We start from the raw sequence: 144,179 nt of genomic DNA, 5'->3' as shown, positions 1-144,179 counted from the left end.
ATAATAGCATCACACTGAAGGAGACTGGGCAAGTTGTTCAGGTGCAGTATGATGGTTCATGCTGCTTATTAGGGATGCTGCAGATTTCACATGTTTGCCAGTCAGACTCATGCTCCAGGTTTGACTGGTGTGGCTAAACATGAGCCAGCCAGCAAGTCCGTTCAGTCTGACACTTTCTCGGAACTGGTTGGGGGTTGGGGGTCTCTAGTTCTTATCTACTTAAAGGAAGCCTGAGTTAGGTTCTGATCTGGTCCAATCTGGCACATGTTAGAGTATCTCCAATTTACCATTTTTCATCAGGCTGATTAAATGTGTGGAGATGCCAAAACAATCCATATGAATCTGAATTCCATCCTGCTTTAAATAGTAAAGAGTCCAGTAGCATCTTTAAGACTAACCAACTTTACTGTAGCATAAGCTTTCGAGAATCACAGTTCTCTTCGTCAGATGCATGGAGGGTAAGAAGAAACTGGCCATATATATATATAGGCGGTGAGGGGAGGGGGGAATGGATGCAAATCAGTTTGCTTTTGATGAGATCAGTTTGCTTCTGTTAATGAAATCAGTTACTTCTGATAATGAGAAAACCGTTCATAGTCTCTATTCAATCCAAGTCTGTCTGAGTCAAATTTACATATGAATTCCAATTCAGCAGCTTCCCGTTGTTCTGTTCTGTTCAACAGAAACTTTTCAAAAACAAAATCCAAATTGAGCTTGGTTCTCAAAAGTTTCTGCTACAGTAAAGTTGGTTAGTCTTAAAGGTGCTACTGGACTCTTTACTATTTTGCTACTACAGACTAACACGGCTGACTCCTCTGCATCCTGCTGTTGGGACTGAACCTGCCTTAGACTGAAACAACTTGTAGTCCAAGGACACAGCCAAAGGATCCGTGATGCAGCCGCCATGCTGAAGGCAAGCAGTTCTGGTTGGCATCAATGCCTAGACAGACAACTTGCCCAGGAAACTTCTGTATGCCAATTCCTTGGAAGATAGGAGGTATGCAAATGAGTAAATACAAGTAAATCAGCTGGAACATGACCTTGTGGTGGATCCTACCTTGATCCTATCATGCTAGTGGGCAAAGTTGATTCGTTTGTTCATGAATATTTATACCCCGCATTCAATATTCATGAATATTTATACTCCACTCTTCCCTTTGGCTCCAGTTCGAATCCTTCCTCCAATCTAAGGAGTTTTCCTTCATCTTAAGCGGCTTTTCTGCTTAGAAGACGGTTGACGCCAACCTCTTGTCTAGGAGAGAGTCTATGTAGTATAGAGGTTAGAGCACTGGACTCGACAGATTCAAGTTGTAATTCATGCTCAGCCATGGAATATTCTCGCAGCGCAATCTTAAACAGAGTTATACCCTTCTAGGCCCATTGATTGCAATGGATTGGGAAGGGTCTAATTCTTCTTAGGACTGCATTGCGGGTGACTTTGGGTCACCTCTATCCTTCTCCGCAGGGCTGTTCTGATGATACCAGGTATACCACCTTGCACTGCTTGGCGGGACGGTAGGATAAAAGATGAGAAATTGCTAGGAAGACCAAAAGCTTGGTGCACAAACTTCAGCCTCTGGCTAGTGGTGCTGGCCTGGACCCCTTTTGGTCCAGAGCACCAACAGGGTCCCTGGCATCTGCGGAATTTGATACACGACAGTGAAGGCTGAAGGTTCGACGTTCTGCAAGCATCTGATGGGAGGTCTGCAGGACCTTTGTCATGAACCGCCTCTCTTTGCTGCCGGTCTGGGGACTCTTCCTTCCTGGGCATGTGTTTCTTAACCCAGTGCATAGGAATGGCTTGCGAGGGCCTGCCCAAACATGCTGGCTAAAATCAATCCGCTCGGCAATGAGATTTTCTCCTTTTCTGATTGCACTTCAACTTTTTTTGTCAGGCTAAGAAATTTCAAAAGCCAAGTGATAAGAGACCCCCCCCCTCCAATAACAGCATCTATGTTCAGTCTGATGCGAGGGCTCAGTTGCACATCATCCCATTTTTCATAAGAGGATTCTGCTTAGGAACCTCATTAGAAACCAAATTACTACCTGCATCAAGTTTGCACTAATGTATTGACATCTACAGCGGTTGTTAAATGAACTGTAAATCCAATACACTGAAGTCATTTTCAAGTGAATCAAATCAGGTTTCAGTCAAAAGAATCGCGAAGCGTGAGAGACTTAATGCCTGGCACTTTCTTGGCGTTCCCTGGCTAGATGGCTTTCGACATGGAGAGAAAACTGTAAGCCCATGAAAGAGAGCGAGTGAGATTGGACACACGGGGAGCATTTTAAGCAGAAGGCTCAGGGTTTAAGGACAATAATAGACCCTAATTGAGTAGTTGGTAAACCTGCTCAGCACTCGTGCCTCTTTGTTTACTGATCTGTTTTTGCTACTTCGTTTCCTTCCCTGCCGTTAATTTAAGCCACCTTATTAGAAGCGACAGGGCCAGTGTTTCCGAGGGTCCATGCTTTTAGACCTGCCCCCTCCCACCCTCCGCCCCAGCATCTCTGAGGAGAATGAGTAAAAGGACAGATGCATTGCGCACATATTAAAATGGGAAGAAGGAGACAGTCAGTTCCTTCTTTGCCTTTGCAGAGCAGCAAATGGCAATTATGCTTTCCACACCCCAGGAAACTAATTGTGCTTAAAAGTGATTCATACTCAAGTTGATTTTTCTCTTCTCAGCCTTTAAAGCGAATACACTGCAGACAGATTGGTGGTAAGACGGTACTTTGTTTGCACCTAATTTCCCTTCCTCTCTCCAGAAATCCAGAAGCAAAACAGGTTGTTTATTTTCAAAGAGATGTACAAAGGCAGGCCATGAGTGAGGGGTGACTAGCTCCCTCAAAGCTACTTCAAGCCCCTCGCTGTTTGCTTTTGTTTAAAAGCGAGTTACCATATGTCATTTCATTTTATACAAAAGTATTCTAGAGAATTGTTTAATAACTAGAAATTTAAAATACTTTCAGCGATGTAAGTGGTACAGCTATTTTTTCATTAACAAGAAATTTTGATCCTGTCCTCTACTGATCTGGCCAGTGACGGAAAAGATACCGGATAACTGAAAAGCATTCGAGGCACAAATTTATATTATGAATGTGCTCACATTTCTGTGAGTTGCAAGATGTTCTTGGGTCAGTACTTCTGGGTGGGGTTGCTGCGAATTTCATCATGAGCATGTTTAACAATCCACCTGGCCGTCTTTGATTGTATCAGTCAAGTGTGAGCCAATCGCCAGGTCTGTTTGGTTTGAGACCAAACAGCTTAAATGCCTACGGAACAAGTTTGCATCATGATAACAATAATAATAATAATTGATTTATATACCACCCTTCAGGAGAACTTAACATCCACTCAGAGCAGTTTACAAAGTGTGTTATTATTATCCTCATGACAATCACCCTGTGAGGTGGGTGGGGCTGAGAAAACTCTGAGAGAGCTGTGACGGACCCAAGGTCCCCCAGCTGGCTTCAAGTGGAGGAGTGGGGAATCAAACCCAGCTCTCCAGATTAAAGTCCTGCTGCTCTTAACCACTACAACAAACTGGCATGCTTTTGCAACTGGTACATGTGCAGAAGCACTGCCAATCCAAACAGATTGGCAGCCATTAATATCATTAATGATTTCAACAAACACTAGGGTTTCTTCAGCTTCTCTGTCTGTCCCAAAATCAACATCAAAATCCAAGTTCTGATGAGTACATGAATAAATAGTAGAAGCTTAATTGTATATGGCCAAAGGCCATCACAATACAGAGTTAAGAACAGTAAAAGTAGAAAATTATCATACAGACATAAAATACAGTTATTAAAATAGCAAAATAAAATACAATTAAAATACTTCCTAACCATTAGGGACTCACTGAGAACACCAACATTCTTGCCAATAAGGAGGGTGTAAATTGGGATTAAGGCTGGACAACAACACGCAAAAGTGTTTCAGATTGCTTAACTCAGACTACAGCCTGGGTTCAAAACCTGCCTCAGCTAAGAAGCTTGCTGAATGTCCTTGGACTGGTCTCTCTCTCTCTGTCTCTGTCTCAGTGTAATCTATGTCACAGGCTTGTTGCAAGGGCAAGATTGAGAAGGAGAGAACCATATATATGTTGCCTTTGTGTTGTACTGTTCCTTGGATAAAGGGCAGAATAAAAATGTACTAGGTAGACAAGCCATGAGAAGGGAACCACTTTGGAGATCAGTATTAGCAGGGCTGCATCGTTTGCAGGGAAACATTCAGGTATAGGAACTTGCATGGCTCAGTGTGCCTATATGAGAGAAAACAACAAATTTATACTCAGAGCCTTAGTTAAGGTTTAGAAAAGAAATGAGAGTACTTTATTGTAGGAACTCCATATTTGATAGGAAAGAGGAGAGGTAGATCTCTATCTCGTTCTGATATCCACTAACATCAAAGGTTGTTAGTGGATGCCACTGATATCCACTAACATCAAAGGATGTTAGTGGATGCCAGAACAAGTCCTGCATCTATGGTGCAAAATGGCAAGGAATAATAATGATGATGATGATTATGATGACGACGACGATGACAATGATATTCGATTTATATACTGCCCTTCAGGACAACTTAATGCCCACTCAGAGTGGTTTACAAAGTGTGTTATTATTGTCCTCACAACAATCACCCTGCGAGGTGGATGGGGCTGAGAGAGCTCTGAGAAGCTGTGACTGACCCAAGGTCACCCAGCTGGCTTCAAGCGGAGAAGTGGGGAGTTAAATCTGGCTCTCCATATTAGAGTCCTGCCGCTCTTAACCACAACACCAAACTAGAGAGGGGGAGATTGTGACAAAGAGAGGAAGATGAGGTATCATAAGGAGGAAATCCTGAGAGTAGCAATCTACACATCAAAGGATAATTCCTGGGTAGTAGAGAGTAAGCAGATCCCTGACCTCTCAGTCATTGTAACTTTCTGGTTTGTCCCCCTCTGAAACCTGAGAAAAGGATGGCATTAGTCTTCCTCTTTCAACAATCAGGAACAGAGAAATACCATGCATCAGTCACTGGGTTCAAAAGTGCCTTCATTTAGACCAGAGTCAAAGGCATCCAGGGTGCAAGAGTGGAGCAAGAGGGTCCCACGCCAGCTCTTCCCACAGAGAAATCCTACCCATGAATGGAAAACTGGCCTGGGGTGCTTGCAAGTTACAAGAATCAAAGCCCGCTTGCAGTAAACCCTTCCCCAGTCTTTTATAAAAACTGCGACACAGACACCAAACAGATGGGGAAAGGCTGCTGTTCCAGGCAACAGACCCTTAACGATTTACGAGTCTGGATTTGGGTGGGGGGAGAGAGGCCATTAACCTGTGCACACGAAATATGTCTGTTGTTATTATTCTCCGTAAACTTGTCATATGGTGGGGAAAATATGCACAGTAAAAAATCTGTGACTGATATAGTGTGGTAGTAAACAGCCTGTTAAATAGAAACAGTAAACTCAACAAAATGTACTTGATCTTGGTCAGCTGTAAAATGCCGTGTGGGCGCTCTGGTTCGGAGATGTACCACAAAGTCCCCTTCCTGCAGCCCAGCTTCATTCTGGAGCACAAACAACAGATCGGAAGGCAAATGTAACTTGGGAGGAGTTCTGTTTTCAAATCTATTGTTCAGTCCGAACAACTTCAGGGTTTCAGCCAGTTTATTTCTCCATTCCTTCAGTATTATCAGTTGCTGATATAGCTGATGGGCCCAAAGGCTCTCACAGAATCGTGTTTGGATCACAGTCACATTTAGGGTACCAGCCTCCAGGTGGGGCTGGGCTAGGGTTGCCAGCTCGAAGTTGGGAAATAATCCAATCCATGCTTTGGAATTTGCTTTCCATGAATTTACTGCAACAGGATTTTCGCAAAAGACAATAACTGAGTGCTGGCCATTAATGCAACAGAGAGGCCTTCAGAGCACAAGTACTAACACATACTGATAACACAGCACAGAGAGAAAAACAACAAGAGGTAGGTTGAACTGCAAGAGAAAACATTCAATAAACCCTAAACACTGGAGAATGCTTCACAGCTCCCCCTAGAGTACAAGTAGACTAAAATACTTTTTCAGAGGTATTTACCGTAACTAAACTCTTAGCAGGCTGTTGTTTCTCCAGCAGGGGATGCATTTCCCCGAAATTTATAACTTTGTGAGAAAGTTCTTGGGCTCCATAAATTGAAAAGAAGCCTGAGGACATGATGACTAGAACTCGACTTTAATCAATGGAGTAACTCAGCGGTTTGTGCAACTATTGCCAAGGCGCTCTTTAAGCTCCCACAGTCCCATCTGAGATTAGAGGATTTCACAGTTTACTAGCTCCCTAATACTTCACAAGGCCAGAGGAAAACATACAATAGATCTGCTACTGGACTTGGATCTGGATCCAGAAGGCAGCCCCCTTTCACCCAATTATTCCCAGAGGGAGGAGAAGCAACAGCCAGCCAATCCTCCACTATGTCTGGATCTGGACATTACTAACAAGCGCTCCCTTGAGCGCCTTTTATGATATTTTATTAATATCTGTACTTTACATTGCTATAAACTGCTTTGGGACCGACCTCAAGCTGAAAAGCCGGATAAAGAATAATAAATCAGTTAAAATTGTGTTAACTGGTGCCCTATACGAGGGGGTGTCCCTAAGTTATGAATTCTGTCTCTACAACATTTATCTCTAAAAGGCCCAGCTAAGCTTAGCTTTGGAAATTGTCCATGTGTGGTGGTAGCGTCTTCTTCAGGCGAGGACAACAGGCGTGTCCTTCTTTACCGTCACAGTCATGAGGCCTGATCCGCTACCCTGATTGTGTTATCCTCAGTGGAACAAAGTAACTTTTAATAATGTGTGCCTGTACTGGAGAAAAATTGATCTGATCACAGAGCTGGTATAATAGGATTTAATTCTGCTTCAGATGTGCTAGTTTTAATAAAAAGGGATTGAAGGGAGTGAAAATAAATTACACGGAAAGGTCAGGCTTATTGCTTGTACAGTTATGTTAACTCTACCACAGACATTTTTAGAGACTGTATTTATGAGACCTTTTGATTTGGGGAACAAGGATATAAACCACATTCACAGTTTCCCCCATTATTTGCAACCGTGCTTCATTTGCAAGTGATGGCTCTCAGCACTCAAATGCGACATCTTTAAGGGAAGTTCATCTCTACTGATGACTTGTTTATAGATCAGGTTCCCCCAATATATTAACAAAACAATTTTTCTTTCCACTAGAAAATTAGAAGATGTTAACTACTTTGTTGTGTATGAAATATAGGCTCATTTTAGGTGGCCGTCTCCTTTGGTAACAGGATGTTAGGTTCTAATTCTGCAATAACTTGAGCAACGCGGTAAATATTTAATAGAGTGGATCATGATTTAGGCTCAAATGGAAACCCATTGTACTTCAGACCAGTTGATGTATCTCATTCCACTGAATCTTGCATGATGAGATGATGGCCATTTCCACACTATTCACCTTCAATCGGAACACCGCGGAATGCTGCAAACAAAACCTGGAAGATAGCATTTTCTTGCACGAGTTTTGCACAATGTCGCACAAGAAAATGCTGTCTTCCGTGTTTTTTTCGCAACGTTCCGCAGCGTTCCGATTGAAGGTGAGTAGTGTGGAAACGGCCAATGACAATGAGAAAGATTGTATAGGATCAGGAGAGATGAAATGGCTAAATTCCACTATTGAGTATGGACATGTGATTTACATGTAGACATGTTCAGATAGACATAATTGCAGGGCTTTTTTCTGGGGAAAGAGGTGGTGGAACTCAGTGGGTTGCCCTCGGAGAAAATGGTCACATGGCTGGTGGCCCTGCCCCCTGATCTCCAGACAGAGGGGAGTTGAGATTGCCCTCCGCGCTGCTTGGCGGCGCGGAGGGCAATCTCAACTCCCCTCTGTCTGGGGATCAGGGGGCAGGGCCACCAGCCATGTGACCATTTTCAAGAGGTTCCAGAACTCCGTTCCCCCACGTTCCCCCTGAAAAAAAGCCTACATAATTGTCATGTTTGCACGCCAGTATGAGGGTAGGAAGGTAGGTAAATTTATTGTATATGGCCATTGGCCTTTACAAAACAAAATGTATATAGCAAATTTACAACAATAATTTTTTTAAAAAATTCTAAAATAACGGACAACATTAAAATTATTCAAATCACAAGCAAGAGCCAGATTTACTGCTCAGAATTATGAGATGCTTTCTTAGATACTGGATTTGCTCTTATTTTCCTAGCGGCCAAGGCAAAAACTGCCACTTTATGGGATACAGATGCATCTACATCAGATAATGTGAACTACTTTATTGGAGTCAGAGAAGGAGTGTATATTATTAACAGTCAGGAATTTCTTTCTGGGTTCTGCATATAAAGGACAAGCCAGAACATAATGAAAAAGGTCCTCTACCGATCTACCACGTAAGCAAATGCATTGCTCCTTTGGTTTTTTGGCGTACCGACCTAAAAGTAACTCAGTTGGCATTGTTTGGAAACGCAATGACATAAATGCTATTCTAAGATTGTGCGCACTAATATCGACCAGATAAGAGGCTCTAAGATGGTCTTTTTTTATAAATTTGTCCCATGGTGCGACCTTTGTCTGGGTAATTGACACATTGTCAATTAAATTTTCTCCTTTAAAAATCCACTCTCGCAGGTCAAAATTGTTCCCTGAGGGCTGATACTGAAGTTCTGAGCATTTCTCCTTTGTGCAAATCGAACCTGAACTTCTTTATTTTCTTACTGTTTTCTCTTACTTCAGATGAGATTTCCCCCAGTAAAATTATGCTTTTTCCCAGCATTGCTTGTGTATCAATAAATCAACATAATCCATATATTAGACATATAAATTACATATACTGGGTTGGATCCAGGCTAAAATTCCCAGTAGTAGACTGGAACTTTCCTGCCTCCCTTTCCCACCGCCGCCCACTGATCTCCAAAAAATGCAGCTCCTGGAGGACAAGGGATCCCATGGATCAACTTGAGGGTGGGAGACCTTCTGGGAACTGGATGGACACGAGATTGAGTGGAGGGAAGGCGGCCGATCAATGTAATAAACAAATGACTTCCCACCAAAATGAAAGGGAACAGAAGTTTGCCGTCTCTAAAACTTCTGTAGCAATTGTCTTGTCAGAGTTCCAACTCGAATTGATTGAACTGAACTTTCCCTCACCAGCACGGCTCCACCACTAACACAACAAAGCTCGCCTCACCTTGTGAAACCACCCTAAAACTGGGCTCACATACCATGCTTTGAACCTCGCTGTTTCAAAAGGAAGATCAATACAGAAGCTGTTCCCAGCCTGTGGGGAAAATGAAACCTGGCAAACTAATAGGAGTGCATGAGAGGCTGAAGACGCATCGCTGCCACTGCTGGTGGGGTGGATAAAACCCAGCGATCTTCTGCATTCGCAGATGTGCCCAAGCCTGGGGGAGTCTTTCCCTTCTGAAGATTAGTGCCTATTCACTATGGAAACTGAGAGAGAGACAGACTCAAGACAGCAAGCTTTTATGAAGCTGGTTCCTCTGGCCGGTATCCAGTATCAGAAGCCTTGAGGATTCCAGGTAAGCTCTTTTCCTCCCTCCTCCCTTCTTCCGTGCCTCAGTGGGAAAATAAAACACAAACTAGCACATGCACAACATACTGTGAAAGTCATGGAAGCCACATTAGCGCATATGCTCAGCCACCTGTCTCTCCTAATGCTGATGATTCATCTCATCCCACTGGGCTCAGCAGTATTGATCAAATAAGAGACACTTTTGCCAAGCTAAACAAGGAATAGTTTGCTGTGCAAAGGCCTGGTGCAATTTTGAATGAAGACTGCAGATCCACTGGGCCAGAGTCCCTGGTCACCTCTTTGGCATTCCTTTTCTTTCCTGAAATTCTTAATTGCATGCAAGCAGCCCTAAGTGCAAGGTGCCGGACAAAGCAGCAGGGGGTTTGCTCTTCATAAATGGCTGATGTGCTCCAAGCTGCCTCCCCTTATAACAGACCATAACAGTGTCTGCCACTGTTTTGTAACAAACAGGCTAGCTTCTCAAAGGAGGATTTGGGAGACCCAGCTTCGAATCCCCCACTCTGCCATGGAAGCTTGCTGGGTGGTCTTGGACCAATCACACACTCACAACCTAACCTACCTTGCAGGGTTGTTGTGAGGATCAAAGAAGAGGAGAATGACGTGAGCCTCTTCGGGGAGAAAGGTGTGGTATAAACTAAGTAAATAAATAAACAAATAAGATTTTAAATGCTAAATTGTTCTTGTTCTTGTAGCTACAAAGCCAAAAACACTATGGCATGTTAAATGCTAAAGGACGGTTAATATCCTATAGTCAACAAGCAGAGGGTGCTGGAAACGACCTCCTTGTGGTACCTACAATATATAAAATGGCAGTCTTCCACCTTTCCAGAATGGGACCTGCCTTTAACCTCTAGGGTGACATCATGGAACCTGGCAGTGGTAGAAAGTGCCATCAAGTTATAGCTGACTTATGGCAACCCATGCTGGGGGTTTCATGGCAAGAGACTAACAGAGGTGGTTTGCCATGGTCTGCCTCTGCAATCCTGGTCTTCGATGGAGGTCTCCCATCCAATTACTAACCAAGGCTGACCCTGCTTAGCTTTAAAGTTCTGATGAGATCAAGCTTGCTTGGGGTATCCAGGTCAGTAGCATGGAATCTACTAAGCTACAAAGGAAAGTGGGGGGGGGCAGAGTTATGACATTACTGGGATGCAAATCAAGACAATGGTCAGCAGATCAAGAAAGCTGGGGACAGAAAAAACAAGCTGAGCACCAGGACATGCACGCAGCGAGGAACAAGCCAAGCTTTTTTCACAAGCAGCAAGGCCTCATGAAAAGGCAGAGGGGAAACCTTTTAGGGGCTTGCAAACCAGTAGATGGGGATCTGCAATCCACCTGAAAATCTTAACACAGAGAGAGAGAAGGCCACTAATTTAGAAGATCTTGCCACAAAGACCTTCTAGATTGCTTGGAAAGTTACAGTTGACACATCAGACACACAACCAAGGGAGGGGGGGGGACATATGTCGTGGAAAGAAAAAAGACATGAAGAAAAGTCTTAAGGATATGTGGAATGCAGAAATATCTTCATTGCTGGAAGACATGGTGTATCACACTGTGTATATATTTCAAAGGCTAGAAGCTACTTATTAAGTGCAGGGTTAGGGTAGAAGCTTTTTTAAAAAAAAATGAAATGTCAGATAGTTAGGAAATATAAAATTAAAGCTCTTTTGCCAAGAACTCCTCCTCTGTGGGTTCATAATAGTTGAGTAATCAGTTAGAATAATTGCTTTTAAACCTTTTGATAAAATAAAAAGCACTGCCAATTAAATTAGGTAATATTCTTTTAAAAAAAATCATTATTTGTACTAGAAAACCTTATAAAAATTATGAGTGATGGTCCCCATCTTAGAAGAAGTGTTGCAGTTCATTTTAATACTGGAGGGATGCACCATCTTATAATATTGTACATGATGGAACACACACAAGGAAGAATGCTTTTTTTCTCCAGCTGTGCAAAGTTATGCAGATTTATGGTGCAAACCTAAGGCTGAACATATTGGCAAACTGCTTATGTTACACAATACAAAGGTAAGATACCAAAAGTGGGGTAACACAATTAACAGATACTAAAGTCAAATCAAAATATAGTCACCGTACAAAGTGAAATTAATCATCCAAATAAGCAATTGAGTCAAATTAATACAGTCAACGTGCCATTATATAAAGTTTTTCAAACAGAAAATGTATTGGAACAGGAATACAACCAACAGGTAAGTATACTGTAAAGTTGGTACAATGAAGTTCCAGTACAGGAAGACATCCAGATAAGTCTCCGTAATGTCATGTAAACATGTAAGAACTGTATAAATTCAGTTCTAATGATTCTATTTCCTTTGTTGTAGGTGGAGATGAAATTAGCAGGAAGAAGCAAAGACTCCTGCGGCGCCCGACATGCAGCGCCAGCTTGAAATCCGATGTTTCGTATAGCAACCTCTTCAGGGGCGTCAACTTATTCCACCACACTACATAAATGTTTCAACAGTTTATACAATATAATAAATACTTAAAAGTTTAAAATATATACAGTTCAAACAGTAAAATGAATTAATCTTACCAGTTAATAACGATTAAACAGTCATAGCAGCTTCAATTTAAACAGTCAATAGTGGCGTCCCCACACAAGGACTGTGTGTAACAGACAGAAATTTAAAGGTCCCTAGTGTATCAAGCATGAGATTTTAAAGGTAACTCACACTCAAATGTAAAAAGATTCAAATGTAAAAACCGAATAAAGCGTCACATGCATTTCATAAAAAACAAGACAGATCTAACTCGTTATTCAGACCGTTGGGTTTCAGAGAATTAAGTTTATGTATCCAATGTGTCTCTTTCTTTAGCAACAGCTTGTGCAAAACATGAGGAGGAGAATTCTGACCAGAAAACAAAACTGTATATTGGAACGTGTCCTCCCGATGCTTGTATAGATTGAAATGTTCTACTAAAGGTGCTTCAGTAATATTAGACCTAATACGGGACATATGTTCTTGTAAACGGGTCTTAAGCTGCCTTGTGGTGCTGCCCACATATAATTTATTACATTTACACATGTTGAGGTAAACTACACCCACAGATTGACAGATGGTAAAGTCGGTCAAATGAATACTCAAGTTAATTGATGGAATGGTGATCTGTATTGTGTTCAGTAAGTGGGTACCTCTCCTTTTTGTTGGAACAGACTGCTTATGTTGGCACCAGTGTAGTTAGGTTATATCCTCCGTTCTAGCTCAGCAGAGAAAAGGCCTAACTCAAAGGAACTGAGAGCATAGCAATAAACAGCACTGGAATCCACAGCCATGAATAGCCATGGCAGGACAGCAACAGCGTACCCATATTAGCCATACAGTGAAGGATTTGACCAGCTAACGAGTGAGAAACATAAATTGTTGCAGCCACCAAAGGGAGATGGCATCATTTACACTCCTGCAACTGGTGTAGGAGCTGACGCTTCGACGGCTGGTGAAGATGTGGTATAGCACCAAGGAGGAGGCCAAATCTCCCCGTCACACAAAGAAAGAGAGCAGGTGACAGTCATCTAGGTGATGGGTTCTTGGGCCTCAGCAGTTGCCCCTCAAGGCCAACTCCTGATGCCAGCTGTGCCTCTCACATAATGATAGGATTCAGGGGGGCCTCCAGTGAAGGCGGTGAGCAATGGATTCAGGACAGGCTGAGACAAAGGAATGGGATTCTTCACTCAATGAGGAATTAAATTGTGGGATTCACTGCCAGTGGACATCAAGGGAATTAGACAAATTCTTGGAGAATAGGCCCATCAATGGCTACTAGCTACTAGCCAAGGTGACCAAAGGGAACCTCCATGTCCAGAGGCAATAAACCTCTGAATAACAGGAGGAAGAGGCAATGTTGGGGGAGGCCTTGGCCTCTACGCTCTGTTGGCCCTCCGAGGCAACTGGGTAGGCACTGAGTGAAACAGGATGTTGTACTAGATGAACCAAATGTCCAGTCTGGCAGGGGGCCTCTTATGTTCATCAGCTGCTTACAAAACCATAGGTGAGGAGACAAACATAAGAGAGAAGGCGTATATTGAGATATCCAGGGTCTAGAGGGCCAGATTGGTGTAATGGTTAAGAGTAGAAGGACTCTAATCTGGAGAAGATCGCATTTTCTCTCGCGAGTTTTGCGCAATGTTGTGCAACATCGCACAAAACTCGCGAGAGAAAACGTGATTTTCCGTGTTTTTTTCGGCATGCTGCACAGCATTCCGGGTTCAGGTAAGCCGTGTGGGAACTGCCCAGGAGATCTCCAGCCACCACCTGGACCCTGGAAACCCTATATATAACTCTTCCGTAGTCTATCCCCATAACATACCTGTAAGGTACGTCAGGGAGTGTATGACTGGTCCAAGGTCAACCACTGAATGTCATGGTTGGATAATACGTGGCCTCCAGCTCTTGATTCAGCACTCTAACCCCAACACTGCACTAATTCCACACCACACTACCCACATAATTATTTCAAGACAGGAATTGTGCGTTCATCAGGGCTTTTTTTCTGAGAAAAGATGTAGTGGAACTCAATGGCACCATATGTGCATGTGCAAAGTGTGTGCATGCGCTCCCAGGACCATGCGATGATGTCACTTCTGGGAAGTGACATCATTATGCAGGGCATGGCCACCCCCAGGAGCTCTCCTGCAATTCAAGTCCACTTGCCTCCCCGCCCAAAGGCAATTTGGGCCCAATCCTGGCCGTTTTGGGCCCATTTTGGCCATTTTGGGACCATTTCAGCCCAATTTGAACCCAAATCAGCCAGCTGCTGCTGGGCAAGGGTTCCCCTGCCTGGCAGCGACCCAATCCTGGCTGTTTTGGCCATTTGGGTCCCATTTTGGGCCGAAACAGCCAGGAGCGGGGGGACAGTTTTGAGAACTGCCGGAACACCGTTTCGGAGCGTTCCAGCAGAAAAAAAGCCCCAGCATGCATGATGAAATGTGCCTGCCTTACATCCAGTGGGCATCTACAGACCAACTACAATTTCCAAACTATTTTGGACTGAAACCCTTTGTTGACTGGAAATCAAGAGACACCAAAATTCACACAACTTGTTCACCACGTGGTAATATTAAGCTGGGTTGATTTCATGACATCATAAATTAGCTGAAAAACATGGCGGCACTGAAGCTTCCTGCTTCAGTTTTCCATGCAAACAATTGTCCTGTATGTATGTCTCGGTATGCTAACATATTCTAAACTATTATCATTCTGTAACCCTTTCTGTCCCATACAATCTTTTACCAGTAAAAATGTTTCTAGGTCTAACTCTCTAGACTTCATTGCTCTGTTGTGTTGCTCCATAGTCAGTAAAGACTCTGTGTGTTTCATTTCCCCAATTGATATTGCTCTCCTGTCATTATTTAGCTGTCATTAATACCTTCTGCCTCCCAAAACTGTAAAAAGGGTCTCTCTTATTAATTGCAGGGTTACCCACTTAATTCTATACTGGTTCTTTTTTAACCAAAAAATCCTGTACTACAACTTCAATTAATATAAATTAGTATTCATTCTAACATACACATTAAAAAGTTGGGGCTTGTTTTTAAAACCTCTAAAATATATCTAAGCAAAGTGTTTTTGTTGCAGTACCACACAAGATAGAAAAGCTCCCTTCCTCCTTGACTGTGATCTTGTGTTTTTGGCACCATTGATACAATATTTTTGCACACTACTTAAAAAAAAATCCAAGCCAAGAAAGATTTATTCCTTCGCTTCTTGCCTCATGTGACTGGAATCAATAACTACACATATTGATTGAGGACATAAATTCAAAACATTAATTTACATTGAGTACCTTAACCTAATAAAAAGGCAACAACTGAATTTGCCCCAATTGATTTCCCTTTTGTTTTCGAGAGAAAATCTCCAGGTCTGTGTGGGAAACAATGCATCGATAAGCTGTAGTGTACAAAAGCACTTCATTATCAGTAAATATCACAAAGTCAAGAACTCAGCATCTCAGGGAAGAAAACACATTATTGTGCTGGGGAAATTCACAGATTATGTGTGGGAGTGAGGAAGAAAAGGGATAATTTTCTCGATGCTTTTCTCAGGCCTCCAAGTGCATTTGTGAAATGCAATTCAGTCGAAGAAGAACTTAGCAGCCCAATGAGACCCCTTGGTCAGAATAACACAGGGTTACTCTAAACATTACTTCCTTCACAAGTTCACCACGGAACAGTCCCAGGCTCGTGCAGACACACAGCAGCTCTGAGGAATGATTTGCATTTGAAAAGGAGAGCTGAAATGGGTTTGGAAAGCTGCTGCCAAGGGAGGGAAAACTTTTGCCTTTCTCTCAAGCATTTTTCCCCATGCAAAAAATAAAAATGTGTGTGTGTGTGGAGGGGTCCCATTTCTGCTGCCACATGTGCACATATAACCCTCATGACCTAATTGGTTTAGCCCAGTAAGGCGGAGTCAGTAGCCAGAGCCAAGCAGCTGAGGAAGAGGCCAGTTGCTGGGGAGCTTGGTAACAATTAATGTGCTCTTATCACTGTGAATAAGGTAATCAGAAATGTTGTATGTGGACAATAGTGACTAAAAGTGGTGTGCGTGTGTTCTGTTTGTTTAGTGTTATTATTGGGATTGTTTTGTTCCTGCAGGGCTGTAATTCCCAAAGAAGAGGACAGAAGCCTGGGTTCCAGTTGTTTCATAATGGGAAGGGTTGTGGCAAAGGACGCTATCACTTGGTAGGATCTGACAAATTGAACTTGCTTACCTTGAGTGGTTTCAAAGACATTGTTGCCTGAACGTTTCTGGTTTTGCAGCACTTATGAGTTTGGTTAAAGAAAAGAAAAAAGTTGTATTGTTCTAACTGTTAAAAGGTTTGGTGAAAAAAAATGTTTTTCTTAACTTACAATTGTGTAAGAGTTTCCTTCCCAAATTAGCCCCATAGAACCCATGCAATAGAGGTTACACGCACAATACCTCCATGTGCAGCAGCAGAAATGGGAAAACTCCCACCTCCGCACACACACACACACAAAGTGCCAGGTTTTGGACGGAGCTGTTGGTTTGGGAGGAGGCATAACTCAGCTATTACCTTATTAGGAAAGAAGTGTCATTTGACCACGTGTTTGATGAATAGGCTAGCTAGTTTCTTGGCTGTAGGGATTGTAGTACATGGAATAAAATGAGCTTGTTTTGAAAACAAATCTACTACTACTAAAATGATTGTATATCCTTTCAAAGGGGGAAGATCTATGATAAAGTCCGTTGAAATCACAGTCCACGGTCTAGGAGGGGTTTCTAAGGGTTGCAATAGTCCGGGGGGGGGGGGGCGGGTGTTCCCCTCCTAGATTTATCCATTATACACACTGGGTATGAGGATACATATTGAGAAACATATTTTCTCATTGCTGGCCACCAAAACTGTCTTTGTACTAAGTGTAGGGTTTTAAGATACCCAAAATGTCCAGCAGTTTTGGTGTCATGACATTGTTGTAAAATTTCTTTTCTTAAACTGGCTGGGATGTACAGTTTGCCCATTCTGTACCAGTGGCCATCTCCCTACTGTTTCAGTTTGGCTTTGGGTACATTCCCCCTCCCCCCTTTCTGTTTTGGCTCTTATTCTCTCTTCCCATTCTGAGAGATCAGGTTTCGTGCTGCTTTGTGTTTTTACATTTTGGCTGCGTGTCATCACCGCTTCTCCCAGTTGAGCTGGTGAGAAAACTGTATTAATTATCTCCTCCTTCTAGCTGACATGTTGGGGCATGTATGAAAATGCATCCGCTAGGAAATTTGATCAGCCAGGGAGGTACTTAAACGTAAAGTTGAATTTGGAAAAGAATTCCGCCCACTGTTTGGCATTCAGTCTACAGGGGGTACATAACGCTTCTAAGTTTTTGTGATCAGTCCATATTTCAAAAGGTACTTTGGCCCCTTCTAACCAATGTCGCCAGGTGGTAAGGGCAAATTTCACTGCAAAAGCTTCTTTCTCCCATACGCTCCAATTACGTTCAGTTTCAGAGAATTTTTTGGAAATATATGCGCAGGGATACAATTTCCCCTCTTTATTCAGTTGTAGGACCACCCCCTCTACAGTGGTGTCACTAGCATCAACCTGGACCACAAATTTTTGGTTCTCATCTGGATGCTGTAGAACTGGTTCTGAAATAAACAGTTTTTTCAGCTTTTCAAAAGGTTCCTGGCGCTCCTCAGTCCAATTCAGTCTAGCACTACGGTTTTTTCCTTGTGTTCTCCACCCCTTGGTTTTTAGCACGTCTGTTAGCAATTTGAGCAAAGTTCTTTATGAAAGGTCAGTAAAAGTTAGCAAACCCTAGAAACGATTGCAATTGCCTTCTCGTTTGGGGGGGGGCTTCCCACCCCACCAGGGCTTGGACTTTTGCCAATTCCATTTTAAGTCCTTGATGGGAGACCCGATACCCCCAAAAATCCAGTTCCTCCTTGTGGAACTCGTATTTAGACAGTTTCACAGGTAGTTTGTACTTTTTTACAGCGGTCAACATCTTTCTGACCAATTTCACATGGGAGTCTTTATCAGGAGAATAAATCAACATGTCAGCTAGGTCAACAACCACACCTTTGTACAGGTACTCATGCAGCACTTCATTGATTAAATTCATAAACACACCTGGCGCCCCCTGCAGACCGAAAGGCATCACAAGATATTCAAATTGCCCCAGGGGGGTATTGAAGGCAGTTTTCCATTCATCCCCCTCCTGTATTCCGATCCGGAAGTAAGCATCTTTTAAATCCAGCTTCAAAAAAATTTTTCCTTGCACCACCACACTGAGCAAGTCTCTGATCAAGGGGAGGGGATAAGCATTTGACATGGACACAGCGTTTATTCCATGATAATCTGTGCACAGTCTCAGCCCCCCATCTTTCTTTTTGTGGAATAATACAGGTGCAGCATGGGAGGAGCTGGCAGGGGGGATGAATCCCTGCTCCAGGTTTTTATCAATGAACTCTCTCAGTTCCTTTCTCTCTGCTGGGCTCATAGAGTACAATTTTCCTTTAGGCAATTTTCCCCCTGGAATTAATTCAATAGCACAGTCCGTGCGGTGGGGAAGCTCATCAACTCCTTTTTCATCAAACATTTGTTTTAAATCATGATATTCAGGGGGAATGACTTTTTCCTCCTCCGTGGTAAATAACAGTTTCTAACAGGAAGGGTGCCTCCTGTCCCCACACTTTAGTCCATTCATGTTTTGCACAATGATCTCCTTTGAAAATCACCATTCCAGTGGACCATTTGATGTATGGGTCATGGTCCCACAGCCAACAACTTCCCAGTAACAAGGGGTATTTGGCTACATTGCTAACTACATGTTCTATTCTCCCAATGATTCCCCATGCCCGTTGGGGTAGGCTCAGTTCTATAGGGTGCAGGAGTCATACTAGACTCGCCCATTTGCTCAAATACTATAGGGTATTTGAGTTTTATTACTTCTAGTCCTAGTCCTGTGACCAGGGCTGGCGATATTAAGTCCCGGGAACATCTGGAATCTATTAATGCTTGCACCTGCACATGGGTTCCCTTTTTTGGACTCAGTAACATCACGGGCATAAACAGTATGGCCCCTCTTTCTCTCACCTCTGGGGGTTGGGGCTCTTTAGGGACCTGCCATTGGGACCTTTTCTAGGCAGGTCTGTCTCGTTTCCCGACGGCAGGATAAAATTATCCTCTGTTTCGTTTTGTATGGGTTCCTCAGTGTTTCTGGGACTCTCATCAGCATCCAAGCCAGTCTATGGCCTCCTACATTTCGGAGGCAATCTCTGACCTGGCGGTTTACTGGGGGCGTGGGTTTCGGTGTGCCTTGGCCTCTTCCCCCCTGCGCTGGTCTTATGGGGCATTGTGCTGGAAAATGTCCAACACCCCCATATTTTAAACATAGTCCTTGTCTCCATCGTAATTCTCTCCCAGTTCCTGGGATGGGAGGGGGGGTCTTAGCCCTAACGGGGTACGTCCCCTGTCTGCGGTGGTGGGCCTCCTTGCCCCTGCATGTTGTTGCATTCATACGAGTTTCACCACTTGGCTTCTGTTTTCAACCTTGCGTGCTAATTGGATCCACCCTAACAGAGTCTGTGGGTCGTCCTGCATTAATACTCTATCTAGCAGGTCAGCATTTAATCCATTTTGGAAAAGTTCATGATAGTCCTGAACTTTGGTGACTAATTGCCTGAATTCGGCAGCATATTCTCTTACAGTTCTGGACCCCTGTCTTAGGGTTCTGAGTCTTGTTCAAGCCCTTTCTCCTTCTAGCAGGTCTTCAAATTGGGCTCTTAGTGCATACACAAAAGCATTTAAATCATACTGTTTGGGTGCTCCCATGTCATGCAAAGTTACATACCACTTGGCTGCCAGGCCCCCCAATCAAGATCCTAAATGGCTCACCTGACTGTGCTCCATAGGAAACAAATGTCCCCCAATCTTGGAAAAATTCCATGGCTTGCACTATAAAAAATCCCAAGTTCTCGGGTTTTCCATCAAACTTGGCTTCTAATTTGAACCATCCTTGCAGCAGCTCCTACTCCCTGATGCCCTGCCGGCTGCTGGATTGTGGCTGCTCTGGGGGATGGCTGAATGTGTCCCTGTGCCAAGAAGGGTATTTGATATGCTCCATCTGCTCCGTACATCATAGGAGCTACTCGAGTCACCACTCTGTGCTGTGGTTTGCACCTGAACCCCCAATACTCTTCGAGGGGGGTATACTTTGGGACCTCCTGGTTGCAGATGGCCCATTTGTACTCCTGTCCCCATTGGGATGAAGATAGGGGTCCCCTTTGGTTGGCCAGTTTGGGGCATCCTCATCCCTATGGTGGCAACTGGTGCCCCTGTGCTTGTTGCAGCAGGTGGGACCCTCATTGGCTGTGTCCCCCCTTGCTCAGGCATCACTGCCCCTGGGTGGGGGGTAAAATGGGAACTGTCATTACTGTTGGGGGAGCTTGAACTTGTAGATTCCTTGACACTCTCATCCCCGTTGTGGCAATTGGCACCCCTGTGCCACTCACGACTGGAAGAATGATCAACAGCTGTGCTCCACCAGATGGACCCATTCCCACTCCCCGGAAGGGTATATTAGAGGCAGTCATGATGGTGGGAGGCAGAATGAATCTCTCTTTCCCCATTCCCATCATTATTGGAACCTGTGCAGTCTGGAGAATTACTTGAGCTCCCATGAACTGTTCAGGAGTTACTAGAAACGGCCTTCCCCTCTCCGAAGGCATTGATCGTCCCACAATTATTGGTCCTTGGCCAATCTGTGGAGCTCTCCCTCGCTCCTCTGGCAGCAGCTGCTGCAGGGATACCATTTGCTCTGACTCCCGGTGTCCCTCGCGCGGTCCTTCAGCCAAACCACCAGCAGGATCTTCATCACTCGCACTCTTTGGATGTGTTGTTCCCATTCTTGCTGTATCCTACATGCTTGGTCCTGTTCTTCCCATGATCGAAAATTCTCCAACTCGTATGCCACTGGCAGAGCTTGTGTGTGGTCCAGCGGAAGGTACCATGTAAAGAGACTTGGTGTGGGTCTCTCATCTGACCCTATTGGCTGTGGCATCTGGCCCTCATTTGGGTTTACTGGCCCAGCCGTAGCTCCTATTTCGCTTATGCCCTTGGAGTCAGTTTCATCTTCAATGGTGAGAACCACATGGTCTTGCCCATTGCCAGGAGTAATCCAAGGTCCCCCTGTATTTGTACCTCCACCAGCACTGAGTGTGCTGTCATCACATGTGGTGTGGGTAGCTGTGGCATCTGGCCCCAATCCTGGTTGATCGGCCCAGCGACAGCTCCCATTTCACACGTTTTTAGCGGATCCTCTCCATGTTCCAGAATAAGCCCACGACACTCGGGGGCATTGCCGGTGGGTAATCCAGGGTCCCCCAACTCTGTGAAGTCAATACTTGAGTACTTCTGAAAACTGGAGTTCCATTGATGCAGATACGGGTTTGCTCCTTTTCCTCGACCCCACGGGAGCAAGTGCTCTTACCGACAACAGGTCGCTGGGGCCTTCCAAGACTCTAGAATCGGTGAAGTACTCCTCCATCTCCAAGGAGTGCTGAAAGTACTCCTTCCCCCCACGGCGTTGGATTCTCTCCTCTGCAGTTATGGATCTGCGTGTGGCCCACTCACGGGTGGGTGGTAAGTTCCACTGATAGTAGATAGACCCGTCCTTGGGGATCGCTCCCAGTTCAGGATACATTGGGAGGGTTCCCACGGCACCAAGTCCCCTCATCGCAGATATATTAACATCCATTAGGTAGTCCAGTCTCGGGTGAGTCACAGGCACCAGCTCCCTAGAAAGTCCTCCAGGAGTTGCACCTGGTCCCAGTTGCGGGTCTGGGTTGCATGTTAATGTCAGACTATGGCATTCCAGATACGAAAGTCTGTCTTACTCCCTTCTGCAAGAAGACAAGGTCTTTTGATTTCAAAAGGTTTTATTTTGAAAGACAGCTGTCAGGGCTTATCGCCGCTGCCGCGGCACTGGGCGGTCTGCTCCTGACATCATAGGGGGGCCAGGGATTCTGCAGGACCCTGCTCTGTGGAAGGAGGGGCGGTATACCTCACCCAGACTCCCTCTCAGTCCACTCGCTGGCCTGCTCAACCTGGCCTGCTTACCCTCTGCGTCCTCCTTCATCTCCTCCTTCCAGAACTCTCCTCCAAGCCTCCACCCCTGCATCTTACTGCTCTCACTCCACATCATCACTCCTCACTCACACCCACCACCACAGGGCTCTTCCCAGCCAGCTTTTATAGGGCTTCCTTCTACTGCCCCACCCCTCTTCCAGCCTGGTCTTGGGCTGCACCAAGCAGTTGCAGCTGGGGTAGCTGATCTGGCCCCACTGACCAGCACCAGCTGTGCCTTGTTCCCTGGCTGCCCAGCCTCCCTGCCTTGGCTGATTGCTGAAGGCCTGTCCAGCTGCAGTCCCCTGGCTAGCAGCCCGGCCTCCCTGGCTGAGCTGATGGCTGAAGGTGGGTCCAGCTGCGGCTCCTTGGCTGGTTGCCCAGGGCTTCCTGCAGAGTGCCTCCAATAGCCCCACCTGGAGTGGCTTGGCTTTTGGCAACTCCTGGGCCAGGCTACTATTTTCTAGCTGGGGCGTGGCTTTGGGTTGTTGGGGCTGCTGCTGCTTCTCCTCCTCAGGTAAGGTCTTTGGGTGGGTGACTGCTGGGCTCCCAATCCCTCTGCCCTTGCCCCCTTCCGCCTTGTTTAGTCCCCTTTCCTTCCCTAGGGGAGTGGGACTCGCTGGCCTCTCTCTGTCTCCCCCTGCCTCCTGAGGCCCTGGGCTTTTGCCCCTTGCCCCTGGCACCGGCAGGTTCTGGCTCCATTTGCCCATGGGAGGGGTTGACCTGCTGTCCCCCGGCTGCCCCCTCTGCCTGCCAGTCAGACCGGTTGATCTGCTGTCAGCTGACTGACCAGTTGACCTGCTGTCTGCTGGCTGACCAGTTGACCTGCTGGCTGCTGGCTGCCCCCTCTGTTTGCCCGTCAGCCCGGCTGACCTGCTGTTCCCTCCTACCAAGTCTGGGGGCTGGGACCCAGACCCCGTACACACACCCCCACTTAGCTTTGAGTTGTGGGGGTCAGGGTCAGACTCGAACATGCGGGACATGAAGTCTGCATCCACATGCTGCGCCCCCTTGTGGTACTTGATGGTGAACCGGAAGGGGAGGAGGGAGAGGTACCACCGCAGCACACGGGGGTTGTGCGCCTTCATGCGGTGGAGCCACTGCAGGGGCGCATGGTCCGTTAGTAGGACAAAGGGATTATTGGCCAGGTAGTATTGCAGGGCCCTCACTGCCCACTTGACTGCTAGGGCCTCCCGCTCCACTGTTGCATAGTGCCTCTCCGCGGGCTGCAGCTTCCGACTCAGGAAGGGGATGGGGACGTCGGTTCCATCACGTTCCTGAGTCAGGACCGCCCCAAGGCCGGTGTCAGAAGTGTCTGTGGCCAGCGTAAAGGGTTGGTCAAAGTCCGGGTTCCACAGGGCTGTGGTATTAGAGAGGGCTGACCGCAGGTCCTTGAAAGCTGCTTCTAGCGCTGGGGTCCACCGGACTTGGTTGGGCAGCCCCTTCTTTAAGCAGTCTGTCAGGGGGGCGGCTTGGGAGGCGAAGTGGGGGATGAACCGCCCGTAATACCCCAGTAGTCCCAGGAAACGTCGGACCTGCTTCTTGGTCCGGGGCTGTGGGGCATCGGCTATCAAGGCCACCTTGTCTGGTGGTGGGCGAACTCGGCCTCCCCGACCACAAAGCCCAGGTACTGGAGTTCCTGGAACCCCAGATGGCTCTTCTTTGGGTTAGCCCGTAGTCCGGCTCACTGGAGGGCCCTCAAGACAGCTTCCAAGTATTGGAGGTGGGTGAGCCAGTCCGGGCTGAAGATGATGATGTCATCTATGTACGCCATTGCATACGCCCGGCACTCTCCCAGCACTTGGTCCACCAGCCGCTGAAACGTGGCAGCCGCCCCATGTAGACCAAACGGCATCTTCTTGAACTGGAAGAGGCCTCGTGGGGTGGCAAAGGCTGTCTTCTCCCGGTCCGCTGGCCGCACGGGCACTTGCCAGGAGCCCTTCGTCAAGTCTAGGGCCAACAGGTAGCGGGCGGACCCTAGGTGGTCTACCAACACATCTGCTCGGGGCATGGGGTATGCATCGAACTGGGCCACCTTATTCAGTTTGCGATAGTCGATGCAGAATCGGGTGGTCCCATCCAGTTTGGGCACCAAGACTATCGGACTCCTCCAAGCGCTTCGCGAGGGCTCGATTACCCCAAGCCTGAGCATCTCGTCAGTCTCCTTCTCCACTGCCTCCCACCGCTTCCTGGGGATGGGGCGCCAGGTAGCCCGGGCTGTCTGCCCCGGGTCCGTTGGAATGGCATGTTGAATCAGGCTCGTGCTGCCCGGCCTGCGGGAGAAGACCCCGGGAATCCGGGCCCAGAGGTCTTGTAGCTGGGCCCTCTGAGCTGGGTTGAGCTGAGGGTCCACCTTGGGCTCCTCGAACTCCGGGGCATCAGTAGTCCAAGGCAGCACACTGTCAGGGAGCTCTAGCGGGTCCTCAGCCACGCCGCACTCCTCTTTTGGGTGCTCGTGCCACTGCTTTAGGAGGTTCACATGCAGGGTCTTCCGCCGACGCCGGCCAACCCCACACTGGACTTCGTAGGTGGTGGGGCCCAGCACCCTTCGAATCTGGTAGGGACCCCTCCATGGGTCCCCTTCCTCTCTTGGGAACACCGAGTGGTGCACGAGGACCTTCTCTCCAGCCTGGAAAGTCCTCATCCACGCACCCCGGTCATAGGCGGCCTTTTGCTTTGACTGGGTGCGAGTCAGTCTGCGATTTGCCTCTGCTTGGGACTGTTGCACCCGGTCACGGAGCCGGCTCGCGTTTTCCTGTATGGGGGGCGCGGGGCTGCTGGCCCGGGGCCCCCAGCGTTCCGTCAGCTGGGAGAACATCCCCCGTGGCTTGCGCCCATATAGCAGCTCGAATGGGCTGAAGCCAGTGGAGGCCTGCGTGGTCTCCCGGAGGGTGAACATGAGCGGGTCGATGTACAAGTCCCACTGGTGAGGCTTGTCCCGCGTCATCTTCTTCAGGGCCTCCTTGATGGTCTGGTTCAGCCGCTCTGCCAAACCATCTGTTTGAGGGTGGTAAGCCGAGGTGAACACCTGCCGGATCCCCAAATTCCGGCAGAGCTGGCGCATGGCTGTGGCACGGAACGGCCCCCCCCCGATCTGTCAAAATTTCATCTGGCAGCCCCACCATTGCGAAAAACTTGGACAGGGCCCGTACCATCCCCGGGGTCTGCATGGTCTTCAGCGGGATGACCTCGGGGAACCGCATGGCATAGTCCACAATCACCAGGGCAAAGCGATGGCCCCGGGGTGTGCGTGGCAGTGGTCTGATGAAGTCCATTGTGATGCGTTGGAAGGGCGTCTCCATGACGGGCAGCGGGGAGAGGGGGGCCTTCGGCGGGCGGCGGGCTGCCACCCGCTGGCAGGTGGGACACGAGCGGCAGTGGGCCTTCACATCTGCATTCACGGAGGGCCAGAAGAACTGCTCAAGAACCTTCCTCAGGGTCTTGTGGTGCCCCAGGTGCCCGGCCCAAGCATGCTCATGGGCCGTGCGGAGGACTTCCGCCCGATAGGCTGCTGGCACAAGTAGTTGGCGGACCTCTCCCTGGCCATTCGGGGCACGGGCAAGGCGGACCCACACCCCCCCTTGCCTCTCAATGCGAGGAAGCCGATGAGACCTCCGCTCATCCTGCACTAGCTCCTCCTCACGGGCGGCTGTCTCTCGTAAGCGCTGCAAGGACTCATCTGCCCCTTGGGCCTCGCGGAATGGGCGGTCTGCCAGGGGTCCAGCTGGGTCTTCAGTCCATGGTTCTGCCCCTGGTCTGATGGAGGGACCCTCTCCCGGGTCGTCGGCCTCCTCCACTTGCAGAGCGGTGGCAACTTGTGGGTCTGTCAATTCCCCTGCTGCCTCCAGCCGATGCCTGGCGATCCCTGGGGCGTCTCTTCCCAATTTCTCTGCTGCCTGCTGGAAGAGCCTGAAGAACCCCGGGGCATCTCTTCCCAGCAGCATTGGCACGGGTAGATGAGCTACCTGGGCCACTTCCATTTGGTGGCAGACCCCTAGGTACTCTACCGTGATTAGGGCCGTAGGGTACGACTGGGTGCGGCCCATCACATCCGTCACCGGGATCCAGCGGTGCACTGGGGCGGCAGCTGGGAGGAGTTGGGGCCGAATTGCTGAGACTGCACTCCCGGAGTCCAACAGGGCTTGTAGGATCAGCCGGCCTATCCTTACGGTGGCGCATAGACTCAGCACCTGCTTGCCGGGCAGTGGGTTACTTTCCCAAATGAGGGCGCAAACCCTTGGCGAGGGCTCTATGAGTGCACCGTCTTGCATCTGCGGCTCCACTGCCTGTGCTAGTTCCGCCGGAGCGGCTTGGTAGGCTGTCTCCAACTTTCCCCACATCCCATCCAGGGGTTCCTCCAGCCACGGTCCAAGCTCCGCTGGGGCAGCAGCCTTGGGAGGCCGCCCCTTGACTGGTGACTGCGTCAGAACGTCTCTCCCCGTACGGGCCACCAACTTGTCAGGGCTTGCCGCCGCTGCCGCTGGGCATGGCACTGGGCGGTCTGCTCCTGACGTCATAGGGGGGCCAGGGATTCTGCAGGACCCTGCTCTGTGGAAGGAGGGGCGGTATACCTCACCCAGACTCCCTCTCAGTCCACTCGCTGGCCTGCTCAACCTGGCCTGCTTACCCTCTGCATCCTCCTTCATCTCCTCCTTCCAGAACTCTCCTCCAAGCCTCCACCCCTGCATCTTACTGCTCTCACTCCACATCATCACTCCTCACTCACACCCACACCACAGGGCTCTTCCCAGCCAGCTTTTATAGGGCTTCCTTCTACTGCCCCACCCCTCTTCCAGCCTGGTCTTGGGCTGCACCAAGCAGTTGCAGCTGGGGTAGCTGATCTGGCCCCACTGACCAGCACCAGCTGTGCCTTGTTCCCTGGCTGCCCAGCCTCCCTGCCTTGGCTGATTGCTGAAGGCCTGTCCAGCTGCAGTCCCCTGGCTAGCAGCCCGGCCTCCCTGGCTGAGCTGATGGCTGAAGGTGGGTCCAGCTGCGGCTCCTTGGCTGGTTGCCCAGGGCTTCCTGCAGAGTGCCTCCAATAGCCCCACCTGGAGTGGCTTGGCTTTTGGCAACTCCTGGGCCAGGCTACTATTTTCTAGCTGGGGCGTGGCTTTGGGTTGTTGGGGCTGCTGCTGCTTCTCCTCCTCGGGTAAGGTCTTTGGGTGGGTGACTGCTGGGCTCCCAATCCCTCTGCCCTTGCCCCCTTCCGCCTTGTTTAGTCCCCTTTCCTTCCCTAGGGGAGTGGGACTCGCTGGCCTCTCTCTGTCTCCCCCTGCCTCCTGAGGCCCTGGGCTTTTGCCCCTTGCCCCTGGCACCGGCAGGTTCTGGCTCCATTTGCCCATGGGAGGGGTTGACCTGCTGTCCCCCGGCTGCCCCCTCTGCCTGCCAGTCAGACCGGTTGACCTGCTGTCAGCTGACTGACCAGTTGACCTGCTGTCTGCTGGCTGACCAGTTGACCTGCTGGCTGCTGGCTGCCCCCTCTGTTTGCCCGTCAGCCCGGCTGACCTGCTGTTCCCTCCTACCAAGTCTGGGGGCTGGGACCCAGACCCCGGACAACAGCATTCAGGCCCAGACGTCCATATTCCAGGATTTGAGATCCTGGCTGAACAAGGCATTGTTAGGAATGAGATACAGTAACAACAGAATTTGTTACATTTCCCACTCTCAGAGCCCAGCCTCCCCCCAGAGTTCACATAGCAGGAGAGTTCTCTGTGGGAACACTAGTCAAGGTCGACTCGGCTTGAAGAAAAGATAAGACAGTGTCTTCTCCCATGGAAACGGCTCCTCGCAGGTGGTGGGGCCTAGAGGGAAAAGAAGACTAAACAACTAAAGAATTAAACATGGCGTTACTCAAGTTGCTTCCTTTCAGGCAACATACAAACAGACCCTGATAGTTAAATCCTCTGGTTCCGCAGTCCCCGGGTCTGGCTCTGACAACATGAAGCCGGTAGCCATTCTCCAAACGTTACAGGTACAGAAGAATTAAAGAGGATTCCTGTCAAAATGTCAGGCTATGGATGACAGGCTATGGCAGATAGATCCCTGTACCATTCCAGCAAGAAATCTAAGCTCTTAATTAAATGGCTTTATTCAGAAATCAGAACATTTCCATAGACATGTCCATAGAATTACTCGGAAGCAAGGTAAGCATCTAAGCAGTAAGAACAGGTTGACAGGAATGGTATTGCCTGTTGGAGAAGATGATGCAATAGAGGAATGGCTTGACAAAGCAATACACCGCGAAACGGGCTGTCTAAATTGCTAGCGCACCCGTTGCCAACAGCCTGGGAGCTTCCTTATTGACCTTCTGGCTCCCGTTGGACCCTCTTCACCCTTCATTTTCAGGTTTGCCTGCAAGAAAGAAGAAACAACCTGTTGGAACTGTACATTTTGAAAGACGAACTTTGTATTTATGTGCATGTTATTATACATGTGTTGTATGGACTTTATTCCATGCATTGGGGCCACATGCGTGCAGATGGATAGTCCCGAGTATTTTTGGAGTATATATATTGGAATACTTACCTTGCACTTTTTGTACTCATTGCATTGGCACGTCCATTAAAATTGCATTATTGTTATTATCTATCAGGTTTCTGTAGACCGTTTGGTCCTTGTTTGGCAATATTTTGTTTGAAACCTGTCCCTACTTGTTTGTGATGACAGGAATGGTAACCTGTGGGAAAATCTTTCCTCTTAACAGACACATTTGCTCCTTCCCCCTCCCAACAGTAAAACAGGACTTTTGGCGCAAACTCGTCCTGAGACTGTCTCACATATTTGTACTATCAAGTCAAGACACTGAGAAAGCAAGAGATCAAAGCTGAGACATAGGGCCAGGCTACAAGTGACACCTGACACAGGTTGGACACTTGTCAGCTTCCCTCAAGTTTTGATGGGAAATGTAGGCATCCTGGTTTTACAGCTTGGCTCTCCGACTGCTGTCCAATGAACTTTTCAACTGTCACTTGTCCAACATTCCACCAAGCTGCCTACATTTCCCATCAAAACTTGAGGGAAGCTGACAAGTGTCCAACCTGTTTCATTCGTCACTTGTAGCCTGGCCAATAGCAGTGCATGGGAGTGAGCAGTGTACAAGGTCAGAAGCACTGAGAGTTTCTACAGTCCGTTAGATAAGGCACCTGGAGCTTCAATAAGCCTGTGAAAGGAAATAGTTATGGCATTGGCAATATGACATCAAGTTATAGCATGAAACATTGGTTCAGAAACAACAGGTCAGTAAACAACAGGTCAGCATGAAGTAGTGGCAGGTCAGCATGAAGAAGTGGATGGGGCACAGACAGGACATTTGGAGCATCTGCTTTGCACGTAGAAGATCCCTGACATTCAATTCCTGGCATCTCTCCAGTTAAAAAAATTCCAGGACAAAATCCTGCCACATCCTCAAGGAAGGGATAATATGCAATCAATATAGAATTAGAAAGTTCTGTTCTCTGCAGATGGGAACTGTTGTAGTTTTAATTGCTGGTCTTCAGTGAGGAGAACCTGGGTTTGAATTACTGTTTGGGCTATAAAGTTCCTTGGATGAATGTAGTCAGTCACCCTTTTTCAGCTGAACCTAACTCAGAATCTCTCCACTGGAGACACCTCGGTGCATGTTCAAGAGATGCACTGTTAGCTGGGAAGAGTAGTTTAAAAAGACAGCGCCAGCGCAGATCACTCCTCAGAGGACTTGTTAATTTCATCTTCACCTCCCCGAAGGCTCTGTCAATTTCACCTCTCCAGTCTAAACCTGTGTGGGATTGCGACCAGAGGGCAGCGAGGAATGGAAATTGGCTGGACCTGCCTTCCAGAGCAAGGCTTGGACCTGGAGAGGTTATAATGGGCTGAAGTTTCCCTTCTGGCATTTCACAGCCCCTTCACATAGCTCCAGTGTATAGCAAAGTTTTTGCCCTGCCGCTGGCTCTGTCTTTTTAAACTACCCTTCGTGGCTAACATTGCATCTCCCGACATGTGTTCTTCACGTCTGATATCTCATGTAGAAAGACTGTCTAAGGGCCAAGCTACACATGACGAATGACACTTGAACGGCAAGTGGATTGAGTGGAGGGCAAGTGAAAAGGGAGAAATACACTTGCTGTTCAAGTGTCATTTGTCATGTGTAGCTTGGCCCACAGAGTCATCATGCACAGGAAACAATAAGTTAATTCCATCCTAGAATATAAATGTGAACAATGAAATGAGAATCTCCCTTTGAGAACCACTGCTAGGTATTGTAGCCATTGTTGGACTAGATAGACCATTGGTCTGCCTTGCATCCAGGAAGCCCTCGGTTCCTCTTCGTTATAAAAGATTCTTGCCTGAAATTTATTGCTGGTGAAGGAGTCAGTTCTGGACTAGGTAGAGTAGACCAATGGTCTGACTTAGCACAAGATGACTGTATGTAAAACATTGCTGACTAGTTTGCAAGGGCAGCCATCTAGTTCACGCTTCTACAACCCTTGGAGAATGTTGTCATAAGAAGGTGACTGGCACTCCTGCAGATTAGTTTGTGAGAAACAGCCTTTCTTTGCAGCAATCCTTCTGGGGTAATTTCTCAATGCATCTCTCGAACTCAGGGGTCCCCAGTTTTGTTGAACATTTGGTAATTTTAAGAGCAAGGAGTGGGTGCCACCACAAAGTAGCTGCCATGGGCAGGGCCAATCTCAGAATGGTGGCCATGGGGTACTGGGGCCAATCACAAAATGTTGGGAGGTTGCAACCAAAACATCCTCCTCCTCTGGGTCAGCTGTTTCTCTCTGAAGATATAAAGATGATCCCCATTGGGCTGTTCTGAAGCATCTCTTACTCCAATGAAGTGCGTAAGAACCAGGATTGGCTCTTTGCTTTGCTCGGGGGAGAAGCAAATGGGTGCCAGGAAACACAAAGGCAGGCATCATGGCACCCACAAGGCACCCTACTGGGAATCACAACACTAATCACACCCAGATTGTAACTGTTGATGAGTGATGAACAAATGTTCCCTTTTGCATTTCTTTTTATATTCATTTTTTTTGTCAACAGATTTGATTCTCTGCTGTTTGCCATCAGTTTTATAGAACTCTATGTATTGTGTACACATATTGTAGGGTTTTCGCATGCAAAGTATCTGTAGAATGCACATCATCTTTATGTATGTTGTATGTATAATATATAATGCTGATTTATTGATTCATAAATAGTGTTAAAAATGTTTATGGGGGGAACGGTGCAGGGAAACAAAATGGCACAGAGGTGAAGATTGACAGGCTCCCTTTGCAGGAGGTTGAATGGAAATCAAAATCAGAATTTTGGGGCCCAGATAACAAGTCTCAGAAATTTGAAATCGGTTTTGCCTGTTGATAGGTTTGGTGAATTGCTTTGCCAATATTTGGAGCGCACTTTGCATGACGTCTGACAGGGAGGGCGTTCTACAAATGGAATAAATAAATAAATGATTGTCAATGCAGCAACATCTGCCAGAAGGAAGATAAACCATGGACCAATGGGAGTCAAGTACAGTTGTGTGAAAAAAAATTGAAGTGCACTTTTTCATTTAAGGAGGGTTCCCCTTTAGCTATGAAAATACCATAATTTTTCTTTACTGTGATATCAAAACACATTCAAATAAGGGGGCACATGATGCAAGTGTCCTTCAAAGACAAACACAAAGAGAAACAGAAACCTGCATGGTTTTGTTCAGAATGAATCCTGCCAGACTAATCTTACCTCTTTTTGTTATCAGGTTACTAGCTATCTTACTACTAAGTTTGGCAAAGTTTGGTGCCTTCCTCCAATGGATTTTCTACCAATGTTTGTGTGTGTGTTATGTGCTGTCAAATCGCCTCCGACCTATGGCGACCCTATGAAGGAAAGACCTCCAAAACATCCTATCATTAACAGACTTGCTCGGATCCTGCAAACTGGAGGATGTGGCTTCTTTTATTGAGTCAAGCCATTTAGTTTTAGGTCTTCCTCTTTTCCTACTGCCTTCCACTTTTCCTAGCATTATTGACTTTTCCAGAGAATCTTGTCTTCTCATAATGTGACCAAAGTACAATAGCCTCAGTTTTGTCATTTCAGCTTCTAGGGAGAATTCAGGCTTGATTTGATCTAGTACCCACTTATTTGTCTTTTTGGCTGTCCATTGTATCCGCAGAACTCTCTTCCAGCACCACATTTCAAAAGAATCAATTTTCTTCCTGTCAGCTTTCTTCACTGTCCAACTTTCACATCCATACCATAGTAATGGGGAATACCATAGTTTGGATTATCTGATCTTGGTTCCCAGAGAGACACCTTTATCTTTAAGGATCTTCTCTAGATCCCTCACAGCTGCTCTTCCAAGTCTCAATCTCCTTCTGATCTCCTCGTTGCAGTCTCCCTGTTGGTTGATGATTGAGCCAGGGAATAGAAAATCTTGGCCAATTTCAGTTTCCTCAATGTTGAGCCATTTCTGTTGGAGGAAGCTCCTTTGGATAGAGGAAGTGTTATGCTTTGCTGGTTCCATCTCGTAAATTCACAATTGGTCAAAGAGTGCCTATCCGCAGAACTTCATCAATCTGGAGGGAGGTCTTGACTGGGGGTCCTCAGGGTTTTGTTCTGATCCCAAGTTGATCCTCTTCAATGTTTTTATCATTGATTTAAATGAATGGGTCGAAGAAATTCCTGTCAGATTTGCAGATGAGGCAAAACTGGGAGGGATAACTAATAGAGGACAGCAGCGGAATTCAGAATGACCTGGATTTGCTGAAAACCTTGGACAAAATGAACAAAATGAAATTCATCAGAGACAAATGCAAAATTCTGCAAGCAAATAGACTCAAATGCAGAGCTGTAGGATTCCTGGCTTGGCAGTGGTAGATGTGACATGAATCTCAGGATTGTGGTCTATCACAAGCTGAACATGAGTCTATGGTGTGTTTCACCTGCAAAAAAAAAGGCTAATGTGATTTCAGGCTGTATTAATAGGAGCATAATATCCAAGTCACAAAAAGTAGTAATTCTAGTCTACTCTGCTCTAGTAACCTTATCTGGAGTCCTGTGTCCAGTTTTGGGCTCCACATGTTAATATAGACAAGATCATTAGCAATTTGGAAACCAAGCCTTATGGACACGTTTAGCCTAGAGAAGAGAAGACTTTGTCAGACTGTGGCTAGATAAGGTACTCTCTGCAAGATTCCCTTTAGAAGCAAGAATAAGTCCAATGTCTAGCAAAGGAAGTTTTATTGCAGAAAAGGTCCATTATAGTCCACTGTCCTGAATAGGAGACTCAGGATGGTACATGATCATTGTTACCAATGAAGAGCAAGCATAGGATACAGAGTAACAATACCCATCTGGAACAGCCTCCCCCCACAGTTCTCAAAACAACATCTTTCAGTCCTGGGAAGCTGCTCTCCTTCAAGGCCAATGCTTGGTGGAACCGGGTTAGACACAACAATCTCCTCTGGTGGGAATGCTGCCTGGGAACTGGTGCACCTGGGGAGAAAGCACTTAAACACTAGAAGCATTAGAAAATGGAGTCAGTACAGTTTAGAAACATACTGGACCTGACATTCTGCCCCCCTTAAAATAGATCCCCCCCTGGCTTATATGGATAGCGAGTATGAAAAGCTTTGGTTAATCTAGGAGCATGAACATGTGCAGAGTTCACCCATTCATCGTAACCAGAATCAAAGTCCTTCCAGCGAATGAGGTAAAAAAGCTGGTTTCGTTTGAGCTTAGAGTCCAAGATTTGTTGTACCTCATAGTGTATTTGGTCGTCAATCAAAGTTGGAATGGGTGGAGCTTTGACGTGCCATTTGTTGTCGGTGGGAGCTCTTTTCAGAAGACTGACATGGAACGTATCATGCACATGGCGCAAGTTCTTGGGCAAAGTTACAGCAACAGTTACCTTATTTATTATCTTGCGCACAGGAAAAGGTCCTAGGAATTTTAGAGCGAGTTTGCGGCTTGTTTGAGCTAGTTTCAGATTTTTTGTGGAAATATACACATGATCTCCGGGTTGTAATTCCCATTCGGCCACACGATGGCGGTCTGCGTATTTTTTGTAATCCAGTTTGGCTTTTTCGAGGTGTTTTTTAATGAGAGTCCATTGCTGTGCCGCCTCCCCCCACCATGAAGATACATCTGGCAATTTTGAGGAATGGAGAGGGGGTGCGTCCAACGGGAAGGGGTTGAAGTGGGCTCCGTAGACAATTTTGAAGGGGGCCTCTCCCGTCGAAGCGTGTACACTGTTGTTATATGAGAACTCGGCCAAAGGGAGGAGGTCCACCCAATTATCTTGCTGAAAATTGATGTAACAACGAAGGAATTGTTCTAATATTTGATTTGTTTTTTCGGATTGCCCGTCGGTTTGTGGGTGGTGGCTTGAACTGATGCCTTGCTCAATATTCAACATTTTCAAAAGCTCCCGCCAGAAGTTGGCAACGAACTGTCCGCCGCGATCCGAAATCACCTTGGACGGAAAGGAATGTAATTTTACAACGTGTTTTAGAAACAAATCCGCTAGTTTTCGAGCGGAGGGTATAGCAGTGCAAGGGATAAAATGAGCTTGCTTGGAGAACAGATCTACCACAACTAAGATACTATTATGTCCTTTAGAGATAGGTAGATCAGTGATAAAGTCCATAGATATTACTTCCCAGGGTCTGTTTGGTGTCTCCAAGGGTTGTAAGAGACCCGGAGGCTTCCCTTTCCTGGTTTTGGCGCTGAGGCAAATAGGGCAGGAACTAACGTATTGGGAAATGTCTTTGCGCATGCCCGGCCACCAAAATTGTCTCTGGATCAGGTGTAAAGTTTTCAAATACCCATAATGTCCAGCAGTGGGAGCGTCATGACAGCGCTGTAAGATCTCCCGCCTGAGGCTGTTTGGGACATAAAATTTGCTCCCAGCTAGCCAATCCCCGTGTGGGGATTGGGTTAGTTTGTTTCGTGGAGCCCTATCCCCCTCCTTCTCTACTTCAGTTTTGAGTTTCGATTTCCATTCTTGGTCAGCCGGGAGGGGCAGCTTGGCCCGACTGCGAGTGGTCACCACGCCCCCAAGTTGCGTAGGTGAGAATACAGTGTCGACAGTCTCCTCCCTCTTGCTCTTGTGTTGGGGCATGCGCGATAGGGCGTCCGCTAAAAAGTTAGTTTTGCCCGGGAGATAGTTTAGAGTGAAGTTGAATTTGGAAAAGAATTCCGCCCATCGCAATTGCTTAGCATTCAGTCTGCGCGGGCTTCGGAGGGCCTCCAAATTCTTGTGGTCCGTCCAGACCTCGAAAGGGTATCGCGCCCCCTCCAGCCAATGTCTCCAGTTAGTGAGGGCTGCCTTTACTGCAAAGGCCTCCTTCTCCCACACATTCCAATTTCTTTCCGCCTCCGAAAACTTTTTAGACAAGAAAGCGCAAGGCCGCAGCCTCCCATCCTCCCCCTTCTGCAGCAGAACTCCCCCAATCGCTGTATCGCTGGCGTCGACCTGCACTATGAAAGGGGTTTGTTCGTTGGGGTGGGAGAGGACGGGTTCCGTTACAAATTGCTTTTTTAAATATTCAAAGGCTGCCTGGCAATCGGGGGTCCATAGCAGTTTGGAAGATGGTTTCTTAGCTTGGTCCCCTTTATCTTTGGTTTTTAGCAAGCCTGTTAAAGGGAGCGTGATTTGGGCGAAGTTTGCTATGAAATCCCTATAGAAGTTGGCAAAACCCAGGAAGGATTGCAGTTCTTTACGGGTGGTGGGTGTTTGCCAGTCTTGGATCGCTTGTATTTTGGCTGGATCCATTTTCAGACCCTCTTGGGAGATACAATACCCGAGGTAAGTAAGTTCGGTTTTATGGAATTCACATTTGGACAACTTGATGGGCAGATTATTTTCCATCAGGGTGGCTAATACTTTCTGTACGGTTTGGATATGTTCCTCCTCGTTGTCTGAGTAAATTAACACATCATCAAGGTACACCACCACCCCTTTGTACAGAAATTCGTGTAGAATTTCGTTTATCATGGACATGAATACGGATGGGGCTCCCGTCAAACCAAAAGGCATAACTAAGTATTCATATTGTCCGAGGGGCGTATTAAAAGCCGTTTTCCACTCATCCCCTGCCTTAATACGAACGTGGAAGTAAGCATCTTTTAGATCTAATTTTGTAAAGATCTTACCTTGGGCCACGACGTTGAGAAGGTCTCGGATGAGCGGTATAGGATAGGCGTTGTTTGTGGATACCGCATTTAACCCTCGGAAATCAGTACACAGTCGGAGTCCGCCATCCTTCTTTTTCACGAAGAGGACTGGAGCGGCGTGGGGGCTGGTGGCCGGGCGTATGAATCCGCGTTGGAGGTTGGTGTCAATGAATTTTCGAAGCTCTTCACGTTCATGGAGACTCATGGGATAGAGCCGTCCTTTGGGCAGTGAGGCTCCGGGTAAAATTTCTACCGCACAATCCGTACGTCTGTGCGGGGGTAGAGTATCCGCTTCCTCCTCCGAGAAAGCCTTTAGAAAGGGCCAGTACGGTTCGGGTATTTGGCTGACTTCTTCTTGGGTGAGAAGGGCCTTTTCTTTATGCGTTGGATCGTCGCCCCAGTTCTGATTCCAACGGTGATTTTTACAGTTGGTGTGACTGAAGGTAATACATCCTTGTGCCCAATCTATATAGGGGTTGTGATCACATAGCCATCTGCTGCCTAGAATTAACGGGTACTTGGCAGTAGAGCTGATGACAAAGGACCTCTTCTCCCAATGTTGCCCCATGCCCGTGATTACTGGGATGGTCTCCGTTGTTACAGGATTCATATTGGTACCATCCATTTGTTCAAAGATTACTGGATTTTGTAAATCCCGGGTTGGTAGGACTAGTCCATTGACTAACGCAGGGGCAATAATGTCTCTTGAGCAGCCCGAGTCAATAAGGGCTTGCACCCGGATGTGCATCTTCCTCTCAGGGTTGAGTAGAGTCACTGGCATGAATAAGATGGACCCAGGTGGCCGGTCCCGTGCAGGGACGGGCTTCTGGTGGATCTGTCGTTTGGGTCCTTTTACGACAGATCCATTTCGTTTCCCGACTGGGGACTTTCTGGATTGACTTCTGCGGTTGGGGAAGCGGGATCATATTCCATGACTTCTTCCGCTTCCAACCCTCTCTCTGAGGCTGGCCTTTGGGAAGTGCCGCGACCTCTATTCGCCCGGGGTGCTGGAGTCGGGCGTTGGGGCGCAGAAAACTGAACCGGAGTTGGACGGCGTAGTTGGAGCGGAGGTCTTTGCACAGGCCGGTAAGGGCATTGTGCTGCAAAGTGACCAGCCTGTCCGCAATGCAGGCACAGCCCTTGTTGCCATCTAGCATCTCTCGCTCCACGGGTGGCGTAGCTAGTTCCCCGTGCCGCCCTCTGTAAGGTTAATGGTCTTCTTTGTCCCGTTTGTTGTTGTTGTTCAACCAAACGGACTTCTAATATGCGATTCTCCACTTCACAAATAAGTTGGATCCACCCTAACAGCGTAGGGGGATTGTCTTGCATGAGGGCTCTGTCCAAAAGTCTCGGGTTAAGGCCTTGTTTGAACAGGATAATTTTGGTGGACTCCTCACACCTGGGGCACTTGGCTGCTAATTGTCGGAATTTTGTAACATAGTCTCTTGCTGTCATGCTGCCTTGTTTGATGGCTTGCAGTTCTGTTCGGGCCCTAGTTTCCTCTAAGGGGTCTTCATATTGGGCTCGAATAGCATCCACCAACCCCTGGAGAGTATCAAGTTCTGGGGCCCCGACATTGTATAGTCCTACATACCAGTCTGCTGCTTTGCCCTGTAGACGAGATCCGAGATGTTCGATTTGACTGGCCTCGCTGCCGAATAGGTGCCCCCAACGGTTGAAAAACTGTACCACTTGTACTAAGAAAAATCCCAGTTTGGAGGGGTCCCCATCGAAGGTGGCTTCCAGCTTTACCCAGCCCATCGGGAGGTCTTGTCGCGGAGCAGGCACTGGGTAAAAGTCCATCGGCATTTCTAGTTGTCCCTGAGGCACAGGCGGAGGTAACTGGGGCCTCGGTAGGGGCAACGGTGCCGGCTGTGCTGGCGGCGGTCGAGCCGGCGGTGCCGGCTGGGGTTGACCTGGTGGTGCGGGCGGAGGTTGTCGTGGTTGCGCTGGCGGGGTTGGCCTTGGCTGGGCCGGCGGCTGCAATGGCGGGCGAGCAGGTGGCGGTATCCTCGGTCTAGCGGGTAACACCGGAGGCGTTGGCGGTGGCTGTCGAGGTGGAGTAGGTTGGTGTGGTTGATTTGGGATCGGCCGCTGCGGAGGCGGTCGGAGGGGTCGTAGTGGTGCAGGCCGTCCCGGTTGGTTCGGGGGTGGCAAGACGGGCTGGTCCTGAGGCTGCTGCACCGGTGTGAGCTGCGGTCGAGGTAAGAGGGGCCGCAGCGGCGAGGGTTGAGTGGGCGGAAGGCCGCGCGGGCTTGCCCCTCCGGGCGTTGTCAATCTAGGAAGCAGCGGCTGGCCTCTGGGCGCTATTGGACCTTCTCCCGTAGGTTGGCCGACGGGGACAGTGTTTGGCGGTTGACGCGGGGCTCCCTCTTGGTCCGGCCGGACCGCTCTAGGAGAAGTAAGAGGGGGTATCACCGGGGTATCACTTGGCTTTTCGTCGCCTTCCGTAGGCCTCTCCACGGGAGTCTCATCTGGGGGCGCATCCCCTTCCTGGTTAGGTTGTTCGGTGGGGGTCTCTCCGGGTGGCTCAACCGAGTCATCCCTTCTCGGTGGAATTTCTTGCTGCTCGGGGAGTTCCTCGGTTTGCTCTCCCGATTCGCCCAGATAGGTGCCCCCTTCGCCGGTAGGTGACGGCTGCTGTTGGGCATCCTCCACCGGATAGGATATGACACTTTGAAGGGTAGCTATCTGTATCGCCATCTCTTCAGGGGATAATCTTTCCCCTGCTCCCATTGCCGAAATTAAATGGATGGCACGAGCTAAACTTTCTTCCATATCCATCAGTTTAGCTTCTAACTGTTGCATACGACTCGCCCCCGGTTGTTCGCTCGTGGAAGCTTCGTTCGTTGCACTCACCGGGGACAAGGGGCCCCAAGGAGGAGGGTCCCCTTGGACGACTCTCGATCTCGCGGCTAGGATCCCCTTGGCCATGCCCGTTACGGCCGAGATGCTGGTATCCACCGCATAGGTGCGACCTTGTATCTGCTCCCAACTTTGTTCAGGGACTTCCGTTGGCTCTTTCCACGGAGCAAGTTCGGAGTAATCCCAACTCAGGGCGCCGCGGCGAGACGTGTCCTCTTCCGTCTGCTCGAGCGTCCTGTTCCAATAATTCCATGATTGGCTGCTGTCTAGCTCCAGGACGGTTCCTAGGCTTCGGCGCCTTTCCATAGAAACTCGAGGATGGAGCCCACCTACACGACGCTCTCTAGTTTCTCTGGGTCTGGCACCCCACTCCGACGGGGTGGGTACCGAAATCAAGGGGAGAGCGGTCGCTTTCGGCCTTGCCCCGAGGTCGGCTTCGGTCTCGACCCGAGCACTGAGGTCGATGAGAGGCGGGGTGGAAGTGGAGACTTCGGTTCCATTCCCGGCTGCTCCCAGCTCCTGGGAGTCTTGGGCTTGTACGGGTTGTTTGTCGGGAGACACATACGGCTCGAACAAAGGATCCCTGTCCGGGACAACCTTGGATTCCGCTGGGCCCGACTCAGACATGATTGGTAACAAAATGTCAGACTGTGGCTAGATAAGGTACTCTCTGCAAGATTCCCTTTAGAAGCAAGAATAAGTCCAATGTCTAGCAAAGGAAGTTTTATTGCAGAAAAGGTCCATTATAGTCCACTGTCCTGAATAGGAGACTCAGGATGGTACATGATCATTGTTACCAATGAAGAGCAAGCATAGGATACAGAGTAACAATACCCATCTGGAACAGCCTCCCCCCACAGTTCTCAAAACAACATCTTTCAGTCCTGGGAAGCTGCTCTCCTTCAAGGCCAATGCTTGGTGGAACCGGGTTAGACACAACAATCTCCTCTGGTGGGAATGCTGCCTGGGAACTGGTGCACCTGGGGAGAAAGCACTTAAACACTAGAAGCATTAGAAAATGGAGTCAGTACAGTTTAGAAACATACTGGACCTGACAGACTTGGGGGAGAACTGACAGAACTCTTCAGATACCTCTCCCAAGAGTTGTTCTTTGCTACTGCACAGGGCCAGTCTAGACCTAGGGTTGCCAGCCTCCAGGTGGTAGCTGGAGATCTCCCGGAATTACAACTGATCTCCAGGCCTCAGAGATCAGTTCACCAAATGGCTGCTTTGGATGGTGGACTCTATAGAATTATACCATGCTGAGGTTCTTTCCCTCCCCAAACCCTGCTTTCTCCAGGCTTCACGCCCCCCCCCCCCCAATTTCCAAGAATTTCTCAACTTGGAACTGGCAACCCTATAGACCTAATGGGCTTAAGTTACTAGATGGTTAGATTTCAGCAGAAATTAGAAGAAGCTTCTTAATAGAGGAACCACAGTTCCTGCAGAGGGTGAGCTCTTTCTCACATAAGGTAATGCTGGACAACCATGCTGTAGCATTAAGTAGACAGTAGGACTAGATTGCTTCGAAGGCCCCTTCCAACTCTAGGTTTCTATGCTCATGCAATGGGAGAAGCACTGTAAAGTTGTGCATGTAGGAAAATGCCAATTGGCACCAAGATAATAAAAATGTAAAAAAAGGGTATGGCTTCCCGAAACAACCATTTGCTAAGTTGCTGACTTTACTAGAAAATGCTAGCATCTTATATCCAGTTCCTCCATCTGACTGACACCTAATTAAAATTTTACTAGGTTAAACATTTTCAAGGACTCTCAATTGTATTCAAGGCTTTGCTTCTGCAAAGGGAGAGGCCAAAATGTTACGACGATCTGAAATGTGTGGGTTGATCATTTATTTAAGTCATGGAAATAGCTTGGAATTTTAAAATCCAGTGGCAATTATATTTTGCATATGGAATTTGAGAGTCGTCTCGTTTCTGCTGCAATGGTTTGAAAGCCTTGACATGAGGCGGCACTCCTGTGGTGGTTGTGAGAAGAGAGTGAGAGTGTCACACACTTCATCAGCGTGTTGACCTTGCTGTTACTTCATGAAAATGTCTTGTTGCAATAATTTCACAACAATTAGCATTTTAAATATGTGCACAGAAAGCAGAGAACAATCTCATGCCAGGCCCTCTAAAACGAAGGGGGAGTTATGTGTGAATAGCGGCTGATCGCCCATACACCCAACGCACTAGAGGAGTGTACATTTTTTAAGAAGATGACTGTTGATTTGATTACTGTGAATATATGGTGCTGCCTTACAGCGTGTCAGGTTCTTGGTCCATCGAGCTTAAAATTGTTCTGTTCAGGCACTCAGACAGAGAAAAGCCTTTCCGGAGAACCTGTCAACTGGAAACGTTAGCAACTGAACCTGGGACTGTTGCCATGCACTGTACTACTAAACCAAGGGCCCTAATCCGGATGGTAAGTTTTCAAATAATTGGAGACGATGTTCTAGCGTGATCTTTGTATACAATAAAGATGTTCGTTTTTTCCAACCCTTCCTTGCTCACTGGTCAAACTTGTTTTACAAGATTTGGAAGTGTTTCAAGCAGTACTGCTGCAATAGATTTTGGTGTTAACAGTTGCAGATACCAAGCAGCCGCCTAGGCTTGCCGGGTCTCCCTGGCACCTGGCGGGAGATCGGGAAGGCAGCGAAGCATGGGAGTGCAATACATAACTTTGTATCCCTGCTCTACTTACCTTTTGTATCCCATAATCTTATAACTGGAGCCTTGGTGCAGAGTGTGCACATGCTTCTCCCCCCATGGGTCAATGTCACTTCTGGAAGCAACGTCATTGCGGTGGGGTGCAGGCATCCATTCGCCCAAGTGGCCTGTGCAGCTTGCCTCCTCCCACCAAATGCCAGTGATCGGGAAGAAGAGGGGCAAACTGCTGGGAGTTTGCCCAATACCAGTGGGCACCTGGCAACCCTGACATTGACACAGAGCACAATCTCTTCCCTTTACCACCTTTGGAGCCAAAGTATTTACGTGGTTACATTGGACAAACCATCATTGATAGCCCTCTTCTCTGTGAATTTGTCTAAACCTCCTTAAGAGTTATGTAAACTAGTGGCTAGTTGGCCATCACTGCATCTTGTAGCAGTGGATTCCGTAGGTTAATTGTGTGAAGAAAAATAATTCCTTTTGACTGTCCTGAATATGTTACACATCAAGTTCACTTGGTGCTCTTGAGAATATTATGAGATAGGGAGAAAAAGTTCTCTGTATCGACTTTCCCCACACCATGCACAATTTTTATAAACTTCTGTCATGCACCACTACCCCCTAGTCATCTTTCTTCTAAAATAAAAAGCACCAAACTCATTGGAATGCAAAACTCTTCAAACCCTAAGTTCCAACACAACATCGCATGCACACACCCAGAGCCTGATGGTGTTGTCTATGGGCCCTTCTCTGGTTGGGCCTTATCAGCCTACCAAGCTCCCATGTTTTAAACTTTGGAATTATTTAGTGATCACTGAACTCATTTAATCCTCTCATTGCTCTTGGACAAGCCGCTTCCATCTGTAGAAAGAGCCTTTCTCTGACTCTGAAGCAGGCGCTGGGCCTGATGACAAAGCGCTGCAGGAACACAAACACAGCCACAGCATGCGGCCCCGGACATCGTCTCCCTCTGGGCCGGAGGGGTCCTGATTAATTTGTTTATACTGTTGTGCTCTTGCCGCATTTCAGAAAAAGAGGTGAGAGCCTTTCTTATGTGCCTCTGTGTGGCATTAACACCAAAACAAAGCACAATGCTAATCCACAATAAAAGGAGACCTCCTCGGTAGGTGCTTCATATTCCAACGAAGATCAGAAATGGGATGGTTTCCTTCGCTTCAAAGCAAGCTAAAGGAGCACACTGAGTAATTTTATCTCACTTTAATTTGCCATACCACAATAGCGGGTGTTTTGACTTTGTGATTTATATATACATATCAATGTTGGGCTCTTTGGTAGGTGATAGAACTCTTTGTTGCTATTATCAAAACACGAAGCACACACACAAACACACACACCCACACACCCACACACACCCACACACACACACCAAGAGCTGCTTTGGCCCTTGGAGCCATTACGGATTACTCTTCCGTATTCCAGTGAGTTCTTTTGTCTGATCTGCTCAACGTTCCATAGCTGGTAAATAGTATGCCAAAACCAAGGGTGGGCCTTTGGAACATATGAAGCTGCCCAAACCTTTGGGTGGTGGCAATGAGGGCAGCTACCTCAGGCCACACATCACTGACACAACACTGACACAAATAAATGATGGTCAAGACTGCTGCAGTCAAGACACTAAATGGAATGCGACCTTCCTGAGGGAAACATCTTTGATGACCTCAAACCACAGTTTGCTCTAGAAGAAGTAGAGGAAATAATAACATAACTATTGTATAATAATCTAAATATAGTTTGTCATGGTGTGGAAATACAGCTTACAGCTGTGCATCGCAGAGTGCCTGTGCATTTATGTCTTTATATTTGTTTACCATCAGTTTATTTTCTACATTCCACACTTCCTCAAAGGGAGCTCAGAGCAGCATATGTCGTTGACATCCCCCTATTTTCTTCACAACAATCCTGTTAGGTAAATTAGGCCGAGAGAGAGTAGATGGCTACAGGTCACCTAGTGAGCGGTTTGATCCCAGGCAACGGCCTTTCAGGCTCTCTATCCGCACACTTTCCCAATGCCCCTGTTTACCCTAGAAGGCCCCTTTTCCGGTAACTCTGACTGGGAAATCACTGTTCTTAATTTTTCCAAGAGATGCCATTGTTCTGGTTTCAGCACCCTCCTCAAGGTCATAAGAAGTTAAATCTTAAGAGTGAGAAACTGATGAACCATGTCTAATATCAATACAGGCACATGAACACGCAGGCTCTCTGTAATGCACAGCTGCCAAGCTATATTTTGACTTGCTGAAAACATTGTATTTATATATTGCTAGTATACCTTTAACAAAAAGAACACACATCCTCTTAGGTTTTCAACAAGTGGAGGTCAGTTGCCAAATAGATGGATTACTGCATCGAGTGCAGAAACTATAGAGAACCTGTTTGGTGTAGTCGTTGTGAGCGGCAGGACTCTAATCTGGAGAGCTGGGTTTGATTCCCCACTCCTCCACTGAAGCCAGCTGGGTGACCTTGGATCAGTCACAGCTTCTTGGAGCTCTTAGTCCCACCTACCTCATAGGGTGATTGTTGTGAGGCTAATAACAACACACTTTGCAAACCACTCTGAGTGTAGCAGTAAGTTGTCCTGAAGGGCAGTACATAAATCAAAGGTTGTTGTTATTATTATATAAATCAAAGGTTCTTCTTATTGTTGCTGTGCTGTTATAAGAGGGTTTATTCCTTGACATGAGACCTGACGTGTCCTTATTTTCATCTGTGAAATGTTGTGAGGATTTGCATTTGCATTCAACAAACATTTGTGTCACTACCAGATGTACAGTTCATCCCAAGCAGAAACCAGAATTTGGAAAATGGATGTTTGAAAGTATCAGCTTGAAAGTTAATTATTCTTTGTGTGACGCATCAACACTGCCTTGAGCTTTTGAGAAGAGGTTGCTAAAAATCCCAGAAATTAACTGCCAGAAACAGCCTGTGAAAATGAAATTGGTGCTCTGCCATCTCAGATGGTCTCCCCCCATTATATCATCTCCCACAGCTGCTGGATGTTGCCCATCTATGCTGTTTATTTCTGTTGAGACTTGCTTTCAGAAGAGAAGTATTATCATTAGCAGTCATCAGCACTGGAGGTAGGAATATTTAGTGACACAGGAATATTTAGTGACACAGGCAGGAAGAGGCAGGAATATTTAGTGATATTTACATCCCTCCTATAGAAAAAAGGTTCAGCTCTCTCGAGTCATCTAAACACTGCTTCTGAATCTAAGGAAGGTGTGTGTGTTTTTTTAAAAAGCAGCCAATAATCTACTGCAAAACTGGCACAAAAAGGAAAGGAAACCACGCTCTGCAAACACCCTGATCTTCCTCTCTTCAGTAAGTCTCTCTAACTCTCTGTGGTCAATTTTTACTTGCTGGTGCCAAATGTGGTCAAAGGGCAAAGTATAAACCAAACAGAATAAATTGTAGAAGTTTGTGTGAAAAAAGTTGTTTGAAGAATACCCTCATGATATTTTTTACTTGTTTCAGAGGCAGAGCCTCAAGATGTTGCCAGATATCCACAGTGAATATCTCCACATCTATCAGAAAAAGAGTAAGTGCATTGTGGGAAAACTGGACATAAGCTGCAGAAAATATTGCCGTTTTATGTTCTTTTAGCTGCTGTTTTGGTTTCCACAGCTCATTTTGAAGGTAGGACCCTCAAAACCTTTCCTCTTCTCACTGTTGGAAACCTAATATGTGAAGTATGGCCTTCTTTCCTTTAACATTCTCAGCAGCGACCTGGAGTTTCTGCCTCAGTTTCCTTGACAGGCCACTGAATATGGGACCAGTTTTGCTGGCTGCTGTTCTCTGCTCATTAATCTGATGTTTCTATCTTTCACAAATATTTAGCGAATCTCATTCCCTGTGATTGGCTGTTTATTGTTTTCTTCCCGGCAAAAAAAAGTCCAGCCTATCAAAACACAGGATTCTGATCCCCCTGAAACTCATGCCTTTTGCTCTTTTGTTAGAACAGAAGCAAAACTGTGAGCTAAGCTGGTTGCTATAAATGCTTGAAGCTCTCTAGGGAGGCTGCCGACATGGCTGAACTCCAATACCTTTCCTCAGTTGGAAAAAATCTTGTCATGGGCCATGAACCAGAAACAAAGAACTGTTTCAAAGTAAGTTTGGAATCTTGCTTGGAGATATGTCTGGCACCAAACAGTGTAGAAATGTTTGTACTACTCTTTTTAAAATCCTTTTTTCTCCTTTTTGTGTGTTATCAGCTTCCTACCTTTTAAAAATGCCATGTCAATTTCTGTTTTGCCCTTTAAAATAAATAGCTTTTCCTCTTTGAATATCAACATGAGCCTTCACCCTCTGCCTATCCGTGCTGTACTTGGTTACGCTTACCATGTTGTTTGCCTTGGAATATTGAGGGCTTTTTTATTCTTTTAAAAATATAAGTATTGAAGAGACATTGTTGACAGCTTTTAATAGCAAGTCTTTTGTGTCTTGGGTGTCTTCCCATTTAAATGACTGGTGTGGCAGCAGTTCGTTCACAGTTCTGGGCCTTTGGTTGAGTAGGGTGGGGATGGGGGAAACAGTGGAGTGCAAGAACATGGGACTGCACTGTAAAGCACTCTAAATGCTAATCCATGGCGTTTATATTAGGGGGGAGGGGGGGTCTTCAGGGAATGAATTTCCGCTAAAAACTCTCTTGAGAATTCTTGTACCCAGTCAAGGTTTCCCAATCAAGGGGTGTTCCCCAACATCCTTCAAGAACTTGGAAAGAGTCCTGCTGGCAAGGACCAGAGATGTTTCTCACTCAGCTTTGTTTCTTCCAAAACAGCCAGCCAGATCCGGGGAGCCCAAAAACAGGGCATGAAAACAACAGCCCTTCCTTGCTATTGTTCTCCAGCAATGGGTTTTCAGAGATATTTTGCCTCTGAACATTTAGTTATTACAGCTAATAGCACTCGATAGATATGAATTTGTCTAATCCCCTTTTTAAAGCCATCTAAGCCCGCAGCAGTGAATCTCAACCTCTGCCATCTCCAAGGGGAGGGAGGAATGGAGGAGCATTCTTTATCTCTAAGCACTATTAGTCTTGGAGTAAAGGTCTGTGCCAAGTACCAGAAATGAGTTGCTGGTGTCCTCCTTTATTAGCCACACTAAGCAGTGGGATATCCCCCCTCGCACTCCTTTCTCCCATTCACTTTCAGATATCATCATCATCATCAATGAACAAAGTCAGTATTATCATTATCCCCACAATACAGTTGCGGAGCTGGGGCTGAGAGGAGTGGCTTACTCAAGGTCACCTACTGAGCTCGTGGCAGTAGTGGGATTTGAACCAGCAGAGCGGAGATTTGCAACCCAAGCACTTAACCAATCCTACGGCTTGCCCATCACCCAAGGGCAAAGGGAATACTGGCAGGCAAAAGTATTTTGTCACTTTTACCTTTAAGCAAGGCTCAGACTTGTTTTCTTGACTCATAAACAGTTTTATATACTGTTGCGGGGCACTACAAATCCTTATTTTTATAGACAGTAATAAAATATTAGCAATCAGTGCAACAATATTAATGTTACTACAGAGCTTTCAAACTTTATGAAATGGCAAGCAGTTTTAGCACTTAAAGCCCAATCTTCCCCACGCTCCCCTCTTGCTTCCAGCCCTGCCCAGCCCCTGCATTTCTTGTTACTTCCTCGCGTCTCCCTTTCATAGACACTGTGCACCACTCCATCCCCAGCATGAACAAGCTAGGCTCTCAGCAGCCTGGGAATTCTGGACACCATTCATGTCTTTCAGCAACTGTCATACAGACCATGACTCACACCCTGGGAAACCCTGAAAACGTATTAGGACCATTGCCTAGAAGACAGATGGAGCAGAAGCTTTCATCCGACAGGAAACGAGACGCAGTCCAGGGAAGCTTATGCTGTATTAACTCTGCAAGGTGTCATGAGACTTCTCTGTCCATTTGCTAAAACAGATTAACCAGATTCTCACTCCAGAATATGTCGAGATATACCGATTGCTTGCTGACCATCCTTCCCTGGAAGACCTACCCTCGGTTAAGAAGCACCGACTGAACTGTTTGCGGGATCAGAGAGCTCACAGAGCACCTTTCTGCATCAGATGTCCCCCATGTTTGTTACTCGATGATGCGTGGAGAGGCTGCATTTGCATTTCTACCAGCAGTCGGCTCCTGTCATCCGCTGCTCCTTCTGCCCCTTCCTTTAAAGGAAAGGTCCTGGACCCTATACACCACGTGAGCAACTTCTAGGGGCTGCGAGAGTCTGCTGCGGTACCTCTGGTTGTTTCTGTGTGCTGGATTTTAATTGTTCTAAGCTGATTTCAGAATAAGTCTTGGCTGAAAAGCAGGATAAAAATACAATAAACAATATTCATTACTGGTAGTTACAGTTTAAGAGCATAGTTTATGTTTTCAAGAGTGCAACTGCAAGGCGGGGGGTGGGGGGGCTATATATCCATATACAAAAGGGACAGGAAATTAATACTTTTTTTCTGCATCCTATTACTGTAGTAATAAATATTTTCTAAGTCACTGTACCAAATCTTAACAACCCTCTACTAGAGGGCTGAGTTGGAAATTAAAAAGAAAAACCATGAAAAGTGTATTTGTCCTCCAGTCATTTTTAATTCAGTTTTGTTTTGCATAATCATAGAAAGTTGCAAACAATGATACAACTATAGAATCAAGGGGGGTGTCAAAGCAGCAGCATATAAAACATAGAAAAGCTAAAACCTCAGCACAAGCTTTAGGAGAACAAGGACTGAGGAAATTTTGCTGAAGACATGAAAATCACAAAATACAAGTGCACAAAAATATTGGAATGCATAAAATATAAAGCTACACATTAGGTAAAGAAAGGCATTGTAAAATATACAAATTTGCAAACGTTAAAACCATGGAATTTTCTTCTTACGGGTACCATGAATACATAGACGGTGGCAATAACATCGTACGTAGAGAGCAAAATATGGCAGTTTTCAGTAGGGCTGTTCGCTTTCCTGGTTTACGTTTTCACCTTCTTAGCATCCTTTTTTCCAGAGCTCTCTGAAGCAGAATCTGCTTTTCGCTTTTGTGACTAAAGGGGAAAGGAGGAGATATGAAAACAAAAAAGCTCTCATTTTCATCAATCTTAATAAGCCCTAACTATATTTCAACAATACAGCATATCAAGTTGTGCCCAGCAGCTTAAAACAAACAAACAAAAATAGGACTCTACATTTCTAAACAAAGAGTCACTATAGCACAGTGTCTAAGAAGCTGGACTATGAATCAGGAAGTCCTCAGTTCAAATCTTGTCTCAGCCACCATTAGGTAGCCTTATGCAAGCCATTTCCCCCACACAGTCTCATCCTCCACTTGGCAATCTGCAATACAGGTATAACAATGACCTACCTTGCAGGGTAGTTGTGTAAAAACTGCCAGACTCAAAGATTACTGGACTATAAATGGTAAGTATCATGACTAGTACATCATCTGTCCATGAACAGAGACTAACTGTAATCCTAAGCACTCCAGTCTAAACCCACTGAAATCAATGGGAATAACGGTTTCGGATTGCACTGAATGGGTAAAAGACAATCCAATCAAGGATTTGGAGCCTATTAAGGAAAAAGACCCATTTTTAAAAGTTCTAACATCACAAGGTTTTTCATTTGTATATATCCTACTGCTTCAATAAGTTTAAATGCCCAACCGCTCAATGGGAACCCCTTTTCAGAAGAACTTCACCATCATAATAAACGCAGTCGTTACAGGATCCTCCTCCCCTGAGGCTACTGCAGAAAAAAATCGGTTTCCATGTCAACTTTTGATTTCTGCAGCTGGCCAGTTTCAAAGATGACATGAAAAACGCAGCGCTCGGCTCTTGACCAATGAGACAGTGCCACTGCTCTGCTTGAAGGTCTCAGTAACTGGACTATGGGGATGACCAGAAACACAGGCCATTGCTCTTGGCTCTTAGAGGTGATGCTGCATCAGAGAACACCCTATACTCGTTCGGCATTTGTTGAATTACTGATCACCAAGCAGAGATCAGCCTACCAAGCATTCAGCTTGTGCACGTGAGAAACTCTTGGGAGGCTGCACAATCCAGGGATGGGCTAGGAAGGCACGTGCAAGGCTCACCCGCAATGGTTTTACCTCCATGCTTCACTTTGCCAATAACCTATTGCTGTGGCAAACCAGTTTCCTGCAGAATGAAAAGGGAACAACGCCTGGACTCAATAGCCAGTTCTCTCATCTCACTTCAGTATTTCCAATCTGTCATTTTTGGAGCAAGACAGAAGCAGCTTCTTGGGGGCAGGGAGAGGTGGGATACAATGCAGAAGGGGAGGTTGAAGCCCAGAAGCTGGATTGAGGAACAGAAAGAGAAATAGAGGGGCTTCCCCCCCCCCAAACAAAACAATTTTTCTGACAGGCTATGAGAGGGAGTGAGGAGGTGGACCAAGTCCAAAACTACCACCATCTCTCCGTGGCCTGCAAAAGCCCACTGCAGCAACCCCTCAGCAGATGTGCCTCCATCCACTCTTCCTGCTTGCCCTTCTCTTTCCAGTTACCGACAGAAAGCAACCAGGGTGCTTGCCCCAACTGCTTAACTCCAGACAAGGGGAAAGGAGGAGGGGAAGAAGGCCACCCTAGACTTTTCAGAAATAATTTGCTATTGGAATTTGTGAATCATTTTTGCTACAGACATAAGCTAGTAATTACCGCTGTAGTTTTTGTCCCCCGTTTTTTCTTCTCGGCTTTCTCTTTTTCCTCAATTTCCATATTTTCTTTTTCAATAAGTGATATGAGTGTATTGCAACGTCTCTGAAGTTCCTGAAATACACGATAAAAAACAAATGACCAAATTCTGCAGGACAGTCCAACCAAACACACACACACGCATCAAAGGCCAGATGTTCAGGAGGAAATGCACAGATCACTAGTCAACATTCTGAAATTAGCACCGTGGAGTCTTGTTATAATACATTTCATGTATTATAACAGGACTCCATAGTGCTAATTTCAGAATTAGCACCAGAATTCATGTCGACATGTTCGATGACTGCAGTTTTAGAGCACCTTCCAGAGTCATTAAAATCAATGGGTATTTCATCATAAAATTCAATGGGATGTGGACAGCACCCCTAGTCATTTCCTACGAGATTCTATAGCAACATACAAAGAGATATGCATAGTAAAAAGAGCTTTGTGGCATAAACAACTGTAGAGCTACTGAAATACCATTTTCTGAAAACATCTGGCCATTTTAGATGCAAAACTCTTCAACAGCTTTGGTGCTAGAAACAAAGGGGGAAAGGTTTTTGAAGATGCTGGGTGCCTTTGGGCCCATACACCCAGGTTCTTGGCCATCACAGCCTTCCGATGTTCTTTACTGGCCACTTCCTTCCCATCTATTAACTCCCAGGTTTAGTTCAGAATTAATGTCCAACCACTGTTTTTACATAATGCAAGGATTCTAAATATTTCCAAATTTTCGGCAAACCGCAGTTTTCAGTTAAACCTGAACGAGCAAACTATGAATTGTTCTTGAAACAAGGACTCCAAACTGGACAGAAAAGACGGTTTGGAATCCTGGTTTTACAAGTACAACCCATAGTTTGCTTGTTCAGATGTATCAGAAAACTATGGTTTGTCAAAACTCCACAAATGATCATGTGGGGAGAAGAAAGATGTGCAAGTGAGTCCCCAGCTCTTTAAAGACTCATTCATGGGGTATCAAACCATGGTTTACTGTTACATCTGATCTTAGCCCCAATCTCTCCTCCTTTCTTTGAGTGGCTTCTGTCTGATTTACAGCATAGCCATATTTCTTCCAAAAACACATTATGAAAATACTCTGGATCCTTTTCTCATTACTATATATTGTCTACACTAGAAAGGTCTAATAAGACTTGCAAAATAAAGCTGGCTAGAGAAGAACTGTATAACTTAATTGGGTTTCTCAGTTTCTGGTCTAGGACTACATCCATGTGTGGCATTAATTGTTGTGAAAGGAACTGAAAATTAGAAAAACTGAAATTTCTCTTGAACTCTATGAAGAAATCTTCTTGAGACAGAAAATCTATTCCTTATCAGAGAGAGAAAATGTTTTATTCCTTTTAACTATTTTGGAATACAACCACCACAAGGGGACAGTTTTTCCAGTTAAGAATTAGTGATGTGCCAAATTTTCATGATGCTTGATTAAATTTTTTTTAAAAACTGTTGTTTCAAAGAGTGCAAGTTCCACAAAACCATACTTTCAATTGTTTTACAAATCTTTTTGTGTTGGCAGATATTTTACTCCCAATCTGCTCCCGCCTCGGCAACTTAAAAAAAAGAAACAAAAAAAATTCAGTCCCAGTTTTTCAGCCCCATTACTTGAGGCGGTTTATCGGAAGATTTCTTTAAAGTCCATTGCTGTGTACTAATAAGCATATACACCTGGATTTACATTAAAAAAAAACCAACTTGCAAGCATTGTGTGTCTTTAAAATGAGTCATCACAGAAAAAAATAATAAAATGGGGGGGGGCACAAAAACGTTTATCAAACCCAACCTCAGAGCAATTTAGAGTAACCTAAAGTCATTGAAAGTGGTTTGAAAAGCTGAAATAACCTTATGAAGGCATTAATTTTCATTGCTGGGAATGTCAAGGAAATCTTTACAACTTTTATCATAGCAATTCTCTCCCCACCAGCCCTGGACCCTGTACATTAATGAACCACAAAAGAGACATACAGTGCCATTCTCTATCCCTGCTTGCAAAAAAGCGAGTTGAGAATGCCATCTTTCTGCAGAAGAAGAGAAAGGTTATTCTAGCATTCTCAAAGTTGCTTTTCTCCCCTGTGGGAGGGAACAGGATCAGAAGGTTTTCTGAGCTAAGTTGTAGCCTAACAAGTCTAGCTGACCATGCTGGCTACTGAGAAGCGGAAAAGACCAACAGCAACTGCATGCACTCAACAGATTCTTTGCTGTTCTGTACCTTACACCTTCATGCTGTGGCTCTCTACTTGCACTGCTAGAGCATCAAGAAAACTTTCAATATGGAGAGTTCTTACAGCAGCATCTAATCACCCTGGAAACATCATGGAGTGTCCACGGAGAGGAAACTTACAACATGACCAGGAGGATCCATGTGGTAAGATGGGACAGGAACTGGTCCACTTAAAGGCAGAGTCACTTCCTGCAGTGAAGCCAATCTTTCTTACTCTTAGTCTGGCCCATTCCACAGACATTTTTCAGCGTATCGTACTCCATTCTGCTTCCCAAGTTCTCCTCATTTCCAGATGTTCAAGGCAGTGATGGGACGCAGATACAACATTTGTCCATCTTTTCCTCATATTTTTCCTGCGCATATTCCGTTATTTATTTTTGAAGCAGAAGCCTAGTCAATACTGCCTAGTCAATACTGCCAAGTGTTATGTCTGTGTGAAACGCCACACTCCCATTCTGCTTCTTGTGCCCCCCTCTTGGTCTGTCTGCTGGTAACAACATTCCTCCACTCCTCAGCTCTCTGAACTTCTCAGCTCTCTGAACCATTCTTATCAGTAAAGTGAGGTAAGGGCCATAAGGCTGCTTCTCCTGTTACCTGAATTGGTCTCCTTGTAAATAAGAGAGTTGTGGGGAGGGGGGGGGAATTAGCGGCAAGGAAGATGGCTAAGCAAGAGGCAGTAACTACGGGATCTTTTTCATCAATGTTTACGGGGTCCCTTCCAATATAGCAAACAAGACTGGTGCTTTAAATTCAAAGAGCAAACTTTTATTGAAAGAGGAAAATGCATGCACATACACACAGTGTAAACAGTAAAAATGGTTACACACGCAGAGTCCTAGGAAGCTAGGCAGAAGATGGAACAGAGTGAGGGAGGGCAAAGTATATCTACCTATCCTGAAGGTCCAGTCCACGGGAAAAGAGAGTAGCTTCAAATATCAGTGTTCTCGGCCAGGAGAGCAAGAGGCTTAGGGCAAACCTCAAGGGAACTGTGCTTTGGATCCAGTAAGCATGTACAATTTGAATGGGGCCAGGGCACTACTCTTATAGGGTAAAACATGCCCTGAGGTGGGATAGGCACATAGCTGTTAGAACAAAGACTCCAATGGTCAGTTCCTAGGAATAACAAAAGGTTTGATTACATTGATTGGTAGCTCCCGAGGCGTGTGAAAGAGAATGCAAAATTTGTTCTGGCACTGCACAAAGGGGGCAGTTTGTTAATGAAGTCCACTGGAGCTAACTTGATAAATTTAGTTGGGGAATGTACCTCCCAGGGATGAATTATAATACTTATAAATGCTAGTTGATGTTCTCCTCAATCATGGACAGGAGATCTCATCACAGAAGGAGGGAAAGGAATGTGTTAAGTAGGGGTGACTCTGTGTGATCTTTGTTGCACTGGATTCCTTTGGAGCTGGGGAGACTGCAAAACTAATCACTGCTGGTCTCTCCACATTTACATGCGGCATTCCATTCATGCCTAGATCTCCTGAGCGGGACTCAGCAACTGCTAGCTGGAATTCCCCTGGCTGCAATCCAAACTGCCATTTTAATCCAGGGGCATTGTGATTTTATATCACAGATAGCCATGTTAAATGGCTATTAAAGATGGCAGAGGGCTGACTGGCTTACATTCTGTTCACTTCCTTCCTCCCAGGTATGGATGCACTCTCTTATTTTTTTTTCAAAGCCAGGAACAAGTCTAACATTGCTGCTTATTTCCTGCTGGCTTTAAAAGCCAGGAAAGGGTCAAATGGCTGCTTTTCTCTTCCTCCCTCTCTTTTTTTTTCAAAGTCAGGAATGAGCTGTAACATTGCTGTGTTGTAATGTTGCTGCTCATTTCTCCTGGCTTTAAAAGCCAGGAAAGGGTTAAATGGCTGCTTTTCCCTTCCTCCTTGAGGGGGGAGATGTATGTGCACACTCAATTATTTTTTCAAAGCCAGGAATGAGTCCTCCTTTTCCCTCCATCCCTTCCTCCTGGTGTGTTTCAGGCTTCTCCTAATGCCAGGGGGGGAATGAAGCAGTAGCATTTTAACCCTCTCTTGGCTTGGCTTTAAAAAAATAAATGAGAGTGGAACTGCCACTCTCCCCAGAATGTTTCCCCCCAGAATTCCACCACCAATTGCCTTGCCAGTGAGCATGAGACACACCAAATCACCTCAAGGTTGTGCAGTGCGGAATGATGGGACCCCCAAGCCATTTCAGTACCAATCGGTGTGAATGTTCAGCATCGCTGTCTTCAAGTGTGCCATGCAGAAAGGGCTTCTGTTCTTCTAAAAACAGACTTTGCCACTAGAACTTGGATATGTCAGAGAAATAAACTGTAGATGCTGCAATTGCTATACTGAAGTCAGAAGACAGAGAGCCACTTCCATGCACAAATGACTGGCCAGAACCACTGAAGACTAGCTTTTAAAGCTACTTCTTAAGCCAGCTGACATCTGAGGGCTGCAATTTTGTTTACTATATTTATATACCACCTTTTCAGCTTTAAATATTACTAAAGCAGTTAAAATAAATATGAACAATTAACATCTCTTAAAAGCCAAACACCAACAGACTGAAACAGGCACAGCATATTGAACTCCTAAAAGCATGGCAAAAATTTTAAAAGTATCCTCACCAACCTTAGAAAGACAAACAAGAAAGAGACAAGCAACCCTCCGGGGAGCACTCCAAATAAAGCTGTGTTCCTAGCAGAAGCCAACCCAGCATTCAGAAAAGTCAGGCCCCAAAGCAGACTTATTGTTTATGGGGGAACAAAACCTATAAGCATTGCTTAAGGGGGAACAAAACCTAGTTCATTATGGATTAGCACCAACTAAAAGCAGTCTACTGATTTTTCATCTGTTATAAAAATCCCATTTGGGTGTGGCCGACCCTAATGCTTTAAATTAGGAAGAAATGTGGTTTCTTGTACAAAGCATTTTCTAACATGCCTCTATTTCTGGCAGAGGACACAGAGGCTGTTCTCAGTTATTTTTGGCATTTTCTGAATTCAAGAGGTGTATGTCAGCATCTGCTTTGCACTGAGGCAGATCAGAAATTGGTTCCTGCATGCACAAGCCAAAGTGCTTGCTGGCAGAAGGCCCCTACTTTAAGAAGGGCTGCTTTACAGTAGTACAAACTTTTGGGAATATCATTCACTAAGTTAAACAACTTTTTAACATGTAGCCCATTTTTAGCTGACAATTCCACACTCAGTGAACAACTCTGACTGTCTAGGGAAAGGAAGAACAGGCCCACTTAAAGGCAGAGTCACTTCCTCCGTGAAACCAACATCTCTACCAAGTCTCACTCAAGTTGTTGCAAACCATTCACGTTAATACATTTTTTCCTATACAATCAGCTGCTAATATTTAGTACTGTTCGCTTGTTATATTTATTATAATATCCCACCTTTCGTATAGCTCAAAGCAGCTTATAAATGCAAATTTAAAACATACAGAATGCAATAAAGCCCACATAACCCTGATCCCCTTAGAAGATGCCTGCAAGCGACACTCCGTTAAAAGCGCTAGCAAATCCAGTGGCTTCACAGGGCTTGCAAGGCACCTCTAGAGATGCCAACTATGTGTTAGGAGGAAGTTCCTGGAGATCTGGGATGGAGCCTGGGGAGGGCGATGGAGTTTGGGAAGGAGAGGGACCTCAGCGGCTATGTGAGGCCATACAGCCCACCCTCCAAAGCTGCCATTTTACAAATCCTTTCCAAAACATGAGATATGATCAAAGCATGTTGAGTTAATGGTAGTAAATATTCTTCCACTTTGATGACTTATCATATAAAATAAAAGGTTGCATTCAACCAGTTTTTCCATTGGTGAAAAACAGAAAAAAGGTTCAAAAAAAGGCTATGCTTGGGCTCCTGTACATGCAAGGACAACAACCATGTGGCTGTAACAAGGAGGGGAACTACTCGAGACTCGGCTGAAAAGCTTGCTGGATCCAAACCAGCAAGTAGACTATTTCTTAATAAGATCCATGAAACAATAACTGGAAGAGGAAATGCTAGGCAGGAAGGAGAAATGGATGGAGGTGGCTGACTAGGAGTGGACAAGCAGCAGGCAGGGAAAGGGGGTAGGAGCACAGCAGTCTCCAAGATCAATGGGAAAGCCTTCAATAAGCCATTATCTCCCAGCCCAGTTTAATTCATAGGACTACAATCAAATTTGGTCCTTGATTCAAGAGAGATCAGAAGTGAAATTAGGAGCAAGCACAACAACAACAATGCACTTCAAAGACACACAGCAGGACCCACTGTTCTATCCAAATAATGGAACATGCTCACTTGAGCGGTTTTTCTCCTCCTCCCATGCAGAGAGAACACCTGTATGCAGACCAGCTACAGCCCTGCCCTTTCTCCCATGGATGTTTGCTTGCTAACAGGATGCAACTTTGGAAAAAAACTTAGCACAGGCCAAGAACCATGAGCAACATTGGTCGGACTTCACACTAACGCTGATGGGACAAAAAGTGCTGACCTATGTGACTTTGCACTCAAGCCAGAGTTTCGTTTAAACAGGGCTGCCACCTGTATAAATCAGCCACGCAGCCTTAGTTAGCGCACCACAGATTGGTGCCCGTCTCTGCTACTGAAGTGCACACAGCTGTTTTTTGTGGCTGAGCAGGCCAGTTTCAACAAGACCCCATCTGCAGACCCCCATAGATGGACTCTTTTGCACTGCCACTTGCAACAACTCAAATGCAAGTAGCATTCATGCCCCATAATATTCCTAGAGGGAATGTGGGATATGAACTCATTTATTTGCAGCTTTGATATAGTGCCTTCTTACCAAGGCATTCAAAGCAGTCTGCAAATTAAATTATTCAGCACTCAAAACATATAAAACCATAAAAATAGCAGAATTCTCTCTGGACACCTATGGCCTTCAGAAGCTGATGACAGCATACACTGTGTGGCTGAGACTACTTCTCTCTTGCCTACACATCATGGCACACAGCTATTGCAGCAAACCCTAGGAAGATGGAGAGAAGGGACTGCCAGAGTTGGACCCTCTCAGACCTCTGATGGTCTCTCGGGGACCTAGTACACAAGATCTTCAGCCTTGTCTCTGCCGTGGAGTATCTACAATGATTTATTCCCCTTTTGGAGTCTATACTCCTTAATACATCCGTACATACACACACCGGACAATGGCTCTCTTTGCCTTGGACTTTCGGTTGTGTCTGTTCCCTAGATAAGAGATGCGTGAGCACTATCAGAATATTGTAGACGGGTTGTCTTTCCAGGCAGTTAATAACCTGTATCAGACTTCCTTCCTCACTCAAGAGGGGCAGAACTAAAGGAATGATCAGATTTGGGATTATGTTGTAAACTGAATGCAGAACTAAATTGCATTAGATTTCAGGATGGGAAAAAACCCACCTTGGAAGCATTCAGAATTTGCATTAAAGAGACATCCATGCAATCCTATTATGCTATACTGGCTAGCATGTGAACGAACACAAATCTCCCCGTTCCTTAAAATATGAAGGGATTCATGAGGTCCTTACTAGCACAGCAACATCTGCAGTGTTTGTGACCACAGAGACATTGCAGCCATTCAGAGTTCATGATTTACTGAAGGTTACTGATGTCACTGGTAGCACCACTGCAGTATATGTAACAGACTCATCAATAATCTCTGCTGGTTCTTCAAGATAACTGAATGTTCTACTTCAGGAAAGGGACTGGTGAGGAGGACAGAATATGAAACCAACTCCCACATGCTCCAAGGCACAAGGTTTCAGAGCAGTTATTTCCTGCTACTGCCAACTGCAGTCTAAGTCACTGAAGCCTACCTGGATTCAAGAATTATTTGAAATATGCTATATGGTAGCAACATAACCAGCTCTTTACAGTACACCTTTGTATCAATGAAACGGATGAAGAGCACACATTTTCTGCCCAACAATAAGATTTTCCAGCTTCTGCTTGCACAGTTGGGCAGGTTATGACCTTTAAACCTATAAGCAGCCCAAGCCTAGAAGAACCGTCTCCTCTGATATGAGCCTTCCCATCCACTTCTTCAGAGGGCCTTCCAGCCATCCCCACCAACGGGAACAAGGAGGGTGGTGACCAGGAACAGGGCCTTCCCCATGATGGCACCATGTCTCTGGAATACCCTTCTCTTCATCGGTTGCATTCAAGCACAAGATAAAGACCTTCCTGCTTTTGAGAGTTTTTGTTTGGGGTTCTTGTTTTGAAGGCAGTTGGCGTCATCTGCTGCTATGATCACACTGCTGAGCTTCTTATCTGCCATTTTTGGTTTAGATATGAGGCTCACTGAACAACTAAAACTGAAGAATGGGGTATAAATCCTTTTTAAAAATAAAAAAATGGCAGCTATTGCTGTAGCTTGTTTTTCCATCTTTGTTCCTTTTACCTGGGCAATTCTGACATCCATTGCATGCAGCACCCTACAGGCTTTTTGTTCCCTCCATACAATCTCTACAAACATGCTATAAAGTTCCTCAGCATTCTATTTTATACCCCATGCTACGCAACATCTAAATTTATTTATTTGTTATCATTTATATCCTGCCTTTCTCACTGGAAGTCAAGGTGGATTACGAGTACTAAGACCTATTCAGTCAATCAGCTGATTACAAAATATGATAAAATTTAATATGACACATGAAACCACCAGGTGAGTCTATCCAGGGGTTTGGAGTGTGGTGCCATCAATCTATAGACAGATTTTCATCTGTCAGATGAGCAGTAGTTAAAGTGGCATCTGGACAGGATAATGGGGCAAGTGGGAGTCAATCAACAAATACAATCCAGATAAGACCAAAATGCTGTTAATTGAGAAAACTGCCAGGCAGGAATCAGCCTATCCTAGATTGTTCCTCTCAAAGGATCTCATATTTAAGATGTTTTCCATTGTGAACTGTCATTTATTTGTAAGCTACATCATGAACTAGTTCCCCATTGAGACATCACATAGTACGAAGTTCTAAAATAAATAACTTTAAGTCTTTTTTTCCAGTTGTATCCTGAGCCTGAAACATCACACCTTTTAACAACACTTTCACATTCCTTCCCATTCAAATCTTGCCAATGAAACAACTATGAAAATGATCTTGCATGGCAAGCCCCCCCCCCCCCATTTTATCACATGCTTCAGTATTGCAAATATTTTGTACTTAGGTTAAAATCTGAAGTGGGAAAAACAAGCACAAAGGATGTGAGATGAAGATACTGGAAAACACCTTTCTCTGAGAGTCTCTCTACACAAGACATTTTGCACAGGTACACTCCAGTGACTTGCTTTCTGCATGGTCTTATATTCAAGGGTACGCTGTCTCCCTAATGGTGCATGTGTAACCACAATGGGAGAACAAGTGTCAGATCTTTCACTTGATCCTACTCGTGTAAGATGTCTTGTGTAGAGAAATCTTAAAGAACTACTGCCAGTTAAAGTAAGGGCTTAACTAGATAGCCTTGTGGCCTAAATCAAAATAAGGATGTTGCCTATGTTGTGGTTCTAAGTGTATCTTCCGTGCCAGCCACATACATCTGTGTTATTTTTCAGAGTTTGAAAAGGTACGCTCTTATTCCCCATCTGAAGGAGTGAGCTGGGACTCACGAAAGCTCAAACCCCACCACAAATTTTGTTAGTCTTATAGGTGCTACTGGATTCTTGCTCTTCTCTAGTGTAACAGACAGACTAACACGGCTACCCGTCTTGATCTTATTCCCCATGTTACTTTTATGTAAAGCCTTTAGGTTAAAAAATTCATAGCTAGGGAATTGGGTGCATCAATATGCAGATACCACCCAGTTCTATATTTCTCCATACAAATCCCATGGTGATGCAGTAAAGGTTTTAAGTCACTGCCTGACAGCTGTGGACAAATGGTTGGAAGTGAACAAACTGAAACCAAACCCAGGTAAGACAGAAGTGACGCTGGTTAGGAAAGCAGAGACCTTGCAAGACACGGTGCTCCCCGCTTTCAGTTGGGTTCAGTTGACCCTTGCAGACTTGACTAAGAGCCTGGATCCAGTATCACTGCTAGAGAAGCAAGTAAATGCAGCTGTAAAAAAGGCCTTCCGACTCTTCTTCCAACAGTCTAGCCCAGGAGATGGCCTCCTGCCTGCCTTGACATGGCCAATCTGGCTACCTGGATCCACACCATGGTAACTACTGTAACGCACTCCTCACGGGAGTCCGTTCAAAGTCAACTGGGAGACTCCAGTTTGGTGCAGAACACCACAGCTTAATCATTATCAAGAGCTAAGCAAAACATATACATTACTCCCCTTCTGCAGCCACTCCATTGGCTTCCCCTCAGTTACTGGGCTCAATTCAAGGTGTGGGCTGTCACATGCAAAGCCCGTCACGGCCTTGGTCCCTCACATCTATAGCAGGCCAGTCTCCTTATGCTCCGTCATGGCAGCTTCACTCATCTGAATGAGGCCTTCAGCAGATACCTTCCTCCACCCAGGCAAAATTAAAAGCTGCCTGCACACACAGGTTCTCTGTGGTGGCCTCTGCCTTTTGGAACAGCCTGCCTAAAGAGGTCAGGAAATCTCCCACTCTTGTGGCTTTCCGTAAACTGTGCAAAACCAAATTATTCAGGAGTGCCTTCATACACAGGTAATAAAACTGTACGGTAAAAGAAATGGTTCAAACAGATGCTCTGATAAAGATCATTACTGTCATTTACAGGGTTGTGTCAAATTGTTTTGTTTTGTTTCAACATTGTTTCAAATGTCTTCAATTTATAACCAATTGTATTGTTTATTGACTGCCCGAGCTGTTAATCGTATTGAATTACAATGTGTATAACCCACCCTGAGTCTCAATAAGAAAGGTGGACTATAAATAACGTCAAATAAAAAATAAAATAAATGCTCTTGCCCGCTGTCATGAAGTAAGCCACAAACATGAGTACTAGGGCGAGGCACACCAAATCCTCACTTGCCTCACAGCCCACTGATCCCAAAGAAAAACCATTCAGAGAACAGGTGCATGTCTTGCCTTAAGGAGAACGGGTCTCTGATTCAATGATGCTATTGCTTACCATTCTCATCTTTAGCACAGTCACAAAGAAGAGCAGCAGCAGCTACCATAACATAACACCTAAACAGGGTCTGCAAAGTATGAAAACTGGAGCAGAAAAATCAGAATCTCGTAGAAACCATCAGGCCACTTATGAGTTCTTATTGTGTAAGCCATATGCAGAAGAATTATATTTGTTTTCTAATTTTCAAATAAATGCATAGAAAAAAAAGAACATGGTGGGAAAATCTTCTTTACACAGAACTGGAGCGACATCTAGTGGCCAACAGGAAGCAATGAGGATTTTCTAAATAAAACCATAAAAAACTAAGTTATCTTGGAGTTCCTGAGTTTAAATAGAACTTTGGCTATAAAATACTACTCCTTTGTGAAGCAATGACTACTGATTTTAAATTTTCTTACTAGAAGTCTTTTTCTCCATATTATCTTGCAAGATCCTCTATATGAAATGAGGTTGGGGAAAGGTAAGCAAGATATGGTAAAATGTAATAACCCTCCTTTCAGTTATAAAAATGGAATATTATTACAAAAGCTGGATTTCCTGGTATGCATTGTTCCTTTCTTTTAATGGTACAGCTTTATTGACCGTAGCATTAAGCCTAAGGTATGCATTGCTGATTGACTGCATTCCGTTGCAGCAACAAGTTTGTTCTTTATAAGCTTTGGATGTCCCTGGATTTGTGCATCTCTTCTGCTGACATTTATCAAGGACTTACTATTCTGTTGCAAGCATAAAAAACTAAATGACCAAATATTTCCTTCCCATTCTATGTTTTGTAAAATTTTCTGGGAATAAAAGCACTCTAAGTATCAGCTGATTTGGAAAGACAGCTATCAATACCAGCTTTGCTTGTTTCATTTTAATGGTAAGGCCAGTTTGGTGCACTTGTTAAGAGTGGCAGGACTCTAATCTGGAGAACTAGGTTTGATTCCCCACACCTACACTTGAAGCCAGCTGAGTGACCTTGGGTCAGTCACAGCTTCTTGGAGCTCTCTCAGCTCCACTCACCTCACAGGGTGATTGGCGTGAGGATAGCAACATACTTTGTACACCACTCTGAGTGGGCGTTAAGTTGTCCTGAAGGGCAGTATATAAATCAAATGTTGTTGTTTTAATGAGAGAACATGCAAATGTTCACTCATTAAACTCTATGTTTCTACTGACTCTCTGGTCATTCTTGCATGGTTTTGGATGACATTTGGACCTCGCTGGACTTCTTTGTAATGAGCTGAAGCTCCATAGCCCGTTAGTTTTCCTCCCAGAACGCAAGTGCCATAATAAAAACCTACAGCAATCCGTGAGCCCACCAGCATCCAAGGCTGCCATGACTACAGTATTAAGATCTGGACCTGGGAAAGTTACCCTTCCTCTGCCTTCATTTTTTAATTTTTTGCAACATCTGTCTGATGAAGGGTTCTATAGAACTCAAAATCTTGTACAATGTTTTGTGCCATTTGGGTTGGCTTCAAGAAAAGCTGTTATATGATTCAGTTTCTTTCTCCTGATTTTGTGTTCACAACTGTTTTGTATAGCTGTGGCCGACATTAGAGTCAGACCTGATTTCCGATAGTCCACTTTAGTTACGTTGCCAAGAAGGCCCAGGGGCTTCCAGGTTCTCTAGCTACAGCAGCTCCAAAACAGGAAGTTCTTCTCAACATATGGGCTTGATGCCAGCTATGGGGGCTGGTTGCTGAAGAACCTGAAGTGAGCCTCCTAATCCAGTTTTATAGTGGATTTGGTGAGTAAAGATGCCAGACATTTGCAAACTCCTCACATCAAGAAGTGCTCTTAGGCTACAGAAATGCAATTAACGCACTCACTCACTCGCCTATTTGTTCCACATATCTTAATGTTGTGTAAGAGTGGCACAACACAAAATTGCTTTGTTTGTTTTAGCACTTCTACAATGCCTTATGAGAAAAAAATACAACATGCCTGATTAATACCACTTTCCAAGCATAATACACACATAATCAATACAAAAAATGAATGAAATCCTGCCCTCAAGTCATAGTTGACTTTGTTGGAGGCCTTCCCATCCAATTACTAACCAAGGCCAGCCCTGCTTAGCTTCTGAGATGTGACAAGATCACGTTCTCCTGGGCTATCCAGGTCAGGGCAATCAATACAAAAAAGTATAACCCAACAAGACCTAAACTATGAAAAAATAAGCATACAAAACTTCACTCTGCTTAAACAGAAAGAGTTACCTACCATTGCTGTCCTAGACTTGATAAACCAGTCAAATCTGAATTGAGGGGCGTTGCGTACACACTGTCTTAGTTCTTCATACACATTTTCTTTATCGAAGCCCATTTTATGCAACATGCATATCAAGAATCTGTCTTCCTCTTCTGTATAGTTTTTGCCTTTGTTTGTTCCATACTGAATACGCAACTGATGGAAAGGGGCTTTATATCTTGCAATCTGAAATTAAATAATAATGATGAATTACTAGTAATATATGGGTGGATGTGATTCAACAAACACTTATGGTAATCTAGCTCAGTAAGATTACACTAACATGAGCAGATCATCTCCCAAACAAACCATTATTCAAGTTAATATTTGGATCTTTCGACTGGTGTAGCAATAATAATGAGTTTGATGGATCCAATGACACACTTCTGCAAAATGAAGAGTCTAACAAAAGGAGCCAGAGGGAGACTCCTTGGGTTGAACCCAGCCAGCCTTTTAACACAATCTTGCCCAAATACCCTAGCTATTACAGTCCCTGTGCCATATGTCTTCCACCCATGCAGGTCCCACGATCCCCAGCCCCCACAATAGCCTTTTTTTGGTGGTCAAAGGCAGGGCTTTTTTTGAGCCAGAACACCCCGGAATGGCGTTCCGGCAGCTCTTTAAAATACCCACGTGATTGGTGTCATGTGGCTATTTTTTTTGGCCATTTTGGGCCCAGATCAGGCCCATAAGAGCCCAGATCGGGCCTCTGCCCAGCGGGGGAGTGCTCTCCCGTGTGGCAGCAGCCCATTCCAGGCCATTTCTGGCTCGTTTTGTCCCAATTTGGGCCCAGAACGGCCTGGATCAGGCCATAAATGGCCAGGTTCGGGCTGCTGCCCTGCGAGAGAATGCTCTCCTGTGTGGCAACAGCCTGTTCCAGGGTGATCCGGACCATTTTGGGGGCCGTTTTGGCCCAATTTGGGCCCAAAATGGCCCAGCTCCAGCCACTGCCAGGCGGGGGAGTACTTCCCCATGACGGAATGGCCTGTTCCAGGCTGAATCGGACACCCCCCCCCCCCCATGGAGTACAGGAGCACTCCCAGGGTGGCCATGCCTGCGTGATAATGTCACTTCCCGGAAGTGACATCATCATGCAGTCCCAGGAGCGTATTGAGCGCACCACCTCCTCCCAAGAGTCGCCTCAGTTGAGAGTTCCCTCACCTCTTTCCCCAGAAAAAAAAAACCCTGGTCAAAGGGGATCCTTCTTACCCTTTCCACCAGCTGAAAAGCTGGCTAGATCCAATCTTTTAGCTAGTGGAAATTGGTCACTGGATCCAACCGCACAGTTTTTACTCTAGGCATTTCATTCTGTGTTATGAAAAGGAATGACTTTGGAATAAAAAGGAATTTTATCATGGAAAGAATAACTTTGCTCACCACTGAATTAGCATTAGCTTTAAAGTACGAAATTAGAAAGGGACCAAGGGTATTTTATCAGTGAAGAGCATGCTGATTTGTTAGGGACAAAATTAATCAGGAGAAATACTAATTTGTAAAAGAATTACTTTGACATCCAGGGCTTTCTTGATGCTAATCCTTCTCTGTATTCTGGCTTCTCCTCGTTCAATCTGAGCCATGATCCTCTCAATGTCCTGAAGTTCATTACAACGTTCCCAAAAAACAGCTGTCCAGCAAAAAAAAAAATCTTTGAATGTTTCTAACTTTAAAAATGACTAATTACTATAAATATACAATTTAGCAAAGACACAGGACACATGCACTTGCCTTATAAGCCTTGGTCCATCAAGGTCAGTATTAACAACAACAACAACATTAAATTTATATACTGCCCTTCAGGATAACTTAACGCCCACTCAAAGCAGTTTACAAAGTGTGTTATTATCATCTCCACGACAATCACCTTGTGAGGTGGTTGGGGCTGAGAGAGCTCCAAGAAGCTGTGACAGACCCAAGGTCACCCAGCTGGCTTCAAGTGCAGGACTGGGGAATCAAACCTGGGTCTCCAGATTAGAATCCTGCCACTCTCTTAACCACTACACCAAACTTGCTCTAACTATTGTCTACTCAGACTGGCAGCAGCTCTCCAGGTTTTCAGGCATAGGTCCTTCACATTGTCTACTACCCAGTCCCTTTAATTCATGATGCCAGGGACTGGAACCGGGACCATCTGCATGCCAAGGGACGCTCTGCCACTGAGCCATGGCCCCTTTTTCACAAAGTTACTTAATCATAAGATACTTGTTATATACTATCTGCACACCTACGGGAATCTTTTGAAGATGTTTCAGCTTAAAATAGCCGGTTGCTGACACTTATGACCAAACTTCATGAGAGATATGTAAAAAACCCCTTAGCACCCCCTGCCCACCCACCCCCATTTGGAACTCACAAGTTTGATCAGAAGACTAGCAGGATGCAAGTCCTCTGCAAGCTGTTTTCTGATAAAAATCATAACATACACACACCTATCTGTTTATCCACTTATGAAAGAATCGGGTACACAGACTTATCTCGTTGTGAGAACAGTAGCCAAGGCAGGCAATTTGGGGAGCTAAACACCAGGGAGGAAAGGGTAGAGCAACCAGCTTTACTCTTTTTACTCTTGACTGCAGGCAGTCTCTTGTAACCACTTTCCATTTTAAAAAAGTTTTAAACCCAAACCACTGAGTGATTATTACATCCCTCCCCCACTGTAATGCCTAATTTACTCACACACATACATACATACAATGCCTTGTCCCTTTCTTCCCTTATCATCAATGCTACAGTAACTAGAAAGTAAGTAGTTAGCACAGAAAGTACAGCCGCTCTATGTGCAGGGAGGAATCGGTCTGTGGGTTAGGCTGGAGTCCTTCCAATAAATGGTAGTACTCAGGTGTCCCGTAAATGAACGCCCGAGCCCTACTAGGTCAGACCAGTGGTCCACTAGCCCAGCACCCTCTGTCGCGTGATGGCCATTATCAAAGGGAAGCCCACAAGCAGAGAATGAAAGCAACAGCTTTCCCCCCACTGCTGCCTCCCAGCAACCGGCATTCAGAGGCACGCTATTTCAATTGTGTATGCTGGCTCCAACCTGACATATGGGCCACTCCTTCCCTACAGACAGTACATGCATGCTAGAATCTGTCCATTCCACACAGGAGGGACTGCAAAAAGAGAACTGTGCTTGCTGACATCAGAAATGCTCTTGGGGTTCTATTTTTAAAAATTTCCATCAGGTAACAAAATCAGTACCAGCTCTATAGCCCTGTCAGGGGAAGGGAAAAATAAAATCCAGCCTCTCACCCACTCCGCCTGCCTTGCCCTCCGTGGCAGTATCAAATGAAGCATGTCACGATCTGAAAATCAGCCAGTGCAGAATGGTAATGGCTAAAGGGTTACAGAGTGGCTTTCTCAGCATAATTCCTCCACAGCTCTTAAATCTCTCCATGCAGGACATTATAGTCTTCCTTCACAGCAAATATTTCAACATTTCCTATTCTTATACAGTACAGAGACAACTTCACCAAAAACAGTCTTACTGGAGTCTTTTTAATTTTGTTCAAGATACATCGACAGACCTGAATACTCAATAACTTCCTCAGGTGACTTTCCTTCCACCTCACGGGCAATATTATCGATGTCATCACGTCCGTATTTTTCATTAGCTTTAATAAACTGGTTGAAGTCTCTTTTGTTCCAGTTTGTAAAGCCCTGCAAAAGTGAGATGCTGCCATTAGGTGCAGGAGGAAATGTTCGGCTGGATCTTGTATCTTAAAAGAATACTGTTGAATTTGCTCATTAATGCTTCGGTACAGTGTCACATAATAATTACAAGGGTTAATGATCTTGCAGGATTTCCATAAACATCTATTATCCGGGGTGTATTACGTGGTCATAAAAACTCAAGTGAGTTATTTTTGCACAGAGCTCCTTGCGCATCAAAGAGAAGAGCTTTTTATTCATGCTTGTAAACGGTATTTCTCCAAACAAGCAAAAGTTCAAGCCAGAGATCTTAATGGGCTTTCACTTATATCACACTTGAACAAACACAAGCAAGAAATAAAGCTGCAAAAGTACGAGGGCCCTTGTCCAGATGTCACCGGCAGTCTCCCGGGCATTCTGGAACTAAACGCAATAGCATTCCAGTCTGAATACTTACAAAGCAAATGGTGAATGAAATAAACACCTGGACGGGAAGAAGACTGAGCCAAATACCGTTTCCCCTACCAGTTTTGGTGCAGAAAACTTCTACAGGCTGATGCAAAGTAAAATGTGCTGTGTATTTGAGAGATCAGTAATAAAATGTGGATCCCCTTAAAAATTTTCACAAAACACTATTAAATAATTGTCTACTTTTCATGTGTTGTAAGAGAAAACTGCCCATTTTTAGTAACTGTAATAATAATATTAACAAAAACATTTAATTTATATACTGCCCTTCCGGACAACTTAACGCCCACTCAGAGCAGTTTACAAAGTATGTTATCATTATCTTCACAACAATCACCTTGTGAGGTGGGTGGGGGTGAGAGAGCTCCTAGAAGCTGTGACTGACCCAAGGTCACCCAAGTGGAGGAGTGGGAATCAAACCCAAGTGGAGGAGTGGGAATCAAACCCGGTTCTCCAGATTAGAGTCCCGCTAGTGCTCTTAACCACTATACCAAACTGGCTCTCTGAGGCATTTCTTAGGGGTGGCTCCACTTTTAGATGGCACTTTGGCCTATGAGTATCTATCAGGGCAGCAGGTAAAAAGCATGGACAGTGCAGGTACATCACCTGTGCCAGCAGAGGCAGCCTGGGTAGCGCTCCTACTTCTCACAGGAAGTAGCAAGGACAGAGAAAACACTCATCACCTATATTCGAGAAATGTAAGGGTAAAGCAGCAACTGTGCCTGAGGCCACTTCTTTTGAGGCATCACACAAGGACGTAAGGGTAGAAAGGATGATACCAGTCCACTAATCTGTCACGAGGCTACTCTGGAAGGGGGGAGGCACTGATATAAGCGCTGAGATCCTGCAGGCAGGGCAGGTCCTTTAAGGACTTATCCAAGCAGAGGAATTAGGCAGATAATGAGAGGGAGAATCGTATGGGAGCAGTAGTACTGGCCCGATCTGCTGGTTGCCAGTCTATGGCCAGGCCACGGTAGCCATTTATAGCCATGTCCAAGGCCCAACAGTGGGGCCGAGAAAAGGTGAAGAGAGAACAAGGTTCAGCGGTGAGAGTTTCCAGAGGTCAAGCAATCCAGTCATGTCTCAGCTGATGGGAAGGAGGTGAACAGAAGCACCACTGGCTCAGGAAATCTCGCAGTTACTCCACATCCACTAATGAGGGAGGGGGAGCAAGCCCCATAATTTAAGAACCAGAGTAAATACATGGTAAGATTTTTGTTTTACAGAGAACAAAAGTTTTTTTACTTGACTTCATTATATGGAGACATTTTTGAAATAGATATGTAGTACTGCATCTTTTTGACTTTATGATATTTATTTATGATATTTAGACAGATAATTGATGCTTGTCTTAGTAAACATTCATGTAAAGAACCAACTGCTGCAGTTTTATCAGTTATGATGTATGTTTGGCTATGTAATAGTTCTGCACAGCAGGATTTGAGTCCAGTGGCACCTTAGAGACTAATAAGATTTTCAGAGTGCAAGTTTTTGAGAGTCAGAGCTCCCTTCAGATTGTATGAAGAAAGGAGCTGGCTTTTGAAAGCTTACATGCTGAAAATCTTATTGGTGTCTAAGATACGCTGGACTCAAATCCTGCTGTTCTACTGCAGACCAACATGCTCCCCACCTAAAACAGTTCCACATAATGTATATGATGATAATTTAACTATAAGGAATGTTTCAGTATACTCTAAGTATGGAACCACCAAAAGGAGTGGAAAGACTCCTAATTCTACATTTTGTGTTCTCTGTTTAGTTAGAATCATAGGATCATAGAGTTGGAAGGGGCCATACAGACCATCTAGTCCAACCCCCTGCCCAGTGCAGGATCAGCCTAAAGCATCTCTGACAGGTATTCATCCAGCCTCTTCTTGAAAACTGCCAGTGAAGGGGAGCTCACCACCTCCCTAGGCAGCTGATTCCACTTTTGAACTACTCTGACCGTGAAAATTTTTTTCCTAATATCCAGTCGGTACCTTTGTGCATGTAGTTTTAGCCCATTGCTTCACGTCCTACCCTCTGCTGCCAACTGGAACAGCTCTTTGCCCTCCTCCAAATGACAGCCTTTCAAATATTTAAAGAGAGCAATCATGTCCCCCCTCAACCTCCTCTTCTCCAAACTAAACATTCCCAAGGCCTTTCCTCGTAGGGCTCAGTCTCCAGACCCCTGATCATTCTCGTCGCTCTCCTCTGCACCCTCTCGATTTTGTCCACATCCTTTTTGAAGTGAGGCCTCCAGAACTGCACACAATACTCCAGGTGTGGCCTGACCAAGGCAGGTCAGGGGCTATGACCTCCTGCGATTTCGATGCTATGGCCCCTTTGATACAACCCAGGATTGAATTAGCCTTTTTTGCCACTGCATCACACTGACTGCTCATATTCAGTTTACAGTCCACTCTTACCCCAAGATCCCTTTCACATATACTACTGCCCAGAAGTTCAAGACTGTCAAGCATAGTTTTGTGTTTCAAATGTCAATAGGAGCCTGAGACTCCTCTATATCTTATTTTAAACAAAAATAATCCACTCACTGTTGTCAAACATGAATGACACTGAGCAACAGTGTTTAACTTACAAGGAGATAACCCGAATAGAATCTTCCAAACTTAAAATAAAGACACAGGACGAGTTATCACCAAACTATGACTGGTTTCAGTATAGACAGATCAGAGATCTTTACAATTCGGACTCTGCAAAGGGAGGCATAAGAATAGAGAATTCGGAACTAGAGCAGACACTTTTAAAAGATGACAAGAAGGAAATTTCTAAGGTATACCAAGTACTGTTGAAATGGTATACTGAAGATGAAACAGTTAAAGTACAAATGGTGAAGTGGGCCATAAATTTTAATAAAGAAATAACAATGGAGGCATGGGAATACTTGTGGAAGACTACAATGAAGACTACGACGTGTACTAATATCAAAGAGAACATTTACAAAATGATTTATCGTTGGTACATGACACCAAAGAAGATTGCGCTAGGGAATTTGAACACTTCTAATAAATGCTGGAAATGTAAAAAACATGAGGGTTCCCTGTATCATATGTGGTGGACGTGTGAGGTAGCTAGGCAGTACTGGGGGGAAATAATAAGAGTAATAAGTGAGATTTTACAATTTCAAATTAATAAGAACCCAGAACTCCTGCTACTGAACTTGGGAATGGAGGGCATTCCAGCTCAACACAGGACACTGTTATTTTACATGACAGCAGCAGCTAGACTTTTGTATGCGCAAAAATGGAAAGTACAAGAAGTGCCAACTATCGAAGACTGGATTTACAGATTGCTGTATATGGCGGAAATGGACAAAATGACAAGAAAATTGAGAAACCTTGACCCAGGACAGTTCAACACAGACTGGGAGAAGCTGAAACAATATTTGGTGAAGAAATGGGAGGTGGGAGGAGAACTGTGGCAGTTTGAGAACTATTGAAATATAATAAAACGCAGAGGGGGGTGACTTTACCGGGGGGACGAAGAGGTAAATGAAAATTTCTAAGCAGTTATGTCATTAGATTATATGTAGAATAATATATAGAATATTGATAGAAAATAACTAACTATAAGGATTAATCATAAGGATTGACTAATTAATATTATTTTTGGTAAAATTTGTATAATGTACCAAACTGAATAAGTTTATCTGAAGATATATATGAGTCAAATTGATTGATATTATATGATGATAGTTATATAGATTTATAATTGAAGGGGGATAAAAACAGTAATGTAATTAAATATAACTAAAGCAGAAAGAAGAAGATATGTAGAATGAGTAACACATAGAGCATAAGTTAAATTGGTTGACTTATATGGTTTATATGGTTTATGATCTATAGAAATATTTGAAATTATGAAAAAGGGGATAAATTGCTTATCCAACATGGAAAAAGGGACTCAAAGTTAGGGTACAGAGTATCAAAAATAGTTAAAGAATTACTGCTTAGAATAAAGGGAGAATATATATTTGTTAGATAGAGGAATATAAAAGGAGTAAGGGAAAAGGGACAAAGGGTTGGAAAACTGTTGGAAGTCAACAAAAAGGGGGGGAAGGGAGGGGGTTAGAAAGTGGGAAATGGGAGAATTGATTGTAATGTGAAAATAATTGATCCTAACCCAATAAAAAAATTTTCAAAAAAAAAAAATGAATGATAAAATCGTTTTCAAGCAACTAAAGAGCAGGTAGATAAGAGGTATTGTGCTGGCGTTCAAAGTAATCTGTATAAAGAACTATGATGAGAAAAAGTATTTCCAGAGATTTTGGTAAACTTGTTGTTAACAGTGGTATTAAAGATTTCCAAATGATATGCACAGAGGCTAAGAATGATGTCTGATACTGTAATTTCAGGTGAAGATTCACTTCAATCAATGTAGGCAATTTAAATCCCAAAGAACAATTACGAACACACCCATTTTATAGACAACTCAAGAATAACATTAACATTAATAATAACATTCAAAGTGCTCCATTCTGGTTGTTTTACTCACAAAAATAATTATATTGATTTCATCAGGAAAAGTTAAATGCATAATGGCAAATCTACCATACAATAAAAGTACAGCTTTGAAATGAGATATAATTTTATTTTAGTCAATAAAAGTGAATAGCTGTAGCGGGTGGTTAAAGAAAGAATATTGTTGATAAGTGCCTGGACCTACTGTGATGTACATGAGAATAATCCAAGAAACATCAGTCAAGTAGTCAGAGACAAGAGACTTCCGGTTTGGGATTCATGGAGGTCTGAAGCAGCTCCATTCGCGGAGCTGACCGGACTGCCGTTTTAAGCGGCCGGCGGGGGAAATCTAGCCCGCGGCCGACTGCTCTCAGGCGGAGAGCAGGCAAAGAACGCTCAAGACCCTAGGGTGTGCTAGATCTCGGACGAGGGGGGGCTCTGCGCAACAGGTCCCCTCCCGATCCTTGAGGTCCCACCCTGTGACAGGTCGGCTACGATCTCTGCGGCAGTTCTGGGGCCAATTCGGCTGGCATAAGACCTACATACCCAAGCTTCGATTGGGGAAAGAAGTGGAGAGGAGAAGTTATAATCGAAACAGCGATTACAGCCCAAGAAAAGTGAAGGAGAAGGTAAAGATCACTATCTTCTGATATGGGACAGATTGATAAAAGCAGAGAGGAAGAAAAGTAGATTTTCAAACTGCAACAGGCTAATAATAAGGAGGGGAAGACTCGGCAAGAGTTGTACTTGAAAAGAGACTAAGTTTAAAGAAGTTATTAAGGAAATTGGACTATTGTTTTGAATACTTGCGGTTATGGAGCTGTGAGAAAAAGATACCATCGCGAGACCTACTGTGGGAAGTCGGGAGACAGGAAGTACGTAATAACAATAGAGTTGCTGGAGAGAAGCGGCCCTTGCCGGAGGGCAGGAAGAAGGGAATCGCCATCTTTGAAAGGGGAAGGGTCGCGGCTTCAGCGGAAAAGGAAGTAAGCCATCTTGGATTACAAAATCATAGAGGAACCATAGAGAAAAGACGCCCGACATTTTGGACTCTTTAAAAATTAATTTTTGCAAGAAGACCGGGACATTTGAAATAAAAAGACATTTAAATTTTACGCCACGGAGTTAAGGAAGAGAGCGGACTCGTGGGAGCGAGCCAAAGCAAGCCCCACGATGTCAAAAAAAGAGTGGCAATCGGCAATAGAAAACCTGGACAAAAAACTTTTAGATGTGATTAAAGAACTTAAGGACACGAAATTGGAGCTGATTAAAGAGGTTAAAGAGGTCAAACAGACAGTAAAATCGGAGCTGTCAGAAGTGAAAAAAGGTATGGAAACAATACAAAGTGAACTACAAGGAACGCAGCAGAGAGTTAAAACAGTAGAAGACGCGATGGAGAACTTAGCAGACACGCAACAAACAGAGATGAGACTGATGAGGGGAAGAATGTCGGTTGCAGAAACTAAACACATGGAGAAGCAGCTACGGTTTCGTGGCTTGCCAGAAGTGGAAGGAAAGTCAGCGCAAGAACAGATGACTGAGGTGTTAGCTGAATACCTGGGGAAGGAGGAGGAGGAAGTTGTGGCTATCCTAGATGTGGCATACCGTGTAAATTCGAGAATTGCAACCCAGAGGAAACTACCAAGAGACGTGATTGTGCAGTTTACGACACGAAATATGAAAGAGAAGATTGTGACAAAACAGTTTCAAGATCCATTGGAGATTGATGGCAAGACGATTATCATAATGAAGGAATTACCCAGGTCAGTGTTATTAGATCAGAAAAAATATAAAGTGCTAATTCAGATCTTGAAGGACATGAAAATCAGGTACAGATGGGAGTTACCAGAAGGTGTGTCCTTTGAGTTTGGAGGGGTCAAAAAGCGTATCAGATCTGAGCGAGAGATGGAGCGATTTATAAGGGACAATGAAAAGGACTTACCAACAAGATCATGAGTATGGAGTGTAAAGTTTTATCTTGGAATGTAAATGGACTAAACTCACCAAACAAAAGAAAAAGTATTTTCTACTGGCTATTAAAACAAAAATGCGATATTGTTTGCTTGCAAGAAACCCATATTCGAAAACAGGATGCAAAATATTTAAAAATGGGGAAACTGGGCAATGAATTTGTAGCGGCCTCTAATAAGAAAAAAAGAGGAGTGGTGTTGTATATAAAAGAGGAGCTACAGCCAAAATTTGTAATAAAAGATGTGGAAGCCAGATTTATAGCAGTGGAATGTACATGGAACTTAAAAAAAGTATTGGTAGTCGGAATTTATGCACCTAACGGTGCAAAAGAGAGCTTCTTTGAGGATTTGAGGAAGCAATTAGAGGATCTTTCATACGACCAGATAATTCTTGCTGGAGACTTCAATGGAGTGACGAACTTGGAACTAGATAAAAAGACATCAACTGTACAAAAGAAAAGAGGATTGTTACCAAAGCTTTTTTTTGAGCTGATACAACAGGAGACCTTAGAAGATGTATGGAGAAGAGAAAATCCTAAAAGTAGACAATTTACTTTTTACTCTTCAAGACACTGTACACTATCGAGAATTGATATGATCTGGGCCTCAAAAGACTTAGCGTTATGGACTAAGGAGGTAGAAATAATGCCGATGGTAGGCTCAGATCATAATCCAATCATGTGGAAATTAGGGAGGAGGAGAAAAAGGAAAGCATGGAGAATAAATGAGGACTTGTTACAGGAAGGAGAGAACGTGGAGATGTTGAGAAGAGAGACAAAGTTCTTCATACAATATAACGTGAATAAAGAAGTACCAACTGACAAAGTTTGGGATGCCTACAAGGCGGTAATAAGGGGCATACTAATGGACTTAAATGGCAGAGTGAGAAAAAAGAAAGAGGAGAAGAGACAAGAGATTGAGGAGAAAATAAAAGCCAAAGAAATACAGTTAAAAAAGAGACCAAGGAAAAAGAAATTATACCAGGAAATTAAAATACTTCAAGAACAGCTGACAGCAATGAATAATAAAGAATTGGAGTGGAACCTTAAAAGACTGAATCAGAAAGTGTTTGAAGGAGCAAATAAACCTGGAAAGTATTTGGCATGGCAACTAAAAAAGAGAAGGGAAAAGAAAATAATAAACAAAATATGTGAGGACAATAAAACGTATCTGGAACAGACTACCATTAGTAGAGCCTTTTACAAATTTTACGCTAAGTTATACAATAAGAAAGAGGTGAATAAAGAATCAATACCGACATATTTGGAGAAAATGAAACTCCCAGTAATTTCGGAAGCTTGGAGAAATAGACTGAATAATGAAGTAACGGATGAGGAAATAAGTAAGGCAATACAATCTGTAAATTTGGGAAAGGCGCCAGGGCCAGATGGACTTACGGCTAAATTTTACAAGACAATGGCCAATGAACTGGCACCATTCCTAAAAGAGGTGATCAACGGAGTTTTAAAGGATCAACGGATTCCAGGTACCTGGAATGAAGCGAATATATCACTGATCCCTAAAGAAGGCCAAGACTTGACAAACGTGAAAAATTATAGACCTATATCGCTACTTAATAATGACTATAAAATCTTTGCGAAGATACTGGCGGAGAGACTGAAGGGGTGGCTTTCGGAAGTTATTGAGGAGGAACAAGCAGGCTTTTTGCCAGACAGACAAATCAGAGACAACTTGAGGACAGTGATAAATGCTATTGAATACTATGATAAGCGTTGTGATAAGGAGGTTGGTTTCTTCTTTGTTGATGCTGAAAAGGCGTTTGATAATTTAAACTGGGACTTTATGTTTGCCACTATGGAAAAGCTACAAATGGGAGAAAGATTCATTAGAGCAATTAAGGAAATTTACAGAGACCAGAATGCAGCAATTGTGGTGAATGATGAAGTGACTAAGAAATTAGCTATAAGTAAAGGAACGAGACAAGGTTGCCCGCTGTCTCCGCTGTTGTTCATTTTGGTATTGGAGATCCTGATGATACAAATACGACAAGATGAAGAAATCCGTGGAATAAAAATAAAGGATTATTCTTATAAGGTCAGAGCATTTGCGGATGACATAATGCTAATTGTAGAAGACCCAATGGAGAACATGCCAAAAGTGATAGAGAAGATTAAGGAGTTTGGGGATCTGGCAGGTTTTTATATCAATAAAAAGAAATCAAAGGTATTATGCAAAAACATGACTAAGCAAAAACAACAATCGCTAATGGAAATAACGGAATGTGAAGTAACAAATAAGGTGAAATATTTGGGAATTGAACTGACTGCAAAGAACATAGACTTATTTAAAAACAACTATGAAAAACTATGGACTCAGATAGAGAGAGATCTGATCAAATGGAACAGACTGAATTTGTCATGGTTGGGAAGGATTGCAGCAGTGAAGATGAATGTGTTACCAAGAGTAATGTTTTTGCTACAGACAATACCAATCATCAGAGACTCTAAGCAATTCGAAAAATGGCAGAGGAAAATATCAGACTTTGTATGGGCAGGCAAGAAGCCTCGAGTGAAAATGAAAGTTTTACAAGATGCAAAAGAAAGAGGCGGAATGCAACTGCCCAATCTAAGACTTTACCATGACGCAATTTGCCTAGTGTGGTTGAAAGAGTGGATGACGTTAAAGAATAAGAAACTACTAGCTCTAGAGGGATATAAAAAAACATTTGGATGGCATGCATACCTATGGCATGATAAAGTAAAGGTGAACTCGATGTTCCTGCATCATTATATACGGAGAAGTTTATATATAATCTGGAAGAAGTACAGAATCTATTTACAAGAAGGAACCCCTTTGTGGGTAGTTCCATATGAGGTGATAGACCCGAGAGCTGTTGATAATGAGCAACAATGTTTAACTTACAAAGAAATAACTAGAATTGAAGCATCTAAACTCAGAATAAAGACTCAGGAGGAACTATCACCTTATTACGATTGGTTCCAGTACAGACAGATTAGAGATTTATATAACTCGGACTCTGTAAAGGGAGGTATACGAACAGAGAATTCGGAACTAGAGCAGACCCTTTTTAAAGAGGACAAGAAAAGAATATCCAAGGTATACCAAGTACTGTTGAAATGGTATACTGAGGATGAAATAGTTAAAGTACAAATGGTGAAATGGGCCATAAACTTCAACAAAGAAATAACAATGGAGGCATGGGAATACTTGTGGAAGACTACAATGAAGATAACGACATGCACCAGCATTAAAGAGAACATTTACAAAATGATTTATCGTTGGTACATGACACCAAAGAAGATTGCGCTAGGGAATTTGAATACTTCTAATAAATGCTGGAAATGCAGGAAGCACGAGGGCTCCCTCTATCATATGTGGTGGACGTGTGAGGTAGCTAGGCAGTACTGGGGGGAAATAATAAGAGAAATGAGTGAGATTTTGCAATTTCAAGTAAATAAGAACCCAGAACTCCTGCTACTAAACCTGGGAATGGAGGGAATTCCAGCCCATCATAGGACGTTGATATTTTACATGATGGCTGCAGGTAGACTTTTGTACGCGCAAAAATGGAAAGTACAAGAAGTGCCAACTATGGAAGATTGGATTTACAAATTGCTGTATATGGCAGAAATGGATAAAATGACAAGAAAACTGAGAAATCTGGACCCAGGACAGTTTAACACAGACTGGGAGAAGCTGAAACAATATTTGGAGAAGAAATGGGAGGTGGGAGGAGAACTGTGGCAGTTTGAGAACTATTGAAGTATAATAAAATGCAGAGGGGGGTGACTTTACCGGGGGGGAGAAGAGGTAAAAATGAACTTCTAAGCAGTTATGTTATTAGATTGATATATATAGAATAATAAATAGAATATTGATAGAATATAACTAATCATAAGGGTTAACTATAAGGATTGACTAACTAATAATATTTTCTTTCTGATTTTGTACAATGTACCAAACTGAATATGTTTATATGAAGGTATATATGAGTCAAATTGATTGATATCATATATAGATCTATGACTGAAGGGAATAGAAATATCAATGTAAACAAATATAACTAAAACAGAAAGAAGAAGATAGAATGAATAATATATAGAGTATAAGTTAAGTTGGTTGATTTATATGATTGTATGGCTTATATAGTTTACATAGTTTACGTTATACAGAAATATTTGAAAACGGAATTATGGGATAAATTGTTTATCCATTATGGGTACAGAGCATTAAAAATAGTTAAAGAAGTATTGCTTAGAATAAAAGGAGAATATACACTTGATTAGATAGAGGAATATATAAAGAGTAAGGGAAAAGGGACAAAGGGTTGGAAAACTGTTGGAAGTCAACAAAAAAGGGGGGGAAAGGGAGGGGGTTAGAAATTGGGAAATGGGAAAATTGACTGTGATGTGTAAATATATGATCCTAACCCAATAAAAAAAATTTCAAAAAAAAAAAGTAGTCAGAGACAAGAAAGGCCATGTGTTCTGAGAGAAGCCACATAACCTTCATTATATGGCAATTCTCCAAAGACTTGTGATTCAGCCTGAATCTTTCCAGTTTCAACTTCTCTCCACAACTGCACTTACTTTAACAAGCCTCAGGAGGTAAAGCAGCTCAACAGCTACCATTCTGAACAGGGAAAGCTATACACAATTTTCCCAGTTTCTGCCGAAGAAGTTCACAACAGGGGTCCTATAAGCTGGGGACCTCTAAATCAATGCAACGTGATCAGCCCGTGGTGTACACAGTTTTCCGCCTGATCAATCTTTATCACCATATTCTGCTTTATCATACAGTAAACGGATATGCTTACAATTATTTCTCCTTTTTTAAAATGTGGAATTTTAAAGCACTTAACCTGTGTGAGAAGTTTTTCTTTTTCTTCAGTTTCTTCTGAAGAGAGAGGAGCAGACTCATCAATCTTCCGTTGTTCTTCTTTCTGCACCTGAGCTGCGTTTGGGAGGTCAGGATTCCTGGGGACCTAAAAATCAGCAACAGAATGAGTGAATAGTAAAAGAGCAATGCTATTAAGGGTTCAGTATATGCTCCAATCTATCTCCCTTTACAGTTTCTTCTAGAAACACAAGTCAGGCAGGACTGATGCGTTTCACATCTACAGAGTATTTGTTAGAGAAGGACGTATTTCCCTGGTATAAGGACGCTAGCAGAGAAGCATTTCTTTTAGTTGTGTTTACAATCCTCCAAAAGTTCTTCAGGCAAGGTGAACACAGTACATCATAACTCATCCATCTACATTTGTTCTTTTATGGCTTAGAGGCTCTTGTTCCAGTGAAATATAACAGTAACTGAGGCCAGTAAGTAACTGATACACCCCAAGAGTTTTTCTTTATGCTGGAAAAGTACTCCAGGACAAAAGAAAAAGAGACAGCCAGAGAAGTCTGTATATACTCCAATGATTACACTATGAAACAGATATTAACTTTTATGGTTGTTTTTATCCAGAATGGAATTATGCTGCAATTACATGGTACTTAAAATAACTTTTTAATGTAATTTTATAATGCTTTCAGTTTGTTCAATATTTCTAACCTTCCTCAACACCTTTAATAGCTAGAAACAAGGATGGGCAAACTTATGTCCTTCAACTTATGGAAGACGCCTTGCAGATGTGGAAAGGGTCGTGGTTGTGCAAGGCAAGTGAAACTAAACACAAAGGAGTTTTTCCTCTTGCCAAGAGGTGAGGCTACCTCACCTGGAAGTGGTGGCATCCAAACTACTACAGAACTTTTCCCTTACAGCACTGCACAATCTCTTCAGCGTGGTCTTGCAAAAGCATTTGCAAAATAACAAAGGCAGTTATTTTCCTTCTGCTCAGAGTTCTTTGGGACCCAACCCAAGTCTCAGACTTCTCCAAGCTCCCAGTGGAAGGGACTCGTAGAACCACAGAACTGCCCCCATCCAACTGTGTCTTCCAGCTAGCTATAGTTTATGGGATGGAAAGCAGAAAATGAAGCAATTTCAGAGCAGCTAAGCTACATAAGGCCATAATTAACATCCTGAGTGTACATCTGGGAAGCAACAAGAAGCCAAGACCAGGACTGGATTTGTGTAGACATGAGCTCTCAGGGTGGGGAGCCACTATTTGAAACAAACAAAGGCAACTGTGGTCATGGGCTGCATTAGAGGTGTTTCTGGGAGATTTGTTGTCTCTCTGGCTCAACACACGCTTGAAACATGCCAGACTTATATGTCCCTGAATTGTATGGGCCAAACCAGATATGGCTTGTGTATTTAAACTTGGATCTATTTACTAATCCGCTTAGCAAAATTTGTAAATACTGTGACATGGGAGCAGATAAGTGACAGATCCAGTTGTTTAAATCAGGAGAGAGTAGGAGGGAGAGTTTCACTTAAGAAGCAGAAAGGGGGCACAAACACACAAAAAGCAAGGGGGGAGTCTTTATCTTAAAAGCAAAACAAGCAGGCACACGAGTAGAGAACCCTCCCCCTGCCTGTAGCTTTCCTCCCTAAAGTCCATCTTAATATTATCACTTTTCTTCAGTTAGGCTTAATTCTGGAATTGGAGCTTAACAAGGAGAAAAACATTTGGAAAGAGAAAATGCAGGGAAAGACATACGGATGGGCAAAGAAAGGATTGTGCACTCCTTACTCATGTACCGCTTTTGCCCCTTAAAATCAGACTACCCCCACCTCATCTGCCATTTTCTACATGGTCAAGGCAGGTTTAAACAAGTGAATTTACCACCATCGTGTCTAGTTTGGCTGTTTGTCACAGCGTTTATGGGTAACATATTGTCAAACAAATTAATAGGATTTCCACTGCCATATGAAAGACAGGGTACAGTGAAATTAAATGAGGAATTGTTAAGAAATAGCGATGCCCTAAGTTTAAAATTTGCTGAAGCTTGCTACTGCCCTATGAAAGCACAAATCATATGGCACTGGATTCAAATGCAATACCTTTCTTTGTAGCCCTCAATGCAAACTTAAAGTGAGAAGTTATTATAAGCTTTGAACCCCGTTCAAATTATATATAATCAATTACCAGATTTCAATTTTTTTAATATATAGCTGCTGTTCCCCAAGAAACTGATTGATGGAAATGGGGGGGGGGGGGTTCATGCTGCATTTTGAAACACACATGAGAAAACAAGGGAAACGTCCAGTGCAAAGGATTTCTCCACTGCAGCTCTGCATTGCCTTCTGTCTGCCTCTGTAGAACTCCACCCATACCACAGGAAAGAATGTTTTTGCTGAAATTATATAAAATGGAACACAGACCCAGAAGGATCTTATTCATCGGTAAATGCCATCAGTCGCTTATATAATCTTTAGCAGGAGATACTATTGAAAGTTTTGGTTTATTCAAAGCAATCACACCTTTTTGTGGTGATAAAATAAAATGTAATGTTTCCCATTCAGTTTCTAGCTTTTATTTTTAAATTATAGTTATTTTTCATCACAGATTTCCTGTCAATCACCTGTAAGAAGACCTGAGTGGTATCTTCATGTCAGTTACTTTCTAAAACCAAGGAACTGAAGCTTTCTTTGGGTTTCAGAGCTGATTTACATAAGTGACACCCCGTTGACTTCAGCATGAATATAATTTCAGCATTACATTCAGCCTGACAGAAACAAAATCTAACCACTGTTTGATGGATCAAAACTATTGGAAGAAAGTACAAAAGTACTTTCCTTGAAAATTATTTAAATTAGCTACTGAATGTACCCTCTTAAACACCTTGGTTACAAAAGTAAACTTGAGAAACATGCAATTAACAAGCTCTATAGCTTGTAAATGAAAGTACTTGTAAACATATTTCTCTTTGCCAAGCACAGAGTCAGATCTCCGGCTCTAAAATTGTATTTACTCTGAAAGTGCAGCAAACTGTTTCTTTTTTTAGAGCAAAAGTTGGGTTTATTTGGAAGTGAAGGGCTGAATCCATGAAAGGAAGGAGTCATCCCATAAATGGCTGGGTGCCTTTAAAACCAACCCGCTGTCTTGGGGCAGAGATATACTGCTATCACACACAGCCACAGGTGGCAGGTAGAGAAATGGCTCTAGTAGAGAGCAGCTACAAATTAGCAGAGAGAGCTCACAAATAAGCAGTCATAGCCCAACAGCAGAGATCCCAGAAGTGAGGGATGGAGTCTGAGGAACAGCATTGCTATTGCTGTAAACAGTTACGTAGTCCTTTGATGGCATTTGAACAAGGTGAGTAAGGACATCATAAGACACATTTTAAAGCATCATGCTCTATTTCTAATCAGGTCAGGATCAAGTGGGACTTTATGCACATGAATGTTTTCTCACATATTTGGGGGTTCTTTTTAGGGGACTGGGGAAAGTGGTAGGGAGGGAACACTAGGGTTTTTTCCGTACGAGCCGCTTCCCAGATCAAAGCCAAGCTGCTTGTTGCCCTTTAAGAGGGAACAATTAGCTTCCCTCCAACCCAGAACAACAACAACAACAAAATTGCTCAGGAGAGATTATAATATGAGAAATGCCCATGGGGAAAGAGATGTGCCAACTCCCCACCAAGCAAGCTTTCACTCAAACTGCAGAATCAGGGAGCATATCTTTTTTTAAAAATCAGGGGAAATATTCACTTGCCTGAGCATCACATGTAGTTTTGATCCTAAGAAATGACGGTCACTCCACAAACAACTGGAGTAGGGCTAAATCAGGAGGTAGCAGGAGCCAGTTTGGTGTAGTGGTTAAGAGCGGCAGGACTCTAATCTGGAGAATCAGGTTTGATTCCCCATTCCTCCGCTTGAAGCCAGCCGGGTGACCTAGGTCAGTCACAGCTCTCTTAGAGCTTTCTCAGCCCCACAGGGTGATTGTCACAAGGATAATAATAGCACACTTTGTAAACTGCTCTCAGTGGGTGTTAAGTTGTCCTGAAGGGCAGTATATAAATCAAATGTTGTTGTTTTGTTAGTGTTATTATTATTATTATTCAGTCTGCATACCTTCCAGCTGGAAAACAGTTGAATATTGGCAGCTACCTCTCTTTCATAAGAAAACTGAGACTTGGAAAAGCAGCTGTGAGGGAGCTAGATAAGATCCTTAAAGATAAAGATGTCTCTCTGGAAACCAAGATCAAATTAATCCAAACTACGGTATTCTCCATTACTATGCATGGATGTGAAAGGTGGACAGCGAAGAAAGCTGACAGGAAGAAAACGGATTCATTTGAAATGTGGTGTTGGAGGAGAATTTTGCAAATACCATGGACAGCCAAAAAGACAAATGTGGGTACTAGATCAAATCAAGCCTGAATTCTCCCTAGAAGCTGCATTAACAAAACTGAGGCTATCCTACTTTGGTAGGATGAGAAGACAAGGTTCTCTGGAAAAGTCAATAATGCTAGGAAAAGTGGAAGGCAGTAGGAAAAGAGGAAGACCTAAAACGAGATGGCTTGACTCAACAAAAGAAGCCACGTTCTCCAGTTTGCAGGATCTGAGCAAGTATGTTAATGATAGGACGTTTTGGAGGTCTTTCCTTCATAGGGTCGCCATAGGTCGGAGGCAACTTGACAGCACATAACACACACACCACTCTTTGGGACTCCCTTCCTAGGCTTTTGCAGCAACTACCCCGGGATGCTTGCTTTTACTAGGATGAAATACAATGTTGGCTCTCACTAGTCAGTGCCCCATGATACTCTAAAGCTCAGCAGCACCCAGCCAGGCAGATACAGAATTCACCATGGTTTGTTTTACCTAATGCATGGGACAAAGAGTACTTCTCAACTAGCAGAATGGTATTTCACCAGCTAAGAACGAATACAGAAAATTTAAGTCTTTCAAACTGTTTAGGCATTGAAAGCAAATTATAAAAAACAAAATGTTTTTTTTAATTGAAGTTTTATAAATACTAACGTGTGTCTGTGTGTTATGTGCCGTCAAGTCGTCTCCGACCTATGGCAACCCTATGAATGAAAGACCTCCAAAATGTTCTCTCTCTAACAGATTTACTCAGATCTTGCAAACTGGAGGACATGGCTTCTTTTATTGAGTCAAGCCATCCCATTTTAGGTCTTCCTCTTTTCCTGCTGCCTTCCACTTTTCATAGCATTATTGACTTTTCCAGAGAATCTTATCTTCTCATGATGTGACCGAAGTACAATAGCTTTAGTCTTGTCATTTTAGCTTTTAAGGAGAATTCAGGCTTGATTTGATCTAGTACCCACTTATTTATCTTTTTGGCTGACCATGGTATCCGCAAAACTCCTTCAGCACCACATTTCAAATGAATCAGTTTTCTTCCTGTCAGCTTTCTTTACAGTCAAACTTTCACATCCATACATGGCGATGAGGAATACCATAGTTTGAATTATCTTGATCTTGGTTCCCAGAGAGACATCTTTATCTTTAAGGATCTTATCTAGCCCCCTCACAGCTGCTCTTCCAAGTCTCAATCTTCTGATTTCTTCATTGCAGTCTCCCTGTTGGTTGATGATTGGGGCCAAGGAATAGAAAATCTTGAACAACTTCAATTTCCTCATTGTCAACTTTAAAATTAAGTAATTCCTTGGTAGTCATTACTCTTGTCTTCTTGATGTTCAGTTGTAATCCTACTTTGCTGTTTCTCCTTTAACCTTCATCAGTAGTCATTTCAAGTCTTCACTATTTTCTGCTAGTAATGTCATCTGCATATCTCAAATTGTTAATGTTCCTCCCACCAATTTTCACTCCACCTTCTTCCAGATCTAATCCAGCTTTTCTTATGATATACTCTGCATAGAGGTTGAACAGGTAGGGAGATAATATGCATCCTTGTCTGACACCCTTGCCAATTGGAAACCAATCTGTTTCCCCATATTCTGTCCTGACAGTGGCCTCTTGCCCAGAGTACAGATTGCACATCAAAACAATCAGATATTGTGGAACACCCATTTCTTTTAAGACTTTCCATAGCTTTTCATGATCTACACACTCAAAAGCTTTGCTGTAATCTATAAAACACAGGCTGATTTTCTTCTGAAACTCCCTAGTGTGTTCCATTAACCATCGTAAATTTGCGATGTGATATCTGGTGCCTCTTCCTTTTCTGAATTCAGCTTGAACATCTATCATTTCTAGTTTCATATATGGTAAGAGTCTTTGTTGCATAATTTTGAGCATCACTTTGCTTGCATAGGAGATTAACATTTGTCCGATAGTTGCTGCACTCTTTGGCATCCCCTTTTTTGGGGAATTGGAATGTAGACTGAGCGTTTCCAGTCGGTGGGCTGTTGTTTTGTTTTCCATATTTGTTGGCATATTCTTGTTAAGATTCTGATGGACTCCATTTCTGTGGCTTGAAATAGCTCTATTGGTATTCCATCTACTCCAGGTGCTTTGTTTCTCTCAATTGCTTTGAGTGCAGTTTTTACCTCACTTTCTAGGATTTCTGGTTCTTCATCAAAAGATTCTTCATCAAAAGTATCTGTCATCCGTTCATCTCTATTGTATAGTTCCTCAGTGTACTGTTTCCATCTTTCCTTTATTTTGTCCTGATCAGATACAGTATTTCCATGTTGATCTTTCAGCATCCCAAGCCGTGGCTTGAATTTCCCTTTGATTTCTCAGATCTTTTGGAACAAATCTCTTGTTCTTCCTTTTTTGTTGTTCTCTTCTATTTCTTTGCACTGGTTATTATAATAGATTCCTTTCTATTCTATGTGCAAGCCGCTGAAAAGCTGCATTTAGAGTTTTGACCCTATTTCTGTTGCCTTTTGTTTTTGCTTCTCGTCTATCTTTAGCAATTTTAAGAGTTTCCTCAGACATCCATTTAGGCTTCTCCTTTCTTTTGGCTACAGAGATAGTCTTTGCACATTCTTCCTTGATAATATCTCTAGTTTCAGCCCATAGTTCTTCTGGCTCACGATCAATTAAACTTAGTATTGCAAATCTGTTACTTACCTGGTCTTTAAATTCTTCAGGCATGTTATTTATATTGTATTTAGCACTATGATTCTTTTGATGTTTCTCTTCAGCTTTATTCTAATTTTTGATATTAGCAACTCGTCATCTGTATCGCAATCAGCTCCTCACCGTTGGATATGCATATTTCTGCTGAAAGCTGGACCATATTTTTCCAGAATCTTTATGATGACCATAGTCAGCTTGCCTGCTCTGGAAGCATGGAGAACTTTCCGACATGGCCTCCTGTCAGCCCCCTAGAAGTAAGAGCCCACATTGCCCATTTAAAAAATGGGAAGGCCCCAGGTATGGATGGAATACCTCCTGAAGCATTAAAAGAGAATGTAGATTGGTGGGCACAGTTTCTTGCAACCCTGTTTACATACATAGACCAAACTGGCCAAATTCCAAAGCAGTGGGGGACTCCTATTGTGGTCCCTATATTTAAGAAGGGCAACAAAAATGAGCCAGCAAACTATAGGCCCATAAGTCTCTTAAACATCATCAGTAAAATATACACAAGGCACCTTTTAAATAAACTGGAAATATGGTTAGAACAGGAAGAAATTATTCCACTGGAACAGGCAGGTTATAGGGTAGGGAGGTCGACGGTTGAGCATTGCCTGGTGCTTCAACAGTTGATAGAAAAATACTCTGTCAAAGGTCCAACTTCTCTATATGCTGCCTTCATTGATTTGAAGGCAGCTTTTGATTCTATCTCTAGACAGAGTTTGTGGCAAAAACTAGAGGGCTCTAGCATAGATAAAAGATTGTTATTTCTCATCCGCACCCTGCATGAGGAATCATATCTTAGAGTGAGATGTAACCGGCAGGGACTACTCACTGAAGCAATAAAAACATTTAAAGGAGTTAGGCAGGGCTGCCTATTGGCCCCCATGTTATTAAATTATTTCATCAGTGACATGGTGAAATATATGATTGACCTCAATTTCCATCTGCCAAAGCGTGCTTCATGCCATTTACCAGTTCTGCTCTATGCAGATGATGCAGTCCTATTAGACAGGACCCCATTAGGACTCCGAAGGGCGCTAGATAGATTCACAACATACTGCGACAAAGAACACCTAACAATCAACTTTGATAAAACAAAGGTGATGGCATTTGGCAGACGCCCCAAGAAACGATCCTGGAGGATGAAAGGGAATAAAATTCAACAAGTAAATACATTTATCTACCTGGGGGTGGTTATACAGGATTTGGGGGCTAATACAGCACACTCTAATCTGATGGCGGAGAGAGCTGAAAGGGCGGTGTTAAACACATCTTTTGTTAAACAAATCTCGAGATTTTTTCAATCTAATGTCCCGGCAGCACTGAAGCTGTATCAAGCTAAAGCCCTTGTGCAACTCCTGTATGGTATTAATTTGGGCATATCCGCTGATAATTTGCAAATTCTCAAGAAGATTCAGTCCAAATTTATTCGTGCTGTCTTACAGGTACCCCCAGGAGTGCCAAATGCCCTCCTACGGCTAGAAACAGGCCAAATGAGAATTGAAGCCAGAATATTGCTATCTTCTGTTTATCAGTGGCTCAAGATATATAACAATAAAAAAGGCCTTCTCCCTCTAATAAACCAAGATCCTTACCAGCCTAGGTGGATGCAGATGGTTAAGAGCAACATAGAAATATTGGGACTCTCGCCTGCCGACCTACGGACTCAGGGCAGTGACCAGGCAAAAAGTATTGTTAAACAAAGGGTGAGAGACATAGAGCGCCAACGAGATTTAGCTCATTCTCCTCATTTTATGGCCCCTAGGGAATCTAGATATGTTATGGGTATGGCCAGATATCTCACTCATTTGGATGTCCCATCTTATAGAAGAGCTTTCACCTTGGCCCGATGTGAAGTTATCCCTTCAATGGTCATTGAAGAGAAATATAGAAAGATCCCATATGAGGACAGATGCTGCCATTGCTCCATTGGTGAAGTGGAATCACTTACTCATATGTTCTTTTGTTGTCCTTTCCATCAAGTCTATAGGGACAAGTTTATTTTCCCACTCTTAGACACACCAATTGCAGAGGCAAATAAGACCTGCCTGGAGAAACTCCTAATTGATGAAAATCCAACTATCTCCAGGCAAATAGCCAAATTCTGTCTCTATTTGGTTAATTTCCATAATAAAAAAATAGCCATACATAGTCTCCTGCACTTTTTACGATTTTAACTATTTTAATGTCAATGTTTTAAATATTAGAATTCCTGTGGTTCCCAGAGAACTATATACATTTTAAGATACGATTTTAAATGCTAAATGTATTTTTTATGTCCTTTACATTTTTACGCTGGATTTAATTATTGTATTGATTGATAAGGATGTATTGTCATTGTTATGGTCTCTGACCGCAAATAAATTCATGATATTAGCAACTCATTATCTGTATCGCAATCAGCTCCTGATCTTGTTTTACCTGAGAGAATAGAGCATCTCCATCTTCTGCTTCCAATTATGTAATCTATTTGATTGCTGTATTGGTCACCCGGTGATTTCCACGTATACAATCGTCTTTTTGGTTGCCTGAAGTATGTATTAGAAATGAACAGGTTGTTGGCTTCACAAAATTCTATGAGCCACTCTCCTACTTCATTTCGTGATCCTAATCCAAATTTTCCAACTATGTTTGATTCTGCTTTATCACCTACTTTTGCATTTCAGTCGCCTATGATTATCAGCATATCTTGTTTAGGTGTATGGTCAATTTCTTCTTGGACACTTGCATAAAAGTTTTCCAATTCTTCCTCCTCAGCAACCGTAGTTGGAGCATAAACTTGAATGATGGTTATGTTAACAGACTTTTCCTGAAGTCTGATTGATATTACTAGGTCAGACTTTGCGTTATAGCTCTTAACTGCTTGTGCTATGTCTCGCCTCACTATCAGAGCAACACCGTTTCTTTTGAGTTCATTTCCACAGTAAAACACTGTGATTTTCTGAATGAAAACGTCCTGAGTTGGTCCACATTCGTTCACTAACACCCAGGACTGCAATGTTTAAACGTTCTATTTTTTGTTTTACGATTTCTAGCTTACTTGTTTTCATACTTCTCACATTCCATGTTCCTATTATGTGTGTCACACAGCTTTGGATGTTCCTTTTGTATCTATTCATGTCCACAACTGGACATCCTTTCGGCTTTAATCCAGTCCCATCATTAAGAATACTGCTATTCGTACTTGTCCTCAGCTCTTCCCCAGTAGCCAATTGAGTGCCATCCGACCTGAGGGTACTGTCTTCCAGCACTATATTTTTTTCATTTTGGATTGTCTCATCATAGGGTTTTCAAGGTAAGAAATTAGGAGAAGTGGTTTACCATTGCCTTCTTCCGCTTCACAGTACTAACCAGGGTTAGTTGACGTGACACTGCCGTTGTCTGTGAAAGATCCTCCACCAGTGTCACATTCCACTACTGCTGCTACCCAGTAACTAACCTTCCGCTCCCATCTCATTGGAACATTCAATTCTCTTCTGCCGATGTGACCATTGATTCTTGAAGGGTGGATACATCTTAGTCTGGTGTCTTACTTTGACCATTCTGCCCTGAGTGACTCTTCCAGAAGTTTAGACTCTTGACCAAGCCTGTGCTCCTGACGGTGTTGCTCTCAGCTTCACTGACACCCTCAACCCCCCTCACCACGTTAAGGTGCGTATCCAAGAAGAGGAAATACTAACATATAATAAGCAATAGTTACAGGCAATGATAAAACAAACAAATAACAGTTATGTTTACAGAGATATATAAGCAGGTAAATATCATAATTTAGTATACAATCAGTCAGGAAAGCAGAAATAAAGATGAGCTACATTCCTTTTTACAAGTCCTATAGATTAAGAATGTTATGGTACAAGTGATTTGGAGGATGCAGTTCTGTCCTGTCTATGTAATCAAAGAAAGGTCACGATTTTTCATAAAAATGTTTTAGAGATGTAGGAGTAGAATGCTGGTGTAGAGTGTGTTATTTTTTCAATAATAAATTGATCCCACACTTTGGAAAGCCAATGATTTATTGTAGGGGGCATTTGTTTATTCCAAAATGAGGCTATTAATGATTTTGCTACTGTTAATAAGCTATTGATTAGATCCCGTCTTAATGGTGGTATGTTTTATCTTGCCATAAGTTTAAAAATATTACATGAGGTTCTAGTTGTATGTCATAGTTTATTCTATTTGTTGCAGAATTTCTTCCCAAAATTTATTGATTTGGGGACACTGCCACTATACATGTGCATATGTTCCTATATTACCACACTTTTTCCAGTACATGGGTGAATTCTTTGAGGTGATGACAGATAGTTTCTTTGGTGTTAGGTACCAACATGTCATGATCTTAAAAGACTGAAGTTTTATATTTATTGCTTGTGAATTAAGTGTGGATGATGACCAGATTTCTTTCTATTGGTCCTGTGAAATCGGTGTGTTGCAGTCCTGCTGCCAACTTTTTTGGTAGTTATAGTGTTTTGGTTTGTTGAGATGTATGAGGAGTTTGTAGATTTTGGAAATTGTCCCTTTTCTATGAGAAGTATTTGTTTCTAAAAGTTCTTCAAAGTGTGTCTTAGGTTTTGAGATTATTTCTGTTAAGTGTATTTGGTTTGCCATATGTGCCAACTGAAAATAAGTGAACCAAGGAATGGTAATGTTTAATTTCTTTTCTAAGTCATTTTTGGCTAGGAGACCTTTGTGCGATGTTATATCTGATAATCTTATATTGTCAAGAAACTTTCAATGCTTGCGATTAAGTATATTGTATCCTGGTAGAAACCAATCTTGTGAAAGGATTGTTGGTTAGCGTGATATGGCTGGAGTCAGTCTGGCTTTATATTAATCCCATACTTTTAATAAATTAGTCCAAAATATATTATTTTCAGCTTGAGTTGGTCTAAGGTTGCATTTGCACCATAAAGTTGCATGTATTGACATTGGTGAGTGGAGTGGTTCTAGAATGTGAGACCATGTTGATTCCTCTTTATTTCTTAGTATCTGAACTATTATAGAAAGGTAGATTGAATTTGCATACAATACTACATCCGGGTATTTAAAAGCTCCATTTTGGGAACTTTGATGTAATATGTGAAAAGAAATTCTAGTTTTTTTGTAATTCCAAAGGAAGTTATTAAGAATGGATTGCCATTGTTTTGTTAACTTATGTGGTAACAAGATGGGAATGGTACGAAAAAGAAGTATCAGTTTGGGAAGTAAAAAGGTGTCAGGGGATGGACCCTGACTGCCCACCACTCCCCTGAAGACGCGGCGGCAGGCCCCGAGGCTTACCGGTAGTTCAAAGGTGGAATCAGCTGCCCAGGGTGGTGGTGAGCTCCCCTTCATTGACAGTTTTCAAGAAGAGGCTGGATGAATATTTGTCAGAGACGCTTTAGGCTGATCCTGCACTGGGCAGGGGGTTGGACTAGATGGTCTGTATGGCCCCTTCCAACTCTATGATTCTATGAGGCCTTGGAGGGCAGTGGAGCTGAGGAGAGGGGCAAAGATGCAAAGGAGCTGTGGTGGCGGCAGTGGCCGGCAGGAGCCCCCGAAGCTGAGGACAAGACCGCGGTTCCATGTCAGGCCACCAAGTTGGTGGAACACCAGAGGGGCGTGTTGGTTAGGCACTGGGCTCCGCTGCTCCTGCAGCCAGCCAAGGGACGGCCCACCCTGGCACCCAAGCAGCAAAGGGGGTGGGGCCGGCACTGGAAGAAGGCCCGAAGGCCGGAGCCAGCCTAGCACTTCCCACGGGCCACAGGAGGGGCTCTGAGGGCAGGCAGCTGGGGGCGGGACTGGCCATGTCAGAGAAAGTGGTGCTGGGGGTGAGGGAAAGCTCAGGTGGCCACAGGTGGTGGGGATGGTGTTGGAAGCCAGTGGTTGGGGGCGGAGCTGGTAATGAGCAGGAGGAATAAAAAGACAGTGAAAGGTATGGGCAGAGGTGGAGTAGTAGCAACAGGGAGACGGGAGGAAGGGGAGTGGCGGAGATAAGCGAGAGAGAAAAGTGACGGAGAGGGAAAGAGACGAAGCAAGAAGGGAAGAGACGAGGGGGAAAGCTGGGTGAAGAGGCACCTAGAGGCTGTTTCTGAGACAAAGGGCACAGCTTCTCGGGGGAAGCAGGGGTTCAAGGGGCTAAACCCCCACCCTTGTGTGATCCCGCACAGAGGACTGACACGGGGGCTCCGTGGCAGCCCCTCAGAGGGCAGCAGCCGGCGGCAAGCAGCTTGGGCAGGGCAAATGGCCGGAGGGCACCATATCCGTGAGGGGCAGTGCAGTGGTAGATGCGCAGAGGCGTGACAAAAGGCTTTAATGTAATTATATCTATCATACCAAGAGTGGTGTTGTTTATTCCAGATTAAGATGTTTTTCTTTTATTTCCTTGATTGTTTGCATATGGTTGTATTTTAGGATATAGTTCAGATTGGTAGGAATTTTGATGCCTAGATGTGGAAGATATTTAGTAGCCCATTGAAATTTATAGTTTGAAGAGAGTTTGTCTTTGATTGTTGGTGGAAGGTTGATACGTAATAGTAATGATTTCTGAACATTGACTTTCAAGCCTGATATTCGTGCAAATGTGTTGCGAGTCTTCTGTAGTTGTGGCAATGAATTGTCTGGTTTAGTGATATATAAAAGCATGTCGTCTGCAAACATACCAAGTTTATATGTTTTAGAGGCAATATTTAGACGATGAATTTGTGTAATATTGCGTATTTCAGCAGCAAGGGGTTCCAGGGCTATGGCAAAAAGAAGAGGTGAGAGGGGGCATCCTTGCCTGGTTCCTCTTGTTAACTTTATTTCCTTTGATAACATATTGTTTATTTTAACTTTGGCTTTGGCTTGTAAGTAAATGATGGTGCAAGAGGGAATGGAGATATGATGTTTCGAGTGAGCCAAAAGCTTTTTCTATGTCCAATGATAGAAAAAGCATTTCTGATTTTTGATATTTACAAATAGCAGGGATATTTAAAGTTTTGTGAATATTATCTGTTATATCCCTCCCGGTATTATTATTATTTTTTTAAATTATATTTATATCCCGCCCTCCCCGCAAGTGGGCTCAGGGCGGGTTACAAGAGAAGATAAAATAGACAAGATAAAATCACAATAAATTAACACAGCTTTCTAATAAAACACCTGCTCACCATATAAAAACCATATAACATCTGATGGAGGTGGAGGTGCGGCTTAACCGTGCGTGGTTGCTCATATATGGGGGGTAGATGGTCAATACCCCTTACAGACATAGAGGAGACCGGGAGAGAGGCTCATTTGGTGGAAACCCTGATGGCCTCAACCATACACCTGGTGGAACATCTCCATCTTACAGGCCAGCCTGAAGGAGACAAGATCTTGGCGAGCCCGGGTGTCCTCAAACAGAGAGTTCCACCAGGTCGGGGCCAGGACCAAAAAGGGCCTGGCCCTGGTTGAAGCCAATCGAGCCTCCCTGGGTCCAGGGACCACCAGGGACTTACCAGCTGATCTCAGCACCCTCCGGGGAGTATATAGGAAGAGACGGTCCCTCAGGTATGCTGGTCCCCGTCCATTTAGGGCTTTATGTTACTGGTACTGTACTGGTGGCAACCCAGTCCGAAACTCCATGCCAGCAGGGCGAGGGAGCGCATATACAGATTGAACATACAGGTATGAAACTAGATTGATCCCAATGTACATAATGTTTTATGATTGTGTTTAATCTTTGAGTTATAATAGAAGTAAATATTTTATAGTCTTGGTTTAAGCGTGAGATAGGGCAATATGAAGCAGGGTTTAGATTATTCTTACTAGGTTTTGGAAAAATAAAATGTTTGAGCCTTCAAAATTGTTTTAAGTGACCAGTGATGCTTACGAAGCCCCTCTGGCTGATCTTGAGTCACTCAACAGAGCACTAATACTGCAGATCTTCAGGATCTCATAACCAATTGTGTGTGTGAAAAGCACTGCAAATGTTGTACAGAATCGTGGACAGTAATGTCTTCAGGAAAAGCAGACAGCAGCAGCAGCATCTGAGCACGTCTCATTCCATTTATCTATATTGATCATAACTCCATATGATGAACATCAGCACCCAAGTCTGACTTCACATACTAACCAGAGACAAGGCCCATTTCACAACACCCTTACAAGACTGAAGCTGTACTATCCAATGAAAAGCTATTTCTCTTGGTGATTTCAATGCAAAAGAGGGACCAGAACAATTAGTCACTAATATGCCCCAATATTCATGGTGTTGCAAGGTTGCTTGAACCAACTATGACTTTCCAGTGCATTATCTCAGTGCATCAAGCGTTACAGCAACACAAACATTCTGAGGCATCCGTTCAATCGTGCCACACAAGGTATGTCCTAGAATGATTTCCTTTAGTCAGTCCTGAAGACTTTACCAGTCTGATTCATTGGTCAGCCCAGAATTCTATAACCAGAGATAGAAAAATCTTTCTCTACCTGTTCCATTCTTAATTTTTATAAATCTTAACTACCTCTAATCTTCTTATTCCCCTCCCCCTTTGCATTTGATGAACTAGGCTCTGGTCCAGAAAAATGTATGTTTAAAATACAAACTTGCTAGCTTTTAACCTGTCACAAGACTCCTGCCTGTTCTGCAACAAACAAAGCTACCTGTGTGAAATTCCACCAGCATGCACACCACTTAGCTAAAATAAAAAGCCTCAAATCCTTTAGCCTTTTTTCATAGGAAAAGCATTGAACCCCTTGATAATTTTCACTGCTCTTTTTTTCACTTTTTTCTTTTCTATAATATCCTTTGAGAAGGGGCAGTGTGAACTCTACACAACACTCCAAATGCTGTTACAACAAATTGAGGGTGGTCATTTTATTTTTAATGCTTGCCTTTCCTTAATAATCTGAAGTTTTCACTACCTCCACATACCAAGTTGACATTTCACTAAGATTTGACGATGGACCTCCAAGACCTATTCTATGATTAGTCACCAAATTCAAACCTCGACAGCATATATATGAAGCTAGGTGTGTGTGTATGGTGTGTGTGTGTGTGTGTGTCCAAGTACATACTCATTTTCCAATTAATTACACATAACCTCAAGGTCCCATTACTTCCCCATGCAACAATTTAGAAAGATACTTCTCGACTGCTTCACAGTCCACTCCAGTTTTTGCCATCCTGATAACAACATTAACGGCAAAGGAAAGGTGGAGGGAATTCGTAGTGTAGCTTGGCTAAGAGATCAGCAGTGTTGTGTCTGCATGGTGCCTCCACAAAGTATGGGAAACAGGAAATATTTTCATACCCTTTGCTGGCTGGAATTTTGAACAAGCTCTGAACAGCAACCTGTAGCCTTGAATCAAATGTTACACCACATCAAATAAAAGCCCCAGACAATAATCAGTTTGCACAAATTCTGTTCTATACCTTCCAAATTAGATGCCTACATGATACATGCTCAAACCTCACTGCTGGCAATGTACATTCATTTATCTAGCACAGACGTGTATTCCTAAAATATTAATATTCATATTCTCTCCTCTTAAATAAAGCAAACAATCCTTATGTAAATTACCCAGCTATGTGGCAGTACAGCCAGGGCTCATGAACAACTCTGAGTAGAATCATCTTCTCTAAAAACTCAATTACACAATACTTTCTTTTTCTTAAAACTGAAGGGGCCCAATATGGATTACAGCACTGAGGGACAGAAGAATTAACTCTTTCCTTCCATGCTAGTAATCCCAGTAGGAAGAAAAAGACAAGGTATTGTATGTATCGTTTTTTTCCTTAATAGTGCTAATAGCAGGACAACGGAGAAGGGCTGATTCCTACAGGCAAAATGGTATGAGGGAAGAGTTTTACATCCCCCTCCCACTGCTACAGCCCTCATCCAAAAATCTTTGTTGTTGCTTTTAAAGGGCTTTTTTTAACGCCAGGAATCATAAGCGTTCCAGATAACGTGTAGTTGAGTTCCAATGTCTACTAATCAAAAAGAGTCCAGTAGCACCTTTTAAGACTTTCGAGAATCTGACGAAGAGAACTTGATTCTCGAAAGCTTATGCTACAATAAAATTGGTTAGTCTTAAAAGGTGCTACTGGACTCTTTTTGATTTTGCTACCACAGACTAACACGGCTAACTCCTCTGCATCAATGTCTACTAATGTATCAGAACTTGAATCAACATATTTATTGTAGCCCTTCAATTAATAATACATTTCCAACATTGCCCTCTGTTGACTAATTTGCTTGATCCTGCTATATACATACTGGAACTAAATTAAAAAATGACTAAGAAGTCTGAAGTACAAGAAACAGAGAACAGAATGGAAGATCTGTGTTCACTTACCGTGAAGCTTCCTTTCTCAGTGGTCTGGGAGTGGGACAGTCCTTACAAATGGGAAGTAGCTCCTCCTCTTCAGTGCAGGGTAAGTCGACTTGAATGATCCCGGAAGGGGAGGGGCTCACCCACGGCTCACCAGTTCTTTTCCAAGCCTTGTGTTCCTGTAAGTTGCCGTGCCCAATGTAGAGAATTCCCCTCCACCTTTCTGTCAAAACTCAACTTGTCATCAATAACAAAAACTTACAACCAGAAACATTTTGTCCTCTCCTTTTGCTTTTTTTTTTAAAGTAACAATCTATAAACCTTGATCCTGCAAATTTAACCTCGGTACGTCAGCACACCATTTCCGTCTAAAGGGTGGGTAGGACTGTCCCACTCCTGGACCACCGAGAAAGGAAGCTTCACGGTAAGTGAACACAAATCTTCCATTCTCTGGTGGTCCAGAGGGAGTGGGACAGTCCTTACAAATGGGACATAAAAAGCAGTGTGCCCCAGGGAGGATTACTCAACTGTCAGATTTAGAGGGTGTGCTGCAGTACCCTCCTTCCAAATGAAGCCTCAGCCGAGGCTATCTTGTCTACTTTATAATGTCTAGTAAATGAATGCACTGACCTCCAAGTGGCAGCTTTACAGACCATCTCCAGGGAAGGAAAAGATCTATACGCAGCTGAAGTAGCCGCCCCTCGGAGAGAGCGGGCCGTTATCCCTCCAGGGGGTTCCAAACCCCTGGCCTTATAGACCACAATGATACATCCTCTGATCCATCTACTTAAAGTAGAGGCAGACTATTGCCCAGGGATGACTTTCTGAAGGAAACGAACATTTTGCGGATCTGCCTAGTCCTATCTATGTAGAAACTTAAGGCTCTATGTAAATCTAGGTAATGCCATTCCCTCTCCTTCCTGTGCTTGGGATTAGAGCAAAAGGAAGTAAGTTTATCTCTGCACCTCTATGGAAAGTGGAGTTAACCTTGGGGATAAAGGTTGGGTCTGGCCGCAACACAACTCTGTCATTGTGAAAAATGCACAGTTCTTTATCTACTGACAGCAAGTTTAGCTCAGACACCCTCCTAGCTGAGGATATTCCTACCCGGAACAGAGTTTTAAATGTTAGCGCCTTTAAGGGGCATGTCGTCATGGGCTCAAAAGGCTCCTTCGTTAATGCTAAGTTAAGATTCCATGTAGGGAATCTGTGCACCTGTGGAGGATTAATGAGTGTTGTGCCCCTAAGAAATCTTTTAATGTGTGGGTGTTGGGCAAGAGATTTACCTTTCCTACTTCCTCTAATAGCTGAAATGGCTGCCATCTGACGCTTTAAGGTGCTATTACTCAAGCCCTTATTCAAGCCTTCCTGTAAGAAGAGCAGGATCTTACTAACTTTAACTGACATTGGGTCTTTCTGTCTGTTCAGACACCATTCTTGGAAAACCTGCCATATGTTGTCATAACTTTTGCTTGTTGACTTCTTTCTTGAGGCTAGCAAGGTGGATATGACTTCCTCTGTATAACCTAAGCTCCTAAATTGGTCGCGTTCAGTTTCCAAGCAGTAAGGTTTAATACCTCTGGTTGAGAGCAACGTAGGTTCCCTTCTATCAGCAGATTCTCCGTGATGGGTAGATGCTATGGCTCCATAGTTGATAGCCTCAACAGATCCTGGAACCATGTCCTTCATGGCTAATGAGGTGCTATGAGTATCACCTTCGCCTGCTGTTCTAATATCTTCTGTATTACCCTGAGGATTAATTGTATTGGTGGAAAGGCATACAGTAGCTGTCGTGGCCAATAGAAATTCAGGGCCTGGGAGTTCCTTCTTCTGGACACGAACCTTTGAACCTGGAAATTTTGCTGCATTGCAAAAAGGTTGATGAGCAGTGTGCTGAACCTGTTGCATATCCCTTGGAATATGTACCTGTCCAGCATCCATTCCAACTGATCTTTTTCCTCGGCTTAGTCGGTCCACCAGAACGTTGTTCTGTCCTGCCACACGTACCGCTTTTAGAGACTGGCCGTTGGCTTGTGCCCATTCCATTATGGCACTGGCCTCCTTGTGTAAAGACTTGGACTTGGTCCTGCCTTTTCTGTTCAGGTATGCTTTCGCCATCATGTTGTCCGTCTGAACTAAGACATGAGTATTTGAAAGTTGTTTGAAACTGCATTAGTCCCTTTCTGATGGCTCTCAGCTCCAGCAGGTTCATGCTCTTGGATCTCTCTTCCTCCAACCAAGTGCCTTGGGCCATCCTGCTCAGAGAGTGGGCCCCCCAGCCCCACCAACTGGCGTCTGTTGTTATCACCACTCTCCTCGGTTTTTGGAGAGGGATGCCCAACTGGAACCTGCAAGGGTGCATCCACCACTTGATTTCTTTCAGAAGACCTCTTGGTATCCTTACCAGAAAGTGTCTCCTGTGGGCAATGGCTCTCTGGTAAGGGAGGAGGAACCACTGGAGTGGCTGGGTGTGGAATCTGGCCCACTGAACTATGTCCTGACAGGAGACTAGCATTCCTGTGAGTTGGGCCAGGAACATCAGTTCCTGATGTTGGTTCTCTAGAAGCTGTACTATCATGGATCTTATCTTTTCTTGTCTCTCCGGGGATAAGAAAATCCTGTCCTTTGTCGTATCTATAAGTACTCCCAGATGTATGATCCTCTAAACCGGTACTAGACTGCTCTTTTTCGTGTTGATTATGAACCCATGTTCCTTCTGATGTCCTTCTTACTGCCTCTACGCCTGACTGTAAGGAGGATGCCCTTACTAGAATGTCGTCGAGGTACAGAAATAATGTGACCCCCTGAAGCCTGAGGAGAGCCATCAGGGTTACCAGGACCTTGGTGAATACTCTGGGAGACGACTTGAGAGCGAAGGGGAGTGTTCGATACTGAAAATGTTCTCCATTGTAAGCAAAGCGGAGAAACCTTCGATATGTCACCTTTATAGGGATGTGTAGGTACGCTTCCGACAGATTGATGGGGGCTGGGAAGTCTCCCTTTTGAATGGTGGACACTACGGATCACAGGCTCTCCATCCGAAATCTGTGCGTCCTGATGTGTCTGTTCAGCCACTGAAGATCTAATATGCCCCTGACATCTCCGTTCTTCTTTGGTACTATGACGAACACTGAGTAAACCCCTTGGTTCCTCTGGTCTGGAAGAACAGGCTCTATGGCACCAATGTCGAGTAAGTGATGGATTGCTTTTAGTAGCAGATGATGTTTTAGACTCAATGGATTCCTTGGCATTAGAAGCACGTATCATGGTGGGATTGATCTGAATTCCAAAGAGTATCCACTTGTTACAGTGTCCAGCACCCATCTGTCTGAGATTGTTTGATGTCATATGCCTGCGAATCTCTGTAACCTGCCCCTTATCTTCGATGTCTCCCTTGGGGCATCATAGTCATGCAGAAGACTCCTTCTTCTGTCCCTTGTTGAACTGATTGGATTTGGGGAAGGCTGAGGCTCTGTTATCGGACCTGGTTCTGGGTTGCCACAATCCTTTGAAAGGTCTAGAGCTCCTGAATTGCTGAGTCCTCCTGGGGTCTCGAAGGACTGGAACCTCCTTTTCGATTGCGGTTCCTGCCCTTTTAGAAGGTAAGACCTTTTCCTTCTCCTTATCTTCTACTAGGTATCTTTCCAGTGCCTCACCAAAAAGGTTAGTCCCTCTAAAAGGAATTGCTGCAACTTTGGCTTCCACTGAAGGATCTACCTCCCATTTCCTCAGCCAAGTATTCCTTCTAGACGCAACATTTAAACCCATGGCTCTAGAGGAAAATTGAAGAGCATCCAAGGAGGCATCTGCCGCAAAGGCTGTCGCCTGAGCAATCTTCTTAACCTCATCTTTGATTTCCTTCAAGTCAGCCGCCAAGTCAGAAGCCTAAGAGAAAGCCACCCTTGCAAATAAGGAGCCAGTTACTGAAGCTTTGAATGAAGTTGCCGAGGCCTCAAAGTTTCTACGTACTGTCTGTTCAATCCTTCTATCGCAAGGGTCTTTAGGAAGTCCATCTGCCTCCATGAGTAAGACTGAAGTAGTCGCAAGGCTGGGTACCAGACCGTCCTCAGTGGGTAGTTTTATTTTCTTAGTTGGATCTGGTATCAGTGAGTAAAGCTTGTTCACAATAGGGGGGTAGTCTTTGATTTTGCTGGTGCCTCCCATTCTGCTTTCATAATGTCATAGAAAACTGCAGGCAGGGGCACGCCAGTTTGCATACTGCCCTTCTTGGGTAGCACCCTCTCTGACCCTTGAGGGAAGGCAGGGTCAGTTTCTTGCTTGTCTGAGGGTACAGGTGGAATTTCCAGCACCTTTAAGACCTTAGGCAACAGTCTAGCACACACCTCCTGAGGAAAAAGCCTGACTTGAGAAGGGGCCAAGGTATCCTCCTCCTCCTCGGAAAGCTCTCCTTCCTCGTTGGAGGATGGGTCTGACATCTCTGAGTCTGAATGATCATCTCTGCAGGGGCTAAGAAACCTATCAGCAACAGATTCCTCTTCTCTCCTCCTTTTAGGTATAGGTGAAGAGGGAGAAGCACTCCTCCTTTTCTCTCTCTTGGAAGCTCGCCCCCTATTGGACTGCTTTCCTTGCCCTTCTGAGGAAACAGGACCCTGGCTGATGGGGCCATGTTCCTTTAACACTTCCCTGAATTCCGAATAAAGGGCAGGAAAATGGAGTCTAAGGCCGGAGAGGACAAATGAAAAGGAGGTGGGGTTATCAGAAAACAGCCCAAAAAGGGGTATCTTACTGCCCATTTTGCCAGAAAGGGCTGCCCCTCTACGTTGCCAGCCAGATCTTTAAGCAGAGAGGGGAAAAGAGCCACACCGAGCTGTAGGAGGCCGTCTCAGCCCCGACGTTACTCCGCTGGCTCTTCAGGCTCTACCGCTCCCCAACTGAGGCAAGAAGGTGAAGGTAGGAGAGACGGGAGAGATCTTTGTGCCTAGAGGCTGGATCTCAGCGTGGCAGTCTCGGGCGAGAGCCGTGGAAGCTAGGTGCACCTAGTGTTGTTGGCTCCGCCGCTCACAGTCATGTCTGCCGCCATTGAGGTGGGTGGGTGGTTTGTGAAACCCTTCCTTCCCTGCGAGCACTGCCTCAGTGTTCCGTCTTCTTCTCTCTTTTTTTTGTTTGGGGATCCTGCGCTCTAAGGAGCGCAGTCGACATCCTGCACCAGGGCAGGGCCAGAAAAAACTGGTGAGCTGTGAGAGAGCCCCTCCCTTTCTGACTGATCCTGCACTGAAGAGGAGGGGCTACTTCCCATTTGTAGGGACTGTCCCACTCCCTCTGGACCACCAGAGAATTTGTGCTTCCTTCCACTGCTCTGAAAAACATTCTGAATGTTATCCAATGTTCAAAATGAAGACACATAGATACCAATTCACTTCCCCTCCATTAGCAAAAAAGTAAAATGGATTTGCTGTTACCTTGTAGCCTATGGTCTTGCGGTAATAAAGAATTTCTTTTTCAAGAAGCTCAAATAGCCGTGGTGGAAAGAACTGGAAATCTTGAATATTTGGTTGCTTTGGTGGTCGTGGAGCCTTTAAAGATAAATGTACATACTATAAATACTATACTTAGGTTCTAATTAAATGATTCAGATGCAATAGCAAGCCAGGATTTGCAGCTATGGGAGGCAACCTGGGAGATCCTTAGGCTTGCACACTCTCCTTATCTCTCTCCCCTCTGCTAACAATTATATTGATGGATGTTGTGGATTTTCCGGGCTGTATAACCATGGTCTTGGCATTGTAGTTCCTGACGTTTCGCCAGCAGCTGTGACTGGCATCTTCAGAGGTGACACTGAGAGATCTCTGTCTTTTAGTGCTACACCTCTGAAGATGCCAGTTTAACCCACTGGGTGGTTTAACCCACTGGTTTAACCCACTGTTAGTAATCTTAGGCTGCCTGTTTGGATGGAATAGCAGACTGTGGCTTGCACACAAAAATGAAAATCACTGATCATGTGCAAAGAGGAGGAGGAAGAGGTGGGAGTTTGCAAGCCTGAAAATTTCCCAGGTGCACTCAGATGCATCAAACCACACTTTACTATTATGTATCATAGTTACTACTGCACATTCAGAAAAAGCAATACGTAGCATAGTTATAACACAGGAAAGAACAATATACATTGTAAAGCTAGATTCTTTCACCTTTGGAATTTTGGGTTCACTGACACGGAGAGCTTCTCTGAAGTATGCATCCACAGCATAGTTGGCTTTACGCTCCCGTTTCGGAGGCTCTATCCATTCCATCATGCTCAGCTAGAAACAGAAGGCATATTAATCTCAAGCAGGTTCAAGTCTTTTTTTCTTCAAAAAGCAAGAAAGCTTGAAGTAAATGACCACAATTCCACTGACTGATGGAGACGGTGCTGTCAACAGAGATGCTTGTTTAAAAAAACATCTCAACAGTCAGATCAAATTTACAATATCTAAATTGCTATGTAGATGTATAGTAAAAAAATATCAAGGTTTAAGAGGTCTTGCTTCAGAATAGCACTAATCAATCCACAAACCACGTAAGAAACAAGCTGAAAGAGGAGAATTTCCCCCCATATATTTTAAACTGCAAGTTAAACTGTTGCTGAATTATCACAAGAAATGTGCTTTGTGTCCTTCTTGCCATCCTCATGAACAGGCAGGTGGACTAGCTAGTATTCAGACATAAACTGTAGTTACATTGTGATTGTGCAAACAAGTTTTTATTCCTGTCTCTCAATGTACAATATTACTGAATTTGAAACACCCTAACAAGGAAAGAGAGACACAGGATATCATGAACACTTAAGTTGAACCTAAACTCAGCCTCTGAGAAACCTGATTATTCTGATCAGATTTAGCCGTGTTAGGATTCTTTTTATAAACTGGGACTAAGTTTGCAGTCCAATGAGTTGTTCCCACTTCATGTTAGAGTGCTGGTAGGCTTGTTTTGGGCTGCTTTGTAAATATAAACCTTTTAACCCAAAGAGCAGTAAAGAAAACTTTGCATTTCTCAGTAGACTCCTAAAATAATATTCAATTTCCTAAAAGCCATTCCTGCTATTGTAGTGTCATGCTGTAACTGACAAATACCCATGAATAGGGGTCTGTGATTCAGGTTTCCGATTCAAGTAAAGTATCCAAATTAGACCCGATTCACAATGATTCAGAAACCCCGAATCAAAGCTTCCCGAAGTGATCTGTATCACTTCAGGAAGCTTCAGGACAGGGGTTTAAATGCCCCTGTCCGTGCCACTTTGTAGCGGCACGGAAAGGGGCATTTAAACCTGTGGATCAGCTGTTTGGTGGGGAGATCCCCGCCAAGCAGCTGATCCAGCCAGCGGGGGTTTAAATGTCCCTTTCCGTGCCGCTGCAAAGTGGCATGGAAAGGGGCATTAAAACCCACAGATCAGCTGTTTTGCGGGGAGCCAAGCAGCTGATCCAGGCCTTCCCCGCTGCCCTGCTGGCTGCTGCGGTGGTGGAGGAGGTGGCATGGGCGGCGGAGGAGCCAACTCCAGCCTTCCCCACCACCCAGCTGGTGATACTAATGGGAGATGGTGCTGATGTAGGTGGGTCCTCCCCCCGCCAATGGAAACCTAAACCTTCCCATCCATGCAGCAACTAAACCAATTCTGAGTATGGTATTTTCAGAAAAACTGAACCAAAGCAGGTTAGGGGGAAAGCGCAGTGATGCAGGGAAAACTCCAGAAGGTAAACAACTGCACAACAATGTTGTACAGAAACTGGTGCAGGGGACTCAAGGCAGACCTAAATGTCCATGTGGAAGCAGCCTTAATCAAACTAAGGTATCATTCTCACAAGACAAACATACAGTCTGGAAACACTTGTTTTCTACCTTCTGTTATTCTATAGCTAACTTCCGCTTACTCTGGAGCAATGGTCCCATTAAAAGGTACTGAGGAGGAGTGGGTCCCCTCCACCCCCACCAGTGGTTCTTGCCTCTGAGGGTGCCTGGGCTACTATCTTTCACTTCTGTGTCCTGCAAAGATTAGACTATTCTTTGTAAACTACATCAAAATGACTCTGAAAACAAATCAAGTAAGCTTCTGTTTGAGACAGTTACAGTCTAGCTTGGTCATGGCCATACAAAGGGCTGTGCATAAAGTAAAGAGAAGAAAGCTAAAAATACAACAAAATCCTAAATTCCTTCTAACATAAACCAGCCTATAAAGTTGAGATTTTTGACCAAAGTTTGATTTACTTAGGTTACAGTTACAACGCAAACACATTAGAGCACACTGAAAGGATACCTTCTGTTTCCCTCTGTAATCTTCACCTTCAAAATTGTACAAGCTCATTTCTGTGTCCATTGTAAAGTTGCGAAGGGAACTCTCGCCCATTTTTTGCAAACGTTCATTCATTTCAGCAGTCTAAAGCAAGTAAAAATAAAAAGGCAGACACTTTCAAGAAATACAATAATAATAATTTCAGTTTCTATACCGACCTTCAAGACCTTCAGGTTTACAAAGTATGCTGTTATTATCCCCACAACAATCACCCTGTGAGGTGGATGAAGTTGAGAGAGCTCCCAGAAGCTGTGACTGACCCAAGGTCACCCAGTTGGCTTCAAGCGGCAGAGTAGGGAATCAAACCTGGCTCTCCAGATTAGAGTCCCACTGCTCTTAACTAGGGGTGTACAACAAAAAAATATTCAGGTTTCCTGCTTTGGAATTTCAGAAACAGGAAAAAGAGTTGGAAATAAGCAATTTCTAAAGCAGCTTCGGAAGCAAGCCCCTTCGGAAATCGTTTATTGACCTGCTTCATTACGCTCTGTAAAGATTCGGAGCACACCAGAAAGCAACACTTTTCTTGTGGCGAGAAAAGTGTTGAGTTCAAACTTCCTGCCCGCCGCTTATTCTCACCCTCCCATTGGGTGAAGTAAGAGGCAGGGTGCTTTAAGTTTCATCCCGAGCCATTTGCTTCAGCTTCCGTGTAAGCAGCACAGAAAGAGGTGCTTTAACTTCCAAACGCCCCACAGCTTGCTTCCCCCACCAATGGGGGAAAGCTTCCTGCCCTGCTGTTTTTTTCCTCCAATGGGAAGGGAAGGAGGTTTCCCCATGGGGGAAGCTAGCGGTGGGGTGTTTGAAAGTGACCGTTTTCGTTCTGTTTGCAAGCAACATGAAAAGGGTGGCTTTCAAACTTCCAGTCCCGCTGCTTTTTCCCACCATGGAGAAGCCTCCTCCCCCTCCCATTGGGGAAAAAAAGCAGCTAGGCAAGAAGTTTGAAAGCAAGCAGCACTATTCTGGCTGTTTGCAAATGCTGTTGCAAACAGCAATAGCTGTTTGCTCCTACTTGACTCAAAGCTTTCCAAAGCAGTCCTAATCACTTCAGAAAGCTTTGATTCTATATTTCCGAAATCAGGCCAGCAATGCTGGGCCTGATTTGGGAATTGTGAATATTTCCTAATCGAGTTCGATTCAAGTGTCTTCTCCAAACCGAAAACATGAATCACACATCCCTACTCTTAACCACTACACCAAACTGGCTCTCATATCATTTGCCATGAACAAAACATAAAGAACAATGATGAAACATAAAGAACAAAGAATGATGATTAGGCACAAACATAAGTAAAAGAATGAAAATGCACTAGCTTATTACAAAAGATCAAGGCATCATCTGAAGGCACATAATACTGGAACTATCACAGGTCTTGTCAGTGCCTGGATGGGGGCCACCCCCACACAGCCCAAGTACACACCACCTTTTACAGATAAACATGCCCCATATCATCTCACCTTTTTTTCACCTCTCTCCAAGATAGTGGTAATGTCTTCATCAGTCAGTTCACTGTCCTTAGAAGCAAATACATGGGTTGCTCCATGCCGTATCATCTGCAGCATTTCATCTTTAGCCAGTTTGTTAGACTGCTGGTCAATAAGCCTTCCTAACACAGGGAACACAAAGAGAGTTCTAATCCAAAGCCTCTTCGCTGTTTTGGCACCAGAGTTAGAAAGACACTCTTTTCTTACCTAACCAGGACTTTATCCCACTTGCTGTAATGGGGGAGGGGAGGAGAATGGATTTTAATTTATTATGGATACCCCTCCCAATGGAAACACTACTGTCATCTTTACAAACTTAAGGAAAGGATCAAATGAAAGTAATGTGATGCAATAATTCAACAAGCGACTAATGTATCCCTTATTTTGCTATCCAGCACGGAACATATTATCAGATATGAGCAACTTGGTTTCGCACTAAGGGTGACATGTGAAATAGAACATGCACTGGAAGAACGCAAAACCATTAGAATGTATTAGGCACACATAATTAATATAACTTGGATATCATTTTAATTAACAGAGCAGATGTCCGACTAAAATTGGTGGTCAACGTCCAGTTGGAAACAGCCACGAACCTTTCCAATCTACCTGAATCCAGCTCCAGCTGAGGACTCCCCTCCCTCCCTCTCTCACTCCTGCCGCCAATGGAGCCAAAAGGAAAGCTATAGTCAATCAGGCTCCATTCCCCCCCCACCCACCCACCCAATTAAGCCTGAATGGAGCTCAGCTGGAAATCCAGCTGCATTGAATGTTGGCATTTGATTTAAATGTTGAATCCTATGAGACAATGGCCATTTTCACGTCTTTAAAATAGCGCAAGACTCATCACATGCTGGCAGCTTCGTAGCACAATTTCTGATGTCACTCAGATGCAAGCAGTTACGAGGGTGCCATGAAAACGGCATCATGACAGGGTGACATCAGAAATGACACGACGAAGCCTGCTTAGTTTTGCGCTATTTTAAAGACACATGAAAACGGCCCATTTTTGGCCTGAAAAGCAGGATAAAAATAGAATAAGTAACTGTTGCATTTCCTCATCTACTTTATCACCATGTTTTTAGATCAGGAGCCCTACAAGATATTGTAGACCACAGAAAAATTTGAGAGTTCCATGTTGGCTGCTCAATATCTACATATTTAAATCCTAGCTGGTAAAAAATAGCGTGGCCGGGACAATGTTTTATAGACAGAAAACCTACTTCAGTGCTTTTATCCACTTGAGAACACTCTCTCAGACTGTCCCATCCCTCACTCTGTGTGACTGAGGTCCAACCTGGCACCTTTAAGCATCTCCTCTTCAAGAAGCAGCTTCCCTACGAAGGCTGTGGAGGAGCTTTCGGAATGGGACCCCGTGATTCTTCCAGGGCTGCAGTTGGAAGGTAACTTTGCTCCCACGCTTCCCCATTTGAAGGCGCAGAAGTTGTTTCAGCTCCCACATGGGATGTGGAGGGGGCAGTGAATCTTGTCCAATATGTGTATTTTTAAAATAAATAAACAGCATTTTAGTCACAGGCATCTGAATGAGCATCACACAGTACCTTGCTGTATAACTATTGAGTCCAGCCTCAGCTTTATCTCAGCTCTCTCCACAATCCTCTCTTCAACTGTGTTGTCGGTGATAAGTCGGAACACTCGCACAGGCTTCTTCTGTCCGATACGATGTGCTCGGTCCTAATTGAAACAATAGCACTTTTAAATAGCGCAGTAGGCACAGCCGTAACTGACAGAGGCATCTCAAGATTCAAGGGTTTTTTGTTTATAGTATTAAGATTAGTACAGATCAACTTTTTTCTTCCTTTGTTTTCTGTTTTCACAGCTTGATCCTAAAAATTACAGTTGCACTAGCACTTTGCATCAACATAAAGCAACCGGCATCTTTGTGCCCGCAATGGCCGTGATCCTTGTTCAGCCCTGCTGACTGTCCATTCCCAGACCCTTCCTTTTATGCTCTAAGAAGCAGAATCTGTGAACACGTCAAAAGCATGCCATTGTTACGTTCCATATTCAGCTTGTGGATCAGCAATGGAATTTCTGTGTCTGCCTCTCTAGAGGCTATGGGTTAATTCTCAGATGTGCTCACAAGACTGAACTGCCACAGACTGGAAAGGGAGAAAGGGATTGTTGTTCCTATGGAGAGCAATAGAATTATATTTTCAGTCTCCACATCCACATCCTATCTGCCAGGCCAAGCCTATCTGGCAACACCCTCTCTACCCACATCTAACTCATGGTATAATAACATTATATACCGCCCTTCAGGACAACCTAACACCCACTCAGAGTGGTTTACAAAGTGTTATTATTATCCTCACAATCACCCTGTGAGGTGGATGAGGTTGAGAGAGCTCTAAGAGAGCTGTAACTGACCCAAGGTCACCCAGCAGGCTTCAAGCAGAGTAGTGGGGAGTCAAACCCGGTTCTCCAGATTAAAGTCCTACTGCTCTTAACCACTACACCAAACTGGCTCCCAGTACTATACTCAACTAGTACAGTACTATATTCAAAGTAATGAAACAAAATACATAGTTTTGCAGCACCAAATCAAAACACCACATGAAGCTACCTTATCTGAGTCAGCGCACTGATCTAGCAAGGTTAGTATTGTCTAGTCTAGTAGCCACTCCCCGGGGTCTCAGGTAGGTCTTTCACATCACCTACTGCCTGGTCCTTTTAACTGGAGATGCCAGGGGTTGAACCTGAGGCCTTCTGCATACCTATCAGATGCTCTGCCAATGAAATGTATCCATACTCCAACATAACTACAAAGATGCTGTCCATTTTTTGTACTATTCAACAAACCAATGGACAAGGCAGTTCATCTCACTGTTCCTTTAAAAAGACAAACTTGGACTTCGGAAAACAAAATCTGCTGCCATCTCCATCCCCAGAAGACCAAGTTGTATCAATCTTGTCACATAAGCTTAGCACTGGCCAAAGGAAATTCTCTCTAGTTGCCCGGGAATTTCTGTTCTTCTTTGAGGTGGCAAGGCAGTCAGCAGTAGAACAAGCTCCTCCTCTGGAGCCAAAAGGCAGGGAGAGAACAAACCCTTGGAGCCAAGGGACTTTCAATTTGCCCACCCACAACTCTGCACAAGCAGTAACTGCATGTTAACAAAACAGATGTTTAAAAGCATCAACCTGAAAGCAGCCACCAGGGCTATGGGGTCCAAGGCAAGCAGAAGGGAAACAAAAAGACACTGCAAGCAACACAACCCCAGCTGACGGCCCAATTACATGAACAAGGTCTAGCTAGTAGAGCATCTGTTGCCCTCTGGAAAACTCTTAGGGCCCACTCTAGCAAACAGCCTCGTTAGTGTTCAATCCTCCAGGGCAGAGCAGTCAGCCTCCCCCTGTATCCTGGCTCTCGGGTTGTTTGTTCTCATCCTGCCTCTCCGCTCCGGAGACAGAGGCCATCCCAGTGCTGACTCCCCGATGCCTTGGAGGTGAGCACACCCACCTGAGGCATACTAAAAGGTTGCTCACCATGGCTTGCAGGTCGACCTGTGGGTTCCAGTCAGAATCATAGAGGATCACAACATCTGCTGTTGCCAAATTAATCCCCAAGCCTCCAGCTCTCGTACTTAGCATAAAAATGAACTTTCTGCTATTGGGAGCATTAAAGGTGTCAATTGCTTCCTAAAAAGGGGGAAACATATTTTATTAAAAAGGCAGTAATTCCTTGAAAACAGTGCCGAGTTATTTAGCTCCAGAGGAGTTAGCCGCATTAGTCTGTAGTAGCAAAATAAAAAAATAAAAAAACACAAGCAAACTGATCCCCACACCAAAAGGAGCTGTCTGCATCTCCATATCAAAGGAGTTGTTTACATCCCCCCTCTCCTCCTCCCCCTCCCCCCCTCTTCTCCTCTATATTTGACCAGTTTCCTTCTGCCCTCCATGTATCTGACGAAGAGAACGTGATTCTCGAAAGCTTATGCTACAATAAAATTGGTTAGTCTTAAAGGTGCTACTGGACTCTTTTTTATTGAGTTATTTAGCATATTTTCATGGCAAGCTATAGGGCTAAATGGAATCAAGATAAGAACACTGCAATCCAAAATGATTTTCTTCAAGAACACCATCTGAACTAAAAGTGCACCTGAACCCAATTTATAAATTACAGAGACCTCTTTTTCCCTTTATGTTGTTAACTCCTGTTGTCCTGTTTTTATTCCACGTTTCCTCCAGGGAGCTCAATAGGGCTCCTTGTGACCTGTATTATATCCATACTATCTGCTCCTATGGCTATTGCCTTAATGGGAAGAACCTTACCTGGTATCATGTCTCTGATGTTTAATTATTGCTATCTGATAGTGACCACGTCACCTGGGCCCTCATATTAGATAGTTCCATATTTTTAAGTAGAGGGATGATTAAGCTGGCCCTCAGCTCATTAAGTATGGGACACTCTATAATCATATGTTCAACGGTTTCAATTTTATCGTCTTGGCATCTGCGGGTTCTGTTGGCGTATGGTACTTTCTTGTATTTACCCTCCAAAAAATGCCAAGGGAAGAGCATTCATTCTTGCCAGTGTAAAAGCTCTTCTGAGCTTTGGTACTGTCAGCTGATAAAAATACTCCAGCATTATATCCATACAATAACCCTGTGAGGTAGGTTAGGCCCAAGATCACTGAGTGATTGAGTGGTTGAACCAAATGCCCATTCTCTCTACTATACCACATTAGTTTTTCCATAATGTCTTTTTCTTTTTTGGCATCTGCACCCTTCATTTATTCCCCACCCTCACCCCTATAACTCCTTAAATCAGAAAGATGAATGACATGAAAGAAAAACAGGAGATGATTCAATAATCCTGGACCAATTTCTGTTTACAAGCTCTGCAGCAACAGAAATCCTTACCTAGTTTGATGGGAAACCCAAATGCAAGCTGAAGATTGACTTGCTGCTAAAATCAGAGCCATAGGACAGCTGCCTTTGGGGACAGGATGGGATACAAATTCAAGTAAGTCAATCAGTCTCTCTCACCTCCCGCTCTTCATGTGGCGTCTGCCCATCTAGCCGGCAATACTCGTAGCCCCGCCACATGCAATAATCTTCCAATATATCAAGTAAACGGGTCATCTGGCTAAAAATAAGAACTCTAGAATCTGGGGGAGACAAACACATTATAAAGGTATATTTTATGACACCCATTGACAGCTGCTGGAAGAACATCTTCTAAAACATGGTACTAACAAAGATGGCTGCCAAGGTATTTGGGGTTTTCAGGGCATGCTGAGTTACAGAGAGAAGGCGAAAAGGTAACATCTGGAATAAGCTTAGGGATTTCTAGAGTACACTAGTCAAGATAATTAGACTTTGTTGTATTGCTTCTCTGCTGCACTCTTCTAAATCACTTTGATAACTGACATTTTGCACATCTTTAATAAATTCTATTAGATAAACTTTGTGTGGAGTCATTTGAGTTGCTGCTTCAGTCTGAATCCAGTACCTTAGCCACTTTGCAATATGCTACCCAGTCAACTTATTTTTGGACTCAGCCTGCCAGATTGACTTCTGTCTGCCTAGAGCTCTTAGGGCTGGAGTTTCACCTCTCGGTCTCTAGTTGTGGGCTAGTCAGAAGGGCTGTTGGCGGCTGCTACCGGAGAAAGTGGGGGGTTCGCTTCCTAGCTTTGCTTTCTTGCTCCTGACACCACTGAGAGCAAAGGCAGTCCTCTTGGGGGATCCTGGACGGGGCAGCCCTCCTTCTCTTATGTGGACGTGGCTTCAATCTGAATTCAGTACTTTGACCCATTTTGGTCACAGCTACCCAAATAGTTGTGTGGTGGAACTCAATCTGCAAGGTGATTTACCTTGCAAGGTTGACTTGCTGTTTAAAACCTGGTAGAGCTGGGAACTTGCCTTCCTATTCACCAGCTGGTGGCAACATACTATCCCGGCTAGTGAGACTTTTTAGAATTTTGCCTTTGACACCACCAAAAGTGACTGACAGAGGATCCAGGCAAGCTTGCCGGGAACCATTACATGGTGATGAGCAGAGGTTTGCAGCTGTTCTTGCTGCTGTTTCACCTGGTGATCAAGTCCCTACCTAGCCTAGCCAAACCATTGTTCATTCTTCTCGTGCTTTATACGCCTTCCTTCACTATTTATTGAAAAAATTATTAGCCACCTTTGTACCTTGCAGGAACTCAATGCAGCTTTCAAGATATCTATCCATATCCCTAATCAGCCCCTTACATTCAACAAAACCCAATGCCTTCTCCTCTCTCCCTGCTACCTTCATCTACACATTCCACCTTCCAAAGCACAAAATTAGAAATGGCCTTCTCATCACCAGATCCTGCCAGTTTCAATCACTGTATATAATTCCATATAATTCAGTTGTTCCTTACCCTGTTCTTTGAGCTTTGATAGCAATTTGTCTAGGGCAACCATTTTACCGCTGTTGGTCACAAGATGCGTATCAGTGGTATATGGAGGGCCTGGTTCAGCCCCATCAAAGAGGTAGGGGTGGTTGCAACACTTTCGTAGCTGCATCAGAATGTTCAACAACCGCATCTTATCCATCTTGCCAGCTGAATTTAGGATGTCAATATCTTTCATCAGAATCTTTGTATACCTGTAACAGTATTAGCAATGTATGAACAACCGCCGTTAATTGCAAAAACTCATATATATGAACTGCAGGTATGCTTACTCAAAAGCAAACGCTATTTAAGGGGAACACAACTTCCAAATAAGATTGTGTGTACAAGTTTGTTCTGTTAGAATCAAACTGTAGAAAAAAGAAAGTAATTTGGAATAAATCTGAGGATTCTTTAGCACTAGTTATAGGCCTACCAATTACCACAGGTATGGAAGGCCAAATCTCAGATCATGTTAGAAGGACGGACGGATATGCCAAACCCGACAAATGGATAGTCAGGTGGGGAACATCCTTCTGGCTCCAGCTGAATTTACCCCAAAGTACTAAATTGAACCAAGCATGGGGGCGGGGGGGGGGGGGAGCTGACCTGGATGGCCCAGGTGAGCCTGATCTCATCAGATCTCGGAAGCTAAGCAGGGGTGGTCTTGGTTAGTAATTGGATGGGAGACCTCCAACAAAGACCAGAGTTGCAGAGGCAGGCAATGGCAAACCACCTCTGTTAGTCTTTTGCCATGAAAACCCTACCAGGGGTCGCCATAAGTCAGCTATGACTTGAGGAGACTCTCCACACACACATGAGGGGCGGGGGGAGATGCTGGTACTGCTTGGCTTTGGTGAGATATAGGCTTCTATTACCAGCCCAGGTCAAACATGATCCAGAAGCCTAATTCATAATTTGTAATGCTGCATAGCCAAGCAGCACACCAGAGATACACGGCCCCCTCCCAATACATGCATACATTCCACAGCTAATTCCTGGGTTGGGGGAAGGGAATGCATCTCTGATATCTTGGCCAATTCCAGATGGGCACAAATAAAGCGAGTGCTTTTGCTTTTTCAGCAAAAAGAAAGGAGGAAAAACGGAAAGAAGTTCAAGAAAAAATAAAAGTCAAAGAGATGCAATTAAAGAAAAGACTAGGAAAAAAGAAATTACATCAGGAGATACGAATGTTACAAGAGCAAATAAGAGCTATGGAGAACAAAGAATTGGAGTGGGAATTGAAAAAATTAAAACAAAAGACATTTGAAGGGGCCAATAAACCGGGGAAATATTTAGCTTGGCAATTGAAAAAAAGGAGAGAAAAGAGAATGATAACCAAGATTGTGGAGAATGACAAAATGTTAACGGACCAACCAGCTATACGTAGAGCGTTTTATAAATTTTATGCTAAATTATATCAGAGTAAAAGGGTGGATGTGAACGCTATTGATCGATATTTGGACAAAATTAATTTACCAATGATATCTGAGAAGTGGAAGTAAAAATTAAATGCTGAAATAACAGAAACAGAAATTATGGATGCAATACAATCGACCAAATTGGGGAAGGCACCAGGACCTGATGGAATAATGGCTAAATTTTATAAAGTAATGGCAAAAGAAGTGGTGCCTTTCCTGAAAAAAGTGATGAATTGGATTTTAAAGGGACAAAAGATTCCTAAAACCTGGAATGAGGCTAACATATCATTGATTCCAAAAGAAGAGCAGGATTTATGCAATGTTAAAAACTATCGACCTATATCATTGTTAAATAATGACTATAAGATATTTGCGAAAATATTGGCGGAGAGGCTTTACAAGTGTTGGAAATTTTTACTCTTTAAAATAAGGAAATTGGCTGGCTGTGCCTCTCCCCAAAAGCCCTGCCCACTGCTCACAGTACAACCTCTGCGTAGACGTTTGGAAACTGGGTTGTTGTATTACGATAGAGAGAGAGAGAGAGAGAGAGAGAGAGAGAGAGAGAGAGAGAGAGAGAGAGAGAGAGAGATCCCATCAATCAGAGTTTGGAATAGCTCACACAACCAGTCAATTTTCTAGACACCACTGTGGAAATACATGATGAACACATAAACCCACATTACAGCAAAACCTCACCCTCTACAACACATATCTACATGCTTCCATATACCACCTGGAGCACATGGTGTGTTACAACTGCATTTACTCCAAATCCTTAGGCAGCAAGTCACACCTGAAGACCAGGCTGGTCCCCAGAAATACTCTACTAAAAGACAGGTCCCCAAAAGTTAACAACAGAATGTCGTGCTACCACTCACAGCTTAAACCAGCCCAACATAACAGCAATGATCAACGGCCCTCATAGATAACCGAATTTTTCTCTTTCCCAGACCCTGGGGCACAGACTACCAAACAAAAATAACTCCTTACTAACAACAGTAGGCCATCTGATAAAAACTCTAACCCAGGGACCAGTCCCTACAACAAAATCTGATGTCAGTTCTATCCTCATAAGATCCTTCACTATTACAGTACCAAGCAACATCAGATATGCCACCCTGGGCTCATAGATGGGCTCATCCTCCAATGTGTCCTTGTGTGTCAACAATGCCCTGCTCTCAACATAGGACAAGCAGGTCAGTCTCTATGTAAAATAATGGTGGTGGTGGAGAGTGCTGTCAAGTCATGGCTGACTTTTGGCGACCCCTGTTGGGGTTTTCATGGCAAGAGACGAACAAAGGTGGTTTGCCATTGGCTGCCTCTGCAACCCTGGTCTTCACTGGAGGTCTCCCATCCAATCACTAATCAAGGCTGACCCTGCATAGCTTCCCAGATCTGATGAGATCAGGCTCACCCGGGCAATCCAGGCCAGAGGTTTATAGCATAGGTTAGATTTGAACTGAGTCTTCCTTCCTCTCAGCTCACATGCTGCACCAGCCCAGCAGACCCATTTAAAATTCAAGTAAGATAAAAAAGACTCCTTACCATTCTCTCTGCATTTTGCTGAGTCCCAAATAAATTTTTACTTCTTTTTTAGGAGGCAAGCTCTTTTCCACTTCAGCTTTTATGCGCCGCAACAAAAATGGCTTCAAAACCTAAGAAGCAACAATTTTTACAGATTGCTGTGACTCTTGGATTAATATATTCAATGACTCAGTATTTAATTACGTTAAAATCCTGGGTTCCTTACTCTGCTCTTGAAGTACCCCATCCTAAATAATTCCTGTTAACTTGAGACTGAAAAATAAAGATCAAGACAAGCTACACAATCCATGGAGAATGTCATGTTCTACCATTTTATATAGTGTAGCCATGGCCAACAGTAGCAAAGGAATAACACTTCCTCTGCTGAAAATGGCATTACCTACAATGACTGTTGGTTCCTTCTGAAGTAGTGTATCAAGACTCTTCCCTAAATTCGGACTGGTGAAATGATTAACTTACTGAACGTATAATATAAATAAGGGAATATGTGTTAACCAAAGTAATTTGCTTTTAGGAACAGACATATCCCCTCTCTCAAGAGCTATGCTAAATCAGAGGTAAACAAATGACTGTATCATTGGAATTCCACAAACACTGGCTTATTTTTCATTACTATAAACAATACTTTGTTTCACAGATTATATGTTGTCTGTACATTTTTATAATGACTAGGGCAATGGAATTAGTAAATCTTTTCTTCTACTGCAGCAAGAAAAAACATTGTACTTACTGCATGAAGTCTTTCTACAAGTTTCTGATCACCAAGACAATTTTTAGTGTCAAACCATGAGTCAAAGTCCTGCAGGTTCAAAAGATATTACATCTGATTGTAATTTCATTGTTATCATCACTTAAAATTAGTGCAAAAAGCTATTTCACAACAGAGCTACATATTAGCATGTTTTATCCCACCCTCTCTCATAAACAGTACATAAAAACAACATTTCAAAGCCAAATCCAGTCTGACCTCAGCAGAATTGAAGACATCAGGCAAGAGAAAGTTGAGCAGTGCCCACAATTCATGAAGATTATTCTGCAATGGAGTTCCTGTTAGTAGCAAGCGATTTGTTGTCTTGAACTCACGAACAATCTCAGATAACTAGGGAAATGTTTAAAGAACGTTTATTGCCACCATACAAAAAGTTCCATTTTTACAAATGTAAGTTGTAAGTATTTCAAGATTATGCTCCTAGCTACTGTACCTTCCTAATATTGTTTTTAATTTAATATGAATAAAACATCCCTAACAGTTACTGTTTGAAATTTTACTTTGTTTTTCCACCTATCATTCTGAAACAAAGTATGTAATAAACCATGATTTTTGGCAACATGCCATGAAGTTTTCCTTTACCCCAAGAGTTTCCATATCACGCCCCCCCCCCAGCCCCCAAGATATTCACTGCTTTAGTATGAACTACCTATAAAAGTAACTGAAGCTTACCTTAGACTTTTCATTCTTTATTCGATGGGCTTCATCAATCACAAGATACCTCCAGTTAAATTTTTTGAAAACAGATTTCTCTTTAATCACCATTTCATATGAGGTCACACACACATCCCACTCTCCAGGCATCATAACATCACGAATGAAAGCAGCCTAGTGAAAAACGGAGGTGGCAGCAAACACTTCTAAGTAGAGCAGGACCAGCAGCAAGTTCAGTTTATGAAACCCTACACACTTCCTTGTCTGTAGATTTGTTATATCCCTTAAAACACAGTAGATTTGTTCTATCCCAGAACTTACAGTACAATCCTATGCAGCGTTATTCCAGTCTAAGCACATTACAATCACTGCATGGGACTGCATTTAATGTAGTTAATTTCATTGATGGTTTTAAGATCTTGTCATAGATTATAAACTACAAGCTGTAATTAAATTAGTAATATAGGAATATGGCATTTTTACAGTAAATCTGTACGATATAATCCTGAGTCCTATGAATATGCTTAGAGTATTTTGAGGTTTTTTGTATTCTTAATGTATTTTTGTATAATCGTGTTACATATTTTAGAAGAACTAAGAGTATGGTAGGGCTATCAGACTCATTTGGAGACTACTGCCACAGCCATCTACCAGGAGGAAAGATCAGCAAGAACAAAAAAAATGATCAGCGCTACCTTCCGCCTGCAGAAAGAAAAACAATCAAGTTCCATAAAGGGTTATACAAGACCTTAAATGTTCTAAATGCATGCTATGAGATTTTGCAAAATTTCTGAAAGAATCTGGAGGCAAATTAGAATAATTTCAAAGAGGCTATACCTACAACTTACATTAAATTGAACTTCTTAAGAAAAAAAGTCCTCTCTCAGGGATCACCCTGACTTGTTAAATGTAACACTGATTGACGATCTGTGCTCTTACTTACTCTAGCATCCTTGTCTCCAATGAGACAAACGGCACGTAAAGAAGGAACCCAGCGTTTAAATTCATTCATCCAGTTGTGTAAAGTTGATTTGGGAACCAGAACCATGTGGGGGCCAGGAATGTTTCGATAATGCTTCAGATAGCCCAGCAAAGCAATAGTCTGCAAAGTCTTACCTAGACCCTATAGTTAAAAAACAACAACTTAAATGTTATGCAACATTGCTAGCAGCGCTGAACTAATTTCCATTTAAATCTGTGCATGGAAAAAGTCTATGATCACAGTACAGTCTGTGGGGGAGCAATCTGCCATAATTTCAATATATTGCAATATGTAAATTACCATTCTAGTTAGAATTTGTTTTGAAACTATAAAACTACAACTTCTCTTTAGCATTCTGCTGTATATAAAAGAAATATTACAGAGAATTAAATTTTAATTACAGCTTGCTCCGAGCTGTGCTGCAACTGAACATTCGAATCTCAGTCTGCACTCTGCACTGCTGCTATGCATTATGCATTTTCCCCCAGAGTCACATAAAAATCTTCTTCCCTTACTATTTGTGATACCTGTAGATCCATTAATTTTTTTTGCATAAAAAAGGGATGCACACTCTACAAAATAATGGGAGACACTAAAGGTGGACATGTTGTAGCGCCCCATATTATTTCCAAGTGAGGTGACTACCCGCGATCCAGTGAGAAGTCTTCTGCAATCACATTCGACACTGGATAAAATCCCTATAGCCCAATCAACAAAATCTATGCAAAACTTGCCATGCATTTCAGCAGGATATGGATTGCACCCTAAGGATGCCATCCACAATCCCTTTCAACAATCTTATTAGCGAATTTGTAAATAACCATTTTACTGTCTTGCAATTTCACCTGAATGTATTGTGGTTTACTGGGAATGACAACGCCAACAGAAACTCCATCATTATTATGAATGGTTCCAGGACAACTGAGGCAGATGGAAGAAACACGTCTTACTAGAGGGCATTGCCTAAGTCAGTATTTTCCTGGTTCAGAATACAAATTTGTCCAGCTTGTTCTGCTCAGGTATGTTACAAATCGAGTATCCTCACTCCTCTAAAATCTCTTGTATGAATACAAAACACCTTTTCTGTGCATCTACAGCAGACCTCTGCAGACCATTTCAGCAGACCAGGCAACTCAGACCCACTGCTTTGAAGGCATATGTGCAGAAGTTATTTAATGTTAAATCTCTTATTCTCACTGATGGATTTGAACTCTGCTATTGTTATGGCCACACGACAAGCGGTCTTTTATATGGAGAATAACCTTTCTATTGAGATCCAGTCACTTGAATGTTTCTTCTTACAAATATATTATGTGTTCCCTGGCCCACATCCAGTGATAAAGCATACTTAAAAGGAAGGAAGCAGCTGAATTTCCAAGTGGCTCTCTTAGTTCCACGAGACAATGAGGTTAAGAACCTAGCTGAGAAAGTAGACGTTAAGGAGCTGATTCCAAATTGAGATGAAGGGAGTTTGGCCACCAATACGTTTTCTCTGATATGCTGCCTAAACGGGCAAGACTTATGGGTAAACAACTTTAAACCTATTTGCAACACTAAATTAAAATCAACTGAACCATAGGAAGAAAGGTGATTTTTAGGAGTGTGCACCCCCCAAAAAAATTCGGGTTTCCCACTTTGGGTTTACCTCAAGCAGGAAAAATATCTGGAATTACCAGAATCCCAAAGGGGCAGGCCACTTCGGGATTCTGGTATTTAGCTCGCTTCGGTATGCTCTGTAAAGATTTGGAGCATACTTAAGCAAGGGAGAGCAAACCCCAAGCTCCCCACCCCCATTGAGGCAAGCACACCTACACCTACCCACCCACCCACCCCCACTTACATGGCTGGCAGGGAGAGGGGAGGGCGATTATCTGGGTGGAAGGGAAGGCTCCTCCGGGGCCCGCGCCACCGCCTCCGCCACTGCAGCAGCCAGCTGGGCAGCAAGGAAGGCTGGAGCCGGCTCCTGAAGGGCGCACACGGCCTCCTCCGCCACCACCGCAGCGGCCAGCTGGGAGACGTGCCAGGCCAGAGCCAGCTCCTGCGGGGCCCACACAGCCTCCTCCACCACTCCAGCGGCTAACTAGGCGGCAGGCCAGGCTGGAGCCGGCTCCTGTGGAGCCCACGCCACCTCCTCCGCTGCTGCAGCAACCAGCTGGGCAGCGGGGAAGCCCAGAGCCAGCTCCTGCGGGGCCCGCACCACCCCCGCAGCAGCCAGCTGGGCAGTGGGGAAGCCCGGAGCTGGCTCCCATGGGGCCTGCACTGCCCCCTCCGCTGCTGCAGGGGTCAGCTGGGCAGCAGGGAAGCCTGGAGCCGGCTCCTCTGGGGCCTGCGCCGCCTCCTCCGCCACCACAGCAGACAGCTGGACGGCGGGCCAGGCCGGAGCCAGCTCCTGTGGGGCCCACGATGCCTCCGCCACCGCAGTGGCCAGCTGGGTGGTGGGGAAGCCCGGAGCCAGCTCCTCCGGGGCCTGCACCACCGCCTCCTCTGCCACAGTGGCCAGCTGGGCGGTGGGGAAGGCCAGAGCTGGCTTGTATTGGGCCTGCGCTGCCGCCTCCATCACCGAAGCAGCCAGCTGGGCGGCAGGGAAAGCCTGGGTCAGCTGCTTGGCGGGAAACTCCACGCCAAACAGCTGATCTGCGGGTTTAAATGCCCCTTTCCGTGCTGCTTTGCAGTGGCACGGAAAGGGCCTTTAAAACCCCACCAGATAGATCAGCTGCTTGGCGGGGATCTCCCCACCAAACAGCTGATCTGTGGAATTCCCCTTTCCGTGCCGCTTCGCAGTCGTACGGAAAGGGGCATTTAAGCCCCTTGACCCGAAGCTTCCCGAAGCAAGTTTTGTTTTGGGGTTTCTGAATCGGGTCCAGCATGCTGGGCCTGATCAGGAAATCCTGAATCATTGCAAATCGGGTCCGATTCAGGTACTTTACCCGAATCAGAAACCCGAATTGCACACCCCTGGTGATTTTAAATTCAAGAGAGCTTTAAAAATACTTGGAGATTTGACAGGGATGTCACTTATAAGAAGAAACACAAGCATGCCTCTGGATTGTGGCCAATGATTCCAATGCAGCCTGCCCTATGATTGAGACTCAGTTCTTCTCAGTTTGTATATAGGCTACTATAAACCTCAGTGCTTATGCTTCCACCTTTGGAACCAAACTTGTTCCAAGAGGCATATATGTTTCCCACACACCCCAAAAACATGCATTCAAAAAACTGTCTGCTTACCATTTCATCAGCCAAAATGCCATTCACGCCATTTTCATACAGGGAGATCATCCAGTTCAAACCTCTAACCTGATAATCTCTTAATGTTCCTCCTTTAACATCTTCAAAAAACATAAAATGTTATTTAGTTATCTAATCTCTTGTCTTACATCAGAGCCGTCTAAACAATTTAAGGGAGTTATCAGTTAGTATACTCACAAGAAGGAGATTCCTCAAATCGGATGCACACGTTGGAGGTTTTTCGACTCTCAGAAAGAAGTTCTTCATCCTCCTCTTGCTCTGTGCGCCTGTGGCGATAACTGCAAGGAGAAACTACACTTAAGCTCATGTGCAAAGTTCTCCTGGCCAAGATCCTTCTATATATTAAGTATGCAAACTGGAGTTCCCTTGATATTCAGATCATCTATGGCTGTTATGCCACGGTAAGCTCCACAGGCATAACAGCCATAGCCATTCATCTATATCTGTCAATGACTTTCAACAGACCCTTTCACAGATCAAGCCCAACATAAAGCACCCATACTGGCATACAAGTGTGCTGCTGTAACAGACTGCAAGTGAGAGCTCACTTGATGGAACATACTTCTGTAGAAGTCTCCGCATGTAGAAAACAAGCATGTCAGGAGAACGTATTTTAAACCAACCTGCTCCCTAACATGTTATTTTCAGTCTATTCAGTACACTTACAGTACATGAGGGTATAACATCCTGATAAGATTCTAACGCAGGTGCTTGTTAATTGTAGCCAAAGAATCATTCAGTACAACACCAGACACACGGAAACAACTTTAAAATGAAATATTTTGGTCTCAAAAATATTTAAGTGACATGCAAATTTTTTAAATGGCACATGGAAAACAGCAATCCAAATAAGTGAGACACATCTTTTAAGGTTGCAACACTGCACTTAGTAATATAGTCTTACCCATGGGGATTTATTAGAGTATGTAACTGGATATAAGCATGCTAAAAAGATAACACCATCCTAATGTATTTCTTTCAAATGGATTCCAGTCATAATTAAGGCTTACACAATACATTAGCTGAATATCTCCTATAATTATGTAACATAAAAATACCTATACAATATGCAAATGGTAACAATATTTAAACATTAAAGCATTTTTAATGTAAAAATGAAACATACTCCCCAGCTGATAGTAAGCTCTGCTTTTCATCCTTCTTTATCCGAGGTCGTCCAAGTTTCACCTTTAGAGGCGACGTTGGTGATTTCTGTGCTGCAGGTTGAATGAAATGTGCAAAAAGCTCTGTCTGCTTCAGCAGGAATTCAAATCTTTTGGCTCGATCTGTTTTCTACATGCAAAGCCATAAAAACATCATAATGTCTGAAATTTATTATTCGTTATGTTAGAAAACACACCCAGAGAAGCAGTTCTCCCTGCTCACAGATAAGAACGTGACCCCTTCTGAATATGTCTGGGGCAGATACCTTTGTAACCGCTGTTGACATTGAAAGGGCAATCTGGGGCGAATTTCTCTGGAGTAGATGCAAGCTAAACATGCATTAATATATTTTATCTTTGGAAAAACTAAATTAACACACACTGCATAAATTAATGTAAACTTTCTTTTCATTTTTGAATAAATACTACTTTTAGAATAGTATTTATTCAAAAATGAAAATAAAGTATACATTAATTTATATCTGAAGAAGTGAGCTATGGCTCACAAAATCTCATATCCTACCACTAATTTTGTTAGTCTTTTAGGTGCTACTGGACTCTTACTCTTTTCCACTACTTTTAGAACAGCATGACTCAGATAAATAACTGGTATAACACTTTTATCAATATTCAAAATGGGGGTACAAATACTGATCTACTTCAAAATATTGTTGTAAGGATTACAAGATGTGCTTTGAACAACACGAAGTGCTACATAAGTGCTAATATTACCATTTCAAATCTGTTGCCACCATCCTTCCAGTCAAAACATCTTTTCACCACATGAGGGCAACATAACAACAAACAGAATTTGTTCAAGCTTTCCTACAAACACCATTTATCAAACATAAAATTATGACTTTGAGAAAATCTTAAAAACTGATGTCAAGATAAAAAGTGAGGCCATCTACTATGAGGCTGTCCATATTGCTTCTCCATGGAACTTTCTTCATTTTCAAACCTCTGCTGGAAGTGGTAAATACAACTCAACCCTTGAAATTCTATTCCCCTTTTCCTCACTGTTTCTCTAGTTAGCTCTGCATGTGTACTGTGTCTGTGTGTACATTTGCTCGGTGTATTTTATGCCACTGATCTTTGTTATTTCATAGAATCACAGAATCACAGTGTTGGAAGGGGCCATACAGACCTTCTAGTCCAACCTCCTGCCCAATGCAGGATGAGCCTAAAGCATCCCTGACAAAGATTCATCCAGCCTCTTCTTGAAAACTGCCAGTGAAGGGGAGCTCACCACCTCCCTAGGCAGCTGATTCCACCTTTGAACTACTCTGACCATGAAAAAGTTTTTCCTAAGTTCTTCGCTCTTCTCCAATCTTGTGGCACATCCCCAGTCCTCCAGGAGGCCTTGAAGATGATGGACAGAGCGAGGCTCTGCAAGTTCTGCAAACTCTGCAAGTTCTCTATATAGTTCTTTGAGCACTCTGGGGTGCACCCCATCCGGCCCAGGGGATTTGTATTCGTCCAGTGCAGCCAGGTGCCTCTCCACAACCTCTCTGTCAATGTCAACTAGCCACCCAGGTGTCATGTCTACTACCATCTCTAGATTTTATAAATTAAAAAAACCCTTTTGAACATCTGCCTATTTGTTTAAAGAGTTTTCTCAAGATGAACTTTCTGCCTTTTTAAAAGCTTTCTCTACTTTTTACACAGCTCTCAAAGTTCTTCCAGAGCTCTCTCTGTCCCACCCACCTCACAGAGTGACTTCTGAAGGGATAATAATAACATACTTTGTAATAATAATAATAATAACATTCGATTTATATACTGTCCTTCAGGACAACTTAACACTCACTCAGAGCGGTTTACAAAGTATGTTATTATTTTCCCCACAACAATCACCCTGTGAGGTGGGTGGGGCTGAGAGAGCTCTGAAAGAGCTGTGACGGACCCAAGGTTACCCAGCCAGCTTCAAGTGGAGGGGGGAATCAAACCCGGTTCTCCAAATTAGAGTCCCGCTGCTCTTAACCACTACACCAAAAACCGCTATGGGGGGGATGTCAAGTTGTCCTGAAGGGCAGTACATAAATCGAATGTTATTATTATTATTTTCTATCAATTCTGTGCCTCTGCAGTATTAAGGGACTGCTGGTGGGACCAAACATCTATCCAAAATAGGGAGGGAATATGTAACATAAGCCCAAGACAGGAAGAATGACATGGAAGTCTTACTCTGAGGGCATTACCAAGTAATGTTCCAGCAGCCAGTGAAAACGATCAATATTTTAAAGCATACATTAAAGAACATATGGCTCTGCCTTATACCAAGTGAGAAGCAGAATCACTGGTGCATTTAGCTCAGGACAGCCTACTTTGACTGGCAGAGGTTCTTCAGGGTTTCTGGTACAGGATGGTCTTTCCCCAAAAATACTTATTAAGATCCTTTTAACGGGTGATGGCAGGACCTTCAGCAGGTAAGCAAGGGTACCAGAGCCTCTCTGCTAACGGGTTTGAGCACAGCGACAACCAGCCCTTGAAATACTGAGAGTGCTGCTGGGAACAACGCAGGAACGTTCCCCGTAGCTGTTGTAAGTAATGTAACTGGGCTTAAAAGTGAACCTCTTTTAGCAACCCTGTGCATGCCCAGTATCATCTGAAGGATTTCCACAGCTTTGAGCACCTCTAACTGAATTTTTTTACAACCAAAACATTACTCACTATATGCCTTGTGATATACATTGCATAGGCAAAACAGGGTGACCGTACACAACAGAAGACATGGTTCCCCTCTATCCTTAGCTACGATGTAAAAAAGAAAAATTTCAGTGGTGAAGCTTTTCTCACCCCAGTACCATTGTGATCTGAAAATCTGCACCTTCCAAAAGTTCCACATAATTATTTAGAAGGACAGGAGTCTTGCACTTTCTGGTCCCACCCCCACTCTCGGGTAATCCTATTAGAAGGATTTTTGAGCATCAGAAGTCTTTCTATACTACTCACCTGTGGAAGTAAAAGTTCAAAATTCAAAAGGAGAGGACCTTGCTTAAGAGAGACTATGTGGACTCCAACACAGCATTTTCAAGGCTTCTTTATAAAAAGCATAATTTCTGTGTGACAGCCATTCAAGAACTGATTTGGCACGTTGAGGGGAAAAATGTTATTTGATGGCTGGTCTATAAATAATTTTAGCCTGCTTAGCAAGCACACCTTTAAAGATGGCCAGAAAGGCCTACGGCAACATCCAGCACTACATCACTTCAGACTTGTACTGTCCTGCACGGACTCTGCTGTCAGCCTTTGCGTTTAGTCAGTCATAATCTAACTGAGTTAAGGGGACTTATAGAATCATAGAATCATAGAGTTGGAAGGGGCCATACAGACCATCTAGTCCTACCCCCTGCCCAGTGCAGGATCAGCCTAAAGCATCTCTGACAAGTATTCATCCACTTACTTCTTGCTAAATCATATCTTAGCTGCAATCCTATGCCTATTTATTGGGCAGTAAGTATTAAATATATAGTTATTTTGTGTAAGTCTGCACAGGATAAGGTTGCTTATACATTTCCTACAATGACTGATTATTTGTTTACTTCATTTATACCCCACCATTCTCTCCAGTGGGGACCTAAAGCGGCATATATTGTTCTCCTCTTTTCTACTTTATCCTTACAACAACAACCCTGTGAAGTAGGTTAGTCTGGGAGTGTATGACTGGCCCACAGTCAGCCTGCAAGCTTCAATGGGAGAGTGGGAATTCAAACCTGGGTCTGTCTGACACTCTTAATCACTACACCATTCTTGCTCTCAATTAGGTGTTTAGGTGTTAAACATCTTCTGGAGGCTACATCTTCTGATATTTTCACTTCTGTTGACGGAAACATTAGAAGATCCAGTTGTAATCACTGGAAATTTGTGTAGTTACGAATGCATCTTTCTTTTAAAGATTGTTGAAGTTGAACATTAATTACTTAAGGAAATTTTATTGTCTTATTTAAGCTATAACTATAATATATATAAATATTTTCCTTCCTCTTAGTACCTTAAAGGCAGAGCAACTCTTTATCAGATAAACTTCCAAGATGGGAAACTTACCATTTTCTCTTCATACTCTGGATCAACTTCTTTTTCATGTTTAGATGCCTTTGGAGGAGGTTTCAGTTGAAACGGAGGATCATTTTTCTGTAAATAAAATTCAAAATTGTATTATGACAGCATGTCTGAGGGCTGACAGACCAAAAGAACAATCTACGGAATATGTTCTAAATGAAGAAAGATTCTGTGTGTGCCTTCAAGCACAATGCCAAACAACCAATCGTACCTAAATATTGCCTATAGCCAGACGCTAAGTAAATTAGCCAAGGCTCAAATAATCATACAACTACTGTCCAAGATTAACTTTAATTCATATTTCTAAAAAAGCACCAAAGTTACAGAGGAAACCACTCTTGAAACAGTGCGTAACTCTAAGCAGAGTGACAGCCTTCTAAGCCTGTTGACTTGTGTAATCTGTTGTTGAAAGAGAAACATGAAAAAAAAATCTACCACACGGACTTTTACGTACTTCTTTGACCATTATATGAAATCAATAATGTAGATTTGGACTTCCGGTTTGGGATCCATGGAGGTCTAACGCAGCTCCATTTGCGGAGCTGACCGGACTGCCGTTTTAACCGGCCGATGGGGTGAAAATAGCCCGCGGCCGACTGCTCTCAGGCGGGGAGCAGGCAAAGAACGCTCAAGACCCTAGGGTGAGCTAGATCTCGGACGAGGGGGGGCTCTACACAACGGGTCCCCTCCCGATCCTTGAGGTCCCACCTTGCGACGGGTCGGCTATAATCTCTGCGGCAGTTTTGGGGCCAATTCGGCTGGCATAAGACCTACATACCCAAGCTTCGATTGGGGGAAGAAGCTGAGAGGAGAACTTAAAATCGAAACAGCGATTACAACCCGAGAAAAGTGAAGAGAAGGTAAAGATCACTATCTTCTGATACGGGACAGATTGATAAAAACAGAGAAGAAAAAAAGTAGATTTTTAAACTGCAACAGACTAGTGAAAAGGAGGGGAAGACTCGGCAGGAATTGTATTTGAAAAGAGACTAAGTTTAAAGAAGTTATTAAAGAAATCGGACTATTGTTTTGAATACCTGTGGCTTTGGAGCTGTGAGAAAAAGACACCATCGCGAGTTCTGCTGTGGGAAGACGGGAGACAGGAAGTGTGTAATAACAATAGAGTGGCTGGAGAGAAGCGGCCCTTGCCGGAGGACAGGAAGTAGGGAATCGCCATTTTTGAAAGGGGAAGGGTCGCGGCTTCAGCGGAAGAGGAAGTAGGCCATCTTGGATTACAAAATCATAGAGAAACCATAGAGAAAAGACGCCCGACATTTTGGACTCTTTAAAATTTAATTTTTACAAGAAGATTGGGACATTTAAAACAGAAAAACGTTAAATTTTACGCCACGGAGTTAAGGAAGAGAGCGGATTCGTGGGAGCGAGCTAAAGCAAGCCCCACAATGTCAAAAAAAGAGTGGCAATCGGCAATAGAAAACCTGGATAAAAACTTGGATAAAAAACTTTTAGATATGATTAAAGAACTCAAGGACACGAAATTGGAGCTGATAAAAGAGGTTAAAGAGGTTACACAGACAGTAAAATCGGAGCTGTCAGAAGTGAAAAAAGGTATGGAAACAATACGAAGTGAACTACAAGGAACGCAGCAGAGAGTCAAAACAGTAGAAGACGCGATGGAGAATTTAGCAGACATGCAACAAACAGAGATGAGATTGGTGAAGGGGAGAATGTCAGTTGCAGAAACTAAACATATGGAGAAGCAGCTACGTTTTCGTGGCCTGCCAGAAGTGGAAGGGAAGTCAGCGCAAGAACAGATGACTGAGGTGTTGGCTGAATACCTGGGGAAGGAGGAGGAGGAAGTTGTGGCTATCCTAGATGTGGCATACTGTGTGAATTCGAGAATTGCAACCCAGAGGAAATTACCAAGGGATGTGATTGTGCAGTTTACAACACGAAATATGAAAGAGAGGATTGTGACAAAACAGTTTCAAGATCCATTGGAGATTGATGGCAAGACGATCATTATAATGAAGGAACTGCCCAGATCAGTGTTATTGGACCGGAAAAAATACAAAGTGCTAATTCAGATTTTGAAGGACATGAAAATCAGGTACAGATGGGAGCTACCGGAAGGAGTGTCCTTTGAGTTTGGAGGGGCAAAAAAACGCATCAGATCTGAGCGAGAGATGGAGCGATTTATTAAGGACAATGAAAAAGACTTACCAACAAAACTATGAGTATGGAGTGTAAAGTATTATCTTGGAATGTAAATGGACTAAACTCACCGAATAAGAGGAAAAATATTTTTCATTGGCTACTAAAACAAAAATGTGATATTGTTTGTTTGCAAGAGACCCATATTAGAAAACAGGATGTAAAATATTTAAAATCTGGAAAACTGGGCAAAGAATTTGTAGCGGCCTCTAACAAGAAAAAAAGAGGAGTGGTGTTGTATATAAAAGAGGAGCTACAGCCAAAATTTGTTATGAGAGATGTGGAAGCTAGATTTGTAGCAGTGGAATGCATTTGGAATTTAAAGAGAGTGTTGGTAGTCGGACTTTATGCACCTAACGGTGCAAAAGAAAGCTTCTTTGAGGATTTAAGGAAGCATTTAGACGATCTTGTATATGACCAGATAATTCTTGCTGGAGACTTCAATGGAGTGACAGATTTGGAGCTAGACAAAAAGACTACAACGGCACAAAAGAAAAGAGGACTATTACCAAAGTTTTTTTTTGAGTTGATTCAACAAGAGACTCTCGAAGATGTATGGAGGAGAGAATATCCTAAAAGTAGACAGTTTACTTTCTATTCTGCAAGGCATTCTACATTATCAAGAACTGATATGATCTGGGCCTCAAAAGACTTAGCGTTATGGACTAAGGAGGTAGAAATAATGCCGATGGTAGGCTCAGATCACAACCCAATTATGTGGAAATTTGGAAAAAGGAGAAAAAGGAAAGCATGGAGAATAAATGAGGACTTGTTACAGGAAAGAGAGAATATGGAAATACTGAGAAGAGAGACAAAGTTTTTTATACAATACAACGTGAATAAAGAAGTACCAACCAACAAAGTTTGGGATGCGTACAAGGCGGTTGTAAGGGGCATACTAATGGACTTAAATGGTAGAGCAAGAAAGAAGAAAGAGGAGAAAAGACAAGAGATTGAGGAGAAAATAAAAGCCAAAGAAATACAGCTAAAAAAGAGACCAGGGAAAAAGAAGGTATACCAGGAAATCAAAATACTTCAAGAACAGCTAACAGCAATGAGCAATAAAGAATTGGAGTGGAATCTTAAAAGACTGAATCAAAAAGCGTTTGAGGGTGCTAACAAACCTGGGAAATACCTGGCATGGCAATTGAAGAAGAAAAGGGAAAAGAAAATAATAAATAAAATCTGTGAAGATAACAAAACGTATTTGGAGCAGACTACCATTAGTAGAGCCTTTTATAAATTCTACGCTAAGCTGTATAATAAAAAAGAAGTAAACAAAGAATCAATAGCATCATATTTGGAGAAAACCAAACTTCCAGAAATCTCGGAAGCTTGGAGAAATAAGTTGAACAGTGAAGTAACTGACGAGGAAATAAGCAAGGCAATACAATCCGCAAATCTAGGAAAGGCGCCAGGGCCAGATGGACTTACGGCTAAATTTTATAAGACAATGGCCAATGAACTGGCACCATTCCTAAAAGAGGTGATGAATGGAGTTTTTAGGGATCAAAGGATTCCAGATACTTGGAGTGAAGCGAATATATCATTGATCCCAAAAGAGGGCCAAGACCTGACTAACGTGAAAAATTATAGACCTATATCACTACTCAATAATGACTATAAAATTTTTGCGAAGATATTGGCGGAGAGATTGAAGGGGTGGCTCTCGGAAGTCATAGAGGAGGAACAAGCAGGCTTTTTGCCAGACAGACAAATAAGAGACAATTTAAGGACAGTGATCAATGCTATTGAATATTATGATAAGCGTTGTGACAAAGAGGTTGGTTTCTTCTTTGTAGACGCTGAAAAAGTGTTTGACAATTTAAACTGGGACTTTATGTTTGCCACTATGGAAAAGCTACAATTGGGAGAAAGATTCATCAGAGCAATTAAGGAAATTTACAGAGACCAGACTGCAGCAATTGTAGTGAATGATGAATTGACCAAGAAATTGACGATTAGTAAAGGAACAAGACAAGGTTGCCCGTTATCTCCATTGTTGTTCATTTTAGTATTGGAGATTCTGATGATACAAATACGTCAAGGTGAGGAAATTCATGGAATAAAAATAAAGGACTATTCATACAAGGTCAGAGCATTCGCGGATGACATAATGTTAATTGTAGAGGACCCATTGGAGAACATGCCAAAAGTGATAGATAAGATTAAGGAGTTTGGAGACTTGGCAGGTTTTTATATCAACAAAAAGAAGTCAAAGATATTATGTAAAAATATGATTAAGCAGAAACAACAATTGTTAACAGAAACAACGGATTGTGAAGTAACAAGCAAAGTGAAATATTTGGGAGTTGAACTGACTGCAAAGAATATAGACTTATTCAAAAACAACTATGAAAAACTATGGACTCAGATAGAGAGAGACTTGATCAAATGGAATAGACTGAATTTGTCATGGTTGGGCAGGATTGCAGCAGTTAAGATGAATGTGTTACCAAGAGTAATGTTTTTGCTACAGACAATACCAATCATCAGAGACTCTAAACAATTTGAAAAATGGCAGAGGAAAATATCAGATTTTGTTTGGGCAGGCAAGAAGCCTCGAGTGAAAGTAAAAGTTTTACAAGATGCAAAGGAAAGAGGCGGAATGCAACTGCCCAATCTGAGACTTTACCATGATGCAATCTGCCTAGTTTGGTTGAAAGAGTGGATGACACTAAAGAACAAGAAACTATTAGCCCTAGAGGGATATAAAAAAATTTTTGGATGGCACGCATACCTATGGCATGACAAAGTAAAGGTCAACTCGATGTTCCTGCACCATTTTGTACGGAGAAGTCTATATATAATCTGGAAGAAGTACAGAATTTACTTACAAGAAGGAACCCCCTTGTGGGTGGTTCCATATGAGGTGATAGACCCGAGAGCTGTTGATAATGAACAACAATGTTTAACGTACAAAGAAATAACTAAAACTGAAGCATCTAAACTTAGAATAAAGACGCAAGAGGAACTATCACCCAATTACGACTGGTTCCAGTATAGACAGATCAGAGACTTATATAATTTGGACTCTGTAAAGGGGGGTATACGAACAGAGAACTCGGAACTAGAGCAGACCCTTCTTAAAGAAGACAAGAAAAGAATATCCAAGGTATACCAAGTACTGTTGAAATGGTATACCGAGGACGAGACAGTTAAAACACAGATGATGAAATGGGCTATAAATTTTAATAAAGAAATAACAATGGAGGCATGGGAATACTTGTGGAAAACTACAATGAAGACAACGACATGTACTAATATTAAAGAGAACATTTACAAAATGATCTACCGTTGGTACATGACACCAAAGAAGATTGCGCTAGGGAATTTGAACACTTCTAATAAATGCTGGAAATGTAAGAAGCTTGAGGGCTCCCTCTATCATATGTGGTGGTCATGTGAGGTAGCCAGGCAGTACTGGGGGGAAATAATAAGAGAAATGAGTGAAATTTTACAGTTTCAAATAAATAAGAACCCAGAACTCCTGCTACTAAACTTGGGAATGGAGGGAATTCCAGCCCATCATAGGACGTTAATATTTTATATGACAGCAGCAGCTAGACTTTTGTATGCGCAAAAATGGAAAGTACGAGAAGTGCCAACTATTGAAGATTGGATCTACAAATTGCTGTACATGGCCGAAATGGACAAGATGACAAGAAAACTGAGAAATCTGGACTCAGGGCAGTTTAACACAGACTGGGAGAAGCTGAAACAATATTTGGAGAAGAAATGGGAGGTGGGAGGAAAACTGTGGCAGTTTGAGAACTACTGAAGTATAATAAAATGTAGAGGGGGGTGACTTTACCGGGGGAGGAAGAGATAAATGCGAATTTATAAGCAGTTAGATTAACAGATTGATATATATATAGATATATATAGGTTAATAGATAGAACATTGATAGAAAATAATTAATGATAAGGTTTAAATATAAGGATTGAGTAACCAACAGTATTTTCTTTCTTTGATAAGATCTATATAATGCACCAAACTGAATATACAGAAGAGTCAAATTGATTGACTATGTGATGAGCTATATAGAATTACCATAAAAAGATAGAATGAGTAATATATAGAGAATAAGTCAAATTGTTTGATTTAAATGTAAGATTTTTATGGTTTATGATATATAGGTTTATGATATATAGAAATATTTAAAAATGGAAAATGGGATAAATTGTTTATCCAAGATGGAAACAAAGACTTACAGTTTGGGTATATAACAAGAAAAGTAGTTAAGGATGTACTGCCTAACATAATGGAGAATGTATATCTGTTTTAGATAGAGGAAATTAATAGAAGTAAGGGAAAAGGGACAAAGGGTGGGAAAGCTGTTGGAAGTCAACAAAAGGGGGGGAAAGGGAGGGGGTTAGAAATGAAAAATTTGGGAAAAACTGAATGTAAATGTAAAAATAACGGATTCTAACCCAATAAAAAAAATTTTCAAAAAAAAAATAATGTAGATTTGCTAGAAAATTCTAACTTGAGAAATTTTCTGGTGCAAATCAACTAGGATCCAATTTAGCATGTTTGTTTACAATCACTGAACACTAAAAAAAATATTTTGTGTTAATATATGCTATAACCATTTCTAATTTTTTCCAATAGCCAAAAGTTGTGGGGCTGATATATTTGATAAAGGAAAGTAATTCAATAAAATCATAGTTAACAGTGTCTGAAGTTCCATTCAGGTGTCACAACAAGCAAACCAGAATTAGTTTATAAGTAACACAACTCTGATTAATTCTTAGGCTCGTACCTTCCCTTCATCCCACCCACCCCTCCATTAGACTTCCGGGTTTAGGAACTCAAATTTGTTATTATTTCCCAAATGCAGGAATCTGAAGAAATTAGGCACTATTTCCTTCCCAGCTCTTGAGATTCTAAACCAGAATTAAGCAGTTACAGGATGCATTCAGTTGTCACAGCAAGATGTTAATTAACCTCAGGCCAGGTACAAACACAGCTTCTTGCTATGCTTGTGAGCTCTCTGAGGTCTAAAATACCAGCTTGTAGGGGAGAATAAACTCTAATTTATTTGGACAGAAAAGACAAATTGGAAGCTTCATCAAACCACTTTTAACCAAACGCTACACACAAGAAGGGGGAATGGGGAGGAGTGAGTCAAGTGTGCAAGCACAGCAAACTCGGTGTTTGTGCTCAATCGAAGTTTAATTACAGCTCGTCAATGCCATCTGAATTCAGCCCCTGGAAAAACAGGCATCCGGCGTATCACAGTGACTAAACCAGGAAGATGGTGGCTCTGCTTGCGAGAGGGAGTAAGCCCAATAACAAACCAGGAACAGCACGCATCACATTCATTTGTGCTCAGAGCACACACTGGTGCGCTACACTGCGAAAGTAGCTACCACTGTACTACCAGCACATAGACTTCTGACAAGCTGGCAGTTCTAGATCTGTGCTGACTGCATTTATATATTTGCTTTGTGTTTATTCCTAAACTTGGGATTTTTGCTGTTACACAAGTGTACAATTGGAGAATATGGATCATATAGAATTATGAGGAAGGTAGGCTGCAGAAGCCTTCTGGAAAGAGCTGGGCAGAGGATAAGTGCTCCCATATAAGAGATATACATAATTAAGTGGGGAGAGAGAGCATGGGAAAGATCAACCCTGGCTCATGCAGAGTAGCTGAGCAAGGGGCCCTCATATTAATGGACTACACAGAAGCAACATGCAGTCTATTAACAATATCTAACTAGCTGCTTTATTAACATCCCAACTCTAAAGTTAGTAAGCTATATTTTAGATGCAGCCCTATCTGAGAGCTGATGCCACAGTTCTTACAGGATAGCTTTAGGCAAGGGGCTATCACCCAATGCAAACTGTATTACAGATAATATCAAAAGAAATCTTGAAATCTGAATATATATGATACTGCAGTACAAGCTCTGCTCACGACCTGAGTTCGATCCTGGCGGAAGCTGGGTTCAGGTAGCCAGCTCAAGGTTGACTCAGCCTTCCATCCTTCTGAGGTCGGTAAAATGAGTACCCAGTTTCCTGGGAGTAAAGTGTAGATGACTGGGGAAAGCAATGGCAAACCACCCCGTAAAAAGTCTGCCAAGAAAACATCGTGATGCGACGTCCCCCCAAGGGTCAGCAATGACTAGGTTGCTTGCACAGGGGACTACCTTGACCTTTAATAATAATCTGTAGCAGTAGAAAAGAACAAGAGGCCAGTAGCACCTATAAGACTAACAAAATTTGTGGTAGGGTATGAGCTTATCCTCTACCACAAATTTTGTTAAGCGCTACTAGACTCTTGCTCTTTTCTACTGCTACCAACAGACTAACACGGCTACCGATCTTAATAATAATCTGAATAATGTTAAATGTGAATAATATTAAAGATGCTCTGGGAATGCATCTCAACATCTCCTTTCCTTTCTCTGTAACTTGACAGCCTACAAACCATACATCCAAGTATTTTATGGATAGTTTATAACTCCATATGGCTAAATCACATGTGCACTTTTTTTATCTTGCCTGACAATAACATCTTTAGTTTCTGTTTTTCTAAAATGTTCTGTAGCCAGTCAGTCCGAAGATTAATATATTGGTTACGAAGTGAAATGTAACAAGGGCAACTAAAAAGAACATGGGCAATTGAATCAACTTGATCTTTACAGTAAATATAGAAGCGTTTCAAGGGAGGGATTCTACTAAAACAGCCCTTCATCTCAGTGGAAGGTAATGCACTGCATCTAAGTAATTTGAAAGAGCGACGATACTTTGGAACAGTAGATAAAAAAAATATTCAGATAACTCAAGCATTTTCTGACAGGATAAATGGAAATAAATAGGGGAGCATTTCCAATCAACTTGAAATTTTATCTTAGCTCAATTTTTTTTAAGTAATTTCATACAGTTAAGATTTTTTTTTAACATGAATTCCTAAAATTTAGGAATTTGTAAAATTATTCCTAAACCTGGGATTTGGGGCTGAGCCAAGTTTCCAGTCAGGAGTCTGCTGTTACTAATTGCAGTAAGGATGGTAGAACATTAGGTTCACAAAGTGATAATTTGAACTTGATAGCATGGTACCATGCTAATGTTGAAATCTGGGGGAGTCCAAGTTCTAGCCACACCATGGGTAAAGATACACTGGAAGGAGAGAAAGAATTTTAAAGAAGAAAGTTTGCTGGAACTTATCAAGAGGATCCAATGGTCCACTTACCCAAATTGGGGAAACATAAAGCAATTTAAGAACAATGATGGCCTTGTATAACTTTAACATAAGTGGGATAAATTGGCCACCTTTAGAATAAAAGAAGTTGTTAAGAATGATCAATGTCATTTGGGTCTTTCTTAGAGCCAAGCTACAAGTGACGCCTGACACAGGTTGGACACTTGTCAGCTTCCCTCAAGTTTTGATGGGAAATGTAGGTGTCCTGGTTTTACAGCTTGGCTCTCCATTACCCCTCCAGGTAAGAGCCAGGTCTCAATCTCCCGCTGGGAGATCGAGGGGGCCTGGCAACCCTACATCACTTGTAGCTTGGCTCTTATGATAAAATTTATATGGAAGTTTCAGGAAAAATTATAACTAAAGGTAACACCAAGATATTTAAACTATCTTAACTTCTTCAATAGTTTCTCCGTAAATTTGCCAGGAATGTTCCTTCAGACATCTTGACTAAGAATTTCAAGATCTTTTTTTTAGCAAAATTCACAGAATCACAGAGTTGGAAGGGGCCATACAGACCTTCTAGTCCAAACCCCTGCCCAATGCAGGATGAGCCTAAAGCATCCCTGACAAATATTCATCCAGCCTCTTTTTGAAAATTGCCAGTGAAGGGGAGCAAAAATTAATTGTCACTTGCTCTCGAGCAAAAAACCACAGAAGTCATTCATAAGTTTCTTCAAGCCAATTGGGGTTTGGCTGAGAACTAAATCATCGGCATATAAAAGCACTGGTATAGGACGATTTGCTAAGTATGGTATATGAATATTATTTTGCAAATTTGGGAAGAAATTATATATAAAAGTTGAATAAGTGTGGATTTAGGACACATCTTTGCCATACTACTTTTTCGATTCTTATTCATCTTGGAGATGAATTCATATTAAAAAAATTTAACTGTTAAGTATTCCTAGTATATAAATTCTTAATCAGGGCCAAAAGCCTTAGGAACAAAGGTGGAGTTCAACTTTTCCCATAAAGAACTGAGAGATACCAAATCCAAAGCTGCTCGAAGAAAGGCATCAGCATTTCAACATTTCTAGCCTACCATTTCTGTATGTTAGAGAATAATCTTTTACTACATCAACTAACCATGAAAATTGCCCATGCCGCAAGGTAAGTTCCAAATTAGGGGTGTGCAATATGATATATATAGTCCAAAAATGTACACAAAAAAACCCTTAACAGTATTTTCCCAGTATATCTGGGAATCCCAATCAAATCTGGGATTCTCAGATAGACCCATATGGGCCTTTCTGGCTAATTCTGAAAATACTCAGAAATAACTGAATCTTGCTAGGGGACATTTTTGGATCAAACTACACCAAAATTGCAGCGCATTGCGGGCTGGCAGTCATCTGAAACTCCCCCCCCCCCGGCCACCCAGTTTCAAGAAAATCAAGGGGTCTAATTCTATGGGCCTCTGAACATGTGCCCCCCTCCCCAGCCACACTCCACTGTTGTCTGTTGGGGAGAGGAAACCTCCAAAAGCTAAGGGTGGGGGGGAAAGCTGTTGCAAATAGCTGAAGCCTCAAAAGTTGGTTTTGCGGAGGATCTCTAGTTCTATTCAACTTGGTTAGTTCTTTTGGGGATGAGTCAGTGATTGCTCTTTGTGTTTGGTGTTTGCTTCTTTGCCTTGGAGAAGCCAGTGGATTCTCCCTTTCCCAGGAGACAGCAGGGTGGATGGGAGGGAGGGACACTCACTAGAGAATGCAGTAAGTTAGGGAGAGCCTATTCAACTGTCTGTCCAATCACAAAGATTCTTTCATAGAGAATTTCTTGAAACGTGGAGGGGGGGGGGTGTCAGACGACAGCCAGGCCTCACTCTGCTGCAATTTTGATGGTGGTTTGGCCCCAAAATACCCCCCAAGCTCCCCCCTCGAAAGATTCCCCCACAGGGAATAATATAGCTGAATATATTCGGATTCCCAAATAAATCCTGAATCCAAATAATAAACTGGTATTTTTGGACCCAGATATTGGGAATACTGATATTTATTGGATTCCTGAATCCCAGATCCAAATAATACGATTTTTTTTAGTGCACATCCCTATTCCAAATACCTCTTTGAAAAGAGGGAAGCAACAACCATACCATACACTGAAATGTAGACTGAAGTAATGTTTGAATTTGTGTTTTAAAAGTTACCTTTAGCAACCAAGAAGCAAAAATGAAATCCCAACATTCAGCCTGAGTGCGTGAATCTGTTTGGACTGAACAAACTCCAGCTTTTTTAAAACTGCTTGCCTGCATTTTCTTCCTTATGGTCTCTTTTCACCTTTTCCACTAATCTAGAATTGTAATCTTATACCCCGCCCCATCTCTTCTCCCTTAATACAAAGCATCAGTAGTTAAAAAATAGAAACTCTAATAAGCTCCAAATTAAAAACATAAGTACCATAATCCTATACATTATGTGAGAAAGTGTACTTAACCATTTTTGCACTACAAATTGCCTGTCTGAACTGAACAGCTGAAGAATGTGAGCAATATTTACAGATACACCCCCCAAAATCAAATGTGAGGCGAAAGTAGCACTTTGTGTACAGTTGTCTGAGCAGAAAGACGGGGGGATATGACATAAGCGGACAAGCACTGTCATTGGCCAGAGTTTGGTATTATATGTGCACCTACGCTAACTATGGTAATAAAGGGTAATAAAACACTATTTGTCAGTCTTACAAAGTGAGGAGATGATTCATATGACCCTTCAGCCATTATTCAATTCAAAACATGGCCGGTTAAAGAACTAGTTGTGGATCAGGGAGATACAATAGGGGTTTATGGGGGTGTCGTTCAATGACATAAAAAGAAAACAGCAGAATCAATTGTACAGAAAAAAAGAAACATAAGGAGAGGGCATAGTTAAAAGCATCAAGGAATATGCTATGTACAGACAAGGAATACAGGAATGTGAATGATAATAGGATAGCTGCAAAACAGTAGCTATTTATTTGGGATATATGGCTGGTGGGAGTGTTGGACGTGCCTAAGGAAGTTATGAGGTAGAAAAGCCGGGGGAAATAGAAGAATATGCCATTAAAGCATAGTTAATTGTCCTATTTATTAATACATATAAAATGGGTGATGGGGCCCTGCATATGACAGATAAAAGATTATTAAAATCAGTAATTTTTAACTATGCAAAAAGAACTGCCAGATGTTGGGGGGTGCTTATGGTGGGAGGGCAGCACCAAGCATTTCATGATATATGGAAAATGAAGATATGTCTGAAGTTCACCCATATTTAGCCTGTCCCCACTCTCCAGTTCTAGCTTGTTTGAATGAACGGTATACAACCATGTAGTCATAATTTCAGAATGAATACAGGGCAGGAGGGGAATTGTGAGAAGGCGGCTGCTAGCTGCAGGTATTTAAAGTCTAGATGACGCCAGGAGTGCGAATGGACTAACGCTGCAGACATCAGCTGAGTATACTTTTGGGTACTTTTGATATTTTATAATATTGTGTTTTATCTAAATTAGTTTAAATTGTGTTGTATTTTTTGTAAGCTGCTTTGGGCCACCACTGGGGAGAAAAGCAGGTTAAAATATACTAAATAAATTCAGATTGTCTCTCCTCTACCAACAGACTGCTAAGCATTGCGATTCTAACAATTCTATTTTTGATCACTAGTAACACTTCTAGAGGAAGTGAGGGCATCACTTGCAAGGTGCATCGCTCAATCGTTTTCTGCCAGTGGGTGAAGTCTAGGGTTATCAGACTGCAGCTGGCAACCTGTGGGAGCGTCACTAAGCAACACTTCAGACAAAACATTTTGCCTTATTGATAACAAGGTCCTAAGGATACAGTCTTGCTTTGGTACCTGCAATTAGCAGACTACAGGGATTCTTACAGAATAATAGTAGACTATGAACGCCTGAGATCAATCTGGTGTAGTAGGTCAGGCTAGGATCTGAAAGACCGGGCTTCAAACCTCCACACAGCCATGACGCTTTTGGGGTGACCTTAGACCAGCTGCATTCTCTCCGATTACCCTACCCAGCAGGATTGCTCTAAGGATTAAAAAAAAGAAAGGAAATACACAGACACTGCTCCAAGATCTTTAAAGGAAGGATAAAAATGTCCAAGATAAATGTACAGCCCACTCCTGTCTTAAAGGTAAAAGTAGGTTGGTAGCCTGGCACAGTAGATGTTTGTCTATGTTATTTATAACCCGCCTTTCTCACTGGAACTCAAGGCAGATTACACAGTAAATCAATTCAATCAACAAGATGGGATATCCAATAAACAATGCAATAGGATATGTATTGTAGAAATCTGGAATTGACCAGAAATCTGAAAACAGAACTGAAATGAAACACAAGTTTTAACATGACCTATTAAAAATGCAGAACATTACATAGTAAGTCCTACTTACAGCATGAGCTATACACAAGTAGTATAGATCACAGCCCCTAATCCTTTACCCAAGTAGCTTTCTGAAGCATTCTGTATGGTACAACCCTTCTACTTTTGTAGAAAAGCCCTCCTGAGTAATTCAGTTTAGTATAGTTTAAAGAAAGCCAGGAGAGCAGGAGCTTTTCTGATCTCATCAGGCAGGCTATTCCATAAGGTGGGAGCCACAATGGGAAAAGAACATATACAAAAAGTTGTTGACTTTGCCCATTTGCAGACTGGCGCCTGCAGAAGGCTCTGCTCGGATGAGTGAAGCTCTTATGGCAGAGCACGGGGGGGGGGGGGGGAGGTGGCACTGCACATACAAGATATGAGAGCCATGAAGGGCTTTCCTTGTGACAGCCGACACCTTAATTTGAGCCCAATAACTGATAGGCAACCAACAGAGTGACTGCACCATGAGAGTAATACACATGCCCCATAGAGCTCCCAATAAAAGCAGAGCTGAATTCTAACCATGTCCATACCATGTCTATACCAGGGTGGGCACAAGACAGACTTCGTTCTTTCTAACATCTGGTGGACCACCTATTTCAACAGCCGTTAACTTTTCCAGACTTAGGACTCACCATATACCCCAAATGATCACATAGGACCCACGCAGTTGAAAGCATGTGACATGCAGTAGTAATGTTATAATCATGTTACATTTACAGCCACATGACTGGAAAAGAAAGAGCCCTGCCTGGGATAGAAAGGAATCCCTTCCATCACTGAGTGACCTCACCGTCCTGTTGTTCCTTTCAGCACATAAAAACAGGCATAGATTTTGACACACTTGTGGTCTATGCAGGTGCACTAGCAATGCATCCTTCCAAAAAGGTCTTGCAATCCAATAGGCAGTGCTCTGTGACCCATGGGTTGAAGACCACCAAACTTGCAAAGGTTAGACTAAGCGGGTTCTTAGCAGTCAGATCCTACCAGATATTTCTTAAATTCATGTTTCTTACTCAGCATCACTTGGCAGGATTAGTATGAATGCCTTAACTGGGAAGATACCCGGTTGCTTTTACAAATTTGACAACACATGGAGGTACACCAGGTGGGATGGGAGGATTGTTGTAAAAAGGGGAGAAGTGGTGAGAGGAGGCCAGGTTGCTCAGTCCCTGCATGGAGAGGCACACCACACTGAGTTCCTTGATACGAGACAGGCAGAGAGTATTTGCCTGAAAAAGAATCTTGATAATCCTAAATTTGTTGAAGTAGCAGTAGTAGTAGCAGCAATCTCGTTTCTCATTATATTTGGTCACACAATTGCTGTAGTAATAACAACAACAACATGGTACAGTTTCTGTACTATGCATTTGACGAAGAGAACTTGATTCTCGAAAGCTTATGCTACAATAAAATTGGTTAGTCTTAAAGGTGCTACTGGACTCTTTTGATTTAACAACAATCTTGTTTCCTATTATCTTTGGTCACACAGTGGCTGCTCCATTGCATTAGAATCAGAGAACCTTTCTTTCCAGATAGCATACATTCATTTTGGGGGGCCTCAAGATAACGGATTGGCTGGATAATAACACAACCATTATTGCCTTATTTTCCGATGTTCATTTCTTTCTCTGTGGTTGTTCTTCCAGTAGCCTTCCAATGCCTTGCCCTGGTTGCCTAGCAGAGGTCACTGAGCCCTGTATAGCCCACATATTATCATCATCCTCATTATTATTATTTAAGCTTGAAGTCAGCCCTGTGCCAGTGTAGAGATCACTCACTCCTCAGGCAGGCGTGTTGCGTGTCAGCTGCACAGGCAGCGTGGTGAACGCTCCACTGCCAGAGCCAACAGCGCTTCTGGGGAAGCGGGGGGTCCCATTCTGGGGCTGCAAAGGGGCGCCTGGCACAGAGGCCTTCCTAGGGGAGGGAAAGGTCCACGGCAGGGGCCGGCGAGAGCGACGCGGCTTCCCCTCCCTTCCCCCGGGCCCTACCTCCTCCAGGCTGGATTCCTGTGAGGAGGTGGCGGCGGCAGCGGCGGAGGTGGACGGCTCCTCCTCGCCCTCCAGCCGGCTGGGGCTGGCGGGGCCCGCGGCGGTCTCGGCGGCAACGGCGGCGTCCATTTTGTGTCAGCCCGCCGGTTGGGAGGGAGGGGGAGGGGGAGGGGGAGGGGAAGGGGCCCCTCGAAAGCCGCCCGCCTCCGCGGCCCCCACAACAGCGACCTCTCCGGCGACGCTCGCGAGATTGCCGCCGCCGCCGCCGCCGCCGCCCTTTTGAACGAGGGAAGCGCGCCAACCTGGACAGTTTTATTACTATTATTGTTTCGTGTATTTTATGGTACTTCGTGTTCTCCTCAGTGGGGCGTCGTAACGCCGCCGCCATAAAGCTAGAAAGAAACCGCCCTAATAGGGCACTTTGGCTCGACGCTGAAGCAGGCCTCATCCGCCCCCGCTCCCGCTCCCAATAGCCACACAGACAGGCCCCGAGCGCCGCTTCTCAGCCACTTAAGAGAGTCAGCGACCCACAGCGGCTTTTGTGAGGACAGGGCTTCTCTTTTTATCTCCAGAGAACAGCCCGACGCTCGACCCGAACTCCTCACTGGGCATGCGCGCCGAAGTAGTGCGGCTTGCGCGCCATACTGTTCGCCGAAGCTGTTGGCTCCTCAGATGGAGGAGCATGCGCGTTAGCCGTTTCCGACGCTGGCCCTCTGTTTTTATGCCCTAACTTCTTCCAGGCTGCCAAGTTGAATCTGACTGGTTGTAAGAAATGGCGCCAAAAAGGAGCTGGGGGGGTGGGGGTTGATCTGGGATGCTCCGGAGATGGTTTCTTCTACCCCCCCCCCCCGCATGGAGAAATCTGCACCTGTTTGGAGCTTTACTTTTTAAGTAAAGTAGCTACCATTCTTTATATATAGAATTACATTTTTGGCATCAGTCAGTATGTTGTGATTCCCTCACATCAGTATTTTTTAAAATCAATTTCAGGACCCATATACAACTTTTCTGGCCTGAAAAAGAAAAACTTTTATTTATTTATTTCAAATTTCTATTCCGCCCTCCCCACGAGTGGGCTCAGGGCAGATAACACCATATTAAAATACAAAATACAATAAAAACATATTAAAATACAATAAAATTCATACACATTTAAAACAGGATGGTGGTCAGCCTTCACAGGGAGGGTTAAGATTTTATACACCCCTTTTTTCAGGCTGACGGAGGCCCAGCCTCAGCCATATGCCTGGTGGAACAACTCTGTCTTGCAGGCCTGGCAGAAGGATAGTAGGTCCTGCCGGGCCCTGATTTCAGCAGACCGAGTGTTCCACCAGGTGGGAGCCAGGACCAAAAAGGCCCTGGCTCTAGTCGAAGCTAGGCAGGCCTCCTTGGGGCCAGGGACCACCAACAGCTGTTTGTCCCCTGATCGGAGTATCCTCCGGGGAATACATAGCTATTGTTTCATGTATGTTAATACAATTTTGACTACTAAAGGCCCTCAGAGCTGAAATCTTTTGACTCTTAGTGAATATACATCTGTAACCATTATTGTGATTCTCTGTTATTAGACATGCAACTTCACCTTGTTGCTGTATACAACGATCTAAGTTTTAATGGCATCCTGTATATGTCATTTTTAATCCTAAGATTCTGTGTAA

General features: G+C 43.5%; 1 protein-coding gene across 1 annotated transcript; it reads right to left on the bottom strand.

The window, feature by feature from the left end:
- Positions 1 to 48,443: 48,443 nt before the first annotated feature.
- Positions 48,444 to 142,671, bottom strand: SMARCA1 (SWI/SNF related, matrix associated, actin dependent regulator of chromatin, subfamily a, member 1). Its single transcript, XM_054996404.1, has 24 exons — positions 142,522 to 142,671; positions 126,779 to 126,865; positions 122,695 to 122,861; positions 121,746 to 121,846; positions 121,548 to 121,648; positions 118,281 to 118,460; positions 117,356 to 117,511; positions 116,882 to 117,013; positions 116,645 to 116,713; positions 115,915 to 116,024; positions 112,937 to 113,163; positions 111,570 to 111,691; positions 110,067 to 110,219; positions 108,122 to 108,254; positions 106,533 to 106,681; positions 105,045 to 105,164; positions 102,946 to 103,056; positions 102,220 to 102,333; positions 79,482 to 79,604; positions 67,614 to 67,746; positions 65,598 to 65,716; positions 64,066 to 64,278; positions 50,550 to 50,660; positions 48,444 to 48,918 (listed from the first exon to the last, which is right to left on the bottom strand). The coding sequence occupies exons 1-24, from the start codon at positions 142,648 to 142,650 to the stop codon at positions 48,847 to 48,849; spliced, it is 3,132 nt and encodes a 1,043-aa protein (XP_054852379.1). The 5' UTR covers positions 142,651 to 142,671; the 3' UTR covers positions 48,444 to 48,846.
- Positions 142,672 to 144,179: the final 1,508 nt, after the last annotated feature.

This window comes from Eublepharis macularius, chromosome 13 (assembly GCF_028583425.1).
Source record: "Eublepharis macularius isolate TG4126 chromosome 13, MPM_Emac_v1.0, whole genome shotgun sequence".
Classification (NCBI taxonomy): domain Eukaryota; kingdom Metazoa; phylum Chordata; class Lepidosauria; order Squamata; family Eublepharidae; genus Eublepharis; species Eublepharis macularius.
The sequence above is the reverse complement of the archived record's forward strand: the minus strand, read 5'-3'. Positions and strand labels throughout refer to the sequence as shown.

What these genes read in the sequence shown, in the direction of transcription:
- SMARCA1 (XM_054996404.1), bottom strand. Translation starts at nt 142,650, where the DNA reads ATGGACGCCGCCGTTGCCGCCGAGACCGCCGCGGGCCCCGCCAGCCCC. An exon ending in CAGAGTATGAAGAGAAAATG is followed by an intron (nt 122,862 to 126,778) that starts GTAAGTTTCCCA and finishes CTTTGCATGTAG; the next exon opens with AAAACAGATCGAGCCAAAAG. An exon ending in ATCAAAGCTCAAAGAACAGG is followed by an intron (nt 111,692 to 112,936) that starts GTAAGGAACAAC and finishes TGTCTCCCCCAG; the next exon opens with ATTCTAGAGTTCTTATTTTT.